Source organism: Ranitomeya imitator, chromosome 1 (assembly GCF_032444005.1).
Source record: "Ranitomeya imitator isolate aRanImi1 chromosome 1, aRanImi1.pri, whole genome shotgun sequence".
NCBI classification, from domain to species: Eukaryota; Metazoa; Chordata; class Amphibia; order Anura; family Dendrobatidae; genus Ranitomeya; species Ranitomeya imitator.
The window spans coordinates 1,213,654,312-1,213,798,490 of NC_091282.1; the positions used below are offsets into that span (position 1 = coordinate 1,213,654,312).

The 144,179-nt window shown below is 48.3% G+C and overlaps 1 protein-coding gene across 1 annotated transcript; it reads right to left on the reverse strand.

Moving 5' to 3' along the window:
- Window positions 1-50,486: 50,486 nt before the first annotated feature.
- Window positions 50,487-88,907, reverse strand: CCDC142 (coiled-coil domain containing 142). Its single transcript, XM_069744997.1, has 11 exons — window positions 88,827-88,907; window positions 68,749-68,855; window positions 59,230-60,165; window positions 58,865-58,987; window positions 54,724-54,864; window positions 54,508-54,653; window positions 54,313-54,423; window positions 53,860-53,974; window positions 53,602-53,779; window positions 51,479-51,684; window positions 50,487-50,774 (listed from the first exon to the last, which is right to left on the reverse strand). The coding sequence occupies exons 2-11, from the start codon at window positions 68,798-68,800 to the stop codon at window positions 50,581-50,583; spliced, it is 2,202 nt and encodes a 733-aa protein (XP_069601098.1). The 5' UTR covers window positions 68,801-68,855; window positions 88,827-88,907; the 3' UTR covers window positions 50,487-50,580.
- Between the last annotated feature and the right edge of the window lie 55,272 nt (window positions 88,908-144,179).

Genomic DNA, 144,179 nt, shown 5'->3' on the forward strand with positions numbered 1-144,179 from the left:
TCAGGTCACCGCAGATTTCGGGGGCATCTCCTGTGTACAGCGTCCTCTTCAGGTCACCGCAGATTGCGGGGACATCTCCTGTGTACAGCGCCCTCTTCAGGTCACCACAGATTGCGGGGACATCTCCTGTGTACAGCGCCCTCTTCAGGTCACCACAGATTGCGGGGCATCTCCTGTGTACAGCGCCCTCTACAGGTCACCACAGATTGCGGGGACATCTCCTGTGTACAGCGTCCTCTTCAGGTCACCGCAGATTGCGGGGACATCTCCTGTGTACAGCGCCCTCTTCAGGTCACCACAGATTGCGGGGCATCTCCTGTGTACAGCGCCCTCTACAGGTCACCACAGATTGCGGGGACATCTCCTGTGTACAGCGTCCTCTTCAGGTCACCACAGATTGCGGGGGCATCTCCTGTGTACAGCGTCCTCTTCAGGTCACCGCAGATTGCGGGGACATCACCTGTGTACAGCGTCCTCTTCAGGTCACCGCAGATTGCGGGGACATCTCCTGTGTACAGCGTCCTCTTCAGGTCACCGCAGATTGCGGGGACATCTCCTGTGTACAGCGTCCTCTTCAGGTCACCGCAGATTGCGGGGGCATCTCCTGTGTTCAGCGTCCTCTTCAGGTCACCGCAGATTGCGGGGACATCTCCTGTGTACAGCACCCTCTTCAGGTCACCACAGATTGCAGGGACATCTCCTGTGTACAGCGTCCTCTTCAGGTCACCGCAGATTGCGGGGACATCTCCTGTGTACAGCGCCCTCTTCAGGTCAACGCAGATTGCGGGGACATCTCCTGTGTACAGCGTCCTCTTCAGATCACCACAGATTGCGGGGACATCTCCTGTGTATAGCGTCCTCTACAGGTCACCACAGATTGCGGGGACATCTCCTGTGTACAGCGTCCTCTTCAGGTCACCACAGATTGCAGGGACATCTCCTGTGTACAGCGTCCTCTTCAGGTCACCACAGATTGCGGGGACATCTCCTGTGTACAGCGCCCTCTTCAGATCACCACAGATTGCGGGGACATCTCCTGTGTACAGCGTCCTCTTCAGGTCACCACAGATTGCGGGGCTTCTCCTGTGTACAGCGCCCTCTTCAGGTCACCACAGATTGCGGAGACATCTCCTGTGTACAGCGTCCTCTTCAGGTCACCGCAGATTGCGGGGACATCTCCTCTGTACAGCGTCCTCTTCAGACACCACAGATTGCGGGGACATCTCCTGTGTACAGCGTCCTCTTCAGGTCACCACAGATTGCGGGGACATCTCCTGTGTACAGCGTCCTCTTCAGGTCACCACAGATTGCGGGGACATCTCCTGTGTACAGCGCCCTCTTCAGACACCACAGATTGCGGGGACATCTCCTGTGTACAGCGTCCTCTTCAGGTCACCACAGATTGCGGGGACATCTCCTGTGTACAGCGTCCTCTTCAGACACCACAGATTGCGGGGACATCTCCTGTGTACAGCGTCCTCTTCAGACACCACAGATTGCGGGGACATCTCCTCTGTACAGCGTCCTCTTCAGGTCACCACAGATTGCGGGGACATCTCCTGTGTACAGCGTCCTCTTCAGACACCACAGATTGCGGGGGCATCTCCTGTGTACAGCGTCCTCTTCAGGTCACCACAGATTGCGCGGCATCTCCTGTGTACAGCGTCCTCTTCAGGTCACCACAGATTGCGGGGCATCTCCTGTGTACAGCGTCCTCTTCAGGTCACCACAGATTGCGGGGACATCTCCTGTGTACAGCGTCCTCTTCAGGTCACCACAGATTGCGGGGACATCTCCTGTGTACAGCGTCCTCTTCAGGTCACCACAGATTGCGGGGGCATCTCCTGTGTACAGCGTCCTCTTCAGGTCACCACAGATTGCGGGGACATCTCCTGTGTACAGCGTCCTCTTCAGGTCACCACAGATTGCGGGACATCTCCTGTGTACAGCGCCCTCTTCAGGTCACCACAGATTGCGGGGACATCTCCTGTGTACATCGCCCTCTTCAGGTCACCACAGATTGCGGGGACATCTCCTGTGTACATCGCCCTCTTCAGGTCACCACAGATTGCGGGGACATCTCCTGTGTACAGCGCCCTCTTCAGGTCACCACAGATTGCGGGGACATCTCCTGTGTACAGCGTCCTCTTCAGGTCACCACAGATTGCGGGAACATCTCCTGTGTACAGCGTCCTCTTCAGGTCACCACAGATTGCGGGGACATCTCCTGTGTACAGCGTCCTCTTCAGGTCACCACAGATTGCGGGGACATCTCCTGTGTACAGCGTCCTCTTCAGGTCACCACAGATTGCAGGACATCTCCTGTGTACAGCGCCCTCTTCAGGTCACCACAGATTGCGGGGACATCTCCTGTGTACGGCGTCCTCTTCAGGTCACCACAGATTGCAGGGACATCTCCTGTGTACATCGTCCTCTTCAGGTCACCACAGATTGCGGGGACATCTCCTGTGTACATCGCCCTCTTCAGGTCACCACAGATTGCAGGGACATCTCCTGTGTACAGCGCCCTCTTCAGGTCACCACAGATTGCAGGGACATCTCCTGTGTACATCGCCCTCTTCAGGTCACCACAGATTGCGGGGACATCTCCTGTGTACAGCGTCCTCTTCAGGTCACCACAGATTGCGGGGACATCTCCTGTGTACAGCGTCCTCTTCAGGTCACCACAGATTGCGGGGACATCTCCTGTGTACAGCGTCCTCTTCAGGTCACCACAGATTGCAGGACATCTCCTGTGTACAGCGCCCTCTTCAGGTCACCACAGATTGCGGGGACATCTCCTGTGTACAGCGCCCTCTTCAGGTAGCGTCCTCTTCAGGTCACCACAGATTGCGGGGACATCTCCTGTGTACAGCGCCCTCTTCAGGTCACCACAGATTGCGGGGACATCTCCTGTGTACAGCGCCCTCTTCAGGTAGCGTCCTCTTCAGGTCACCACAGATTGCGGGGACATCTCCTGTGTACAGCGCCCTCTTCAGGTCACCACAGATTGCAGGGACATCTCCTGTGTACAGCGTCCTCTTCAGGTCACCGCAGATTGCGGGGACATCTCCTGTGTACAGCGCCCTCTTCAGGTCAACGCAGATTGCGGGGACATCTCCTGTGTACAGCGTCCTCTTCAGATCACCACAGATTGCGGGGACATCTCCTGTGTATAGCGTCCTCTACAGGTCACCACAGATTGCGGGGACATCTCCTGTGTACAGCGTCCTCTTCAGGTCACCACAGATTGCAGGGACATCTCCTGTGTACAGCGTCCTCTTCAGGTCACCACAGATTGCGGGGACATCTCCTGTGTACAGCGCCCTCTTCAGATCACCACAGATTGCGGGGACATCTCCTGTGTACAGCGTCCTCTTCAGGTCACCACAGATTGCGGGGCTTCTCCTGTGTACAGCGCCCTCTTCAGGTCACCACAGATTGCGGAGACATCTCCTGTGTACAGCGTCCTCTTCAGGTCACCGCAGATTGCGGGGACATCTCCTCTGTACAGCGTCCTCTTCAGACACCACAGATTGCGGGGACATCTCCTGTGTACAGCGTCCTCTTCAGGTCACCACAGATTGCGGGGACATCTCCTGTGTACAGCGTCCTCTTCAGGTCACCACAGATTGCGGGGACATCTCCTGTGTACAGCGCCCTCTTCAGACACCACAGATTGCGGGGACATCTCCTGTGTACAGCGTCCTCTTCAGGTCACCACAGATTGCGGGGACATCTCCTGTGTACAGCGTCCTCTTCAGACACCACAGATTGCGGGGACATCTCCTGTGTACAGCGTCCTCTTCAGACACCACAGATTGCGGGGACATCTCCTCTGTACAGCGTCCTCTTCAGGTCACCACAGATTGCGGGGACATCTCCTGTGTACAGCGTCCTCTTCAGACACCACAGATTGCGGGGGCATCTCCTGTGTACAGCGTCCTCTTCAGGTCACCACAGATTGCGCGGCATCTCCTGTGTACAGCGTCCTCTTCAGGTCACCACAGATTGCGGGGCATCTCCTGTGTACAGCGTCCTCTTCAGGTCACCACAGATTGCGGGGACATCTCCTGTGTACAGCGTCCTCTTCAGGTCACCACAGATTGCGGGGACATCTCCTGTGTACAGCGTCCTCTTCAGGTCACCACAGATTGCGGGGGCATCTCCTGTGTACAGCGTCCTCTTCAGGTCACCACAGATTGCGGGGACATCTCCTGTGTACAGCGTCCTCTTCAGGTCACCACAGATTGCGGGACATCTCCTGTGTACAGCGCCCTCTTCAGGTCACCACAGATTGCGGGGACATCTCCTGTGTACATCGCCCTCTTCAGGTCACCACAGATTGCGGGGACATCTCCTGTGTACATCGCCCTCTTCAGGTCACCACAGATTGCGGGGACATCTCCTGTGTACAGCGCCCTCTTCAGGTCACCACAGATTGCGGGGACATCTCCTGTGTACAGCGTCCTCTTCAGGTCACCACAGATTGCGGGAACATCTCCTGTGTACAGCGTCCTCTTCAGGTCACCACAGATTGCGGGGACATCTCCTGTGTACAGCGTCCTCTTCAGGTCACCACAGATTGCGGGGACATCTCCTGTGTACAGCGTCCTCTTCAGGTCACCACAGATTGCAGGACATCTCCTGTGTACAGCGCCCTCTTCAGGTCACCACAGATTGCGGGGACATCTCCTGTGTACGGCGTCCTCTTCAGGTCACCACAGATTGCAGGGACATCTCCTGTGTACATCGTCCTCTTCAGGTCACCACAGATTGCGGGGACATCTCCTGTGTACATCGCCCTCTTCAGGTCACCACAGATTGCAGGGACATCTCCTGTGTACAGCGCCCTCTTCAGGTCACCACAGATTGCAGGGACATCTCCTGTGTACATCGCCCTCTTCAGGTCACCACAGATTGCGGGGACATCTCCTGTGTACAGCGTCCTCTTCAGGTCACCACAGATTGCGGGGACATCTCCTGTGTACAGCGTCCTCTTCAGGTCACCACAGATTGCGGGGACATCTCCTGTGTACAGCGTCCTCTTTAGGTCACCACAGATTGCAGGACATCTCCTGTGTACAGCGCCCTCTTCAGGTCACCACAGATTGCGGGGACATCTCCTGTGTACAGCGCCCTCTTCAGGTAGCGTCCTCTTCAGGTCACCACAGATTGCGGGGACATCTCCTGTGTACAGCGCCCTCTTCAGGTCACCACAGATTGCGGGGACATCTCCTGTGTACAGTGCCCTCTTCAGGTAGCGTCCTCTTCAGGTCACCACAGATTGCGGGGACATCTCCTGTGTACAGCGCCATCTTCAGGTCACCACAGATTGCGGGGACATCTCCTGTGTACAGCGCCCTCTTCAGGTAGCGTCCTCTTCAGGTCACCACAGATTGCGGGGACATCTCCTGTGTACAGCGTCCTCTTCAGGTCACCACAGATTGCGGGGACATCTCCTGTGTACAGCGTCCTCTTCAGGTCACCACAGATTGCGGGGGCATCTCCTGTGTACAGCGCCCTCTTTAGGTCACCACAGATTGCGGGGGCATCTCCTGTGTACAGCGCCCTCTTTAGGTCACCACAGATTGCGGGACATTTCCTGTGTACAGCGTCCTCTTCAGGTCACCACAGATTGCGGGGACATCTCCTGTGTACAGCGCCCTCTTCAGGTCACCACAGATTGCGGGGCATCTCCTGTGTACAGCGTCCTCTTCAGGTCACCACAGATTGCGGGGGCATCTCCTGTGTACAGCGTCCTTTTCAGGTCACCACAGATTGCGGGGGCATCTCCTGTGTACAGCGTCCTCTTCAGGTCACCACAGATTGCGGGGACATCTCCTGTGTATGGCGTCCTCTTCAGGTCACCACAGATTGCGGGGACATCTCCTGTGTACGGCGCCCTCTTCAGGTCACCACAGATTGCGGGGACATCTCCTGTGTACGGCGTCCTCTTCAGGTCACCACAGATTGCGGGGACATCTCCTGTGTACGGCGTCCTCTTCAGGACACCACAGATTGCGGGGACATCTCCTGTGTACGGCGTCCTCTTCAGGTCACCACAGATTGCGGGGGCATCTCCTGTGTACAGCGTCCTCTTCAGGTCACCACAGATTACGGGGACATCTCCTGTGTACAGCGTCCTCTTCAGGTCACCACAGATTGCGGGGACATCTCCTGTGTATAGCGTCCTCTTCAGGTCACCACAGATTGCGGGGACATCTCCTGTGTACAGCGCCCTCTTCAGGTCACCACAGATTGCGGGGACATCTCCTGTCTACAGCGTCCTCTTCAGGTCACCACAGATTGCGGGGACATCTCCTGTGTACAGCACCCTCTTCAGGTCACCACAGATTGCGGGGACATCTCCTGTATATAGCGCCCTCTTCAGGTCACCACAGATTGCGGGGGCATCTCCTGTGTACGGTGTCCTCTTCAGGTCACCACAGATTGCGGGGGCATCTCCTGTGTACAGCGCCCTCTTCAGGTCACCACAGATTGCGGGGACATCTCCTGTGTACAGCGCCCTCTTCAGGTCACCACAGATTGCGAGGCATCTCCTGTGTACAGCGTCCTCTTCAGGTCACCACAGATTGCGGGGCATCTCCTGTGTACAGCGCCCTCTTCAGGACACTACAGATTGCGGGGACATCTCCTGTGTACAGCGCCCTCTTCAGGTCACCACAGATTGCGGGACATCTCCTGTGTACAGCGCCCTCTTCAGGTCACCACAGATTGCGGGACATCTCCCGTGTACAGCGCCCTCTTCAGGTCACCACAGATTGCGGGACATCTCCTGTGTACAGCGCCCTCTTCAGGTCACCACAGATTGCGGGGACATCTCCTCTGTACAGCGTCCTCTTCAGGTCACCACAGATTGCGGGGACATCTCCTGTGTACAGCGCCCTCTTCAGGTCACCACAGATTGCGGGGACATCTCCTGTGTACAGCGCCCTCTTCAGGTCTCCACAGATTGCGGGACATCTCCTGTGTACAGCGTCCTCTTCAGGTCACCACAGATTGCGGGACCTCTCCTGTGTACAGCGTCCTCTTCAGGTCACCACAGATTGCGGGGACATCTCCTTTGTACAGTGTCCTCTTCAGGTCACCACAGATTGCGGGACCTCTCCTGTGTACAGCGTCCTCTTCAGGTCACCACAGATTGCGGGACATCTCCTGTGTACAGCGTCCTCTTCAGGTCACCACAGATTGCGGGACCTCTCCTGTGTACAGCGTCCTCTTCAGGTCACCACAGATTGCGGGACCTCTCCTGTGTACAGCGTCCTCTTCAGGTCACCACAGATTGTGGGACCTCTCCTGTGTACAGCGTCCTCTTCAGGTCACCACAGATTGTGGGACCTCTCCTGTGTACAGCGTCCTCTTCAGGTCACCACAGATTGTGGGACATCTCCTGTGTACAGCGCCCTCTTCAGGTCACCACAGATTGCGGGGACATCTCCTGTGTACGGCGCCCTTTTCAGGTCACCACAGATTGCGGGGACATCTCCTGTGTACGGCGCCCTCTTCAGGTCACCACAGATTGCGGGGACATCTCCTGTGTACAGCGTCCTCTTCAGGTCACCACAGATTGCGGGGACATCTCCTGTGTACAGCGCACTCTTCAGGTCACCACAGATTGCGGGGACATCTGTGTACAGCGTCCTCTTCAGGTCACCACAGATTGTGGGGCATCTCCTGTGTACAGCGCCCTCTTCAGGTCACCACAGATTGCGGGGACATCTCCTGTGTACAGCTCCTTCTTCAGGTCACCACAGATTGCGGGGACATCTCCTGTGTAAAAAAAGGGGAGAAGCCAGCGCAGCCTAAGGTTAAGACGCAATACATAAACTTGGGGATCCTAGTTAATGATAATGATAAACTTACCTGGAGCAGCCAGTGCCAGGCAGCAGCTGCCAAGGCAAACAGGATCATGGGGTGCATTAAAAGAGGTCTGGATACACATGATGAGAGCATTATACTGCCTCTGTACAAATCCCTAGTTAGACCGCACATGGAGTACTGTGTCCAGTTTTGGGCACCGGTGCTCAGGAAGGATATAATGGAACTAGAGAGAGTACAAAGGAGGGCAACAAAATTAATAAAGGGGATGGGAGAACTACAATACCCAGATAGATTAGCGAAATTAGGATTATTTAGTCTAGAAAAAAGACGACTGAGGGGCGATCTAATAACCATGTATAAGTATATAAGGGGACAACACAAATATCTCGCTGAGGATCTGTTTATACCAAGGAAGGTGACGGGCACAAGGGGGCATTCTATGCGTCTGGAGGAGAGAAGGTTTTTCCACCAACATAGAAGAGGATTCTTTACTGTTAGGGCAGTGAGAATCTGGAATTGCTTGCCTGAGGAGGTGGTGATGGCGAACTCAGTCGAGGGGTTCAAGAGAGGCCTGGATGTCTTCCTGGAGCAGAACAATATTGTATCATACAATTATTAGGTTCTGTAGAAGGACGTAGATCTGGGGATTTATTATGATGGAATATTGGCTGAACTGGATGGACAAATGTCTTTTTTCGGCCTTACTAACTATGTTACTATGTTCCTATATTAATTTCTAACTGTATTTTCAAAATGAGACATTTAGCAAACAATTGATCAATTCTTTGAGCCACCCCGCCTCTTCACGGCAATCTCATATTGGGGCAGTCCTACACTACGTTTTTTATATTCGCTGTGCCATAAAGGCCTCCTAAATGAACTAAATGCAAGACCACATTAAAAACATGCTGTACCTGGAGCATATACTGAGTCACCCCCATGGCGCCAGAGTAGGCAAGCGAGGATAAAGGTTGACCAGGTCCAGACAGACATTTCGGATCCAACCTCCACACTGCCCATCTAGAGCCACAGATGAAGAGTGAAACAAGAGTGAAACAATCTCCTGTGTACAGCTTCCTCTTCAGGTCACCACAGATTGCGGAGGCATCTCCTGTGTTGGAAAGAGGAAAAATAAGCCAGCTCACCCGTGATGCATAAGCCAATCTTCGGGAGCACGGACCCGCTGTGTCCAGGCGTGTAGAATCAAAAAAAGAAGAAATGTCCAGCTTCACCGAATCCGTAAAAAAGAATTTTCTTTTAATCATGACATGATTAAGGGAGCTTAGTCTCCAGAAACGCGTTGAGATTCACACCCATATGGTTCGTGCTGAAGTCTGTATCCTCCATGTTTATAGTTTGTGAATAAAGAAAATTCTTTTTCTCTTCAGGTCACCACAGATTGTGGGGGCATCTCCAGTGTACAGCGTCCTCTTCAGGTCACCACAGACATTTTGCCACTATCCAGAGTTTACCGCAATTCAGGCTGTGAGCGTCACCTTAGTGACGTAACCGCTAGTCACTGAAGCTACGCTTGCAGCAGCTCATTCACCGGTGGTTTACAGTCGGGGCAGTCGCATCTTGGCACCGTCCAGGTTGAAAACCGTATATCCCCAGTTTGGATTACTGCGTGGGACACATCGACGTACAGGTATGGTATATTGTAGGTTTGTTATTTTACTTTTATTACAGGAGATCGAGGGCTTCGTAGGAATTAGGTGAGGTCGTAAGTATGGTTTAATTAAGAATAATAAAGAAGTCTGTTTTTCTTTCAAATAAAGGAATTTATTCTGGGTGTCTGTTTTCTTACATTGTGACTATGGGGTTAGTCTCTCCATTACTAACCTCGGGGCTTGATGTCATCAACAGTGACATCAAACCCCCCCACACACACACTATTACCGAACTTGCCACCGCTACAGGGCAAGTGGGAAGAGCGAGGCTAAGTTCCGGAATTGGCGCATCTTAGAGATGCGCCTTTTCTGGGGCGCCTGTGATCTGACTTTTTAGCCGGGGAGGGGGGGGGGGGCAATATCCATGGCCCCTTCCTAAGAAGAAGAACCCAAACAACCAATCAATGGATCACCAGAGAAGCACCACACAGGTAATGGATTAAAACGTCTTTATTAATTATTGATGGCAGTATTACAAAGCAACAAAATATCTGTGCGCATAATAGGACCAAAGAACAACATATATAGTTGCTTAAAAAAAGAGAGAGATATAATAATGGCCGACCCTATGTATATATAAATAAATGAGACCCTAAAAAAATCACAAAAATGTGCCAATATAAAATTTATGTGCTCAAAGACTTCAAAAAGATATATCAGGAGTGTATCAAATCCAAATGTAAAAATAATATATAAAAAGTGCAGTGTGCAGTGTGCAAAAAGCAGCAATGAAAATCTCATCACACAATCAAGTGTTTCAATTGAACAGAAGGTGCAAAAAAAAAAAGGTTAAAAAATGCTCAATATCTACCTGATGGGGTTGCCACGTCCCGTAATTGCGCACCCCGACGCGCGTTTCGGAAGTTATCCCTCGTCAGGAGGTAGCTATTGTTAGATCTAAAGTTCTTTTACTGTGGCCCGGGCACGTCTGGCGCGTGCGCGATCAGGAAGTCCCAGTGCTCGCGCCACGTGACCGGATGTACAGGGGCTGAGTACCCGATGTTACCAAGAACACGATGATGCGGCGCGCCAGTACTCCAGACCACAGACTGTGCATGCGCACCACTAGGAGCCCAGTCTAGGAGGGTTGGTAACCGAAAATGTGTACAAAATCGCAAAAAATACTAAGTGCATTATGCAGCAAGCTATATATATATATAGAGAGAGAGAGAGAGAGTCTACTGGTATATCACATATAATTGATAAGCAAGAGGGCCCTATGCTTCATACAATTATACAAAATGGGAGGATACTTGAGTAGTAAGGAAACAACATATAGTATCCATGGAAACGGATAAATCGACTATGCTCAACAAACATGATCATTATAATCATAGTGCATATATAAATATATAAGAATGTATAACTACATCTAGTACATACCATAGTAAAACATTAAATATATAATTCATTACATAATTTAATAAACGGAAGACTCAAATGTGAAAAAAGAATTGTTTCAAAAAAATAAATAAGGGAAAAAATAATAAATTAAAAATCAAAATAATAATAATTAAATAATAATAAATAATAAATTAATAGGTAGTATAACAACAAAAATAAAATATACAATTTAACAACAGATAAATAACCAAAATAATAATAATAATATTGAATAATGACAATGATCATAGTACTAAATGTAAGATATTAATAATTGATAATAACGGGAGTACAAATAACTCCTATATTTTCCTTAATCTCAGAAAATATCAGTCCAAATGCAGAAGATTCCTCCATAACAGTCCGAGACATAGATGTACAATCCGTCCAGGAATATCAGTAACAGTGGACATCCAGGAAAAACGATTTGCACAAGAAAAATAATCTCTAAAAGAATAAAATATTAAAGATATTATAAAACAATTAAAATAATAAACAGGTGGTTCACAAAAAAGAACAAAACTCAAGTTCTCATTTAATCCCTTGGGTGATACTGTGCCTAAGGTCCAGATCCATTTAGTCTCCATTTTCGCCAGCCGTCTACTGATTTCCCCTCCCCGTTCATCACAGTTCTGATGGATCCTGAAATGTTTAGGAATAGTTTTCAGTAGCGAAATGTCCTCAGCCTCCCTAGCGGCTTGTATCCCTAACACGTGTTCGCGATCGCGTACTTTCAGTTGCCTCATTGTCATACCAACATGAATTATAGGACACGGGCAAGTGGCATAGTAAATCACAGCCTTGGATGTGCATGGAATGGCATGTCTGATTTTATATGTGCTCGTCCCATTAAAATTACAAAATGTTAATGCTTTTACAATATTAGGACACACAACACATTTGCCACAAGGTTTACAGCCTAACGACGTCTAGCATTGGCTAAAAATGAAGGGGGTACCGGATTACATTCATAATGGCTCTTCACTAGGCAATCCCTCAAATTCCTAGATCTTCCATAGGTAACGTTGGGCTTTTCACCAACATATTGAGACAGGATTGGATCTGCTTTAAGGATTCCCCATGATTTAATCAATTGGGATATCCTAATTTTTGTTTGTCCGTGGTATTGGGTAATAAATCTAACCATCTGATTGGATTTTGGCGGCTTCGTGCCGTTTAAAGCTTGATGCCAAGTAATATTTTTTGCCCGATTATTCCCTCTTTTTTTTTTATAAATCTGTTTATTAAGTTTCTCAACATAAAACAAAACAGTCATATAAAAGTAGTTAGTTCAACAGTAACTCCCTTCCCTTAAGCCCACCCATAACCCTCCCACCTAACCTCTGTTATTCCCTCTTTTTACTGATCGTCGGCTATACCCACGCTCTATAAATCTGTCCTGTAAATCCAGGGCCTGCTTTTCAAAGTCCATTTCATCAGAACAGATCCTCTTCAATCTCAATAATTGTCCTATAGGGACAGAATTTATCATTGCAGGGGGATGGGAAGATGTTGCATGTAGAAGAGCGCTCACTGCCGTTGTCTTACGGAAAATATCAGTATAGAGGCAATCATCTTACCCTCTATAAACGCTCACATCCAAGAATTCAAACTTATATGTCAGATGCAAATTGCGGGAATTCTGATTTAAATGTGACCTGAAATCCTGAAGGGATTCCACCGAGCCCGGCCAAATGAAAAAGATGTCATCAATGAACCGCACCCACAATGGGATGCGATCCATTGATGGCACAACACCGGACAAAAAGAGGTCCCTCACCCACAGCCCCAGGAATAAATTTGCGTTAGCCGGCGCAAAAGAAGCACCCATTGCAGTGCCCTGGAGCCGCAGGTAGAGGGACCCCTTAAATAAAAAGAAAATTTTAGATAATGAGAATTCCAACAGTTGAATAATAAATTGTCTCATGGGTTCAGGCAGGAATGACGAACCTAAGAAATATTTTACTGCCTGGACACCATCCTTATGGCGGATGATAGTATACAGGCTTTCCACATCACATGACACCAAAAGAGTGTCGACACCAATATGCAGACCATCAACTTTTTTCAAAAACTCATTAGTGTCTTTTATGAATGATGGTAATTCCATAACCATTGGCTGCAGCCTAGAGTCCACAAATTTATTAATCTTCTCTAAATAATGACCACAACCCGAGATTATGGGTCTGCAAGGTGGATTGGTTTGATTTTTGTGGACTTTTGGCAGCAGATAAAGGGTTGGTATTATGGGTTCAGGTACTTGAAGAGCTAAAAACAAATCCTTAGTGATGACCTCTGTCTCCAGGGCTTCACGGAGAATTTTTAGGAGTTCCACCTGAAATTTCGCCAATGGATTGAAAGTCATTTTTTTTATAACATATTTCTTAATTGGCGAAAAACTTCACTCTCATAGAGTTGTTTTGGCCATATAACCACATTTCCCCCCTTGTCAGCGGGTTTAAATATCACATCAGATAGATTTTGCAATTTCTTTAGGGCTATTTTTTCCTCCTTATTCATGTTCTCTACTGGAGGAAAACGTGGGATTTTATCAAAATCCCTACTCACTGTTTTTACGAACACCTCAGTCGTGGGATGAGCCAACAAGGGGGGAAATTTACGTGATCTTGGCCTGATAGATGGCGGGATCTTACCTCCTATTGGGTCATTGTGTTCCTGAGCCAATTCGTCCTGAATAGTTAGTGCCTCCTGTTCCCCCTCTGTAGGGAACAATTGTAATGTACCTTCATTATGAAAATGTCGCTTAAACCGGTTTTTACGTACCGGTAATAGGATTTTACGGAGCCACGACAGCACCCCTACGAGAGAGGGGATCCGCCAACCTTCCGGACAGGAACCTACAGGATTTAAAGGGGCGGTCCCCCTCATCACTCCAGTTTGTGTTTCAGAGTATAAGGGACACCGCCATTGAGTTAGTACATAAACATATATACTTAAACATTACTAAATACCATCACCTTCTAAAGAGTGATTTTTTAACAAGCACACTTTCCCCAAAAGGGTGCAGAAACCAGTGAATAACTACGGGGGGGAATGTGCGGGTGCTGTCGTGGCTCCGTAAAATCCTATTACCGGTACGTAAAAACCGGTTTTCCTATCGCCACGACAGCACCCCTACGAGAGATTTTCAAAGATCAATCACCTGGGAGGGACTACAGCACTAAGTACTGTACGGCCAAAAACTAAATTGGCCTCTGAAGATAAGTCAAGACGATAATGTCTATAAAAGGTGGAAGGAGATGACCACGTTGCCGCCTTACATATTACGGCTATGGAGACGTCCGCTCTTTCCGCCCAGGATGAGGCCATGGCTCGAGTGGAGTGGGCCCTGATGCCATCTGGTGGTGTCTGGCCTTTAACAGTATAAGCAAGATATATGGCATCTCTTATCCATCTGGCGATAGACGCTTTAGTTACACTCGCCCCTTTCCTTGGGTTCTGAAAGGAGACAAACAGAGCCCTACTCTGCCTCCATGGTTCTGTCTTGTGTAGATATTCTAATAGAGTTCTTCTGACATCTAACATGTGATATTTCTGCTCGTCAGCTGAATTTGGATTGTCACAGAATGATGGTAAAATTATTTCCTGACTTCTATGAAATTTGGAAGCTACTTTTGGTAGGTATGCTGGGTCTGGTTTTAATACTACCCTATCTTGAAAGACCATTAAATAAGGAGGATCTATCGACAAAGCTTGTAAGTCACTCACTCTCCTAGCAGAGGTCAGGGCTACTAGGAAGGCTGTTTTTAAAGTTAAATTTTTTATGGAGACAGAATCTAATGGCTCAAAGGGGGGTTCTGTTAAGGCGTCTAAAACCAAATTTAAGTCCCATGGTGGTAATCTAGGAATATACACTGGGTTACTACGTTCAGTGGCCCTGATAAATCGGGAAACCCATCTATTTCCCGCCACATCGCTGTTATATAACGCTCCCAAAGCTGATACTTGGACTCTAAGGGTATTTACCGCCAAGCCCAATTCTCGGCCCTTCTGTAAAAACTCCAGAATAGCCAGAATTGGGACCTTGCCTGAAAAGGGATTTTGGTAGAAGGCAAGGAACTTTTTCCAAGTTTTAGCATAGATTTTAGTGGTAACTTCTTTCCGGCTATTTAAAAGGGTAGATATGAGAGCCTCTGAAAACCCTCTTCTCCTCAATAACTCCCTCTCAAATTCCACGCCGTCAAATGCAGGGATTCCACATTGGGGTAACGGAATGGACCCTAAGAAAGAAGCTCCGGGCTGGTCGGCAGTACCCAGGGGTCGGACACAGACATTGCCCTGAGTAACGAGAACCATGCCCTCCTGGGCCAAAAGGGGGCAATCAGGATCACTCTCGCTCTCTCCTCCCTGATCTTCCTGAGGACTATAGGGATCAGACACATTGGGGGGAACGCATAAGCCAGAGGGAAATCCCAGTGTATTTGAAAGGAGTCTATTATACAGGGCTTGTCCGCCACTCGAAGAGAAGCGAACTTCCTGGTCTGTCTGTTCTCTCTCATTGCAAATAGATCAATAACGGGCAACCCCCATAGGTCTACTATCTGTTTGAACACCCGTCGATTCAGAACCCATTCTCCCTGACGTAGAGAATGACGGCTGAGGTAATCTGCTTCTGTGTTGAGCTCTCCCCGAATGTGAACAGCTGATAGAGAGCGAAAGTGGGCTTCGGCTACGTTGAGTATGTCCGTGGTGGTATTCATTAGGGATCTTGACCTTGTACCCCCTTGATGGTTGAGATACGCCACTACTGTTGTGTTGTCTGTCTGGACTCTTACATGTGAATCCTACAGAGATGGAAGCAACCTGAGTAAGGCCTTCTTTACTGCTGTGAGCTCTTTCCAATTTGAGGACTCTTGAGCCTCTAAGAGAGACCATTGCCCTTGAGTCCAAACATCTCCTATATGAGCTCCCCAACCTATTGGACTGGCATCGGTTGTGACCGTGTTGTCTGGTACTATACTCCAGCGTACTCCTTTTTCTAAATGTATCCTGTTTAACCACCATCTCAGACTGTGTAGAGTGGCGGTGGACAGCCTGAGTCTTCCGCCTAATTGCCCTTGAAGACTCCTCTCTGCATCCAAGACTTGGGCCTGCAACACCCGAGTGTGGAATTGAGCCCACTGGACGGCTGGTATGCAAGACGTTAGGGATCCCAGAAGGGACATAGCGTCTCTTAAAGTCAGATCTGGCTTCCTTGTTACCGAACTGACTTTGTGCACAATCCTCTGCTTTTTGTCTTCCGGAAGGAAACATTGTTGCTCTTCCGAATCTAGCAGAATACCCAGGAAGGTCTGAGTTGTTGATGGTTCCAATCTTGATTTTTCCATATTGACTAATATGGAAATTCCCAAGAAACAATGAAAACCCTATATTAAGGGTCACCAATCTAACCCAAGAAGAGGTGCGAAACCGGCTAAATAAGATTAAAATAGATAAATCTCCGGGTCCGGATGGCATACACCCACGAGTACTAAGAGAACTAAGTAATGTAATAGATAAACCATTATTTCTTATTTTTAGTGACTCTATAGCGACAGGGTCTGTTCCGCAGGACTGGCGCATAGCAAATGTGGTGCCAATATTCAAAAAGGGCTCTAAAAGTGAACCTGGAAATTATAGGCCAGTAAGTCTAACCTCTATTGTTGGTAAAATATTTGAAGGGTTTCTGAGGGATGTTATTCTGGATTATCTCAATGAGAATAACTGTTTAACTCCATATCAGCATGGGTTTATGAGAAATCGCTCCTGTCAAACCAATCTAATCAGTTTTTATGAAGAGGTAAGCTATAGGCTGGACCACGGTGAGTCATTGGACGTGGTATATCTCGATTTTTCCAAAGCGTTTGATACCGTGCCGCACAAGAGGTTGGTACACAAAATGAGAATGCTTGGTCTGGGGGAAAATGTGTGTAAATGGGTTAGTAACTGGCTTAGTGATAGAAAGCAGAGGGTGGTTATAAATGGTATAGTCTCTAACTGGGTCGCTGTGACCAGTGGGGTACCGCAGGGGTCAGTATTGGGACCTGTTCTGTTCAACATATTCATTAATGATCTGGTAGAAGGTTTACACAGTAAAATATCGATATTTGCAGATGATACAAAACTATGTAAAGCAGTTAATACAAGAGAAGATAGTATTCTGCTACAGATGGATCTGGATAAGTTGGAAACTTGGGCTGAAAGGTGGCAGATGAGGTTTAACAATGATAAATGTAAGGTTATACACATGGGAAGAGGGAATCAATATCACCATTACACACTGAACGGGAAACCACTGGGTAAATCTGACAGGGAGAAGGACTTGGGGATCCTAGTTAATGATAAACTTACCTGGAGCAGCCAGTGCCAGGCAGCAGCTGCCAAGGCAAACAGGATCATGGGGTGCATTAAAAGAGGTCTGGATACACATGATGAGAGCATTATACTGCCTCTGTACAAATCCCTAGTTAGACCGCACATGGAGTACTGTGTCCAGTTTTGGGCACCGGTGCTCAGGAAGGATATAATGGAACTAGAGAGAGTACAAAGGAGGGCAACAAAATTAATAAAGGGGATGGGAGAACTACAATACCCAGATAGATTAGCGAAATTAGGATTATTTAGTCTAGAAAAAAGACGACTGAGGGGCGATCTAATAACCATGTATAAGTATATAAGGGGACAATACAAATATCTCGCTGAGGATCTGTTTATACCAAGGAAGGTGACGGGCACAAGGGGGCATTCTTTGCGTCTGGAGGAGAGAAGGTTTTTCCACCAACATAGAAGAGGATTCTTTACTGTTAGGGCAGTGAGAATCTGGAATTGCTTGCCTGAGGAGGTGGTGATGGCGAACTCAGTCGAGGGGTTCAAGAGAGGCCTGGATGTCTTCCTGGAGCAGAACAATATTGTATCATACAATTATTAGGTTCTGTAGAAGGACGTAGATCTGGGTATTTATTATGATGGAATATAGGCTGAACTGGATGGACAAATGTCTTTTTTCGGCCTTACTAACTATGTTACTATGTTACTATGTTACTATGACTATCCACCCCAAGTCCTGTAAGGAAGATATTACATGATTTAGGCGAGTACTACACTGAAAAAACGAATTTCCCACTACCAGGAAGTCATCCAAGTAGGGTACAATTAATGTATCCTGTTCTCTGACATGGGCCATTACTTCCGCCATGACTTTAGTAAACACTCTCGGTGCCATAGATAGACCAAATGGCATTGCAGTAAACTGAAAGTGTCTGACCTGGTCGTTTAAGTGCACCGCCATTCTGAGGAATTGTTGATGATCCTGGTGAATGGGCAGATGGTAATACGCATCTTTTAAATCCAGGACTGTCATATAACATCTGGGAAAAAGAAGTTTAGTCGCCGTTTTAATAGATTTCATCTTAAAGGCATGATAATTTAGATGTTTGTTCAATCTCCGTAAATTTATGATGGTTCGAAAGGATCCATCTGGCTTGGAGATTAAATAAAGGGGAATAGAACCCTTTCCCCTGTTGATGTTTCGGAACCTCCACTATAACTTCCTTCCATCTTAACACATGGACCTCTTTTTCAAGGGCTTTTTGTTGGTCTAAGGAATCAGGGGCAGTCAAGATATAAAAATCAGAAGGTTTCTCCCGAAACTCTAATTTTAACCCTGAATCAATTATACCTAAAACCCAATTGCTCGCAGTTATTTTAGCCCACTGCGAATAGAAATATTTTAACCTGCCCCCTACTGGAAGATCTTTACTAGCAATAATTTCTTCTTCTTCTTGAGGAGCATGATGAGGCATTAAAGTCCGAACCTTTCTTTTTCGGGTCTGTTGGTTCCCAGTCTCGGTTGTGGTAAGGTCTTCGGTATTGGAAGCGTCTCCTGAAGGTATTCCTAAAGGTAGGATTGAAAGCTTTAGGAAAACCTTTCTTCCTATCCTCAGCTTTAGCTAGGATATCATCCAATACCGGGCCAAACAGGTACTCACCCCTACACGGTGTTGTACACAGTTTAGCTCTCGCCTGGGCATCTCCTTTCCAGGTTTTAAGCCATAAGGCTCGGCGAGCCGCATTTGAGAGGCCTGCTGATCTTGCCGCTAATTTTAAAGAATCCACCGATGCATCCGCTAAATACGACACCCCTTCCCGTATTTGCGAAAGGGAGTTCAGCATCTTGTCTCTGGGCACCTTGGATTTCAGCTGTTCCTCCAGCTGTGATATCCACACCATGACGGATCTATCTGTACACGTGCTAGAGATAGCAGGCTTAAACGCTCCCGCAGATGATTCCCACACTTTTTTCAAAAACATGTCGCACATTCTATCCGACGGATCTTTCAGAAGGCCCACATCCTCCAGCGGCAAAGCACCGGCTTTAGACGTAGAAGCCACCGCTGCATCCACTTTTGGAACTTTCATCCATTCTGCCAGATCATTGTCGTCAAAGGGATATCTTCTCTTGGCTGATGACGGCAGGAAACCTTTATCCTGCTTATCCCATTCCCGCTTTATAAGGGACTTAACTGTATCTACTGTATCTACCACCGGGAATGTCTTACGACTCCTCTGGCACAAGCCCGCAAACATTATGTCCTGTGCGGACCTTGGTTCCTTGCTCTCTGCAACACCCATGGTAGCTCGGACTCCTTTAACTAACATGTCGATGTTCTCCACCGAGAAACAAGGCCTTCCCTGAGGAGGATGGAGATGAGGAGCGGGAACATTCACCTTCTTGCAGGGACAGACTAGATCCTGGAGATAAGTCCCTGCCCGACCTTTCCTGGCGGCTGCCTCTAAGGGAATAACTTATTTCCTCCCTGATGACAGCTCTAAGGTCTGATGACTGAAGGGGAGCTTCCTCTTCTAAGGTCTGGCAGATGCAAGCCTGACAAAGCCTCTTGGTATAACTGTCAGGCATTGGAGTCATGCATAGAGCACATTGCTTGTGCTTAGATTTAGCTGTTTTTTTCCCCTAAAACAAAGCACAAATAACAGACCATATCAGCACCAGGTGTCTAGTTAACACTCACCATTAAGGCTGACTCTGTGAATACCGGTTCTGGAGGAGTAGGATCCAAATGTGACGCTGGGGCGCTCGCACGCTGCTGCCCCCGTACCACGCTGCTGCTGCTTCTCCTTGAGCGGCCGCTACCGCTTACTGCGCTGCTCTGTTCCCTCTCCATGAGGGTGCTCGGCGTCCCCTGAGGACATGGCTGCACAACTCATTCCATAGGCGCCGCTCTTTTACAGCGCTGCAGCGCTCCTCCCCCGGCTTACCCCGGAAGAGCACGAACTACTTCCGGGTTCACCAGCGCCGGTGTGGACGCTGCACACCGTGCTCAACTGTGGACCAGGACGGCACTGCCCGACTCCTGGGACGCGCTCCGTATGGCCAGACGAGGGGGGGTCTGCGCGCAGGACACCCCCGACGCTGCTTCCGAGCCCCCGATTCTGCCGTTCCCACAGATACCGCGCAGAGGCATGGAGGCCCGGGTAAGACTGCTGCAGGCTCCCGCCATCCGGACAGGATCCCAAACTGGAGTGATGAGGGGGACCGCCCCTTTAAATCCTGTAGGTTCCTGTCCGGACGGTGGGCGCATCCCCTCTCTCGTAGGGGTGCTGTCGTGGCGATAGGAAAACAGTAATTTTCTCACGAAAAGATGTAAATCCTTAATCGCAGTAAATTTATCAAACTGAGCTGTTGAACAAAACATTAGTCCTCTCTGAAGGATAGCAATCTCCGATAAAACATGTGTACTCAAATTAATCACCTTTAAGCTATTCCTGGAATTTTCCGGGAGATAGCGTTTAGCTGGCGTATAGCAGGGTTCCCGTTTTCGCTTCAGAGTTGAGGCAATTGACGTTAGCACAGAGGCGGAAGAGGGGGCACCAGACGTATCACATGCAGCTTGATTGGATGAGGTAGAAAAATTCTGATCACGACCATCCACACTAGGATTATGTTTACGCCATTTATAGACTCTCCCATTTGAGAAGTCTTTTTGATCCCTTATCAATTTATTTGTCTGATTGGTTCGAATATCTTTAATCCACTGGTCAATAAGTTTTTCCAACTGACTGTCCATTGATGTAAACTGCTCAGTGGATAGGCAGGATTTCTCCAAAGCTAAATCCTGCCTATCCACTGAGCAGTTTACATCAATGGACAGTCAGTTGGAAAAACTTATATTCTTATATATTTATATATGCACTATGATTATAATGATCATGTTTGAGCATAGTCGATTTATCCGTTTCCATGGATACTATATGTTGTTTCCTTACTACTCAAGTATCCTCCCATTCTATCTAATTGTATGAAGCATAGGGCCCTCTTGCTTATCAATTATATGTGATATATCAGCAGACTCCATATATATATGGCTTGTTGCATAATGCACTTAATATTTTTTGCGATTTTGCACACATTTCCGGTTACCAACCCTCCTAGACTGGGCTCCTGGTGCTGCGCATGCGCGGTCTGTGGTCTGGAGTCCCGGCGCGCCACGTCCTCGTGTCCTTGGTAACGTCGGTACTCAGCCCCCGTACGTCCAGTCACGTGGCACGGGCGCTAGAACTTCCGGATCCTTCCGGATGCTATAAAAGAACGTTAGATCTAACAATAACTACCCCCTGACAAAGGATAACTTCCGAAACGCATGCGGGGTGCACAATTACGGGACGTGGCGACCCCATCAGGTACATATTGAGCATTTTTTAACCCTCTTTTCTGCACTTTGCATCTTCTGTTCAATTGAAACACTTGATTGTGTGATCAGATTTTCATTGCTGCTTTTTGCACACTGCACTTTTTATATCATATTATTTTTACATTTGGATTTGATACACTCCTTATATATCTTTTTGAAGTCTTTGAGCACATACATTTTATATTGGCACATTTTTGTGCTTTTTTGAGGGTCTCATTTATTTATATATACATAGGGTCGGCCATTATTATATCTCTCTCTTTTTTGAATCAACTATATATGTTGTTCTTTGGTCCTATTATGTGCAGATAGTTTGTTGTTTTTAATACTGCCATCAATAATTAATAAAGACGTTTTATAATCCATTACCTGTGTGGTGCTTCTCTGGTGATCCATTGATTGGTTGTTTGGGTTGTTCTTCTTGGTTTGGTGGTTTCCACTCCCTTCACAGAGTATCGGACTATTGTATTCATATCTTTTATATATATTTTATATTGTTTTTATTTTTTTATTTGAGGTATTTTCGGTACATCTGTGTTTCTAACCCATGGCCCCTTCCTAGGCTATTTATCCCAGCCCGCAGCTGTCTGCATAGTCGTTGTTGGTTATTAATTATACGGTGACCCTACATTTTTCGGCGGGATGAGGCTCCCCTATTTTAATAGCAAGTAAAGGCTAAGTATACAGCTGTGAGCTGATATTAAACAGCCTGGGAAGCTCCATGGGTATTACCCCCTTCCTAGGCCATAAACATCTGCCCCCAGTCATTGGATGTCCCTCTGCTGGTGATAAAAATTACATGGGACCCCACACCTTTTTTCCCAAAAGTAATCTTTTATTAAATACATGTCCAGTAATTTGCACACACTCTCTACTAATTGTATTTGGCACCGACATCTACCTATTTTATTAGTATTTACTGTATGTAATCCATTTCTTCTATCCTGTTTGCTCCTGCAGTGATTTTACAGAAGCCGGCTGGTGAATTACAGGCATTTCTTTTATGTATTTATCTAGGGCCGCCATCAGGGCATTACTGCTCTGAATGGCGTATGTGGCCGCATCGGGCCCCCTCTCCTCCTCACTGGGCCCCAGGGGCAGGATTCTGCAGAAGCAGTAAGTGAACCTGTATCTGAGATGCAGGTTAAGTTAAACTCTATTGCCATGCTGGCCTGTTATGAACAGGTAATTCAGAACCACAATGGACCTTGAAGTTCAGAGCACACAAGGTGACCTGACATTTACCAAAAACATAGGACAAGCTCTGAGACGTGGAAACTCTGCTGACCGCAATCCCTAATCCTAACACACCACACTAGAGGTAGCCGTGGATTGCGCCTAACGCTCCCTATGCAACTCGGCACAGCCTGAGAAACTAACTAGCCCTGAAGATAGAAAAATAAGCCTACCTTGCCTCAGAGAAATTCCCCAAAGGAAAAGGCAGCCCCCCACATATAATGACTGTGAGTAAAGATGAAATACAAACACAGAGATGAAATAGATTTAGCAAAGTGAGGCCCGACTTACTGAATAGACCGAGGATAGGAAAGATAGCTTTGCGGTCAACACAAAAACCTACAAACAACCACGCAGAGGGGCAAAAAGACCCTCCGCACCGACTAACGGTACTGAGGTGCTCCCTCTGCGTCTCAGAGCTTCCAGCAAGCAAGAAAAAACTAATATAGCAAGCTGGACAGAAAATATAGCAAACAAAAATAACACAAGCAGAACTTAGCTTATGCAGGATAGAGAGGCCACAGGAACGATCCAGGAGGAAGCAAGACCAATACTAGAACATTGACTGGAGGCCAGGATCAAAGCACCAGGTGGAGTTAAATAGAGCAGCACCTAACGACTTAACCTCATCACCTGAAGAAGGAAACTCAGAAGCCGCAGTACCACTCTCATCCACCAAAGGAAGCTTATAGACAGAACCAGCCACAGTACCACTCACGACCACAGGAGGGAGCTTGGCCACAGAATTCACAACACTGGCCCGCACGGCAATAGTTAAAAGCCGCCAGCCAATCGGAGGCTGGCAGCTGATGTCACCGCACACTTCACTGGCGTATGACGTCATTATCATTCGCCGGCGAGGTTGCTTTTGAAATGCCTGCTATAGATTTTGGCGCTGGTGCACAGCCAGGTAAGGAAAAAGGTTTTTTATTTTTATTGAAAGCGGCAAGCTGGGGGCAGGATGGGAGACACGGGGCAGGATGGAGACATGGGGCAGGATGAGAGACACTGGGCAGGATGGAGAAACAGGGCTTGATGGAGACACGGGGGCAGGATGGAGACATGGGACAGGATGGAGACATGGGGCAGGATGGGAGACACAGGGGGCAGGATGGAGACACATGGTGGAAGATGGAGACACATGGTGCAATATGGAGACACAGGGGAAGGATGGAGTCACAGGGGGCAGGTTGGAGATGGGGCAGGATAGAGACGGGCTTGATGGAGACACGGGGCAGGATGGAGACATGGGGCAGGATGGAGACAGATGGGGCAGGATCATGGTGCAGGATGCAGACATGGTGCAGGATGGAGACAGATGGGGCAGGATGGATATGATGGAGACAGATGGGGCAGGATCATGGGACAGATGAGGCAGGATGGGACATCACATGGGGACAGAATGGATACTCATGAGGGCAAGATGAGAGAACATATGGCTGGAGCCAGGAATGAGACACATGGGGGCCAGGATGGGGAATATTATTATCATAGGAGCCAATAAAGGGATATTATTACTGCAGTGATGTATTTATTATATTTCTTGAGGATACTGTTTTAAATGAGGGGTCCTTTTACTGTGCTGAGCGACACTGTCGCCTTTTTTTCTTAATTTGGTGCACTGTAGAAGTTGGGAAAAAAATAAGTAATGTGTTCTGCAATCGGTGCTCTAGATCAGGGGTCCCCAACTCCAGTCCTCAAGGCCCACCAACAGGTCATGTTTTTAGGATTTCCTTTGCATTGCACAGGTGATGCAATTATTACCTGGGCAAGACTAAGGAAATCCTGAAAACATGACATGTTGGTGGGCCTTGAGGACTGGAGTTGGGGACCCCTGCTCTAGATAACTGTTATTTCCTGCAGAGACGAGCCCTGGCTGGAAGAAGTGATGGTGGTCTATGCTGGATGAAGTTGAAAAGTGAAGAGAAGGGACTTCACCTAGAGTCGTCACTGGTGAGTCAGTGTGTTACCTGTAAAATTACACTAAACACTGTAAACTAGAGAGCTCCTGTGTACAATGTCACCAGTGATCACTGTATTACCTTTACACTGACACTATATACAAAGCTCCTGTGTATAATGTCAGTGATCACTGTATAACCTATACACTATACACTAATACTGTATTTAATGTCACCGGTAATCACTGTATTACCTGTACGAGGACACTGCATACTAAGTACAGATCTCCTGTATATAATGGCACTTACAGTGATCTTAGTATTGTATTTTTTATTAATGATCAGTATTGTCGTATTCAGTCACTATGTTGTCTGGCCATGGTGTAGTGGTATTTTTTCCTTGTATGTGGAATTATTGGTCACTATGTGGTGGTAATTAGGGTTGAGCGAAACAGATCGGACAAATTCAAAAATCGCCGGTTCATGAAACCCAAACCGATCCTAGTGTGGGATCGGCCATGAGGTCGTCGATCTGCGCGCAAATGTCGCGTTTCGTATGACTCTTTCAGTGCCATTTTCCAGCCAATGAAGGAGGACGCAGAGTGTGGGCAGTGTGATGACATAGGTCTCGGTCCCCACCATCTTGGAGAAGTGCATGATAGTGATTGGCTTGCTTTCTGCGGCATCACAGGGGCTATAAAGGGGCGTGCACGCCGGCCGCCATCTTACTTCTGCCGATCTTAGCATAGGGAGAGGTTGCTGCAGCTTCATCAGAAGGGATATAGTTAGGGAGGGAAGATTAACCCCCAAACCGCTTGTGCTGTAGTTATTTCCACTGTCCAACACAACCATTTTTTTTGCAGGGACAGTGGAGTTTATATTTTTGTGCATCAGCTCTGTAGCTTATTAGGCTGCCTTATAAGGCTCCCTGATAGCTGCATTGCTGATTGTACGTCGCTGTGCAAACCAACTGCTTTTTTAAAAGCAAAAATCCTGTTGCTCCTTTCTGCACAGTTATCTTGTCTATTTGTCCACACTTTTGTGTGCAGCAGTCCTTTTTATTGCTGCCATACTTTTCCTAAGATCATTGTAGGGAGATTGAAATTGTACTACAGTCCTTGTATTTTTTCATATATCTTCCAGCCACTTACATTGTGTTGTTTTATACACTGGGCCTGAGTTTTGGTTCAGTCTCCCCCCAAAAAAGTGAGATTCAAATTCTCACAAAGTGTATATACTGCAGTCCTGTTAGTTTGTCGTATATCTTCCAGCCACTTTCTGCCACTTATATTGTGTTGTTTTATACACTGGGCCTGAGTTTTGGGTTAGTCTCCACCCCAAAAAAGTGAGATTCAAATTCTCACAACGTGGATAGACTTCTGTCCTGTTAGCTTGTCGTATATCAGCCAGCCACTTTCTGCCACTTACATTGTGTAGTGTAATACACAGTGCCTGAGTTTTGGTTCAGTCTCCCCAAAAAAAGGGAGATTTAAAATCTCAACATGTTTATATACACCTTCTACCTTGTTTTACAGTACCATATAATGGTTGTTATTTTGGTTAGATTTTCCAAAAAATGAGGAAGTCTGGTGGAAGAGGCCGTGGGCGGTGGTTGCCAGCTGGTACTGATGGTGTTGGTGGAGCATCTGGTGGTAGTGGCAAAAGTACAATAGCACCTAAGGCTGGAAGTGTTGAGCCAGCGTCATCGTCTGGCTACACAAGGCCTTGAAGGCTCCCTTATCTGGGAGTAGGAAAACAGCTTTTAAAGCCGGAGCAGCAGGAAAAAGTTTTGGCTTTCCTTGCTGACTCAGCCTCTAGCTCTTTCACCTCCTCTTCAGAAAGTTCCAAATATAAAAGCAGCGAGTCGTCAGTGGATCCTCCCTGTCAGGAACAAGACGTTTCCTTGTGTCCTTCACCCATTGGGGGAAGAGGGTGCCGCTGACAGTAGCTCAGAAGCAGAGGATAATCCGCAGCAGCCATCTACATCGCAATAGCTGTCATCTGGCAGGCCCGTATCAGGCCAAAAAACGTTTGTCAAAAACAAAAACAGTTTTAGGACAGCATGGCCATATGGTGAAAGTAGCACAGCGTGCAATGCCTGAAAAGGTAATCCATAGTAGGAAGAGTGCAGTGTGGCAATTTTTTAACCAATATCCGAATGATCAGTCAAAAGTTATCTGTAAGAAATGCTCAAAGACCTTTAGCAGAGGGAAGAATCTTCAAAATTTAAATACAATGTGCATGCTTAGACATTTAACCAGCATGCACTTGCAAGCCTGGACTAACTACCAAACGTCCCGTACCGTTGGTGCACCTGCTCAGAATGAAGGTAGTCAGCAACGCTACATTGCTTCCCTCACTGTAAGCCCACCGGTTAGGACACCACCAGCAGCAAATGTGGAGGTATTGTCGCAAGGCCAAAGCAGTCAGGGAATCACAAGGTTATTGGTAGGAAACACTGTATGTAGGCCAACATCAAGAATACCATCACCAACCCTCTCTCAATCCGCCATGTCCACCACCACCCCCGCTAGTTCCACCATATGCAGCTCTCCAGTCCAGCTCACCATACAAGAGACTCTCGTTAGGAAAAGAAAGTACTCATCCTCTCATCCGCGTACACAGGGTTTGAACGCCCACATTGCTAGACTAATCTCGTTAGAGATGATGCCCTATCGGTTGGTTGAAAGCGAAGCTTTCAAAGACTTGATGGCCTACGCAGTACCACGCTATGACCTACCCAGTCGGCACTTCTATGCAAGAAAAACCATCCCAGCCCTCCACCAGCATGTCAAAGACTGTGCACTGAAGCAATCAGTCAGTGGAAAGGTGCACCTCACAACAGATGCATGGACCAGTAGGCATGGCTAGGGATGTTACGTGTCCATCACGGCACACTGGGTTAATGTGGTGGATGCAGGGTCCAGAGGGGACAGCCATTGTGGGACAGTTCTGCCTAACCCACGGTCTAGGAAACAGTTGGCTGTAGGCATTCACCACCCCTCCTCATCCTCCTCCCGAAGCGAAAGCTTGTCCACAGAGCGCAGTCGCATGACCACTCCATCCGCAGCTGCCAGTGTTGCACACGAGGTGTCCCATTATCGAACAGCTAGTGGTAAGCGTCAGCAGGCTATGTTACAAATGAAGTGTTTGAGCGACAACAGACACACCGCGGAAGTACTGGCCGAGTACTTGCAGCAAGAAACTCAGTCATGGCTGGGCAGTGTACATCTTGAGGCAGGCAAGGTAGTCAGTGATAACGGAAGGAATTTTATGGCTGCCATAGCCCTTTCAGAACTTAAAAACATAACTTGCCTGGCTCACACCTTGAACCTGGTGGTGCAGTGCTTCCTCAAAAATTATCCAGAGTTACCAGCCCTGCTCCTGAAGGTGCGAAGACTTTGCTCGCACATCCGCCGGACGCCTGTACACTCCAGCCATATGCTGAAACATCAGCGATCGCTGAATCTTCCCCAGCACCGGCTAATAATCGACGTTGCAACAAGGTGGAACTCCACACTACACATGGTTCAGAGGCTGTGCGAACAGAGGCGTGCTGTAATTAATTTGTGGGAAGATACACATACACGGGCAGGCACTTGGATGGCAGACATGGAGTTGTCTGGTGTGCAGTGGTCGAAGCTACAAGACCTCTGTCAAGTCCTTCAGTGTTTTGAGGAATGCACACGGCTGGTAAGTGCAGACGACGCCATAAGCATGAGCATCCCCCTAATGCGTCTGCTGATGCAAAGTTTGATGCACATTAAGGAGCTGGCGTCTGCAGCCAAGGAGGAGGGAAGCCTTGATGACAGTCAGCCATTGTCTGCTCAGGGAACTCTCCTGGACGAGGTGGCGGACGAAGAGGAGGATGATGGGGATGAATATTTATGGGAGGATGCTTCTCAGGGGGCAATACAAACTGGTGGCGTTGCAAGGTCAGGTACAGGGTTTTTGCGGGACACAACTGAAGTTGATTTGCAAGAAAGTGCTCCTCAATCCAGCACAAGCAGTGAATTGACACCTGGAACATTGGCCCACATGGCTGAGTATGCCTTGTGTATCCTAAAAAGGGACCCCCGCATTATCAAAATGATGACCGATGACGATTACATGATGGCCTGCCTCCTGGATCCACGATATAAAGGAAAATTACAAAATATCATGCCACATGAGAACCTTGAGCAAATATTGGCTACCAAACAAGCAACTCTTGTAGACCGTTTGGTTCAGGCATTCCCAGCACACAGCGGCGGTGATGGTTCTCACACGAGCCATAGGGGCAGCATGGCAGAGTTGTTAGAGGTGCACAAATCCGAAGTGGCGTTGGACAGAGTGGTTTTATAACCTGGTTGTGGAGTGATTTCGCAATGACTGCTGACACGACAGGTACTGCTGCATCGATTCAAAGTGACAGGAGACAGCATTTGTCCAGTATGGTTACGAACTACTTTTCCTCCCTTATCGATGTTCTCCCTCACAGGTCATTCCTCTTTGATTACTGGGCATCTAAAATAGACACCTGGCCTGAATTGGCAGAATATGCATTACAGGAGCTCGCTTGCCCTGCTGCTAGTGTGCTATCAGAAAGAGTCTTCAGTGCTGCTGGTTCAATACTGACCGAAAAAAGGACACGTCTGGCTTCTCCAATTCCTCCATTTGCAGCTGCTGAATGTCCACCATAGGCCATTTTTATACCTCCCTAAATGGGTTGACTCCCCCCACAGGGCCGTGCGAGTGCCGTTTGCCTGGACAGGTGGGTGTGCCCACTCTTGGGCGACGGCACAGGCACAGGGTCCCTCATAGTACAATGAAGTGTCTCTGATGGTGGTGGTGCACAATGTCAGACACACCGTCGTAATATGAGGGGCCCTGTGCCAGTACCGCCGGCCACGAGAGAGTGTTCCCCCCCAACTCGAACAGCGCTCTACCACTTGCAATACTTACCTCTCCCTGCTCCACCACTGTGTAGTCTGTGCTGTTAAATCCTTTAATGGCACTGCCAATACAAATTTGTTGAAATGATAGATGATAGTTAAAATATACAAGTGCCCTGGCCTCCATTTAGACCAGTTAATACTTTGCGCCTATTACCACTGTCTGCTACTCAGCAGAGGAGCCCACCCCTGTACCTAGCTATGCCACCTGTTTAGTTCTCTTGCTAATTTTGAACTGCATTTAGCCTACTTTAGTATTTGGGCCTACTAACTGTGTCTGCCACTCATTACAGTTGTCCTCCGCTGAACAAAGCAATGCCGCCTGTTTAGTCCTGTTACCAATTTTGAACTGCATTTAGCCTACTTTAGTATTTGGGCCTACTAACTGTGTCTGCCACTCATTACAGTTGTCCTCCACTGAACAAAGCAATGCTGCCTGTTTAGTCCTGTTACCAATTTTGAACTGCAGATGAAAGTGCAGGTTCCTTCATCAGGTGGGGGGGGGCATACTCGTTGACGACGTCACTGGCACAGGGCCTCTCATAGTACTCAAAAGTGTCTCTGCCAGTGGGAGGCGCCACCCGCCGTCAAACACACCCCGTACTATGAGGGGCCCTGTGGCAGTGCCAACAAGTGGGCCCCCCTGCTTGCTATGGATCACAGCACTTGCAAAGTTGAAATACTTACCTCTCCCTGCTCCACCGCCGTGACGTATTCCGCATTTCCTGGGCCCACGAAAATCTTGAGCCAGCCCTACCCCCCCACAACTTTAGCCAAATGACCCCCAGTTTTCAATGCCTAACTATTATTATAAAGTAAATTAAGATTGACAAGCTTAAGTAATAAGAATTGATGTTTTTGGCATTAAAATGGGCACGGTAGGTGTTTTCCTGTCCTCCACTCACTGCCGTCTTTGATTCCCCATTGACTTGCATTGGGTTTCGTGTTTCAGTCGGCCCCCGACTTTTCGCAATAATCGGCCGATTTCACCCACCCTGACTTTTGACAAAGTTGGGTTTCGTGAAACCCGACTCGATCCAAAAAAAGTAAAAGTAGCTCAACTCTCATGGTAATAAGTGGTCTGGTTATGGTGCGGTGGTATTTGTTCCTTGTATGTGGTATTATTGGTCACCATGTGGTGGTAATATGTAGTCTGGTCATGGTGCGGTGGTATTTGTCCCTTGTATGTGATATTATTGGTCATTTTAAAAATAAAAATATACCCAAATTGTATTGGATATTTTAACAAATGTTTAATGTTAGAATAGAGTAGGGCTCGGCCAAAAGAGTCGACCTTGTTGTGGTAGTGGCTTAAAAAATCTTTTGGCCAAAACAAAAAGTCTGTTAATGTGTGACTGGTGAGGACGTTGGGCATAAATGGAGTTTTTCTATGAGTGGGCAGTGGGACTATGGAAGGTTCAAGGGGTGGAGGTAGGGCTGAGGTGGAGCCTGGTGTCATGAACCGGGGGTGTTTGGTTGCCCCCAGTTCTTCAGGGATTTATTTGTATCCCACTTCCCAGTTCCGGTTTGGAACTTGCAGCTCTCTGTCGTCCCCCTTACCCTCTGGTCAGTCAGGGAACTGCACCTATGATAATTAGTCGCCAGAAAGGCTGCATTTATATGTACTAGCTATTGGGCACACTGTAGTGAGGGTGATATAACTACTCCCGCTCTGGCGGGAAATACAATTATCAAACGCCGTCCATCGCTGCCAGCTTCCCTAAAAGCTCAGGACACTTTGCTGCCACCAGCTCCTATTACTATTATTAATAGCAGGTCAGGAGCCAACCCAATCAGTAGCGATGACTTAGTTCGGAGGATGTTGGGGTACGTTTTAGAGCAAGGAAAATAAAGCTAGTAAAGTTTTATGTTTTACTCAAAAAAGATTAGGCAGTGTTTACAAAAGTATAAAAAGTTGTTAAAAAATGAAACAAATACAATATGTACACAACGATTACAAAATAAAATGGATTAAAGATGAAAAGCACTTACAGTTCTCTCAGACAATGGTAAATCATGTGGTGTTGTAGGAGAACCATCCTGTAAATCATCACGTTAGATTGCACAGCCTCTTCTGACTGATTCCCCAGGCAAAAGACCCCTCCTAAAATGAGGTTCCATATTTTATACCCTCTGATTCATGACCTCACTGAGTGGGCTGCACCATGGGTGCACTCCCCCTTTCCAAAGAGACTCAGAACCCCATTAAAAACTTCTAACCGTCATAACTTGAGCAGGAGACCTTGTAGAGTGACAATGAAAGTATTACATGTCTTCTCACCAGATTAGCTTACATTTAAGTCTAAACATGGGGTAGCCGTGTGACCCGGGTAAGTAGGAATCTATTTCTTGGATTCTGCTGAAGCTGGAATCTAGAAAACTAAAGGGTGAGTAGCTCTATCGAATCAAATGCTAAAAATGTAAGTTTCACACCTATATCATAATTGGTGCCAGGATATTTACGTTTTCAAAGACAAAGAAATGTGTTTCTGGCAGTCCGGATTTAACTAGTCACACTGGGTGTCTCAGGTTGTACAGCTGCATAGCAGGAGACAGGGAGAAGTGTATTCACACACACATTCCCTAGGGAGTGGGAAGAGAGTGAGAATTACAAAGGCTGACTGAGGAGGCTGTACGGGGTGCGGGAAGCAGCTGCAGTGTGTGCACTTTACACAGACCTAATGGAGGGGTAGAGGGAGACAGGATTACATGCAGGCTTGTGCCAGTGAATGCAGCGGAAAGCTCCAGAAGTGTAATTGGAACAACCTGACATTTTTCATATTTCCTGACATGGTTTGTGCTGGATGAAGATGAAAAGTGATGATGGACTCCACTTACAGACGTCACTGGTGAGTCAGTGTGTCACCTGTACACTGACAATAAACACTGAATACTATATACAGAGGTCCTGTGTACAATGTCACCAGTGATCACTGTATTTCCTTTACACTGACACTATATACAGAGCTCCTGTGTATAATGTCATTGATCACTGTATAACCTGTAAATTGATACTCTATATAATGTCACCGTTAATCACTGTATTCCCTGTAGCAGGACACTGCACACTAAGTACAGATCTCCTGTGTATAATGGCACTTATGGTGATATTAGTATTGTGTTTTTTTTATTAATGATCAGTATTGTAGTATTCAGTCACTATGTGGTGGTAATATGTTGTCCGGTCATGGTGCGGTGGTATTTGTACCTTGTAAGTGGTATTAAAGGTCATGATGTGGTGGTAATATGTGGTCTGGTTATGGTGCGGTGGTATTTGTCCCTTGTATGTGATATTGTTCGTTCACTGTGGTGGTATTATGTGGTCTAGTCATGGTGTCGTGGTATTTGTTCCTTGCATGTGGTATTATAGGTCACTATGTGGTGGTAATATGGTGTCTGGTCATGGTGTGGAGGCATTTGTCCCTTGTATGTGATATTATTGGTCATTCTAAAAATTGAAATATAAATATATATACCTAAATTGTATTGCATATATTATCAAATGTTTAATAGGTTAGAGTAGAGTAGGGCTTGGCCAAAAGAGTCGACCTTGTCGTGGTGGCAGCTTAAAAAAATATTTTGGCCAAAACAAAACCTGCTCTTGATTGTCTCTTGTGGGGGATTTCGCATGGATCCGAAAAAAGTCCAGGCAATTACGGATTGGGTTCAACCTCATGATTTAAAGGGTTTGCAATTCTTTCTGGGCTTCACAAATTACTATCGTAAGTTCAATAGGGTTTTTTCACAGGTGGTTAAGCCCCTTACTGATCTCAGACTCAAGGGGGCTGATGTTAAGAATTGGTCTACGTCGGCAAAAAAATTATTTTCTGACTTTAAAAAAGCGCGGTTTCTTCAAGAAATTGTTGAGTGCCAAGTTTTTCTACGCATCAGGTTCTCAAACAGTCCTTCAAACGTGAGAAATGCCATTTTCCACTCATCCCCCTCACGAACCCTTATCAGATTATAGGCCTCCCGTAAATCAAAGTTTGGAAAACCATTTGGTCCCCAAAAGTCGCTTTCACAGATCCGGAATGAGGGGTAGTGGATACGGGTTTCTCATGGTAATCTTGTTAAGTTCCTGGAAGTAGAGGCACGGCCGCAAATCACCATCTTTTTTTTTAGCGAAAAAGAACAAAACCAATTACAATAAAGCAGAATCCTAGAGAAACAAAAAAACCCCCCGAAAACAAGGATCCCTAAAATTCAACTTTTAATGAAAACAAAGGGAACCTGTCGCTCCCAAAATGGAAGGTGAGGTAAGCCCACCGGCATCAAGGGCTTATCTCCAGCTTTCTGGAATGCATTCTGTAATGCTGAAGATAAGCCCCCGATGTATCCTGAAAGATGAGAAAAAGAGGTTACATTATACTCACCCAGGGGCAGTCGTGGTTCTGTTCTGGTCTGATGGGTGTCACGGTCCGGTCCGGGGCCTCCCATCTTCTTACGATGACGTCCTCTTCTTGTCTTCAGGCTGCGGCTCCGGCGCCAGGGCCGCATTTAAGAGGTGGGTGGCCCGGGCCCATTTTGGAGGGAGGCCCATTTTTCAAAGTGTTGCAATATGTAACACAAAAACACAAAATGAAACGAATGCAAGTTTATTTGCAAAAATCATTTACGCAGAGTAATTCAGGTAAAATCATTCATTTTTTACAATGCAGGCACTTTCCTTGATTTTTGTGCTGCAAAATCACTAATGATGTCACTGAAGTCCAATTTACGCAGTATATCTGACTTGATGCTCATGATAGCTAAATTTACAAGTCGTACAAGGGAAATGCTGTAGATATAGTATATTATTCTGCCACCGATATATGTGGATGAGATGTGTCTGAGGGATGTGATCACAAATCGCTATATAAACAATGGCAGGTAGCGTTACTCGCCAACCTGTGCCACCAGTCTCTATCAGCCGCGCGTGGTGATCCGGAAGGATGATGCAGTGATACATTCAACAGGTTTATTTACAGTACCTTGGTGAGAGTGAGGACTGTAGGTTAGAGCTGTTACAGAATCACCAGATAGAGATAATAGAAGCTTCAGGTTAGAGGTAACAAGAGAATCCTTTCTCCAGCTCTGCAGCACATGTGGGATCCAAGATGGCACGGAGTACAAAAACAGGAAGAGAAGGAAAAAGATAGGAGGAGCTAAAGACAGAAAGGTGTTGTGGGAAAATTCCATAACAAATATTACAGTGATATAGCAAACGGCCAGTAGATGACAGCAAAGTATAACAAATGATAGAACCAGGCTTATTAACACTACAAAAAGGTCCATGTATGGCTGAAAGTCTATCATAATAAACTGAGCAGCACACTCCCCGTCTGAAATCCTTGGATTTCACTATACCATAAGTCTCGAATTGGGAGTGTTCACCAGAAGTGCATGGAGGGATACCTCAACCTGTAAGATAAAAACAACGCATGCAATGCAACGATAACATTGAATAACAAGTCTAGAACGATTTCTTGAAGTAATCCAAAGGATAACCCATCTTCGGATTGGAGAAGCCGCGCTAGGCCAAACTGTCTCCAACCCATTTGTAATCCAAAGGTTGAAGTTCCTTGAAAGAGTTCCTACTGATTGGATGGATAATCAATCCTCAACCGGTATGAGTAAAATAATCTCTGATATAGGCCTAATGAAAATTTTGGGGTCACCTTGCTTAGTAACTGTCACTTCTACCTTGCGTACCTTGCCATCGTCACTTGGAAAGGTTTTAGAGATAAGTCCCATAGGCCATGTGCTTCTTTCCTCCTTCTGGTCTTTCATGAGGATAATATCTCCTACTTGTAAATTTGGCTTTACTTGTTGCCATTTTCTTCGTTTTTGGAGAAGTGTCAGGTACTCCCTCTTCCATCTATTCCAGAAACAATTAGCCAGATGTTGCACATATTTCCACCGTCTCTGATATTTGTTACCGGACACAGAGTCTTCAGGCGGGTTAGGAACAGTTCCAAGTTTCTGGGTGAGGAGAGTTGCCGGAGTGAGAATTGTAGGAGATTCTGGATCCGTAGATATGGGTACAAGAGGTCTTGAGTTTACTATAGCAGAGACTTCTGCTAAGAAAGTGGTCAAGGTCTCGTGAGTGAGTCTTGAAAGATTTGAGTCCATCAGCATAGATTCCAGTTCCTTGTGAAAAACATTCTGCTGCACATTGCGTATCACAATGAGTTCACTCAGAGGAATGTCTTCTGCAGAGAGAGGCTTATGGCAGATATGCCAACTGTGACAATCAGTGTTACTGTCCTTATTGCGATAGCATTGTACAATGTGTACTAACCTTGCAATGGCACGAACCAGCATCGTCCATCTTGAGAAGCGATCAAAACGCTGACAGTCCAAGCCAACCTTCTCCTTGAATTTGGTGATGAAGGTGCTGACATCAGGACGGATCTCTGGGTCGACATCTGGATCCTCAAGGCTGAAGCTGTCTTCAACGGCAGTCTCTTTGCACTGTTCGTTAAGGAACTCCGGTCCGGTCAACCAAGAAGAGCTTGCGAAGGCACCAATAGACAATGGTCTAGTAGCAAGGTCCGCAGGGTTAAGATGGGATGGGACGTGCTGCCATTGCTGGGGTTTGGAGGATTTCCTGATCCTTTCCACTCGGTTACTGACATAGACGTAGAAGCGTTTCGTCTGGTTGTATATGTAGCCCAGAACTACCTTACTGTCTGTGTAGAATTTTGTGTCATCCACGTGAATAGCTAGTTCGCTCTGTATGAAGTCTGCAATCTCTATGGCTAGTACAGCCCCACAGAGCTCGAGTCTGGGTATGGTGTGCTCGGGTTTAGGAGCCAGTTTAGCCTTTCCAAACAGAAATCCAACATGGGCTTCATTGTTAGAGTCTACAACCTTCAAGTAAGCGACAGCGGCAATAGCTTCAGTGGAGGCATCAGCGAATACATGAATCTCCTTCCTTTGACTTGTAGTTAGGGATGCTGGAGTGTAACAACGAGGTATGTGGATCTTATCCAAGGCGCAAAGAGATTCTCTCCATGACTTCCACTTTAGTTGTTTGTCTGCAGGGAGTGGTATATCCCAGTCCTTAATGTACTCTGAGAGTTGTCTCAGCAGGAGCTTGCCTTGTATAGTCAGGGGTGCGACAAACCCAAGTGGATCATATAGACTGTTCACCACTGACAGAACCCCACGCTTAGTAAATGGTTTTTCTGCACCACTAACCTGAAAGCTGAAGGAGTCATTTAGCAAGTTCCACCTCAGGCCTAGACTTCTCTGTACTGGTGGATTGTCTGAGCCTAGGTTCAAGTCCCTAAATCCTGCGGCATGATCATTAGGGTGAAAGGCCTTCATGACAACAGCACTATTGGAGGCAATTTTATGCAATCTTAAATGAGCTTTAGAAAGCATACCTTGTGTCCGTTGGAGCAGATCTATGGCTTCCTCCACTGTAGGAAGGGATTTAAGACCGTCATCCACGTAGAAGTCCTTTTCAACGAACTGTTGAGCATCCTTCCCGAACTCTGCTGCACCATCGGAGGCGGTCCTACGTAGGCCGTAGGTGGCGACTGCAGGAGAAGGACTGTTTCCGAAAACGTGCACCTTCATGCGGTATTCGATCATTTCCTTGTTGGTGTCGTTGTCTCGGTGCCATAGAAAACGGAGATAATTTCTGTGATCTTGTTGCACGATGAAACAATGGAACATTTGTTCGATGTCGGCGGTAATGGCGACCGGTTCCTTTCTGAATCTCATGAGCACTCCCACCAGGTTATTAGTCAGGTTCGGACCAGTGAGGAGAACGTCATTCAGAGATACGCCGTCATGTTTGGCGCTTGAATCGAACACCACCGATTTGTTTCGGCTTTCTTGGATGATACACTCCAAAGGAAGGTAGATACCAGCATTCTTCATCAGCTTGCAATGGTGGAGCTGGCTCTGCGTGATCATTGCGAAATATCTTGTCCATAAAAGCTATGAAATGTTCCTTCATTTCAGGCTTGTTCCTTAATGTTCTCTGCAGTGAGATGAATCTAGATAAGGCCTGTTCTCTGTTGTTAGGAAGCCTGGTCCTTGAAGCCTTGAAGGGTAAGGGAGCAACCCAGCGGTCAGATTCATTTTTGAAGAATCCACTGTCCATGATTTTAAGAAACTCCTTGTCTTCTATGGATAAGGCAACTTTGTTGTCATCTTTTGTTGTGTGAAACACTGTTCTCCCTAAGTCATCACCGTAGGGAGTGGGAATGATGTCAGGCTCCTGGATGGAATCAGAGAACCTCTCTTTCACTTCGTAGTGATGAAGGCATGGCTTAAAGTGAGTTGCGCGACCATTTTGGAGCACATACGTTTTACAGGCGTTGACTTCGGATGCCTTGTGACTCCTATCCAGACATACATCGCCCACGATTACCCAGCCTAGGTCGAGTCTTTGGGCATATGGAGCATCATCTGGGCCGTTGCATTGTTGGCGTACCTTGTGGACCTTCAGAATGTCCCTTCCGAGTAGGATTAGAATATCAGCATTCATGTCCAGAGGAGGAATTTCATTAGTCAGGTGCCTCAAGTGGCGATGATAAAGTGCGGCTTCCGGAGTGGGAATCTCCTCCCTGTTATCAGGTATCTGGTCACATTCAATTAGGGTTGGCAAAGGTATATGCACGTTTCCCTTGATTGAAGAGACTATGTACCCAGAGGCTCTCCTGCCAGAAGTCTCAATACGACCAGAGCAGGTGTTGAGGGTGTATGGAGTCATTTGTCCCTTTATGTTGAAAATCTCAAAGAATTTGGGCCTTGCTAGAGATCGGTTACTTTGCTCATCTATTATGGCATACATTTTGGAGGCCTTGTCGGGTTGTCCTTCTGGATAGACCTTAATCAGACATACCTTGGCACAGCATTTAGGATCAGTCCCTTCTCCACATACCTCAGTACATGAGGAGGAAACAGCGGTTGCAGTTGGGTCAGGGACCTGTGGCTCCCCGCCATGCTTTTGAGCAGGGTTAGATGCTGCAGAAGGTTGTGAGTTGTATGGAGCTGGCGTGGGATGCATGGCTGTGACGTGTTTATCACTGCTGCATTCAGTGCACTTAATGGCGGCCTTACACTCCTTAGCGAGGTGGTCTGAGGAGGTGCAACACTTATAACATATCCCAAGCTCCTTGAGGGTATCTTTACGCTCCTGCAAAGTCCTTGCTCTGAATCCATGGCATTCTTTAAGTGGGTGAGGCCTTTTGTGGATAGGGCACATACGGTTACTGTCCATGACTTTAGGAGCAACATTATTTGTCTTAGTGAAGGCAGGTGTAGTAAGTGGAACGTCAGTCTTTCTCACAGATACTGTGTTCCTTGAATCTCTACGTTTGGCAATGTTATCATACCTTGTAGATGATGGTGATGCTGGTGGAGTAGGCTCAGTGAAGTCGAAGCTGGGATCATTCTTCTTCCGAGCTTGGTCACTGATGAACCTGGAAAAATATGAAAAGGGGGGAAAGGACACATTATACTGCCTTTTATACCATGAGCCGTGGTCTGCCCATTTATCCTGCATGCCGTGTGGCAACTTGGACACTATTGGATTAACGCCATGAGCAGTATCTAGGTAGCTCAGTCCTGAGAGACGTGGGTCTAATTTTGCCAATTCTATTTCCTTTAGCAGGTCGCTCAGATCTTGAAGTTTTCTATTGTCCTTGTTAGTTATCTTTGGGAAGGTTTGCAGTCTTTTAAATAAGGCACATTCTATAGCTTCTGAGCTGCCATAGGTTTGTTCCAGTCTCTCCCAGGCTGCAATAAGACCTGCATCTGAATAGTCCACATGAACTGCCCTTATTGTCTTTATGCGCTCTGCTGATTCAGGGCCTAACCAGTTAACAAGCAAATCCAGTTGTTCCTTGCCGGTGAGATTAAGGTCTTGGATCACTGCTTGAAAGGTGGATTTCCAGGCTCTATAATTCTCAGCACGATCATCAAACTTTGAGAGACTAATGTTTATTAACTCCCGGCGAATCATGTATCTGGCGAAGTCAGACATATCCGATCTCCCGGTCATTGTTGCAGGATGAACTTGTGGTATCCGTAGGGAATGTAAGTTCTCTGGCTTATATGACTGCGACAAATCAGGACGAAATGATGCGGCATAAGGGTTAAACTGCGGTTTAGTCTCTATAGGTTCTGCTGGCTGTGGCCTAAATTGTGAGTCAGTGCTGGAAGTTACCTTGTCCGCAGTAGGTGGCGACATTTCTTGACTTGCGGGCGCATCCGTGTTAGAAACTGGAGGTGGTGCTGGTGCAGATGTTGCATGTCTTAGCACGTAGTCTGAAGTTCGATCAGCTGCGTCTTCCATTTCTTCTGGAATAAGACAGTCCGGATTATCATCTTGTCCCAGTGCTTGTTCAAGGACCTTCAGTTTAGCAAGGGCTGTTGCTTCTTCCCTTTCTGCTTGGAGTATTTTTAATTTCCTTTGAGCTTCCATCTCATTTCTTTGAGCTTCCACTTTGTTTCTTTGAGCTTCCACTTCCACTTCAGCCTCCCTTTTAGCAAAGGAGCTTTTTACTCTAGCTTCCTCTGCAGCTGCACGGATCTCCAGTAGCTTGTCGGACAATGTTGACTTCCTGGAGTGAGATGATCTGGAAGACCGAGCTGTGATTTTGGTCGATGTTGTGCGATGTGACCTAACCTCTTGGAGGTGAGCAATGCGGAGTTCTGCTTTATCCTGGGCATCTCGCACTAATGAGGTCTTTTCTTGGAGAAGAGTTTCCCTTTCAGTTACTTCTGCTGGGGCATCTTCCATGTCACAGTTACTCAGGAATGTGATGTACTTTGCAGACAGTCTCTGGTAGCGATCATAGGCGGCAGATAAACTCTTCAATGTGGCGGTTAAACCTGCAGCGTCACTGTGATAGCGTGGAAGAGCTGCTAAATAGTGATCAACTCTGCCCCATAAATGTTCTAGGTTATCATGGAACTCGTCTCTAGTAGTCTCAAAGTTCTCCCTGGCCTTTTGTGTCGGCTTGGTTACACGTTTGGGTCGTACGTCCTGCTCAGCAGTAAGTGTGGACTCTGCTCCTGCAGCATCTATGGTGTCGGGAACCTGATGTGCTTCACTTGCAGATGGGTCCATGGTGCCCTTTGTGGACATGTTTTAGCTAAGATGGCGGACGGTTAAGACTTGCTAGCAGACAATGCATATGCACAGACACTGTAGACTTAGGTCTCTTGTTACTATTCTGCCACCGATATATGTGGATGAGATGTGTCTGAGGGATGTGATCACAAATCGCTATATAAACAATGGCAGGTAGCGTTACTCGCCAACCTGTGCCACCAGTCTCTATCAGCCGCGCGTGGTGATCCGGAAGGATGATGCAGTGATATGTTCAACAGGTTTATTTACAGTACCTTGGTGAGAGTGAGGACTGTAGGTTAGAGCTGTTACAGAATCACCAGACAGAGATAATAGAAGCTCCAGGTTAGAGGTAACAAGAGAATCCTTTCTCCAGCTCTGCAGCACATGTGGGATCCAAGATGGCACGGAGTACAAAACAGGAAGAGAAGGAAAAAGATAGGAGGAGCTAAAGACAGAAAGGTGTTGTGGGAAAATTCCATAACAAATATTACAGTGATATAGCAAACGGCCAGTAGATGGCAGCAAAGTATAACAAATGATAGAACCAGGCTTATTAACACTACAAAAAGGTCCATGTATGGCTGAAAGTCTATCATAATAAACTGAGCAGCACATATATCTTGACTTCAGCAAAGCATTTGACAAAGTATCTCACACCATCCTTATTGCAAGAATGACTAAGTATGGAATGGACAAGGCAATGGATTCATAACTGGCTTAGTGATCGGACCCAAAGAGTGGTCGTAAATGGCTGCACATCCAGTTGGAAGAATGTCTCAAGTGGGGCACCACAGGGCTCTGTCCTGGGCCCTGTATTGTTCAACATCTTTATCAATTACTTAGATGAAGGAATTGAGGGTAAACTGATTAAATTTGCTGATGACACAAAGCTAGGAGGGATAGCTAATACTAGAGAAGAGAGATAGAGAGGACTCAAAAAGATAAAAATAAACTGGAGCAGCGAACAGCAACTAACAGAATGGTGTTTAACAGGGAAAAATGCAAAGTACTACATCTGGGCAATAACAATGGAAAAAGCATATACAGAATGGGAGGAATAGGGCTAAGCAACAGCACTTGTAAAAAAGACTTGGGTATATTAATAGATCACATACTGAACATGAGTCAACAGTGTGATGCAGCAGCAAAAAAGGCAAATGCAATTCTGGAACACAGAAGCATACAGTCTAGATCACGTGATGTCATTATTGCCCTCTACTCCTCTTTGGTCAGACCTCATATGGAATACTGTGTCCAGTTTTGGGCTCCACATTTTTAAAAAAGACATCAACAAACTGGAGCAAGTTCAGAGAAGAGCAACCAGAATGCTGACCGGTCTGCAAACCATGTCCTATGAGGAACGTTTACAGGATTTGGGAATGTTTAGCTTGCAAAAAAGACTGAGAGGAGACTTAATAGCTGTCTACAAATATCTGAAGGGCTGTCACATTGTAGAAGGATCATCTTTATTCTCATTTGCACAAGGAAAGACTAGAAGCAATGGGATGAAACTGAATGGGAGGAGACACAGATTAGGGTGATCAATGAGTGGAACAGGCTGCCACGAGAGGTGGTGAGTTCTCCTTCAATGGAAGTCTTCAAACAGAGGCTGGACAGACATCTGTCTGGGATGATTGTGAATCCTGCTTTGAGCAGGGGGTTGGACCAGATGACCCAGGAGGTCCCTTCCAACTCTAACATTCTATGATTCTATGATACGCTTGTACATGAAAAGTTAGTGCTGATATATTTTTGCTCGTCTGTGAATAAATTGGCAAATGTTACAAACTGACAAAGTTCATCGATAAAAGTCCAAGTCATCTGAATAAGACCTGATGAGTTGCTCTGCTGTGGCCTTAAGCTCGTCTGAACAGTTCTTTCAGATGGCTAAAAAAGCTAAATTTGCTTGATATAACTTTATATGCTTGAAGACGCTGATCAAGAGAAGCGATAAACTGACCACTCATAGGCAAGAAAGTTTCTGTTCTGTATTTTTCAGAAGGGCTGAGTTGTACTTCTTCCGTATGGCCACAATCCAATGGATTGAGACACACGTTTCGGCAACTGTGCCGAATTATCGTCTGAACATACTCAGAGGAACCAGACAGCTCTTCGCCTTGCTTCTCATAAAGTTTGAAGGAGTCACGCTTTGATGCGACATGGTTTTTTAAGCTGGTCAGTGACGCTACAGCAGGGTTTAGATCGAGTTTTGTGTGTTTTAGATTTTTACTAGTAGCATCTGTTCTTTGCAGGATATCATTCCAGAAGGTGGTGTTAATACCAATTTCAAGCTGATTCATTTGTCTTAACAATCCTTCCGCTTCACACCGCTAGGCTGTATATATATATGAGAGGCTGCTGCTGGGTTGTATATATCAGAGGCTGTTGCTGTGCTGGCTGTATATAGAATAGAGGCTGAGGCGCTGTATAAAGTGTATACACAGCACTATACTGTAAACAGGTCCACACTATATACATACAGTATACACAGACACACTGTAATGCAGGATATAGTGTGGACCTGTATATACAGTATGGTACTGTGTAGGAAAGGAGCTGCAAAAAAGATAAACAGACAGACACACACGGAGAGACAGAGATCATACTCACCCACCGCGACACTGTGAAGACTGACCCACTTCACCTCTGGATCTTCAGTGACTGCCGCGCTCCGCGGTGGAGAATCCTCTTCTTGCGCCGACATCGTGGCTCCACCTCCTTCCTCGAAGGTAGCTGAACAAACTCTCATCTGATCTAACCTGAGGGAGCGATCATATAGCTGAACAGGTAGCGCCTAGAAGCTTCTGTTGGGATCGGAGAAGGCTGCCGCATGCCATAAGCTAAGCATTAGGTACAGGGATGGTAGTAAGGAAGTCTGGTTAGCCAGGTCAGTGGATGCTGATGCAGGTCAAGTGCCATGACTCTGCCGCTCTGCGCCAGCCACTGAGATGTAGGACCGTAGCCAGGTCCCTACACTTTCAATAGTTTCTCTTTTGTTAAATGTTCCTGATCATTAGAAACGGTTCACAGCAAAGAGACGTGTATTTTACATGTTTTGAGATATTTATCCCTATATTGGTGGGTGGCCCATGCCCCTTGGGACCCCCTAAATCCGGCCCTGTCCGGCGCACTTTGTCTGCCCTGTTGAGGGCAGTTCAAGGTACTGCAGAGCGCAGGTGCTGGGCCTCTCTGACATTTCCCGGCGCATGCGCACTGCAGTACTTTGCTCTGCCCTCAACAGGGAGATAAAGTACGCCTGCATCGGAGCCACAGCATGAAGACAAGAGGACGTCATCGTATGAAGATGGGAGGCCCCGGACCGCGACGCCCATCAGAGCAGAACAGAACCAGGACCGCCCCTGGATGAGTATAATGTAACCTCTTTTTCTCATCTTTCAGGATACATCGGGGGCTTATCTACAGCATTACAGAATGCATTACAGAATGCTGGAGATAAGCCCCTGATGCCGGTGGGCTTAGCGCACCTTCGATTTTGGGGGTGACAGGTTCCCTTTAAAAACATATTCAAATTTCATTCAGACATATTTTAATTAAGGGAACACGGTATGTACCTACTGATCCCTATAGGGTCACTATACTTAGTCTTGCCTGACAGTGGAGGTAGGCACCTTAAGTTTCTGCGGTAGGAACCCTCACTCCTCGGCAGCTCACCCTTGATATCCCTAAAGTTCTCTACTATGCAGTAATCCTAGTGATCCCTATATGTGATCCCTATGTTGGGTCCTGCCTGACAGTGGAGGTAGACACCCTAAGTTTCTGCAGTAGGTGCCCCCACTCCTCGACGGCTCACCCTAATGTCTCTATCAATTCCTACAGTGGAGAGAAAAAAAGATATGACCCACTAAACCCCGGCACCCGTATGAAAAAAAACTAAATATATTAAAAAAAAGTAGAAAATACAAAAAATATTATTAGCTCAATGTCAGTTACTCAGCAATTGTTGTCACAATAAACTAATGAGATTGATAGAAAAGCAGGTGTGTCCAGCGAGTGGTGAAGGTAAAAAATACATTTAATGAAAATAAATTAAAAATATACCGTATCCATATATATGGTACCCAGCACTCAGTACACACTGGCTATAGAACCTAATGACGATCTACGCGTTTCCACCTGGTGGTCTCATGATCTGCATTAGAAGCAAGGTATGACAATTAAGTAGTTTCCTCTGAGACTTTCATTTGTGGGTATTTGCATACAATCAATTCTACCTGCCCATATACAATGCATATACATAGTTAAGAACAACAAAAAATAACATTATATACATGATTACGAGACTGAAGGCATATTTCTGACACTGTAAATAATTAATACTGAGTAATTAGATCATGCCTCGCATTTAGGCCATAAATATCTACGGTATATCTTTAACATATATAGATCGAATAGGATTCTCTATTTAATAGCTTTTATTTATAATTGCCTCCTCTGTGAGGTTTATAAACCTTATCTATACCATAACATTTAAAAAATGTAGCATTTCCCTTATGTTCCCTGGCCAAATGCTTGTTTGAGGCCGAGGAGCCCACAACTGAGATATTAGTGGAGTAGTTGGAGGCATGTGATGGAACATTGTCCGGCATGAAAATCATATGTTTCTTGAACGATACCGATTTCTTCCTGTACCACTGCTTGAAGTTGTCTTCCAGAAACTGGCAGTAGGTCTGGGAGTTGAGCTTCACTCCATCCTCAACCCGATAAGGTCCCACAAGTCCATCTTTGATGATCCCAGCCCATACCAGTCCCCACCTCCACCTTGCTGGCATCTGAGTCGGAGTGGAGCTCTCTGCCCTTTACTGATCCAGCCTCTGGCCCGTCCATCCGGCCCATCAAGAGTCACTTTCCTTCCATCAGTCCAGAAAACCTTTGAAAAGTCAGTCTTAAGATATTTCTTGGCCCAGTCTTGATGTTTTATCTTATGTTTCTTGTTCACAGGTGGTCGTTTTCCAGCCTTCCTTACCTTGGCCATGTCCCTGAGTATCGCACACCTTGTGCTTTTTGTTACTCCAGTAACGTTGCAGCTCTGAAATATGGCAAAACTGGTAGCAAATGGCATCTTGGCAGCTTCACACCTGATTTTCCTCAATTTATGGGCAGTTATTCTGCGCCTTTTTTGCCCAACACACTTCTTGCGACCCTGTTGGCAATTTGCCACAAAATGCTTGATTGTTCGATGATCACGCTTCAAAAGTTTGGCAATTTCAAGACAGCTGCATCCCTCTGCAAGACATCTCACAATTTTAGACTTTTCAAAGCCCGTAAAATCTCTCTTCTGACCCATTTTCCCAAAGGAAAGGAAGTTGCCTAATAATTAAGCACACCTTATATAGGGTTCTGATGTCATTAGACAACACCCCTCCTCATTACAGAGATGCACATCACCTGATTTACTTAATTGGTAGTTGGCTCTCAAGCCTGAACAGCTTGGAGTAGGACAACATGTATAAAAGTGTCATGTGATCAAAATACAACTTGCCTAATAATTCTGCACACAGTGTATAAAGAGTCACAATATGAGAGTCAATTAAATTGATGGTAGATCCACAGTCAACAAAGCGGTAGTGAAAACGGGACCAGCACCAATCTCCAACTTCACCTGGAGGACTTTAGCAAATGAGGAAAATTGTACCTGGGAGTCTGGGCAACCTCCTCGATCATTACCCAGACTTAGGCGTTTCCCGACATCTTAGATGAGGAGGGACAAGAAGGACTTTTTTTTTTACCCTGTGTCCCAGGGCTTTATAGTAGAAGCATAGCTGTTTATCTCTGCGGAGTTTCCTCTCTCTTTTATCGAAATGGCTCCCACCTCCATAGGATCTGAAGAGATGTGCCCTGAGCTGGAGTATAAAGGGGTTTCCTGCTGCATCACCCCTATGGCACGGGCCCTTCAGTCAATACGGACAGTCTGGGTCATGGCGTCCTCCAGGGCATCAGGGAGAGGATACAACGCCAGTGCATCCTGCAATCGGTTGGACAGGCCTCTGCGGAACAACCCTCTTAAGGCGGCATCTTTCCAGGATATCTCAGCTGCCCAGTGTCTGAACTCAGGACAAAACCATTCCGCTGAGTGCTTCCCCTGCGTCAAACTCATCACCATGTCCTCAATCAGTCTCATCATAAATGTGCCCAAGAGCATCAAAAAACAGATCCACATACATACGTTCCGGAGCAGAGGGAGAGAAAAAGCCCAAGCCTGTGGAGCCCCCTTAATAAAGAAATAACTCCCACCCTCTGACTTCCATTCCCAGAGGCATGCGGACACGGAGAGAAAAACAGAATACACCCCTCTTTGAACACCCTGAACAATTTTTTGTCCCCAGAAAAGGTGTTGGGAAACTTAACAGGTGGTCTCGGGGAAAATAAGGAAACATCAGTGGCACCCTCATCCCGAGCCCCAGAAGAAAAAGAAACCCGCACGGCATCAGCCACCTCCCTCTGAACCTGTTGGTGTGACTGAGCCAGAGTTCGCTGCTCAACATATAGTTTATGCATCATTTGAGTGAGGTTATTCACTTGCTCAGAGAGAGCATGCAGCGGATCCATGACCAATGGGGAAAAAAAAAGTACAAAACCCTGTTTAAATGTTCAGGTCAATGATAATATCAAGAACCCTGCTACAGACTTACAGCAGGAGTCTGCACGAGATACAGAAGGGCAGGGCGGTGTTGTGGTGAGCTTACCTGCCACAGCGCACGACCTGCAACATGTCACCACTGGGGGAGGGTCGGTGGCAGAGCCAAATGACGAGTAGCGGCGGTGACAGGCAAAACCAGAGAGTAGTCTGAACGTGCCGAAGTCAAGCCAGGAGAACGATGAAGTACCAAATGGTGAGATGCTGAGAGTGGTCAGGACATAGAAAAAGGTCAGGTAGCCGGAGATAGAGGTGCAGTACAAACGGGGCAGACAGGAGATTAGTAAGAGTACCAAGCCGAAGGTCAGAGCCAGAATCAGACAGTAAGTACAGAATCACAAAGCAATGCATAGAACGAGAACACGGACTGGGTCATACACAAGAAGGCAAACGGACTACACAGTATGCAAGCACACCAGGGGGTCAGACACACAGCCAGAACAGATGTATCACTGACAAGGATCCCCAGATGAAGGCGGGTTAATATAGCCCTACCCAAACCAAAAGGAGGCCATACAAATTAACCCAGAGAGGACAGGGAAGGAACCCTGTCCACAACCATGACTCACCCTAAAAGCAGGGACGGCGAACCAGGGAAAATAGTGGCGGCTGTTGACCGAGTACAGAGTGATGGTCGCCACCATGAGGTTGTGGAATGCTTTCGACTCCACAAGCCTAAACAGCAACATTACCAGGACAAGCAGTCTAGAAATGTAGCAGTTTAGTATTGTGGCCTGTGGGTTGCTGGCTGCGTAATTATGCTTGCGTTCCAAGGACTGGGGTAGGGACAACTGAACACTGACGGTGGTTGCAAGTGTGCAACGACAGGTGCAGGGTAGGAGGCAGTGATGTCATCTGCGGACAATGTTTGTGGACCCTGGCGTTCTGCCCAAGTAGTTGGATTTTTGGTTGCATGAGCCTGAGCATGCTGGTAGATGTGCTGCCCCTGCTGATGCTGGCATGGCAGATGTTGCAAATGGCCTTTTACGGGTTAACTGGGCAGTACTTTAAAAAAAAAAAAAAAGCACCAGACTCTGGATCACCTAACCCTTGACCTGGCAACTTCACCAGGTGCTCTGGGGAACAGTTGCTCACATTGTGTCTCCGGCCACCCCACTGCCTCTTCCTGCCTGTTGTGGTGCTGCGGATTCCTCCCCCTCTGAGCTGTAATCCTCACTCTGCATGTCACCTTCCCAGGTTGGGTTAGTGACTTCATCGTCCACCACCTTGTCTTCCACTTCCGCACCCTAGTCCTCCTCCTGACTTGCTATCATAACATCACTTGTTGGCAATTGTGTCTCATCATCATCATCCACCTCTTGCGACAGTAATTTGATTTTCTCACGGTCGCCTGCTTGTGACCGTGGCTGCTCAAAAATTTGGTCATTGCTACCTTGGATCTCCTCATGTCCCACTTGAAACGGGCAGAGCAAGAGGCCAAAATCTATAAATGGAAATGTGAACAGCTCTTCAGAGTGTCCAAGTGTGGGATCACTTGTCTCCGGGCACTAAGCATGGTGGGAGGAAAGATGATGATGAGGTTTATGTGGTCCAGAATTACATCTACTGATACTGGACCGTGTGGAAGACAGGGTGGTGCTGGCAAAGTGACTGGAAGCATTATCTGCTATCAATCCAACAAACTTTTCACACTGGTCTGGCCTTAAGAGTGGTGTTTCGCACCCCCCTACAATAAGTGGAACAGGAAGACAGATGGACATGATGTGTGTGTGTGTTGTGCTCTCGCAGCAGGCACAGTTTCACCTTGCAAACAAAGCAAGTCTGGCTGTAGCTTTTGATGCACAACTGCCGCAGTATAAATGGTGTATAATATTTCTCTTCTCAGAAAAATTTGTTGGATTAAGAGCAAAAAGAATATTCTTAGCCCTGAGAAGGGGTTTTGGTCTGAGTTGCAGCAGAAAGGACAAACAATTCCCTCTATCCTGTCCTACACAATCCCTTCAGCACAATCTCTCCCTAAGTGCTGCTAACAGCAGTATTACTATTTTCATTAGCCCTAAGAAGGACAGTTGCTCCGATTGAAATATAAATTGTGTTTTATCCCTACCTATACGCAGCAAACTCTGTCCTTCGTTCAGCAGCATCTCTCCGTGCGGTCTTGTTTCCATTGGTACACTGTGCCGAGCATAGCGTCACAGGTCTTATATAGACCTGATGACGCTATGTGGCCAGCCAATTACAGTAATGCCACTACCAACATGGCTACCACATTACAGTGACTGGCAGGCAATCCCACAAGTTTATTAGCCCTAAGAAGGACAGTTGCTCCGATTGAAATATAAATTGTGTTTTATCCCTACCTATACGCAGCAAACTCTGTCCTTCGTTCAGCAGCATCTCTCCGTGCGGTCTTGTTTCCATTGGTACACTGTGCCGAGCATAGCGTCACAGGTCTTATATAGACCTGATGACGCTATGTGGCCAGCCAATTACAGTAATGCCACTACCAACATGGCTACCACATTACAGTGACTGGCAGGCAATCCCACAAGTTTATTAGCTAACAGTTGCCAAACATGTGAGGGACAGACTCGAGCTTGAACACGAGCAATCAAAAATATTCACAGAGTAACAAGAATCTCAAGCACCCTGATAGTCAAGTGATTAACGAGAAGTTACAAGCATGCTCGCTCATCACTACTGAGCAGCATTTCTGCCCATATAATGGCCACTGATGGACGGTCTTGGTCACACCTGAGCACGGGGCAGTGTGTGATGGAAGCTGCACTAACAGACAGTGGACGATCCCTTTAAAGTGCAACATCTAATAAATATGGAGTGACGTGAGCAGACTGGTGATAGGGTGCAGATTACATAACAAGGGACAGTGGCTTTTTTCTTGTCATGATGTTAACCACAACGATGCAGTCTGCTCGCGACAATATTGTGTTATTGGAGACAGCTAGCTTTCGTGCTGACATGTGACTTGTCATTGCCAGTGGGAAGCACTCCGCCATCATCATACACCCTGCGGCTCTTCCTGCCCTTCTCACACCTTTGGGCCAGCATCAGCCATCCACGAGGGATGGGAAGACAGTGACAACAACGATGGTTATCAGAAATATTTAATAAAATAGACTTTTTGGGTATAAAATAATAAGTTATTACAGGCGATTGTCTCCTTCGTCCACGGCCCCTACCACAGCTCAGCCCAGCCCGGTCCAGCTCTTGTGGAGGCGCAGCGAGAGCCACTGGCGCTGGTTATGCGGAAGGTAGGAGTCATGGCTGTGCCGCGGCCGATGTGCTGGATAATTATGGCTCCATACTCTGCGGCCCAGGCTGTCTAGGCTTTGCAGGCTGTCAGATACGCTCTCCACAGCGGTGTGACACAGGGGAGGACCTGGATAGGGAGAAAACAGAAATCAATACCTTCTATGGTGGCAGGATCTGAGCCTCCATCAAACCTGGGAGATGACGGCCATAACATGTAAGCATAGCCAGATCTGCCAGTAACACCTATAAATGCCGCTGGCAATCTGACAGTGGCATTTAATTTGTGAAGTCCTGAGGAGCAAAAGTAGCTTCACGAAATCGTGGCATGCCAATGGGTTGCCATGTCAGCTGGAAGCATGCTGAACATCCTGTGTCTACTCTGCTGGTGGTCTTCTATAAAGTCCAGCCAGAGGCTAAAAATAAATAGAAAATAAATTCAAATCACTCCATTTCTCTTAAAAAAAAAAACAAACAAACTGACAAGAAGCGAGTAAAACGTTGGACCCAAAATGGTATCACAACAATGGCAAAATGCAACTCCAACGACAGAAAATGGACATGTTTCAGGTCTCAGGAATTGGAGACTTTTTTTTTCTTAAGGAAAGAGAAAAAAATAAAAACCACACTACACGTTAATCACTGTGGTGTGGACGTAGACGTCCCCCATCCTCATGTCTCATTTACCAGGACACTGTATGGGAAAACGTGTTCCACAAAACAAACCCTTCTACGGCTCCATTATCAGAAATATTAAAAATCAGACAGACAATATGTTAAGGATTAACAAAAAATTGACACGAGAGGCACAAAGACAATGAGCGTCTTACTCACAGCAGAAGACAGAGCAGCCGGAAGACTGCAAGTATGCCTTACGAGATGGCTGCTGCAGGAGGCACACAATGGCATTATCTGCCTGCTGGAAAACCGGGAGAGACAGTGCCACCTGGACAACCTCCGGACACATTCCCGATGCTGGAGACTTCAGCAGCTCGCGCACAAGCTCAAAGTCACACCGAAGCTGGAGCGCCCCCTGCAAACTAAGAGCACAAGTTGTGAGGTGAAGAGACAGCGGACATGGAAAGAGTTAGCCTTCCCCAGAGCCAGCACACAGCAAGCACAGCAAGCCTTCCCCAGAGCCAGGAGATGCCAAACATAACAAGCCTTCCCCAAAGCCGGCAACACGACAAGCCTTCGCCAGAGCTGGTAGACACCAAACAGAACGAACCTTCCCCAGAGTCCGCAGACGCCAAACATGACAAGCCTTCCCCAAAACCAGGAGACACCAATCACGATGAGACTTCCGCCAGCAAATGCCAAACAAGATGAGCCTACCCCAGAGTCAGCAGACACGACAAGCCTTTCACAGCACCAGTAGACACCAAACACAAGAGCCTTCCTTTCCCAGAGCCACCAGACGCCAAACACGAGCCTTCCTTTCCCAGAGCCAGCAGACCCCAAACACGACGAGCCTTTCCCGGAGCCAGCAGACACCAAACACAACAAGCCTTCCTTCCCCAGAGCCAGTAGACCCAAAACACGACAAGCCTTTCCCAGAGCAAACAGACCCCAAACACGACGAGCCTTTCCCAGAGCCAGCAAACCCCAAACACAACAAGCCTTTCCCAGAGCCAGCAGACGCCAAACACAACGAGCCTTCCTTTCCCACAGCCAGCAAACACCCCAAACATGACGAACCTTTCCCAGAGCCAGCAGACGTCAAACACGACGAGCCTTTCCCGGAGCCAGCAGACACCAAACACAACAAGCCTTCCTTTCCCAGAGCCAGTAGACCCCAAACACGACAAGCCTTTCCCAGAGCAAACAGACCCCAAACACGACGAGCCTTTCCCAGAGCCAGCAAACCCCAAACACAACAAGCCTTTCCCAGAGCCAGCAGACGCCAAACACAACGAGCCTTCCTTTCCAAGAGCCAGCAGACGCCAAAGACAATGAGCCTTCCTTTCCCAGAGCCAGCAAACACCCCAAACATGACGAACCTTTCCCAGAGCCAGCAGACGTCAAACACGAGGAGCCTTTCCCAGAGCCAGCAGATGCTAAACACAACAAGCCTTTCCCAGAGCCAGCAGACACCAAACACAAGCCTTTACCAGAGCCAGCAGACGTCAAACATAACAAGGCTTTCCCAGAGCCAGCAGACACCAAACACAATGATCCTTTCCCAGAGCAAGCAGACACCAAACACAATGAGCCTTTCCCAGAGCCAGCAGACACCAAACACAACGAGCCTTTCCCAGAGCCAGCAAACCGCACACACAACAAGCGTTTCCCAGAGCCAGCAGACTCCAAACACAAGCCTTTCCCAGAGCCAGCAGACGTCAAACATAACAAGGCTTTCCCAGAGCCAGCAGACACCAAACACAATGAGCCTTTCCCAGAGCCAGCAGACGTCAAACATAACAAGGCTTTCCCAGAGCCAGCAGACTCCAAACATAACAAGGCTTTCCCAGAGCCAGCAGACACCAAACACAATGAGCCTTTCCCAGAGCCAGCAGATGCCAAACACAACGAGCCTTCCTTTCCAAGAGCCAGCAGACGCCAAACACAACGAGCCTTCCTTTCCCAGAGCCAGCAAACACCCCAAACATGACGAACCTTTCCCAGAGCCAGCAGACATCAAACACGAGGAGCCTTTCCCAGAGCCAGCAGATGCTAAACACAACAAGCCTTTCCCAGAGCCAGCAGACACCAAACACAACGAACCTTTCCCAGAGCCAGCAAACCGCAAACACAACAAGCGTTTCCCAGAGCCAGCAGACGCCAAACACAATGAGCATTCTCAGAACTGGAAGACCCGTCCTCCCCAAACACAATGAGACTTCTTCGGGACAGGAGCCAGCATACAAAGGATATCGCTGCTCTTCATACAAGGGACAAATTCCTGAGATGTATTTCCAGGGTCTCGGGACATGACGCTCCCACTCCTCATTACATACCTGAATCTCATCCTCTCTTGCAGAATATGTCCCAGCCAGGCTTCCATAAAGGCCCCAACAGCACCAGACACTGCAGACATTTGCTCCTCTGATGTGAGTTTATGGACTCCTTCCAGAACTGGCACCAGCACGGAAGTAATGGCGGCTTCAGCATACTCACTGGGAACCAAGTCAGGAGCTAAGAGGAAAACACAGGAGGAAGAGGTCATCCAGTCTCATTCCACGGGTTATACCACAACCCGTCTCCATGATACTTACCACATGTAACCTTCCCTCTCCAGTGACGTCCGGCCGGCATCATATGCTGGAAAGCCTCCTGAGCTTGATGAGAGCACATAGAGTCCAGAAGACGGGGCAAGCTCAAGGCCACACCCTACAAAGGAGGGGACATAATAGCGGCCCTACATCACTAAAGACAGGCTCTGCCTTCTCATCATAAGAGATGACATGGGCCGTCCATTTCCACAGCCATATGTTGGACCCTGGCGACTGTCGCTGCCCTCCTACATCAGTGCAGAAGGGACACGTGAACGCCTGCTCTGATCATTTCATTGTGGACCCCAGTGTTCTCTAATATTACAATAAATCCCCGGAGAGCTGCGGGAGGAAGAGCACTGACGTCTGTACATAATGCAGAATGCAGCTTTTCTTCTAATCTGTTGTCACTTAGAGGCAATGAGGGCACAAGTGCAGCAGGGGCCGGTCACTCACCTCCAGGCTCTCGGCCACGTCCTGCAGCCTCACACACAGTGCTTGACACGCAGAAGACCGATCTATGCTGTGTGCGGCAGCGGTTACTCTGCGCAGCTGCGCCTTTATCACCTGAGGTCACATCAGAACCACAAGATCACATCGAATATCAGGACCCAAGAGGAAACTACAGCACCCCCTCCCCGGACAGCTTACCGGCATGTCCCCATGACTGATCAACAGCAGTTGACGGACGGAGCCGGAGCTCACATACAACTGAGAGCGGCTCCTCAGCCACAGATCGCAGAGCTGCAGAGACATCACAGAGCGGCTGAGGACACCAAGATGACCGGAGACATCACCTGCCACAGAAACAATGAGGTCAGAGGCTCCAGGTGACACCGCACAGACCTCGCAATGGTGGCATCTTACCGGAGCTCAGAGCACGCAGCAGCACCGTCACCTCCTGACACACTGTGACGAGGGCTGCAGAGGTTCTGCTGTGCTTCCTGCCGTCTTCATCATCCATCACACATTTATCTGTAAGAGCCAAGCCCAATGCCCGACACATCCCTGTAGAGCACAAAGGTCAGAGCCTGTGGCAGCCACATGCAACACAATCCCCCCAGAGGCCTATCCGCGTGCTGAAGACAGCCCAACACCCATAGATCACAATGCAAGCTGCACCCATCCCCCCGAACTCACCGCATGCTGTACCCCCCTGAACTCACCGCATGCTGCACCCCCACACAAATCTCACCCCATGCTGCACCTCCCAACAGATCTCACCACATGCTGCACCCCCCTGAACTCACCACATGCTGCACCCCCACACAAATTTCACCACAAGCTGCACCTCCCAACAGATCTCACCACATGATGCACCCCCCTGAACTCACCACATGCTGCCACCATCTCTTTACTTCCCGCAACCTTTCCTTCCTGGCCCTCACTGAGGCCTGGCTGACGCCCCCTGACACGGCCTCCCCTACTGCACTGAGTTACGGTGGCCTCCACTTTACCCACACTCCTCGATCTGGCAACAGACATGGCGGAGGAGTGGGTTTCCTTCTTTCTAAAAACTGTTACTTCAACCCTATCCAACCCCCACCCTCCCTTATTTCGAGGCTCACTCTGTCCGTATCTACTCTCCCTCTAATCTCCTAATTGCTGTCATATACCGACCACCGGGCTCAGCCACTGCTTTCATTTACCAATTCTCCACCTGGCTTCTTCACTTTCTCTCTGCTGACATCCCCACCATCATAATGGGTGACTTTAATATCCCTACTGACACCCGCCAGCCAGCAGCCTCCAAACTCCTGTCCTTTGGACTCACTCAGTGCTCCTCCACAGCCACCCACAGACATACACTAGACCTCATCTTCACCCGCCTCTGTTCCCTATCTAATCTCACAACCTCTCAGTTCCCCTTATCTGACCACCATCTACTCACCTTCTCATCCCTGTCCTCCTCACCCGCCCCCCATGTCCAGCCACTAGCACATCCTCGCAGAAACCTTGCACACCTAGACATTCATAGACTCTCAGACTCTCTTCTACCTCTGTCCTCCATATCTTCACTCCACGACACGGACAGTGGCACCGCGTTCTTCTATAACTCCACCCTCACATCAGCCATAGACTCAGTCGCCCCTCTCATGCATGGCACAGTGCGACAAATCAATAGCCAACCCTGGCACAACAATCTCACCAAAAAACTTCGACGAGCATCCAGGGATGCGGAGCAGCGTTTGTAAGAAAACACACCTGCCAGATGACTTCACTGCTTTCAAACAAGCTACACATCTGGTTATCCACTACTTTTGGATCCTTCAAAAGAAACCTGAAAACTCACCTCTTCAAGGAAGCTTACAGCCTGTAAAGACCACACGGCCACCTCAACACCATTGGAGCTACTGCAACCCTCGACCTACTGTCTCCTTCCCCATCATCCTGTAGAATGTAAGCCCACAAGGGCAGGGTCCTCTTCCCTCTGTATCAGTCTGTCATTGTTAGTTTTGTTTACTGTAAGTGATATTTGTATTTTGATGTAACCCCTTCTCATGTACAGCACCATGGAATGAATGGTGCTATATAAATAATAATAATACACTTGCCTTCAAATCAGCCCTCACCTCTGCTAAACAGACCTATTTCAAAAACCTTGCATCTTCATTATCCTTCAACCCAAAATAACTATTCAGCATATTTACCTCCCTCCTCCGCCCACCACTGCCACCTCCAACTCCCCTCATCTCTGCCGAGGACTTTGCCACCTACTTCAAAAATAAGATCGACCAAAGAAGGCAAACCTTTACTGTTCCACCACCCCAACCACTCCATATACCAGACCTCTGCCCTTCCCTAATAACCTCCCTCTCCAACATCAGTGAAGGAGAGCTGAAGGAGAGCTGAAGGAGAGCTTACTCCCCTCCTTTCCAAATCACACCTTACCACCTGTGCACTTGACCCCATCCCCTCCCACCTGCTCCCCAACCTCACTAACACGCTCATTCCAGCCCTAACCCATCTCTTCAACCTATCGCTACTATCTTCTGGTACCTTCCCCTCTGCCTTCAAACATGCCACCATCACACCCATTCTCAAAAAAACTAACCTTGACCCAACTGCTATGCCCGGCTATAGCCCCATATCACTGCTCCCGTTTGCTTCCAAAATCTTTGAGCAGCATGTCCATGTTCAACTTTCCCCCCACCTCTCATCTAACTCTCTCTTTGACAACCTCCAAACTGGATTCCACCCCCACCACTCCACTGAAACTGCCCTGACCAAAATTACTAATGACTTACTCACAGCCAAAGCTAACAGACAGTTCTCCATCCTCCTCCTTCTCGACCTGTCCTCTGCCTTCGACACAGTCGACCACTGTCTACTGCTACAGATTCTTTCTTCCCTTGACATCAAAGACCTTGCCCTGTCCTGGATTGCCTCATACCATTCCGACCGCACATTTAGCATTTCCCACTCCCACACTACCTCCTCATTCCAGCCTCTCTTTGTTGGCGTCCCTCAAGGCTGTCCTGGGACCCCTACTTTTTTCCATCTATACCCTTGGCCTAGGACAACTCAAAGTCCCATGGCTTCTAGTACCACCTGTATGCTGATGACACAGAGATCTACCTCTCTGGCCCAGATGTCACCTCTCTGCTGTCCAGAATCCCGGAGTGTCTATCAGCCATATCTTCTTCCTTCACCTCTTGCTTCCTAAAACTCAATGTAGACAAAACTGAACTCATCATCTTTCCTCCATCTTGCGTTTCCCCACTACCTGATCTATCTATTACGGTAAACGGCATCACGCTCTCTCCTGCACCTGAAATCCGCTGCCTCGGAGTAACACTCGACTCTGCCCTGTCCTTCAAACCGCACGTCCAAACTCTTGCCACCTCCTGTCGCCTCCAATACAAAAATATTTGAATCCGTCCCTTCCTCAGCCCTCCATCTACTAAAACTCTTGCCCTGATCATCTCCCGCCTTGATTACTGCAACACCCTCCTCTGTGGCCTCCCCGCTAACTCCCTTGATCCACTCCAGTCTATCCTCAAATCTGCTGCCCGACTAATCCATCTCGCTACTCCCCTGTTTCTCCCCACTGCAAATCCCTCCACTGGCTCCCAATTCCCCGATGAATCAGGTTCAAACTACTAACACTGATCTACAAAGCCATCCACAACCTGTCCCCTCCCTATATCTCTGAACTAATCTCCCAATATCTTCCCTCACGTAATCTTCGATCCTCCCAAGACCTCCTACTCTCCTCCACACTTATTCGTTCCCCACACAACCGCCTCCAAGATTTCTCCCGAATATCCCCCATCCTCTGGAATTCTGTGCCTCAACATGTCTGATTATCCACCACCCTCGGATCCTTCAGACGGAACCTGAAAACCCATCTCTTCAGGAAGGCCTACAGCCTGCAATAACCATTCTGCCGCCTCACCAACCACCAGAGCTGCCGCCTCACCAACCACCCGAACTGCCGCCTCACCACCACCAGAGCTGCCGCCTCACCACCACCAGAGCTGCTGCACCCCTGACCTTCTGTCTCTTTCCCATTATCCCATAGAATGTAAGTCCGCAAGGACAGGGTCCTCTTCCCTCTCTACCAGTCTGTCACTGTAAACGATATCTATAACTCTGTATGTAACCCCTTCTTATGTACAGCACCATGGAATTAATGATGCAATGTAAATAAATAAATCAGTGTGTCCCTCACACTGATTTCACCGCATGCTGCACCCCCCCGAACTCACCACATGCTGTGCCCCCCTCACAGATCTCAATCTGTGCTTCCCCCATTTCACCACTTGCGGTGTACACCCCCGAAACACGCAGATCTCACCACATACTGCACCCCCCACAACAGATATCCCCGCATGCTGCACCCCGAACAGATCTAAATGTGCTTCCCCCATCTCACCTCATGCGGTATACACTCCCCCAACAAACACGCAGATCTCACCGCATGCTGCATCCCCTCATAACAGATCTCACCGCATGCTGCGCCCCCACACACAACAGAGGTCATCATGTTCTGCACCCCCCTTACCTCTGTCCCAGGAGATTAGGGCCGTGGTACAAAGTAGCTGATGGCAGAGGAGATGGCCCCACTCTCGGCTCTGCTCTCGATCCAGCTCTCGGCTCTGCTCTTGGCCCCTCTCCGGGACAGCGTCTGTGATAATGACCAGACATGACTCAAATCACAACCCAATATAAGAGATAATGATGGGTGGTGTCCTACTGCCCATGTCCACTGCAATGAGAGAAGCCCCCCATCCAACCTTGGGAGGGACTGACAATAGGGAGAAGGAGCCCCCCCAGAACAGCTATATAGAGGGGCCCCTGACCTGTCAAAGACTATGATAGTCACATCAGAACCAGGACTCCGGCGAGTTCTCCTGTAACATCACCTACCGGTTTTCAGCAGGCGGATTAGTAGTTGGATGATGGTTCTAACCCCCTCTGTACATGGCGTCAGGGCAGGCAGTGCATGGACTCCTCGTCTACCTGGGTAGAAGGCCTGGTACACATGGGCACATAGGAGGGGCCACAGGTAGCTGCAGTACTTCCCATACAGGAGGCTCCATACCACACGGTCCGGACCGGCCAGCATCTCAAGCAGAGGGGAGACCTGACCCAGATCTTCCCTGATGAGGGACTTCAGGCATGATAAGAATGTTCCTCCCACCTCTGAAGACCCCGTCTCTCCCTTCAGGACATCCACCAGCCAATGTCGCAGGCCAGCCTGTGAGGAGAAGCGTCCAGCCAGCAACCATGCACGCTCCTCCGCCACAATCTCCAGGGATGTGGTGACAGATATTGGTAGCATCTCTGCCCCCGACGAGGCCCATGTTGATACATCAGCTATAACTTTGTTGTAAAGGGTCAGAGTGCGGGACAGACCCCCCGGGACCTCCTCAGGTAGACGGGCCGCACATCGCACTGCACTCAGCACCAGCTCCCCTGCCACAATGATGGCCTTCACAGAAATGAGGTGCAGCTTTCTGTGCATGTTCTGGAGGGCCCGATGTACAGGGGCGGAGAGCGGGCACAGGAGCTGATTCGCTTGGACCCTCCTCTGCAGCATTGCACCGTCATGACACAGTTCCCGCAGCCTGAGACAAGCGGCCTCCAGTCCAGAGAGCGGCCTCCACACCACTGTCTTATAATACTCCAGTACTCGCATCTGATGGACCACAAACTCCCGCGACAAAGAGAGCAGGTGCCGCTGCTGGCGGAGGAACCGCAGTGATGCATCGTGTCTCCCGACAACACTCGATGTCAGCTCCTCCCCTTCACCGATGACATCACACCGAAACAGGACTGGAGACAGGGGCGAGGAGGCGAAACCTAAAAGGTAAAGGACGTGAACAGTTCACTGAGAAAACAAAGGGCCACTAAAGATCAGAACCCTCAATGGACATCAGAAGACCGCCATTCTGTAGCGCTAAACACCGCCCACAAAGAAACAAGATGATCCACAACTCTCCCCATCTGAAGAGAGCAAAGGAGCTGTGACGACACAGCATTTCTCCTCAATTATGGCAGACGTAAATTGTGTAGGCCCAGAATCATAAACTGTTGTCTAAAGTACTGACTCTTCTTGTAGGACGAATATTTACCTCTAATATTATCTCCTACAGTTTATCTTCTGTTATCTTTGCTTAACAGTAATGCATGGCCACTCAACAATGATGTCGGCTGATATGTTGATTACTTACATAGTTTATGCCAGCCAGTTTCTTGGCCTTCCCAAAAAGAGGAGGAAAAACCATGCAAATAGCTGACATAATGAAACAATGCAGGTTGGCCTCCTGCACATCTCTCTCTGACATCTGGATGCTGGTTGTAGGCCAGTTGTGAACTACAGTTGCTTCTCACAAAATTAGAATATCATCATGACTTTTGGGTTTTCATTGGCTATCAGCCATAATCATCAACACGTGAAATAGATCACTCTGTGCGTAATAACTCTATAGAATATATGAGATTCACTTTTTGTATTGAAGAACTGAAATAAATTCACTTTTTGATGGTATTCTAATTTGGTGAGAAGCATCTGTATATAAAGACACTTTTTCTTCTGGTCGGGGTGACTCTTCAGGAACTCCGCTTAGGGGACCACAGCCCCAGCTGGAAGAAAACAGGACTGCTTCACTGACCATCACTGAAACCCCAGAGATGCCTTAAAGAATCCAGGTTGGGACAATCGGGTCACCGGGCCACATACCTCACCGCTCTCGGTTAGCTTCCTAAGCTTGTCATTACCTCTTCGCTGTGGGGTCCTGCCAAAAGCGAGGAGCCACTGGTGTGTGTGGGGGGGTATGCAACACGAAGCAGCTCTAAACCCGGCAAGTCAGCGGAAGGGTGAGACTCTGGTACTGTTCTGTTTGCTATTGTGTGCTGTGGTTCAATATGGTATTGCCATATTGTGTTACCCTCACCCTGTGTTGTCTGAGCAGTGTTCTGCCCACGGGGAGAAAGAGCGGGCGTTCAGTGGTATAAGCCCTGGTCCATGCAGTCTTTCTAAAGACATCTGGGCTAGCGGACAAGAGCACTCACTGACCCCGTGTCTCCACAGGAGCCCTCAATCACCCCCTCCCCGCAAAAGAGGAGAGGAAAACCGGAAACAGCAAAGTTTCACCCCAACACCTCCTACATTGAAGGTCCAGAAAGACTACAGGAAACCTCAGACAGCGCAGGTGAACCTGGGATGGCCCAGAAGAACACATCATCCAGAGCAGTGGATAGTCTCCATCCCTCTATTTATACTACGGGGAGTGCCCGACGCTGAGCCGAGGACTCTGGCGAGTGCCCGACGCTGAGCCGAGGACTCTGGCGAGTGCCCGACGCTGAGCCGAGGACTCTGGCGAGTGCCCGACGCTGAGCCGAGGACTCTGGCGAGTGCCCGACGCTGAGCCGAGGACTCTGGCGAGTGCCCGACGCTGAGCCGAGGACTCTGGCGAGTGCCCGACGCTGAGCCGAGGACTCTGGCGAGTGCCCGACGCTGAGCCGAGGACTCTGGCGAGTGCCCGACGCTGAGCCGAGGACTCTGGCGAGTGCCCGACGCTGAGCCGAGGACTCTGGCGAGTGCCCGACGCTGAGCCGAGGACTCTGGCGAGTGCCCGACGCTGAGCCGAGGACTCTGGCGAGTGCCCGACGCTGAGCCGAGGACTCTGGCGAGTGCCCGACGCTGAGCCGAGGACTCTGGCGAGTGCCCGACGCTGAGCCGAGGACTCTGGCGAGTGCCCGACGCTGAGCCGAGGACTCTGGCGAGTGCCCGACGCTGAGCCGAGGACTCTGGCGAGTGCCCGACGCTGAGCCGAGGACTCTGGCGAGTGCCCGACGCTGAGCCGAGGACTCTGGCGAGTGCCCGACGCTGAGCCGAGGACTCTGGCGAGTGCCCGACGCTGAGCCGAGGACTCTGGCGAGTGCCCGACGCTGAGCCGAGGACTCTGGCGAGTGCCCGACGCTGAGCCGAGGACTCTGGCGAGTGCCCGACGCTGAGCCGAGGACTCTGGCGAGTGCCCGACGCTGAGCCGAGGACTCTGGCGAGTGCCCGACGCTGAGCCGAGGACTCTGGCGAGTGCCCGACGCTGAGCCGAGGACTCTGGCGAGTGCCCGACGCTGAGCCGAGGACTCTGGCGAGTGCCCGACGCTGAGCCGAGGACTCTGGCGAGTGCCCGACGCTGAGCCGAGGACTCTGGCGAGTGCCCGACGCTGAGCCGAGGACTCTGGCGAGTGCCCGACGCTGAGCCGAGGACTCTGGCGAGTGCCCGACGCTGAGCCGAGGACTCTGGCGAGTGCCCGACGCTGAGCCGAGGACTCTGGCGAGTGCCCGACGCTGAGCCGAGGACTCTGGCGAGTGCCCGACGCTGAGCCGAGGACTCTGGCGAGTGCCCGACGCTGAGCCGAGGACTCTGGCGAGTGCCCGACGCTGAGCCGAGGACTCTGGCGAGTGCCCGACGCTGAGCCGAGGACTCTGGCGAGTGCCCGACGCTGAGCCGAGGACTCTGGCGAGTGCCCGACGCTGAGCCGAGGACTCTGGCGAGTGCCCGACGCTGAGCCGAGGACTCTGGCGAGTGCCCGACGCTGAGCCGAGGACTCTGGCGAGTGCCCGACGCTGAGCCGAGGACTCTGGCGAGTGCCCGACGCTGAGCCGAGGACTCTGGCGAGTGCCCGACGCTGAGCCGAGGACTCTGGCGAGTGCCCGACGCTGAGCCGAGGACTCTGGCGAGTGCCCGACGCTGAGCCGAGGACTCTGGCGAGTGCCCGACGCTGAGCCGAGGACTCTGGCGAGTGCCCGACGCTGAGCCGAGGACTCTGGCGAGTGCCCGACGCTGAGCCGAGGACTCTGGCGAGTGCCCGACGCTGAGCCGAGGACTCTGGCGAGTGCCCGACGCTGAGCCGAGGACTCTGGCGAGTGCCCGACGCTGAGCCGAGGACTCTGGCGAGTGCCCGACGCTGAGCCGAGGACTCTGGCGAGTGCCCGACGCTGAGCCGAGGACTCTGGCGAGTGCCCGACGCTGAGCCGAGGACTCTGGCGAGTGCCCGACGCTGAGCCGAGGACTCTGGCGAGTGCCCGACGCTGAGCCGAGGACTCTGGCGAGTGCCCGACGCTGAGCCGAGGACTCTGGCGAGTGCCCGACGCTGAGCCGAGGACTCTGGCGAGTGCCCGACGCTGAGCCGAGGACTCTGGCGAGTGCCCGACGCTGAGCCGAGGACTCTGGCGAGTGCCCGACGCTGAGCCGAGGACTCTGGCGAGTGCCCGACGCTGAGCCGAGGACTCTGGCGAGTGCCCGACGCTGAGCCGAGGACTCTGGCGAGTGCCCGACGCTGAGCCGAGGACTCTGGCGAGTGCCCGACGCTGAGCCGAGGACTCTGGCGAGTGCCCGACGCTGAGCCGAGGACTCTGGCGAGTGCCCGACGCTGAGCCGAGGACTCTGGCGAGTGCCCGACGCTGAGCCGAGGACTCTGGCGAGTGCCCGACGCTGAGCCGAGGACTCTGGCGAGTGCCCGACGCTGAGCCGAGGACTCTGGCGAGTGCCCGACGCTGAGCCGAGGACTCTGGCGAGTGCCCGACGCTGAGCCGAGGACTCTGGCGAGTGCCCGACGCTGAGCCGAGGACTCTGGCGAGTGCCCGACGCTGAGCCGAGGACTCTGGCGAGTGCCCGACGCTGAGCCGAGGACTCTGGCGAGTGCCCGACGCTGAGCCGAGGACTCTGGCGAGTGCCCGACGCTGAGCCGAGGACTCTGGCGAGTGCCCGACGCTGAGCCGAGGACTCTGGCGAGTGCCCGACGCTGAGCCGAGGACTCTGGCGAGTGCCCGACGCTGAGCCGAGGACTCTGGCGAGTGCCCGACGCTGAGCCGAGGACTCTGGCGAGTGCCCGACGCTGAGCCGAGGACTCTGGCGAGTGCCCGACGCTGAGCCGAGGACTCTGGCGAGTGCCCGACGCTGAGCCGAGGACTCTGGCGAGTGCCCGACGCTGAGCCGAGGGCTCTGGCGAGTGCCCGACGCTGAGCCGAGGACTCTGGCGAGTGCCCGACGCTGAGCCGAGGGCTCTGGCGAGTGCCCGACGCTGAGCCGAGGACTCTGGCGAGTGCCCAACGCTGAGCCGAGGACTCTGGCGAGTGCCCGACGCTGAGCCGAGGACTCTGGCGAGTGCCCGACGCTGAGCCGAGGACTCTGGCGAGTGTATTATACTATGCGGAGGATTATGGGGTGTGCATTATACTATGCGGAGGAATATGGCGAGTGCATTACACTATATGGACGACTATGGGGTAACAATTATTAAATACCCTGCAGTAAAAAATAAAATACAGGAATTAGTTAACATGTTTTTTTGATTTAAAAAAATGCAGAACCATTCCCCCTCATCACGGCAACCGTAATTGGTACAGTCGTAACTATAATATTAAAAACCTCACTGTGAAGTGGTGGGATGGCTTTTGAATTTTTTTATCATAAAACATGTTAACTAAATATTGTATTTTATTTTCATGCACTATGCTGTTTATGTATTTACTGCAGGGTATTTAATCATTATGTTTCTGCGCTTACATGCTGCATGCACGCCAATTTATATCCTAGTTCATATCTTTGGGGAAACGAGCGTCAAACGACTTCAGTATTGTGGATCACACTTAGCGGCCTGAACTCAGCGCATGTAAATACGACTGAAATGCTTCTGTGTGATGGGGATGGGGCAATATGTTTGCATTGGAACCCCACTTTAAACTTTTGCCCAGGGCCCCACTTTGTCTAAAACAGGCCGTGCAGGGAGGCGAGGATCCATCTCTCCACCAGAGAGAGCAAAGGACAACGCCATTTCCAGTACAGAGAGGCGAGAAGCCATCTCCCCCCAGAGAGAAACGCCACCTCCGGTACAGAGAGGCGAGAAGCCATCTCCCCCAGAGAGAAACGCCACCTCCGGTACAGAGAGGCGAGAAGCCATATCCCTCCAGAGAGAAACGCCACCTCCGGTACAGAGAGGTGAGAAGCCATCTCCCCCCAGAGAGAAAAGCAACCTCAGGTACAGAGAGGCGAGAAGCCATCTCCCCCCAGAGAGAAACGCCACCTCAGGTACAGAGAGGCCAGAAGCCATCTCCCCCCAGAGAGAAACGCCACCTCCGGTACAGAGAGGTGAGAAGCCATCTCCCCCCAGAGAGAAAAGCAACCTCAGGTACAGAGAGGCCAGAAGCCATCTCCCCCCAGAGAGAAACGCCACCTCCGGTACAGAGAGGCGAGAAGCCATCTCCACCCCAGAGAGAAACGCCACCTCCGGTACAGAGAGGCGAGAAGCCATATCCCTCCAGAGAGAAACGCCACTTCAGGTACAGAGAGGCGAGAAGCCATCTCCCCCCCAGAGAGAAACGCCACCTCCGGTACAGAGAGGCGAGAAGCCATCTCCACCCAGAGAGAAACGCCACCTCCGGTACAGAGAGGCGAGAAGCCATCTCCCCCCAGAGAGAAACGCCACCTCAGGTACAGAGAGGTGAGAAGCCATCTCCCCCCAGAGAGAAAAGCAACCTCAGGTACAGAGAGGCCAGAAGCCATCTCCCCCCAGAGAGAAACGCCACCTCAGGTACAGAGAGGCGAGAAGCCATATCCCTCCAGAGAGAAACGCCACCTCAGGTACAGAGAGGTGAGAAGCCATCTCCCCCCAGAGAGAAACGCCACCTCAGGTACAGAGAGGTGAAAAGCCATCTCCCCCCAGAGAGAAACGCCACCTCAGGTACAGAGAGGTGAGAAGCCATCTCCCCCCAGAGAGAAACGCCACCTCAGGTACAGAGAGGCGAGAAGCCATCTCCCCCCAGAGAGAAACGCCACCTCCGGTACAGAGAGGCGAGAAGCCATCTCCCCCCAGAGAGAAACGCCACCTCAGGTACAGAGAGGCGAGAAGCCATATCCCTCCAGAGAGAAACGCCACCTCAGGTACAGAGAGGCGAGAAGCCATCTCCCCCCAGAGAGAAACGCCACCTCAGGTACAGAGAGGTGAGAAGCCATCTCCCCCCAGAGAGAAAAGCAACCTCAGGTACAGAGAGGCGAGAAGCCATCTCCACCCAGAGAGAAACGCCACCTCCGGTACAGAGAGGCGAGAAGCCATCTCCCCCCAGAGAGAAACGCCACCTCAGGTACAGAGAGGCGAGAAGCCATATCCCTCCAGAGAGAAACGCCACCTCCGGTACAGAGAGGTGAGAAGCCATCTCCCCCCAGAGAGAAACGCCACCTCCGGTACAGAGAGGCGAGAAGCCATCTCCCCCCAGAGAGAAACGCCACCTCAGGTACAGAGAGGCGAGAACCCATCTCCCCCCAGAGAGAAACGCCACCTCAGGTACAGAGAGGCGAGAAGCCATCTCCCCCCAGAGAGAAAAGCAACCTCAGGTACAGAGAGGCCAGAAGCCATCTCCCCCCAGAGAGAAACGCCACCTCAGGTACAGAGAGGCCAGAAGCCATCTCCCCCCAGAGAGAAAAGCCACCTCCGGCACAGAGAGGCGAGAAGCCATCTCCCCCCAGAGAGAAACGCAACCTCAGGTACAGAGAGGCGAGAAGCCATCTCCCCCCAGAGAGAAAAGCCACCTCCGGTACAGAGAGGCGAGAAGCCATCTCCCCCCAGAGAGAAACGCCACCTCCGGTACTCTTTGTACTAAGAGAACTAAGTAATGTAATAGATAAACCATTATTTCTTAGTTTTAGGGACTCTATAGCGACGGGGTCTGTTCCGCAGGACTGACGCAAAAGTGGCATCAATATTCAAAAAGGGCTCTAAAAGTGAACCTGGAAATTATAGGCCAGTAAGTCTAACCTCTATTGTTGGTAAAATATTTGAAGGGTTTCTGAGGGATGTTATTCTGGATTATCTCAATGAGAATAACTGTTTAACTCCATATCAGCATGGGTTTATGAGAAATCGCTCCTGTCAAACCAATCTAATCAGTTTTTATGAAGAGGTAAGCTATAGGCTGGACCACGGTGAGTCATTGGACGTGGTATATCTCGATTTTTCCAAAGCGTTTGATACCGTGCCGCACAAGAGGTTGGTACACAAAATGAGAATGCTTGGTCTGGGGGAAAATGTGTGTAAATGGGTTAGTAACTGGCTTAGTGATAGAAAGCAGAGGGTGGTTATAAATGGTATAGTCTCTAACTGGGTCGCTGTGACCAGTGGGGTACCGCAGGGGTCGGTATTGGGACCTGTTCTCTTCAACATATTCATTAATGATCTGGTAGAAGGTTTACACAGTAAAATATCGATATTTGCAGATGATACAAAACTATGTAAATCAGTTAATACAAGAGAAGATAGTATTCTGCTACAGATGGATCTGGATAAGTTGGAAACTTGGGCTGAAAGGTGGCAGATGAGGTTTAACAATGATAAATGTAAGGTTATACACATGGGAAGAGGGAATCAATATCACCATTACACACTGAACGGGAAACCACTGGGTAAATCTGACAGGGAGAAGGACTTGGGGATCCTAGTTAATGATAAACTTACCTGGAGCAGCCAGTGCCAGGCAGCAGCTGCCAAGGCAAACAGGATCATGGGGTGCATTAAAAGAGGTCTGGATACACATGATGAGAGCATTATACTGCCTCTGTACAAATCCCTAGTTAGACCGCACATGGAGTACTGTGTCCAGTTTTGGGCACCGGTGCTCAGGAAGGATATAATGGAACTAGAGAGAGTACAAAGGAGGGCAACAAAATTAATAAAGGGGATGGGAGAACTACAATACCCAGATAGATTAGCGAAATTAGGATTATTTAGTCTACAAAAAAGACGACTGAGGGGCGATCTAATAACCATGTATAAGTATATAAGGGGACAATACAAATATCTCGGTGAGGATCTGTTTATACCAAGGAAGGTGACGGGCACAAGGGGGCATTCTTTGCGTCTGGAGGAGAGAAGGTTTTTCCACCAACATAGAAGAGGATTCTTTACTGTTAGGGCAGTGAGAATCTGGAATTGCTTGCCTGAGGAGGTGGTGATGGCGAACTCAGTCGAGGGGTTCAAGAGAGGCCTGGATGTCTTCCTGGAGCAGAACAATATTGTATCTTACAGTTATTAGGTTCTTTAGAAGGACGTAGATCTGGGGATTTATTCTGACGGAATATCGGCTGAACTGGATGGACAAATGTCTTTTTATGGCCTTGCTAACTATGTTACTACTAGATGGTGGTCTGATTCTAACACATCGGGTATTCTAGAATACGTATGCAGTATAAATCCCACCCAAAATATCGCTGATTGGTCGCGCCAGCCGCCCGCGACCAATCAGCGATGCGAAATTTCCATTACAGACAAAGAGAATTAGACGATTATATAGTAGATGTTACTATGCGAGAAGCCAGAAAGCAGAAGAGAAGAAAGCACCTCCAGTACAGAAGCGAGGAGCCAGGATCTGGGATTGTTACTTACCTTGTGGGGGGCCATGTCTGGGATCAGACCAGGGAGTGGCGCGTCTGCTCATGGGCTCAAGGTGATAAGAAGACCCAGCTCCTCCGCTGCAGCGGCTCACTCATCATCTGAGAAAGACAGCAGGACAGACATCAAATGACATATGGGAGGAGCCAAGGACAAATGGTTCACTATGCGTTATATTATCACATCCATAATGGCAATCCGCTAATACTATATAATAGGGGGAGTATAATAATCTGCTAATACTACACTAGTGCTCAAAAGTTTACATACCCCGGCAGAATTTTTGCTTTTTTTGGCCTTATTTCAGAGCATATGAATGATAACACCAAAACTTTTCCTCCACTCATGGTTAGTGGTTGGGTGAAGCCATTTATTGTCAGACTACTGTGTTTTCTCTTTATAAATCATAATGACAACACAAAACATCCAAATGACCCTGATCAAAAGTTCACCCCCCCATTTCTTAATACCGTGTGTTGCCCCCTCTAACATCAATGACAGCTTGAAGTCTTTTGTGGTAGTTGTGGATGAGGGTCTTTATTTTCTTAGGAGGTAAAGCTGCCCACTCTTCTTGGCATAAAGCCTCCAGTTCCTGTAAATTCCTGGGCTGTCTAGCATGAACTGCGCGCTTGAGATCTCCCCAGAGTGGCTCAATGATATTGAGGTCAGGAGACTGAGATGACCACTCCAAAACCTTCACTTTGTTCTGCTGTAGACAATGGTAGGTCGACTTTGCCTTCTGTTTTGGATCATTGTCATGTTGGAACGTACAAGTATGTCCCATGTGCAGCTTCCGGGCTGATGATTGCAGATTTGCCTCCAGTATTTGCTGATAACGTGCTGCATTCATCTTTCCTTCAACTTTGACCAAGTTTCCTCTGCCTTTGTAGCTCACACAGCCCCAAAACATCAGTGATCCACCTCCGTGCTTTACAGTAGGAATGGTGTTCCTTTCATCATAGGCCTTGTTGACCTTTCTCCAAATGTAACGTTTATGGTTTTGACCAAAAAGTTCAGTTTTGGTCTCATCACTCCAAATTCCCCTGTTCCAGAAGTTTTGAGGCTTGTCTCTGTGCTGTTTTTACGTATTGTAGGTGAGATACTTTGTGGTATTTGCGTAGTAATGGCTTTCTTCTGGTGACTCGACCATGCAGCCAATTTTTCTTCAAGTGCCTCCTTATTGTGCATCTTTACACAGTCGCACCGCTAGTTTTCAGAGAGTCCTATATCTCAGCTGATGTTATTTGTGGGTTTTTCTTTGCATCCCGAAGTTGTGGACGACATTTTTGTTGGTCTACCTGACCGTGGTTTTGTTTTTACAGAGCCCCTGATTTTCCATTTGTTAATCACAGTGTGAACGCTGCTGACTGGCATTATCAGTTCCTTGGATATATTTTTGTATCCCTTTCCTGTTTTATACAGTTCAACTACCTTTTCCCGTAGATCTGTTGACAATTCTTTTGCTTTCCCCATGACTCACAACCCAGAAACATCAGTGGCTGGATGAAGGATGCAAGAGTCTGTGTGGACCCCAGAAACTCACGCAGCTTTTATGCACACACACTGATTACAAGCAAACAGGTCACAGGTGAGGATGTTACCTTTAGTAGCCATTCACACCCATTTCTGTCAACTTCTGTGCATGTTATCAGGCCAAAATCACCAGGGGATGTGAACTTTTGATCAGGGTCATTTGGATGTTTTGTGATGTCATTATGATTTATAAAGAGAAAACACAATAGTCTGACAATAAATGGCTTCACCCAACCACTAACCATGAGTGGAGAAAAAGGTTTGTTGTTATCATTCATATTCTCTGAAAAAAGGCCAAGAAAGCAAAAATTCTGCCGGGGTATGTAAACTTTTGAGCACAACTGTATATAATAGGGAGGAGTATAACAATCCGCTAATACTATATAGTGGGGAGTATATTAAATGCTAATTAATTATGTAACATTCCTACAATGTGATATTCTGTTTTCTGTCTTTAGATTCTGTCCCTCACAGGTGAAGTGAACGAACGATACAAATGACAGACCTCTCCATTATTTGTAGGGAAAACTGCAAAATGGGGCAGGAGACAGCGATGGGGGGCAGGAGACAGCGACGGCGGGCAGGAGACAGCGACGGGGGGCAGGAGACAGCGACGGGGGGCAGGAGACAGCGACGGGGGGCAGGAGACAGCGACGGGGGGCAGGAGACAGCGACGGCGGGCAGGAGACAGCGACGGCGGGCAGGAGACAGCGACGGCGGGCAGGAGACAGCGACGGCGGGCAGGAGACAGCGACGGCGGGCAGGAGACAGCGACGGCGGGCAGGAGACAGCGACGGCGGGCAGGAGACAGCGACGGCGGGCAGGAGACAGCGACGGCGGGCAGGAGACAGCGACGGCGGGCAGGAGACAGCGACGGCGGGCAGGAGACAGCGACGGCGGGCAGGAGACAGCGACGGCGGGCAGGAGACAGCGACGGCGGGCAGGAGACAGCGACGGCGGGCAGGAGACAGCGACGGCGGGCAGGAGACAGCGACGGCGGGCAGGAGACAGCGACGGCGGGCAGGAGACAGCGACGGCGGGCAGGAGACAGCGACGGCGGGCAGGAGACAGCGACGGCGGGCAGGAGACAGCGACGGCGGGCAGGAGACAGCGACGGGGGGCAGGAGACAGCGTCGGCGGGCAGGAGACAGCGTCGGCGGGCAGGAGACAGCGTCGGCGGGCAGGAGACAGCGACGGCGGGCAGGAGACAGCGACGGCGGGCAGGAGACAGCGACGGCGGGCAGGAGACAGCGACGGCGGGCAGGAGACAGCGACGGCGGGCAGGAGACAGCGACGGCGGGCAGGAGACAGCGACGGCGGGCAGGAGACAGCGACGGCGGGCAGGAGACAGCGACGGCGGGCAGGAGACAGCGACGGCGGGCAGGAGACAGCGACGGCGGGCAGGAGACAGCGACGGCGGGCAGGAGACAGCGACGGCGGGCAGGAGACAGCGACGGCGGGCAGGAGACAGCGACGGCGGGCAGGAGACAGCGACGGCGGGCAGGAGACAGCGACGGCGGGCAGGAGACAGCGACGGCGGGCAGGAGACAGCGACGGGGGGCAGGAGACAGCGACGGCGGGCAGGAGACAGCGACGGGGGGCAGGAGACAGCGACGGGGGGCATGAGAAAGATGGGGCAGGAAAAAGATGGGGGGCAGGAGAAAGATGGGGGGCAGGAGAAAGATGGGGGGCAGGAGAAAGCGACGGGGGGCAGGAGACAGCGACGGGGGGCAGGAGACAGCGACGGGGGGCAGGAGACAGCGACGGGGGGCAGGAGACAGCGATGGGGGGCAGGAGACAGCGATGTGGGGCAGGAGACAGCGATGGGGGCAGGAGAAAGATGGGGGGCAGGAGAAAGATGGGGGGCAGGAGAAAGATGGGGGGCAGGAGAAAGATGGGGGGCAGGAGACAGCGACGGGGGCAGGAGACAGCGACGGGGGCAGGAGACAGCGACGGGGGGCAGGAGACAGTGATGGGGGGCAGGAGACAGCGATGGGGGGCAGGAGACAGCGATGGGGGGCAGTATATAGTTATGGGGGCAGTACACAGTGATGGGGGCAGTATATAGTTATGGGGCAGTATATAGTTATGGGGGACAGTACACAGTGATGGGGGCAGTATATAGTTATGGGGCAGTATATAGTTATGGGGGCAGTACACAGTGATGGGGCAGGATACAGTGATGGGGCAGGAACAATGATGGTGGGCAGTATATAGTTATGGAGGGCATTACAGTGATGGGGGTGTACACAGTGATGGGGGCAGCACACAGTGATGGGGGCAGCACACAGTGATGGGGGCAGCACACAGTGATGGGGGCAGCACACAGTGATGGGGGCAGCACACAGTGATGGGGGCAGCACACAGTGATGGGGGCAGCACACAGTGATGGGGGCAGCACACAGTGATGGGGGCAGTATATATAGTTATGGGGCAGTACACAGTGATGGGGCAGTATATATAGTTATGGGGGCAGTATATATAGTTATGGGGCAGTATATATAGTGATGGGGGCAGTATATACAGTTATGGGGGCAGTATATATAGTTATGGGGCAGTATATATAGTGATGGGGGCAGTATATACAGTTATGGGGGCAGTATATACAGTTATGGGGGGCAGTATATATAGTTATGGGGGCAGTATATACAGTTATGGGGGCAGTATATATAGTTATGGGGGCAGTATATATAGTTATGGGGCAGTATATATAGTTTTGGGGGCAGTACACAGTGATGGGGGCAGTACACAGTGATGGGGGCAGTATATATAGTTATGGGGGGCAGTACACAGTGATGGGGGCAGTATATATAGTTATGGGGGGCAGTACACAGTGATGGGGGGGCAGTATATATAGTTATGGGGGCAGTATATTGTGATTGGGGCTGTATATATTGTGATGGGGGCAGTACACAGTGATGGGGGGCAGTACACAGTGATGGGAGCAGTATATATAGTTATGGGGTCAGTATATATAGTTATGGGGGGCAGTATATAGTTATGGGGCAGTACACAGTGATGGGGGCAGTATATATAGTTATGGGGGCAGTATATATAGTTATTGGGGGCAGTATATATAGTGATGGGGCAGTATATATATATAGTGATGGGGCAGTATATATATATAGTGATGGGGCAGTATATATATAGTGATGGGGCAGTATATATAGTTATGGGGGCAGTATATATAGTGATGGGGCAGTATATATAGTGATGGGGGCAGTATATATAGTGATGGGGGCAGTATATATAGTTATGGGGGCAGTATATATAGTGATGGGGCAGTATATATAGTGATGGGGGCAGTATATATAGTGATGGGGCAGTATATATATAGTGATGGGGCAGTATATATAGTGATGGGGCAGTATATATAGTGATGGGGCAGTATATATAGTGATGGGGCAGTATATATAGTGATGGGGGCAGTACACAGTTATGGAGCAGTATATATAGTTATGGGGGCAGTATATATAGTGATGGGGCAGTATATATAGTTATGGGGGGCAGTATAGTGATGGGGCAGTATATATAGTGATGGGGCAGTATATATAGTTATGGGGGCAGTACACAGTTATGGGGGGCAGTATATATAGTTATGGGGGCAGTATATATAGTTATGGGGGGCAGTATATATAGTTATGGGGGCAGTATATATAGTTAAGGGGGTAGTATATATAATGATGGGGGCAGTATATATAGTGATGGGGCAGTATATATAGTTATGGGGGCAGTACACAGTTATGGAGCAGTATATATAGTTATGGGGGCAGTATATATAGTTATGGGGGCAGTATATAGTGATGGGGGGCAGTATATTGTGATGGGGGGCAGTATATATAGTTATGGGGGCAGTACACAGTGATGGAGCAGTATATATAGTTATGGGGGCAGTATATATAGTTATGGGGGCAGTATATATAGTTATGGGGGGCAGTACACAGTGATGGGGGCAGTATATATAGTTATGGGGGTGTACACAGTGATGGGGGCAGTATATATAGTTATGGGGGCAGTATATATAGTTATGGGGGGCAGTATATATAGTTATGGGGGGCAGTATATATAGTTATGGGGGTGTACACAGTGATGGGGCAGTATATATAGTTATGGGGGTGTACACAGCTATGGGGGCAGTATATATAGTTATGGGGGCAGTATATATAGTTATGGGGGCAGTATATATAGTTATGGCGGGGCAGTACACAGTGATGGGGGCAGTATATATAGTTATGGGGGGTACACAGTGATGGGGGCAGTAAATATAGTTATGGGGGCAGTATATATAGTGATGGGGGCAGTATATTGTGATGGGGCAGTATATATAGTTATGGGGGCAGTATATATAGTTATGGGGGCAGTATATATAGTTATGGGGCAGTATATTGTGATGGGGGGCAGTATATATAGTTATGGGGGCAGTATATATAGTTATGGGGGGCAGTACACAGTGATGGGGCAGTATATATAGTTATGGGGGGCAGTATATATAGTTATGGGGGGCAGTATATATAGTTATGGGGGGCAGTATATATAGTTATGGGGGGGCAGTATATATAGTTATGGGGGGCAGTATATATAGTTATGGGGGGCAGTATATATAGTTATGGGGGGCAGTATATATAGTTATGGGAGCAGTATATATAGTTATGGGGGCAGTATATATAGTGATGGGGGGCAGTATATATAGTTATGGGGGGCAGTATATATAGTTATGGGGGCAGTATATATAGTGATGGGGCAGTATATATAGTGATGGGGCAGTATATATAGTTATGGGGGCAGTATATATAGTTATGGGGGGCAGTATATATAGTGATGGGGCAGTATATATATAGTGATGGGGCAGTATATATAGTTATGGGGCAGTATATATAGTTATGGGGGCAGTACACAGTTATGGGGGCAGTATATATAGTTATGGGGCGCAGTATATATAGTTATGGGGGGCAGTATATATAGTTATGGGGGCAGTATATATAGTGATGGGGCAGTATATATAGTGATGGGGCAGTATATATAGTTATGGGGGGCAGTACACAGTTATGGAGCAGTATATATAGTTATGGGGGCAGTATATATAGTTATGGGGCAGTATATAGTGATGGGGGGCAGTATATTGTGATGGGGGCAGTATATATAGTTATGGGGGGCAGTATATATAGTTATGGGGGCAGTATATATAGTTATGGAGCAGTATATATAGTTATGGGGGCAGTATATTGTGATGGGGGCAGTATATATAGTTATGGGGGCAGTATATATAGTTATGGGGCAGTATATATGGTTATGGGGGGGCAGTACACAGTGATGGGGGCAGTATATATAGTTATGGGGGTGTACACAGTGATGGGGGCAGTATATATAGTTATGGGGCAGTATATATAGTGATGGGGCAGTATATTGTGATGGGGGGCAGTATATATAGTTATGGGGGCAGTATATATAGTTATGGGAGCAGTATATTGTGATGGGGGCAGTATATATAGTTATGGGGGCAGTATATATAGTTATGGGGGGCAGTATATATAGTTATGGGGGGCAGTATATATAGTTATGGGGGCAGTATATATAGTTATGGGGGCAGTATATATAGTTATGGGGGCAGTATATATAGTTATGGGGGGCAGTATATATAGTTATGGGGGGCAGTATATATAGTTATGGGGGGCAGTACAGTGATGGGGCAGTATATATAGTTATGGGGGGCAGTATATATAGTTATGGGGGCAGTACACAGTGATGGGGCAGTATATTGTGATGGGGGCAGTATATATAGTTATGGGGCAGTATATATAGTTATGGGGGGCAGTACATATAGTTATGGGGGGCAGTATATATAGTTATGGGGGGCAGTATATATAGTTATGGGGGGCAGTACACAGTGATGGGGCAGTATATTGTGATGGGGGGCAGTATATATAGTTATGGGGGCAGTATATATAGTTATGGGGGCAGTATATATAGTTATGGGGGCAGTATATATAGTTATGGGGCAGTATATATAGTTATGGGGGGCAGTACACAGTGATGGGGCAGTATATATAGTTATGGGGGGCAGTATATATAGTTATGGGGGCAATACACAGTGATGGGCAGTATATTGTGATGGGGGGCAGTATATATAGTTATGGGGGCAGTATATATAGTTATGGGGGCAGTATATATAGTTATGGGGGGCAGTACACAGTGATGGGGCAGTATATATAGTTATGGGGGCAGTATATATAGTTATGGGGGCAGTACACAGTGATGGGGCAGTATATATAGTTATGGGGGGCAGTATATAGTGATGGGGCAGTATATTGTGATGGGGGGCAGTATATATAGTTATGGGGCAGTATATATAGTTATGGGGGGCAGTACACAGTGATGGGGCAGTATATATAGTTATGGGGGGCAGTATATATAGTGATGGGGGCAGTATATACAGTGATGGGGCAGTATATATAGTTATGGGGCAGTATATATAGTTATGGGGGGCAGTATATAGTGATGGGGGGCAGTATATTGTGATGGGGGGCAGTATATATAGTTATGGGGGCAGTACACAGTGATGGAGCAGTATATATAGTTATGGGGGCAGTATATATAGTTATGGGGGCAGTATATATAGTTATGGGGGGCAGTACACAGTGATGGGGGCAGTATATATAGTTATGGGGGTGTACACAGTGATGGGGGCAGTATATATAGTTATGGGGGCAGTATATATAGTTATGGGGGGCAGTATATATAGTTATGGGGGGCAGTATATATAGTTATGGGGGTGTACACAGTGATGGGGCAGTATATATAGTTATGGGGGTGTACACAGCTATGGGGGCAGTATATATAGTTATGGGGGCAGTATATATAGTTATGGGGGCAGTATATATAGTTATGGCGGGGCAGTACACAGTGATGGGGGCAGTATATATAGTTATGGGGGGTACACAGTGATGGGGGCAGTAAATATAGTTATGGGGGCAGTATATATAGTGATGGGGGCAGTATATTGTGATGGGGCAGTATATATAGTTATGGGGGCAGTATATATAGTTATGGGGGCAGTATATATAGTTATGGGGCAGTATATTGTGATGGGGGGCAGTATATATAGTTATGGGGGCAGTATATATAGTTATGGGGGGCAGTACACAGTGATGGGGCAGTATATATAGTTATGGGGGGCAGTATATATAGTTATGGGGGGCAGTATATATAGTTATGGGGGGCAGTATATATAGTTATGGGGGGGCAGTATATATAGTTATGGGGGGCAGTATATATAGTTATGGGGGGCAGTATATATAGTTATGGGGGGCAGTATATATAGTTATGGGAGCAGTATATATAGTTATGGGGGCAGTATATATAGTGATGGGGGGCAGTATATATAGTTATGGGGGGCAGTATATATAGTTATGGGGGCAGTATATATAGTGATGGGGCAGTATATATAGTGATGGGGCAGTATATATAGTTATGGGGGCAGTATATATAGTTATGGGGGGCAGTATATATAGTGATGGGGCAGTATATATATAGTGATGGGGCAGTATATATAGTTATGGGGCAGTATATATAGTTATGGGGGCAGTACACAGTTATGGGGGCAGTATATATAGTTATGGGGCGCAGTATATATAGTTATGGGGGGCAGTATATATAGTTATGGGGGCAGTATATATAGTGATGGGGCAGTATATATAGTGATGGGGCAGTATATATAGTTATGGGGGGCAGTACACAGTTATGGAGCAGTATATATAGTTATGGGGGCAGTATATATAGTTATGGGGCAGTATATAGTGATGGGGGGCAGTATATTGTGATGGGGGCAGTATATATAGTTATGGGGGGCAGTATATATAGTTATGGGGGCAGTATATATAGTTATGGAGCAGTATATATAGTTATGGGGGCAGTATATTGTGATGGGGGCAGTATATATAGTTATGGGGGCAGTATATATAGTTATGGGGCAGTATATATGGTTATGGGGGGGCAGTACACAGTGATGGGGGCAGTATATATAGTTATGGGGGTGTACACAGTGATGGGGGCAGTATATATAGTTATGGGGCAGTATATATAGTGATGGGGCAGTATATTGTGATGGGGGGCAGTATATATAGTTATGGGGGCAGTATATATAGTTATGGGAGCAGTATATTGTGATGGGGGCAGTATATATAGTTATGGGGGCAGTATATATAGTTATGGGGGGCAGTATATATAGTTATGGGGGGCAGTATATATAGTTATGGGGGCAGTATATATAGTTATGGGGGCAGTATATATAGTTATGGGGGCAGTATATATAGTTATGGGGGGCAGTATATATAGTTATGGGGGGCAGTATATATAGTTATGGGGGGCAGTACAGTGATGGGGCAGTATATATAGTTATGGGGGGCAGTATATATAGTTATGGGGGCAGTACACAGTGATGGGGCAGTATATTGTGATGGGGGCAGTATATATAGTTATGGGGCAGTATATATAGTTATGGGGGGCAGTACATATAGTTATGGGGGGCAGTATATATAGTTATGGGGGGCAGTATATATAGTTATGGGGGGCAGTACACAGTGATGGGGCAGTATATTGTGATGGGGGGCAGTATATATAGTTATGGGGGCAGTATATATAGTTATGGGGGCAGTATATATAGTTATGGGGGCAGTATATATAGTTATGGGGCAGTATATATAGTTATGGGGGGCAGTACACAGTGATGGGGCAGTATATATAGTTATGGGGGGCAGTATATATAGTTATGGGGGCAATACACAGTGATGGGCAGTATATTGTGATGGGGGGCAGTATATATAGTTATGGGGGCAGTATATATAGTTATGGGGGGCAGTATATAGTTATGGGGGCAGTATATATAGTTATGGGGGGCAGTACACAGTGATGGGGCAGTATATATAGTTATGGGGGCAGTATATATAGTTATGGGGGCAGTACACAGTGATGGGGCAGTATATATAGTTATGGGGGGCAGTATATAGTGATGGGGCAGTATATTGTGATGGGGGGCAGTATATATAGTTATGGGGCAGTATATATAGTTATGGGGGGCAGTACACAGTGATGGGGCAGTATATATAGTTATGGGGGGCAGTATATATAGTGATGGGGGCAGTATATACAGTGATGGGGCAGTATATATAGTTATGGGGCAGTATATATAGTTATGGGGGGCAGTATATAGTTATGGGGGGCAGTACACAGTGATGGGGCAGTATATATAGTTATGGGGGGCAGTATATAGTGATGGGGCAGTATATTGTGATGGGGCAGTATATATAGTTATGGGGGGCAGTACACAGTGATGGGGCAGTATATATAGTTATGGGGGGGCAGTATATATAGTGATGGGGGCAGTATATACAGTGATGGGGGCAGTATATATAGTTATGGGGCAGTATATATAGTTATAGGGGGCAGTATATATAGTTATGGGGGCAGTACATTGTGATGGGGGGCAGTATATATAATTATGGGGGCAGTATATATAGTTATAGGGGGCAGTACATATAGTTATGGGGGGCAGTATATATAGTTATGGGGGGCAGTACACAGTGATGGGGCAGTATATTGTGATGGGGGGCAGTATATATAGTTATGGGGGCAGTATATATAGTTATGGGGGGCAGTATATATAGTTATGGGGGGCAGTATATATAGTTATGGGGGGCAGTATATATAGTTATGGGGGCAGTACACAGTGATGGGGCAGTATATATAGTTATGGGGGGCAGTATATATAGTTATGGGGGCAATACACAGTGATGGGGCAGTATATTGTGATGGGGGCAGTATATATAGTTATGGGGCAGTATATATAGTTATGGGGGGCAGTATATAGTTATGGGGGCAGTATATATAGTTATGGGGGGCAGTACACAGTGATGGGGCAGTATATATAGTTATGGGGGCAGTATATATAGTTATGGGGGGCAGTACACAGTGATGGGGCAGTATATATAGTTATGGGGGGCAGTATATAGTGATGGGGCAGTATATTGTGATGGGGGGCAATATATATAGTTATGGGGGGCAGTACACAGCGATGGGGCAGTATATATAGTTATGGGGGGCAGTATATATAGTGATGGGGGAAGTATATACAGTGATGGGGCAGTATATATAGTTATGGGGCAGTATATATAGTTATGGGGGGCAGTATATAGTTATGGGGGCAGTATATATAGTTATGGGGGGCAGTACACAGTGATGGGGCAGTATATATAGTTATGGGGGCAGTATATACAGTGATGGGGCAGTATATATAGTTATGGGGGGCAGTACACAGTGATGGGGCAGTATAGTGATGGGGGCAGTATATACAGTGATGGGGGCAGTATATATAGTTATGGGGCAGTATATATAGTTATGGGGGGCAGTATATATAGTTATGGGGGGCAGTATATAGTTATGGGGGCAGTATATATAGTTATGGGGGGCAGTACACAGTGATGGGGCAGTATATATAGTTATGGGGGCAGTATATATAGTTATGGGGGGCAGTACACAGTGATGGGGCAGTATATATAGATATGGGGGGCAGTATATAGTGATGGGGCAGTATATTGTGATGGGGGGCAGTATATATAGTTATGGGGGCAGTATATATAGTTATGGGGGGGCAGTATATATAGTTATGGGGGGCAGTATATATAGTTATGGGGGAAGTATATATAGTTATGGGGGGCAGTACACAGTGATGGGGCAGTATAGTTATGGGGGGCAGTATATATAGTTATGGGGGCAGTATATATAGTTATGGGGGGAAGTATATATAGTGATGGGGGCAGTATATACAGTGATGGGGGCAGTATATATAGTTATGGGGCAGTATATATAGTTATGGGGGGCAGTATATATAGTTATGGGGGGCAGTATATAGTTATGGGGGCAGTATATATAGTTATGGGGGGCAGTACACAGTGATGGGGCAGTATATATAGTTATGGGGGCAGTATATATAGTTATGGGGGCAGTACACAGTGATGGGGCAGTATATATAGTTATGGGGGCAGTATATAGTGATGGGGCAGTATATTGTGATGGGGGGCAGTATATATAGTTATGGGGGCAGTACATAGTGATGGGGGCAGTATATATAGTTATGGGGGCAGTATATAGTGATGGGGCAGTATATTGTGATGGGGCAGTATATATAGTTATGGGGGCAGTACATAGTGATGGGGGCAGTATATATAGTTATGGGGGCAGTATATATAGTTATGGGGGCAGTATATATAGTGATGGGGGCAGTATATATAGTTATGGGGGCAGTACATAGTGATGGGGCAGTATATATAGTTATGGGGGGCAGTATATATAGTGATGGAGCAGTATATTGTGATGGGGGCAGTATATATAGTTATGGGGGCAGTACATAGTGATGGGGGCAGTATATATAGTGATGGAGCAGTATATTGTGATGGGGCAGTATATATAGTTATGGGGGCAGTATATATAGTGATGGGGCAGTATATTGTGATGGGGGGCAGTATATATAGTTATGGGGGCAGTACATAGTGATGGGGCAGTATATATAGTTATGGGGGGCAGTATATATAGTTATAGGGGGCAGTATATAGTGATGGGGCAGTATATTGTGATGGGGGGCAGTATATATAGTTATGGGGGCAGTACACAGTGATGGGGGGCAGTACACAGTTATGGGGCAGTATATACAGTTATGGAGCAGTATATATAGTTATGGGGGCAGTATATATAGTTATGTGGGCAGTACATAGTGATGGGGGCAGTATATATAGTTATGGGGGGCAGTATATATAGTTATGGGGGGCAGTATATATAGTTATGGGGGGCAGTATATAGTGATGGGGCAGTATATTGTGATGGGGGGCAGTATATATAGTTATGGGGGCAGTACACAATTATGGGGCAGTATATATAGTTATGGGGGGCAGTATATATAGTTATGGGGGGCAGTACACAGTGATGGGGGCAGTATATATAGTTATGGGGGCAGTATATATAGTTATGGGGCAGTATTTATAGTTATGGGGGGCAGTATATATAGTTATGGGGGCAGTATATATAGTTATGGGGCAGTATTTATAGTTATGGGGGGCAGTATATATAGTTATGGGGGTAGTATATATAGTTATGGGGCAGTATATATAGTTATGGGGCAGTATATATAGTGATGGGGCAGTATATATAGTTATGGGGCAGTATATATAGTGATGGGGCAGTATATATAGTTATGGGGGGCAGTATATATAGTTATGGGGGCAGTATATATAGTTATGGGGCAGTATTTATAGTTATGGGGCAGTATATATAGTGATGGGGCAGTATATATAGTGATGGGGCAGTATATATAGTTATGGGGGGCAGTATATATAGTTATGGGGGCAGTATATATAGTTATGGGGGGCAGTATATATAGTTATGGGGGCAGTATATATAGTTATGGGGCAGTATTTATAGTTATGGGGCAGTATATATAGTGATGGGGCAGTATTTATAGTTATGGGGCAGTATATATAGTTATGGGGGCAGTATATATAGTTATGGGGGGCAGTATATATAGTGATGGGGCAGTATATATATAGTGATGGGGCAGTATATATAGTTATGGGGCAGTATATATAGTTATGGGGGCAGTACACAGTTATGGGGGGCAGTATATATAGTTATGGGGCGCAGTATATATAGTTATGGGGGGCAGTATATATAGTTATGGGGGCAGTATATATAGTGATGGGGCAGTATATATAGTGATGGGGCAGTATATATAGTTATGGGGGGCAGTACACAGTTATGGAGCAGTATATATAGTTATGGGGGCAGTATATATAGTTATGGGGCAGTATATAGTGATGGGGGGCAGTATATTGTGATGGGGGCAGTATATATAGTTATGGGGGGCAGTATATATAGTTATGGGGGCAGTATATATAGTTATGGAGCAGTATATATAGTTATGGGGGCAGTATATTGTGATGGGGGCAGTATATATAGTTATGGGGGCAGTATATATAGTTATGGGGCAGTATATATGGTTATGGGGGGGCAGTACACAGTGATGGGGGCAGTATATATAGTTATGGGGGTGTACACAGTGATGGGGGCAGTATATATAGTTATGGGGCAGTATATATAGTGATGGGGCAGTATATTGTGATGGGGGGCAGTATATATAGTTATGGGGGCAGTATATATAGTTATGGGAGCAGTATATTGTGATGGGGGCAGTATATATAGTTATGGGGGCAGTATATATAGTTATGGGGGGCAGTATATATAGTTATGGGGGGCAGTATATATAGTTATGGGGGCAGTATATATAGTTATGGGGGCAGTATATATAGTTATGGGGGCAGTATATATAGTTATGGGGGGCAGTATATATAGTTATGGGGGGCAGTATATATAGTTATGGGGGGCAGTACAGTGATGGGGCAGTATATATAGTTATGGGGGGCAGTATATATAGTTATGGGGGCAGTACACAGTGATGGGGCAGTATATTGTGATGGGGGCAGTATATATAGTTATGGGGCAGTATATATAGTTATGGGGGGCAGTACATATAGTTATGGGGGGCAGTATATATAGTTATGGGGGGCAGTATATATAGTTATGGGGGGCAGTACACAGTGATGGGGCAGTATATTGTGATGGGGGGCAGTATATATAGTTATGGGGGCAGTATATATAGTTATGGGGGCAGTATATATAGTTATGGGGGCAGTATATATAGTTATGGGGCAGTATATATAGTTATGGGGGGCAGTACACAGTGATGGGGCAGTATATATAGTTATGGGGGGCAGTATATATAGTTATGGGGGCAATACACAGTGATGGGCAGTATATTGTGATGGGGGGCAGTATATATAGTTATGGGGGCAGTATATATAGTTATGGGGGGCAGTATATAGTTATGGGGGCAGTATATATAGTTATGGGGGGCAGTACACAGTGATGGGGCAGTATATATAGTTATGGGGGCAGTATATATAGTTATGGGGGCAGTACACAGTGATGGGGCAGTATATATAGTTATGGGGGGCAGTATATAGTGATGGGGCAGTATATTGTGATGGGGGGCAGTATATATAGTTATGGGGCAGTATATATAGTTATGGGGGGCAGTACACAGTGATGGGGCAGTATATATAGTTATGGGGGGCAGTATATATAGTGATGGGGGCAGTATATACAGTGATGGGGCAGTATATATAGTTATGGGGCAGTATATATAGTTATGGGGGGCAGTATATAGTTATGGGGGGCAGTACACAGTGATGGGGCAGTATATATAGTTATGGGGGGCAGTATATAGTGATGGGGCAGTATATTGTGATGGGGCAGTATATATAGTTATGGGGGGCAGTACACAGTGATGGGGCAGTATATATAGTTATGGGGGGCAGTATATATAGTGATGGGGGCAGTATATACAGTGATGGGGGCAGTATATATAGTTATGGGGCAGTATATATAGTTATAGGGGGCAGTATATATAGTTATGGGGGCAGTACATTGTGATGGGGGGCAGTATATATAATTATGGGGGCAGTATATATAGTTATAGGGGGCAGTACATATAGTTATGGGGGGCAGTATATATAGTTATGGGGGGCAGTACACAGTGATGGGGCAGTATATTGTGATGGGGGGCAGTATATATAGTTATGGGGGCAGTATATATAGTTATGGGGGGCAGTATATATAGTTATGGGGGGCAGTATATATAGTTATGGGGGGCAGTATATATAGTTATGGGGGCAGTACACAGTGATGGGGCAGTATATATAGTTATGGGGGGCAGTATATATAGTTATGGGGGCAATACACAGTGATGGGGCAGTATATTGTGATGGGGGGCAGTATATATAGTTATGGGGCAGTATATATAGTTATGGGGGGCAGTATATAGTTATGGGGGCAGTATATATAGTTATGGGGGGCAGTACACAGTGATGGGGCAGTATATATAGTTATGGGGGCAGTATATATAGTTATGGGGGGCAGTACACAGTGATGGGGCAGTATATATAGTTATGGGGGGCAGTATATAGTGATGGGGCAGTATATTGTGATGGGGGGCAATATATATAGTTATGGGGGGCAGTACACAGCGATGGGGCAGTATATATAGTTATGGGGGGCAGTATATATAGTGATGGGGGAAGTATATACAGTGATGGGGCAGTATATATAGTTATGGGGCAGTATATATAGTTATGGGGGGCAGTATATAGTTATGGGGGCAGTATATATAGTTATGGGGGGCAGTACACAGTGATGGGGCAGTATATATAGTTATGGGGGCAGTATATACAGTGATGGGGGCAGTATATATAGTTATGGGGGCAGTACACAGTGATGGGGCAGTATAGTGATGGGGGCAGTATATACAGTGATGGGGGCAGTATATATAGTTATGGGGCAGTATATATAGTTATGGGGGGCAGTATATATAGTTATGGGGGGCAGTATATAGTTATGGGGGCAGTATATATAGTTATGGGGGGCAGTACACAGTGATGGGGCAGTATATATAGTTATGGGGGCAGTATATATAGTTATGGGGGGCAGTACACAGTGATGGGGCAGTATATATAGATATGGGGGGCAGTATATAGTGATGGGGCAGTATATTGTGATGGGGGGCAGTATATATAGTTATGGGGGCAGTATATATAGTTATGGGGGGGCAGTATATATAGTTATGGGGGGCAGTATATATAGTTATGGGGGAAGTATATATAGTTATGGGGGGCAGTACACAGTGATGGGGCAGTATAGTTATGGGGGGCAGTATATATAGTTATGGGGGCAGTATATATAGTTATGGGGGGAAGTATATATAGTGATGGGGGCAGTATATACAGTGATGGGGGCAGTATATATAGTTATGGGGCAGTATATATAGTTATGGGGGGCAGTATATATAGTTATGGGGGGCAGTATATAGTTATGGGGGCAGTATATATAGTTATGGGGGGCAGTACACAGTGATGGGGCAGTATATATAGTTATGGGGGCAGTATATATAGTTATGGGGGCAGTACACAGTGATGGGGCAGTATATATAGTGATGGGGGCAGTATATAGTGATGGGGCAGTATATTGTGATGGGGGGCAGTATATATAGTTATGGGGGCAGTACATAGTGATGGGGGCAGTATATATAGTTATGGGGGCAGTATATAGTGATGGGGCAGTATATTGTGATGGGGCAGTATATATAGTTATGGGGGCAGTACATAGTGATGGGGGCAGTATATATAGTTATGGGGGCAGTATATATAGTTATGGGGGCAGTATATATAGTGATGGGGGCAGTATATATAGTGATGGGGCAGTATATATAGTTATGGGGGCAGTATATATAGTTATGGGGGGCAGTATATATAGTTATGGGGGGCAGTATATATAGTTATGGGGGGCAGGACACAGTGATGGGGCAGTATATATAGTTATGGGGGGCAGTATATTGTGATGGGGGGCAGTATATATAGTTATGGGGGCAGTACATAGTGATGGGGCAGTATATATAGTTATGGGGGGCAGTATATATAGTGATGGAGCAGTATATTGTGATGGGGGCAGTATATATAGTTATGGGGGCAGTACATAGTGATGGGGGCAGTATATATAGTGATGGAGCAGTATATTGTGATGGGGCAGTATATATAGTTATGGGGGCAGTATATATAGTGATGGGGCAGTATATTGTGATGGGGGGCAGTATATATAGTTATGGGGGCAGTACATAGTGATGGGGCAGTATATATAGTTATGGGGGGCAGTATATATAGTTATAGGGGGCAGTATATAGTGATGGGGCAGTATATTGTGATGGGGGGCAGTATATATAGTTATGGGGGCAGTACACAGTGATGGGGGGCAGTACACAGTTATGGGGCAGTATATACAGTTATGGAGCAGTATATATAGTTATGGGGGCAGTATATATAGTTATGTGGGCAGTACATAGTGATGGGGGCAGTATATATAGTTATGGGGGGCAGTATATATAGTTATGGGGGGCAGTATATATAGTTATGGGGGGCAGTATATAGTGATGGGGCAGTATATTGTGATGAGGGGCAGTATATATAGTTATGGGGGCAGTACACAATTATGGGGCAGTATATATAGTTATGGGGGGCAGTATATATAGTTATGGGGGGCAGTACACAGTGATGGGGCAGTATATATAGTTATGGGGGCAGTATATATAGTTATGGGGCAGTATTTATAGTTATGGGGGGCAGTATATATAGTTATGGGGGCAGTATATATAGTTATGGGGCAGTATTTATAGTTATGGGGGGCAGTATATATAGTTATGGGGGTAGTATATATAGTTATGGGGCAGTATATATAGTTATGGGGCAGTATATATAGTGATGGGGCAGTATATATAGTTATGGGGCAGTATATATAGTGATGGGGCAGTATATATAGTTATGGGGGGCAGTATATATAGTTATGGGGGCAGTATATATAGTTATGGGGCAGTATTTATAGTTATGGGGCAGTATATATAGTGATGGGGCAGTATATATAGTGATGGGGCAGTATATATAGTTATGGGGGGCAGTATATATAGTTATGGGGGCAGTATATATAGTTATGGGGGGCAGTATATATAGTTATGGGGGCAGTATATATAGTTATGGGGCAGTATTTATAGTTATGGGGCAGTATATATAGTGATGGGGCAGTATTTATAGTTATGGGGCAGTATTTATAGTTATGGGGCAGTATATATAGTGATGGGGCAGTATATATAGTGATGGGGCAGTATATATAGTGATGGGGCAGTATATATAGTTATGGGGGGCAGTATATATAGTTATGGGGGCAGTATATATAGTTATGGGGGCAGTATATATAGTTATGGGGCAGTATTTATAGTGATGGGGCAGTATATATAGTGATGGGGCAGTATATATAGTTATGGGGGGCAGTATATATAGTTATGGGGCAGTATATATAGTGATGGGGCAGTATATATAGCGATGGGGCAGTATATATAGTTATGGGGGCAGTATATATAGTTATGGGGGGCAGTATATATAGTTATGGGGGCAGTATATATAGTTATGGGGGCAGTACACAGTGATGGGGGGCAGTACACAGTTATGGGGCAGTATATACAGTTATGGAGCAGTATATATAGTTATGGGGGCAGTATATATAGTTATGTGGGCAGTACATAGTGATGGGGGCAGTATATATAGTTATGGGGGGCAGTATATATAGTTATGGGGGGCAGTATATATAGTTATGGGGGGCAGTATATAGTGATGGGGCAGTATATTGTGATGGGGGGCAGTATATATAGTTATGGGGGCAGTATATATAGTTATGGGGCAGTATTTATAGTTATGGGGCAGTATATATAGTGATGGGGCAGTATATATAGTGATGGGGCAGTATATATAGTGATGGGGCAGTATATATAGTGATGGGGGGCAGTATTTATAGTTATGGGGGTGTACACACATAGAACATTAGTCTCTGTTGTTATTTCTCACCTTCTCCCGTCGTCTCCACAACACTCAGCACCGGAAGTGACCGCGCTGCACTCTGGGAGATGTAGTTTACAGAATGAAGTCTGTGCAGTGACGCACTTCCTGGTGGAGGGGCGGAGTGGGAGGGGCTTACAATGTCACATGATCGGAGACGGACTCAATACCTGCAATGCAGAGAGGCGGAGCGAACCCTGGGCTGTGTACACACCGCACCTATTCTTGGCCACTGCGGATTTTTCCGCACCAGATTTGATAAATCTGCAGGGCAGAAACGCTGCGTTTTTGCTGCAGGTTTTCTGCGGATTCCGCTGCGGTTTTACCTGCAGTTTTCTATTATAGAGCAGGTGTAAACTGCTGCGGATTCCGCACAAAGAAGTGACATGCTGCAGAATGTAACCCGCTGCGTTTCCGCACGTTTTTCTGCAGCGTGTGCACTGCGGATTGTGTTTCCCATAGGATTACATTGTACTATAAACGCATGGGAAACTGCAGCGGATCCGCAGCAAAATCCGCGTTGTGTGCACAGAGCCTCAGGCCGCCGTCACACTATCAGTATGTGGTCAGGATTTTACCTCAGTATTTGTAGCCAGGACCAGGAGTGGAACAATTAGAGGAAAAGTATAATAGAAACATCTGCTCCACTGCTGTATTATCACCCACTCCTGGTCCTGGCTACAAACACTGAGGTAAAATCCTGACCACATACTGACAGTGTGACGCCGGCCTGAGGCTCTGTGCACACAACGCGGATTATGCTGCGGATCCGCTGCAGTTTCCCATGCGTTTATAGTACAATGTAAACCTATGGGAAACACAATCCGCAGTGCCCATGCTGCAGAAAAACGTGCGGAAACGCTGCAGGTTATATTCTGCAGCATGTCACTTCTTTGTGCGGAATCCGCAGCAGTTTACACATGCTGCATAATAGAAAACCACAGGTGTAAAATCACAGCGAAATCCACAGGAAAAACGCAGCGGACCATTGTACATGTGCACATGCCTTATAGGGAACCTGTCCCCCCCCAGGCGTTTGTAACTACACTGTGTTCCAAATTATTATGCACAGTTTAGGAGTGATAAGGTGTTATGTGTTAGGGTACCGTCACACTATACAATTTACCTACGATCACGACCAGCGATATGACCTGGCCGTGATCGTAGGTAAATCGTAGTGTGGTCGCTGGGGAGCTGTCACACAGACAGCTCTCCAGCGACCAACGATGCCGAGGTCCCTGGGTAACCAGGGTAAACATCGGGTTACTAAGCGCAGGACCGCGCTTAGTTACCCGATGTTTACCCTGGTTACAAGCGTTAAACTAAAAAAAAACAAACAGCACATACTTACATTCTGGTGTCCGTCAGGTCCCTTGCCGTCTGCTTCCCGCACTCACTGACTGCTGGCCGTAAAGTGAAAGCACAGCCGCTGTGCTCTGCTTTCACTTTACGGCCGGCAGTCACAGTGCGGGAAGCAGACGGCAAGGGACCTGACGGACACCAGAATGTAAGTATGTACTGTTTGTTTTTTTTTAGTTTAACGCTTGTAACCAGGGTAAACATCGGGTAACTAAGCACGGTCCTGCGCTTAGTTACCCGATGTTTACCCTGGTTACAAGCGAACGCATCGCTGGATCGCATCGCTAGATCGGTGTCACACACACCGATCTAGCGATGACAGCGGGAGATCCAGCGATGAAAGAAAGTTCTAAACGATCTGCTACGACGTACGATTCTCAGCAGGATCCCTGATCGCTGCTGCGTGTCAGACACAGCGATATCGTAACGATATCGCTGGAACGTCACGAATCGTACCGTCGTAGCGATCGAAATGTTATAGTGTGACGGTACCCTTACAGAACCACTCAGCACCCAGAATATGTTCTGCAGTTATATGTATGTATAATAGGTTTCATGTGAGATGCATGTCCCTAATGCATCAGCCCACAGGCTGCGCCCCTGGGCAGAGGGGACACAATATTTCCCTTCTGTCCTCCCCCCACCTTTGTAATTCCCACAGTAAATATTGGCAGGCTCCGGCCGCCTGCAGCTATTGTAATGTATGTCTGGCCTGCCGCTTTTCTATTGGCCTGCCCTGTGTATCTGTGTGATATATTCTGTGTCCTGTGAGTAAAGTGTTGTCAGACTGGAAATACCTGGAGAAGCAGTGATCTACTATATAATTGTCTAAGGGTCACTTCCGTCTGTCTGTCCTTCAGTAACGGTTTTTCGTTCGCTGATTGGTCTCGGCAGCTGCCTGTCATGGCTGCCGTGACCAATCAGCGACGCGCACAGTCCGGAAGAAAATGGCAGCTCCTTACTCCCCGCACTCACTGCCCGGCGCCCGCATACTCCCCTCCAGTCTGCCCTCACACAGGGTTAATGGCAGCGGTAACGGACCGTGGTGTAATGCAGTCTGTTACCGCTGCTATTAACCCTGTGTGACCAAGGTTTTTTTACTATTGACGCAGCCTATGCAGCCAACAGTAAAAACATCGAATGTTAAAAATAATTTAAAAAAAATAAAAAATGATTATATACTCACCTACGCCGCCTTTCCCGCTCCTCGCGATGCAACCGGCACGTTCCGGTCGACGGTCTGGCAGAAGGACCTGCCAAGATGTCACGGTCATGTGACCGCGACGTCATCACAAGTTCTGTGCGCCTGCGCGAAAAGGACCTGCTGTGACGTCACGGTCATGTGACCGCAAATATAATCAAAGAAGAAAAAGAGCCAAAAAGAACGTGCACACCTGCTACAAAATATATAGCAGGTATATTAGTGCAGTATATTTAGCGTGTTTTTTGCAGATTTCGTATTTCCTGCATAGGCTGTTATATGGGGGTGTTGTGTACTTTGGTACAGTTTTTTAATTGATTTTATATTTGTATGGTGTCTTTGCTTGTAATAAAATTTATTCTATATTTTGCTATATATTTTGTAGCAGGTGTGCACGTTCTTTTTGGCTCTTTTTCTTCTTTGATTATATTTGCTGCTTTCATGCCTAATGTAGCACCCTGTTACCTCATTATATACTTGCTTATATTCTAGTGGTGCACCTGCCACTATTCTTATTTTTTGGCCATGTGACCGCGACACGGTCACGTGACCGCGACGTCAGCACACCCTGGGACCGGAAGATGCCGACTGCACCCCACACAGGCAACAGTGCTACAACGCGCCTGCAGAAGGTGAGTATATGTTTATTTTTTATTTTTTTAACCTGTGTCATACGTGGCTGGACAATATACTACATGGGCTGTGCAATATACTACATCACTGGGCAATATACTACGTGACTGGACAATATACTACGTGACTGGGCAATATACTACGTCACTGGGCAATATACTACGTGGCTGGGCAATATACTACATGGGCAATATACTACGTGGCTGGGCAATATACTACGTGACTGGCCAATATACTACATGGGCAATATACTACGTGACTGGGCAATATACTACGTGGCTGGGCAATATACTACGTGGCTGGGCAATATACTACGTGGCTGGGCAATATACTACGTGACTGGGCAATATACTACATGGGCAATATATTACGTGGCTGGGCAATATACTACGTGGATGGGCAATATACTACGTGACTGGCCAATATACTACGTGGCTGGGCAATATACTACGTCACTTGGCAATATACTACGTGGCTGGGCAATATACTACATGGGCAATATACTACGTGGCTGGGCAATATACTACGTGGCTGGGCAATATACTACGTGACTGGCCAATATACTACGTGGCTGGGCAATATACTACGTGACTGGGCAATATACTACGTCACTGGGCAATATACTACGTGGCTGGGCAATATACTACATGGGCAATATACTACATGGCTGGGCAATATACTACGTGACTGGCCAATATACTACGTGGCTGGGCAATATACTACGTGACTGGGCAATATACTACGTCACTGGGCAATATACTACGTGGCTGGGCAATATACTACGTGGGCAATATACTACGTGGCTGGGCAATATACTACGTGGCTGGGCAATATACTATGTGGGCAATATACTACGTGACTGGGCAATAAACTACGTGGCTGGGCAATATACTACATGGGCAATATACTACGTGGCTGGGCAATATACTACGTGGCTGGGCAATATACTACGTCACTGGGCAATATACTACGTGGCTATGCAATATACTACATGGGCAATATACTACGTGGCTGGGCAATATACTACGTGGCTGGGCAATATACTACGTGGCTGGGCAATATACTACGTGACTGGGCAATATACTACGTGGCTGGGCAATATACTACGTGGCTGGGCAATATACTACGTGGCTGGGCAATATACTACGTGGCTGGGCAATATGCTACGTCACTGGGCAATACACTACGTGACTGGGCAATACACTACATGGCTGGGCAATATACTACGTGACTGGGCAATATACTACGTGGCTGGGCAATATACTACATCACTGGGCAATATACTACGTGACTGGGCAATATACTACGTGACTGGGCAATATACTACGTGACTGGGCAATATACTACGTGGCTGGGCAATATACTACGTGACTGGGCAATATACTACGTGGCTGGGCAATATACTACGTGGCTGGGCAATATACTACGTGGCTGGGCAATATACTACGTCGCTGGGCAATATACTACGTGACTGGGCAATATACTACGTGACTGGGCAATATACTACGTGACTGTGCAATATACTACGTGGCTGGGCAATATACTACGTGGCTGGGCAATATACTACGTGACTGGGCAATATACTACGTGACTGGGCAATATACTACGTGGCTGGGCAATATACTACGTGACTGGGCAATATACTACTTGACTGTGCAATATACTACGTGGCTGGGCAATATACTACGTGGCTGGGCAATATACTACGTGGCTGGGCAATATACTACGTAACTGGGCAATATACTACGTGACTGTGCAATATACTACGTGGCTGGGCAATATACTACGTGGCTGGGCAATATACTACGTGACTGGGCAATATACTACGTGACTGGGCAATATACTACGTGGCTCGGCAATATACTACGTGACTGGGCAATATACTACTTGACTGTGCAATATACTACGTGGCTGGGCAATATATTACGTGGCTGGGCAATATACTACGTGACTGGGCAATATACTACGTGACTGGGCAATATACTACGTGACTGGGCAATATACTACGTGGCTGGGCAATATACTACGTGACTGGGCAATATACTACGTGACTGGGCAATATACTACGTGGCTGGGCAATATACTACGTGGCTGGGCAATATACTACATCACTGGGCAATATACTACGTGACTGGGCAATATACTACGTGACTGGGCAATATACTACGTGGCTGGGCAATATACTACGTGGCTGGGCAATATACTACGTGACTGGGCAATATACTACGTGACTGGGCAATATACTACGTGGCTGGGCAATATACTACGTGGCTGGGCAATATACTACGTCACTGGGCAATATACTACGTGACTGGGCAATATACTACGTGACTGGGCAATATACTACATGACTGTGCAATATACTACGTGGCTGGGCAATATACTACGTGGCTGGGCAATATACTACGTGACTGGGCAATATACTACGTGACTGGGCAATATACTACGTGGCTGGGCAATATACTACGTGACTGGGCAATATACTACATGACTGTGCAATATACTACGTGGCTGGGCAATATACTACGTGGCTGGGCAATATACTACGTGGCTGGGCAATATACTACGTGACTGGGCAATATACTACGTGACTGTGCAATATACTACGTGGCTGGGCAATATACTACGTGACTGGGCAATATACTACGTGACTGGGCAATATACTACGTGGCTGGGCAATATACTACGTGGCTGGGCAATATACTACGTGACTGGGCAATATACTACATGACTGTGCAATATACTACGTGGCTGGGCAATATACTACGTGACTGGGCAATATACTACGTGGCTGGGCAATATACTACGTGGCTGGGCAATATACTATGTGGCTCTGCTACATACTACGTGACTGTGCAATATACTACGTGGCTGGGCAATATACTACGTGGCTGGGCAATATACTACGTGACTGGGCAATATACTACGTGACTGGGCAATATACTACGTGGCTGGGCAATATACTACGTGGCTGGGCAATATACTACGTGACTGGGCAATATACTACATGACTGTGCAATATACTACGTGGCTGGGCAATATACTACGTGACTGGGCAATATACTACGTGGCTGGGCAATATACTACGTGGCTGGGCAATATACTATGTGGCTCTGCTACATACTACGTGACTGTGCAATATACTACGTGGCTGGGCAATATACTACGTGGCTGGGCAATATACTACGTGACTGGACAATATACTACGTCACTGGGCAATATACTACGTGACTGGGCAATATACTACGTGACTGGGCAATATACTACGTGACTGGACAATATACTACGTGACTGGGCAATATACTACGTGACTGGGCAATATACTACGTGACTGGGCAATATACTACGTGACTGGGCAATATACTACGTGGCTGGGCAATATACTACGTGACTGGGCAACATACTACGTGACTGGGCAATATACTACGTCACTGGGCAATATACTACGTGACTGGGCAATATACTACATGGCTGGGCAATATACTACATGGCTGGGCAATATACTACGTGACTGGGCAATATACTACGTGACTGGGCAACATACTACGTGACTGGGCAATATACTACATGGCTGGGCAATATACTACGTGACTGGGCAATATGCTACGTGACTGGGCAATATACTACGTCACTGGGCAATATACTACGTGACAGGGCAATATACTACATGGCTGGGCAATATACTACGTGACTGGGCAATATGCTACGTCACTGGGCAATATACTACATCACTGGGCAATATACCGTACTACGTGGCTCTACTATATACTATGTGGCTGGGCAATATACTACGTGGCTGGGCAATATACTACGTGGCTGGGCAATATACTACATGGGCTGTGCAATATGCTACGTCACTGGGCAATATACTACGTGACTGGGCAATACACTACATGACTGGGCAATATACTACGTGGCTGGGCAATATACTACGTGACTGGGTAATATACTACGTGGCTGGGCAATATACTACGTGGCTGGGCAATATACTACGTGGCTGGGCAATATACTACGTGACTGGGCAATATACTACGTGGCTGGGCAATATACTACATCACTGGGCAATATACTACGTGACTGGGCAATATACTACGTGACTGGGCAATATACTACGTGACTGGGCAATATACTACGTGGCTGGGCAATATACTACGTGACTGGGCAATATACTACATGGGCTGTGCAATATGCTACGTCGCTGGGCAATATACTACATCACTGGGCAATATACCGTACTACGTGGCTCTGCTATATACTATGTGGCTGGGCAATATACTACCTGACTGGGCAATATACTACATGACTGTGCAATATACTACGTGGCTGGGCAATATACTACGTGACTGGGCAATATACTACGTGGCTGGGCAATATACTACGTGGCTGGGCAATATACTACGTGGCTGGGCAATATACTACGTCACTGGGCAATATACTACGTGACTGGGCAATATACTACGTGACTGGGCAATATACTACGTGACTGTGCAATATACTACGTGGCTGGGCAATATACTACGTGGCTGGGCAATATACTACGTGACTGGGCAATATACTACGTGACTGGGCAATATACTACGTGGCTGGGCAATATACTACGTGACTGGGCAATATACTACTTGACTGTGCAATATACTACGTGGCTGGGCAATATACTACGTGGCTGGGCAATATACTACGTGGCTGGGCAATATACTACGTGACTGGGCAATATACTACGTGACTGTGCAATATACTACGTGGCTGGGCAATATACTACGTGGCTGGGCAATATACTACGTGACTGGGCAATATACTACGTGACTGGGCAATATACTACGTGGCTCGGCAATATACTACGTGACTGGGCAATATACTACTTGACTGTGCAATATACTACGTGGCTGGGCAATATACTACGTGGCTGGGCAATATACTACGTGACTGGGCAATATACTACGTGACTGGGCAATATACTACGTGACTGGGCAATATACTACGTGGCTGGGCAATATACTACGTGACTGGGCAATATACTACGTGACTGGGCAATATACTACGTGGCTGGGCAATATACTACGTGGCTGGGCAATATACTACATCACTGGGCAATATACTACGTGACTGGGCAATATACTACGTGACTGGGCAATATACTACGTGGCTGGGCAATATACTACGTGGCTGGGCAATATACTACGTGACTGGGCAATATACTACGTGACTGGGCAATATACTACGTGGCTGGGCAATATACTACGTGGCTGGGCAATATACTACGTCACTGGGCAATATACTACGTGACTGGGCAATATACTACGTGACTGGGCAATATACTACATGACTGTGCAATATACTACGTGGCTGGGCAATATACTACGTGGCTGGGCAATATACTACGTGACTGGGCAATATACTACGTGACTGGGCAATATACTACGTGGCTGGGCAATATACTACGTGACTGGGCAATATACTACATGACTGTGCAATATACTACGTGGCTGGGCAATATACTACGTGGCTGGGCAATATACTACGTGGCTGGGCAATATACTACGTGACTGGGCAATATACTACGTGACTGTGCAATATACTACGTGGCTGGGCAATATACTACGTGGCTGGGCAATATACTACGTGACTGGGCAATATACTACGTGACTGGGCAATATACTACGTGGCTGGGCAATATACTACGTGGCTGGGCAATATACTACGTGACTGGGCAATATACTACATGACTGTGCAATATACTACGTGGCTGGGCAATATACTACGTGACTGGGCAATATACTACGTGGCTGGGCAATATACTACGTGGCTGGGCAATATACTATGTGGCTCTGCTACATACTACGTGACTGTGCAATATACTACGTGGCTGGGCAATATACTACGTGGCTGGGCAATATACTACGTGACTGGACAATATACTACGTCACTGGGCAATATACTACGTGACTGGGCAATATACTACGTGACTGGGCAATATACTACGTGACTGGACAATATACTACGTGACTGGGCAATATACTACGTGACTGGGCAATATACTACGTGACTGGGCAATATACTACGTGACTGGGCAATATACTACGTGGCTGGGCAATATACTACGTGACTGGGCAACATACTACGTGACTGGGCAATATACTACGTCACTGGGCAATATACTACGTGACTGGGCAATATACTACATGGCTGGGCAATATACTACATGGCTGGGCAATATACTACGTGACTGGGCAATATACTACGTGACTGGGCAACATACTACGTGACTGGGCAATATACTACATGGCTGGGCAATATACTACGTGACTGGGCAATATGCTACGTGACTGGGCAATATACTACGTCACTGGGCAATATACTACGTGACAGGGCAATATACTACATGGCTGGGCAATATACTACGTGACTGGGCAATATGCTACGTCACTGGGCAATATACTACATCACTGGGCAATATACCGTACTACGTGGCTCTACTATATACTATGTGGCTGGGCAATATACTACGTGGCTGGGCAATATACTACGTGGCTGGGCAATATACTACATGGGCTGTGCAATATGCTACGTCACTGGGCAATATACTACGTGACTGGGCAATACACTACATGACTGGGCAATATACTACGTGGCTGGGCAATATACTACGTGACTGGGTAATATACTACGTGGCTGGGCAATATACTACGTGGCTGGGCAATATACTACGTGGCTGGGCAATATACTACGTGACTGGGCAATATACTACGTGGCTGGGCAATATACTACATCACTGGGCAATATACTACGTGACTGGGCAATATACTACGTGACTGGGCAATATACTACGTGACTGGGCAATATACTACGTGGCTGGGCAATATACTACGTGACTGGGCAATATACTACATGACTGGGCAATATACTACGTGGCTGGGCAATATACTACGTGACTGGCCAATATACTACGTGGCTGGGCAATATACTACGTGACTGGGCAATATACTACGTCGCTGGGCAATATACTACATCACTGGGCAATATACCGTACTACGTGGCTCTGCTATATACTATGTGGCTGGGCAATATACTACCTGACTGGGCAATATACTACATGACTGTGCAATATACTACGTGGCTGGGCAATATACTACGTGGCTGGGCAATATACTACGTGACTGGGCAATATACTACGTGACTGGGCAATATACTACGTGGCTGGGCAATATACTACGTGGCTGGGCAATATACTACGTGACTGGGCAATATACTACGTGACTGTGCAATATACTACGTGGCTGGGCAATATACTACGTGGCTGGGCAATATACTACGTGACTGGGCAATATACTACGTGACTGGGCAATATACTACGTGACTGGGCAATATACTACATGGCTGGGCAATATACTACATGGCTGGGCAATATACTACGTGACTGGGCAATATACTACGTGACTGGGCAACATACTACGTGACTGGGCAATATACTACGTCACTGGGCAATATACTACGTGACTGGGCAATATGCTACGTGACTGGGCAATATACTACGTCACTGGGCAATATACTACGTGACAGGGCAATATACTACGTGGCTGGGCAATATACTACATGGGCTGTGCAATATACTACATCACTGGGCAATATACCGTACTACGTGGCTCTGCTATATACTATGTGGCTGGGCAATATACTACCTGACTGGGCAATATACTACATGGCTGGGCAATATACTACGTGGCTGAGCAATATACTACGTGGCTGGGCAATATACTACGTGGCTGGGCAATATACTACGTGACTGGACAATATACTACGTCACTGGGCAATATACTACATGACTGGGCAATATACTACGTGACTGGGCAATACACTACGTGGCTGGGCAATATACTACGTGACTGGGCAATATACTACGTGACTGGGCAATATACTACATGACTGGGCAATATACTACGTGGCTGGGCAATATACTACGTGACTGGGCAATATACTACGTGACTGGGCAATACACTACGTGGCTGAGCAATATACTACATGACTGGGCAATATACTACATGGCTGGGCAATATACTACGTGGCTGGGCAATATACTACGTGACTGGGCAATATACTACCTCACTGGGCAATATACTACGTGGCTGGGCAATATACTACGTGGCTGGGCAATATACTACGTGACTGGGCAATATACTATGTGACTGGGCAATATACTACGTAACTGGGCAATATACTACGTGACTGGGCAATATACTACGTGACTGGGCAATATACTACGTGACTGGGCAATATACTACGTGACTGGGCAATATACTACGTGGCTGGGCAATATACTACGTAACTGGGCAATATACTATGTGACTGGGCAATATACTACGTGACTGGGCAATACACTACGTGACTGGGCAATATACTACATGGCTGGGCAATATACTACATGGCTGGGCAATATACTACGTGACTGGGCAATACACTACGTCGCTGGGCAATATACCGTACTACGTGGCTCTGCTATATACTATGTGGCTGGGCAATATACTACGTGACTGGGCAATATAATACGTGACTGGGCAATACACTACGTGGCTGGGCAATATACTACGTGGCTGGGCAATATACTACGTGGCTGGGCAATACACTACGTCGCTGGGCAATACACTACGTCGCTGGGCAATATACTACGTGGACATACATATTCTAGAGTACCCGATGCGTTAGAATCGGGCAACCATCTAGTATTTTATATGCTCCCAGGCAACCAAGGAATTCCAGCCAGCGTCCTTCATTCAGACTCCAGCCAAAGCAGAGTGGACCTTCTAAAACACGGGGTGGTACTGAAAGAGGTACCCCAGCTTCGTAGACCCTGTTACAGGTAGTACTGAGCCAAGTTGGGCCGGACGGCCAAGAACACCCGGTAGCTTTCCTGAGTCGGAAACTACTGCCCCGTGAAATGAGCTATGCGGCCATCGAGAAGTTGTTCCTGGCGGTAGTATGGGCACTCAAAAAGTTACAACCATATTTGTATGGACGACAGTTTTCCCTCCTAACGGACCATAATCCCATAGTCTGGCTTAATCGGGTCTCCGGAGACAATGCCAGATTACTGCAGTGGAGTTTAGCCGTGCAACCTCTGGAATTCACCATCCACTACAGACCCGGCAAACAAAACGGTAACGCCGATGGACTAAGTCGACAAATGGAACTTGTAGCAACCCCATAAACTTCGGTCATCCCCAAACCGATCCGTTAAGGATCAGACTGTGTATGCCGATCACGTCGCTGAAAAGGGAAGCCGTGTTACAGAACCCCACCGTACCAAGAATATGTTGTGCAGTATATATTATGTATAATAGGTTCCATGTGAGATGCATGTCCCTAATGCATCAGCCCACAGGCTGCGCCCCTGGGCAGAGGGAACACGATATTCCCCTTTTGTCCGCCCCCCACCTTTGTAATTCCCACAGTAAATATCGGCAGGCTCCGGCCACCTGCGGCTATTGTAATGTATGTCTGGCCTGCCGCTTTTCTATTGGCCTGCCCTGTGTATCTGTGTGATATATTCTGTGTCCTGTGAGTAAAGTTTTGTCAGACTGGAAATATGTGGAGACGCAGTGATCTTTTATATGCGCCCATGTAACCAAGCAATTCCAGCCAGCGTCCTTCATTCAGACCCCAGCCAAAGCAGAGTGGACCTCCTGAAACACGGGGTGGTACTGAAAGAGATACCCCAGCTTGGTAGACCCCGTTACATAAGGTTAGAATTTTTGTGTTTGTCATTTACACTCATTGATGGTGATGTGTGTCAGGGTCTTTATATCACTGAAAACCATTGCAGATACCTGTGCACATTAGTTTGGCCGCTGTGTCCAAATAAAGGTAAGACGACTTAAGAAGGATGTTCCACATTATTAAGCAGCCTACATTTTTGGCCAAAATGGGAAAGAAAAAGGCTGTGTCGGCTGCTGAGAAGCAACAAATTGTGGAGTATTTAGGTCAAGGCATGACTACAATCAACATTGCCAAAACCCTTCATGGTGATCATCGCACAATCCAGAAGTATCTAGCTGATTCCCAGCACACGTGTGCGTGCTGGTAAGGAAAAATTGAGGACTCTTTCCAACAGGCAATTGCGTAAGGTTAAAAGAGCAGCTGCACAAATGCCTCGTCATAGCAGCAGACAAGTTTATGGAGCTGCTGGTGCCTCCAACGTCCCCAGAACAACAAGGTGCAGGGTCCTTCAGAGGTTTGCAGCTGTGCGGATCCTGTCGACCACCTCTATCCACTGCACACAAGCAGAAACGGCTCCAGTGGCCAAACCATACATGAAGACTGACTGCCAAACTGTTGTGTTCACCGATGAGTGCAACGCTCGATGGTCCAGATGGATGGAGTGGAGGATGGCTGGTTGATGGACGCCCCATGAAAACACGGCTAAGGCACCAACAAGGAGGAGGTGGAGTAATGTTTGGGGCTGGAATCATGGGGAGAGACATTGTCGGCCCCTCTATGATCCCTGGAGGAGTAAAGATGAACTCCATAATCTATGTGGAGTTTCTAAAACAACACTTCCTGCCATGGTCCGAGAGGAAGAACCGCGCTTTCCGCAGCAAGATCATTTTCATGCTGCAAAAAACACTTCTGCATCTCTGGCCGCTATGGGCATAAAAGAGGACAAACTTATGGTGCGGCCGCCATCTTCCCTTGACCTCAACCCCATTGAGAACCTCTGGAGCATCATCAAAAGGAGGCAGAGTCTATGATGGCGGGAGGCAGATCACGTCTAAGCAACAGCTCTGGGAGGAGATTCTGTCCAGATGCAAAACAATTGGAGCAGAAACCATCCAAAAACTGACAAATTCAATGGACGAGAGCGTTCAGAAGCTTCTTTCCAACAAGGGGTCCTATGTGCAAATGTGACATCACCTAGAAGAAAGATTTCACTGAAAACGGTTTGATTTCATTTTGTAATAAGCTGATGATGCTACAACTTCACAAGTGACCATTTTATTGTTCAAAATTAAATAAAAAAGGTTGAAAACTCTGCTGTGCATAGTAATTTGGAACATGCGTTTTGAGTGTTTATTTTTTTTTTTTAAATTCTGTTTTCATAGGCAGTTTGTTCCCAAACATTGCAATTATACTAGAATAGTAGATGACTGAAAAATAACAATGACTGCAATTCAGATAGGTAATTTATAGAAAATAGGAGGAAATATTATTTGCATAATAATTTGGAACACAGTGTAAAAGAGCCACTTGTGCGGCACTAATGCTGCATTCTGACAATGTGGCTCTTTTAGTTCTTGTTGCTGCCACTGCTGAGAGATTAGTTTATCAAATTTGTCCCTCATACCGTGAAATCGTCCCTGGGGCAGGTCTATCCCCCCTAACACAGCCGTCACTCAGGGCCTCTGCCCGCCGGGCGCCACCTCCTCTTCAGTAGCGTCCCCGGCGCCTGCGCTGTAAGTTCGAAGGGCAGCGCAACTGCACATGACCGAAAAAAAAATTACAGCGCAGGCGCCGGGGATGCTACTGAAGGAAGAGGAGGCGCCCGGCGGGCAGAGACCCTGAGTGACGGCTGTGTTAGGGGGGAAAGACCTGCCCCGGGACGATTTCACGGTATGAGGGACAAATTTGATAAACTAATCTCTCAGCAGTGGCAGCAACAAGAACTAAAAGAGCCACATTGTCAGAATGCAGCATTAGTGGCTCTTTTTGTTACAAACGCCTGAGGGGTGACAGGTTCCCTTTAATAACCCATCATCTGTAGGAGTATTATGCCCCCTAGTGGTCACATCCAGGATATTCCCATCATCTGCAGCAGCATTATGCCCCATAGTGGTCACATCCAGGATATTCCCATCATCTGCAGCAGCATTATGCCCCCTAGTGGTCACATCCTGGATATTCCCATCATCTGCAGGAGCATTATGCCCCCTAGTGGTTACATCCAGGATATTCCCATCATCTGTAGGAGTATTATGCCCCCTAGTGGTTACATCCAGGATATTCCCATCATCTGCAGCAGCATTATGCCCCCTAGTGGTCACATCCAGGATATTCCCATCATCTGCAGCAGCATTATGCCCCCTAGTGGTCACATCCTGGATATTCCCATCATCTGCAGGAGCATTATGCCCCCTAGTGGTCACATCCAGGATATTCCCATCATCTGTAGGAGCATTATGCCCCCTAGTGGTCACATCCAGGATATTCCCATCATCTGTAGGAGCATTATGCCCCCTAGTGGTCACATCCAGGATATTCCCATCATCTGTAGGAGCATTATGCCCCCTAGTGGTCACATCCTGGATATTCCCATCATCTGCAGGAGCATTATGCCCCCTAGTGGTCACATCCTGGATATTCCTATCATCTGTAGGAGTATTATGCCCCCTAGTGGTTACATCCAGGATATTCCCATCATCTGCAGCAGCATTATGCCCCATAGTGGTCACATCCAGGATATTCCCATCATCTGCAGCAGCATTATGCCCCCTAGTGGTCACATCCAGGATATTCCCATCATCTGCAGCAGCATTATGCCCCCTAGTGGTCACATCCTGGATATTCCCATCATCTGCAGGAGCATTATGCCCCCTAGTGGTCACATCCAGGATATTCCCATCATCTGTAGGAGCATTATGCCCCCTAGTGGTCACATCCTGGATATTCCCATCATCTGTAGGAGCATTATGCCCCCTAGTGGTCACATCCAGGATATTCCCATCATCTGTAGGAGCATTATGCCCCCTAGTGGTCACATCCTGGATATTCCCATCATCTGCAGCAGCATTATGCCCCCTAGTGGTCACATCCTGGATATTCCCATCATCTGCAGGAGCATTATGCCCCCTAGTGGTCACATCCAGGATATTCCCATCATCTGTAGGAGCATTATGCCCCCTAGTGGTCACATCCAGGATATTCCCATCATCTGCAGGAGCATTATGCCCCCTAGTGGTCACATCCTGGATATTCCCATCATCTGTAGGAGCATTATGCCCCCTAGTGGTCACATCCTGGATATTCCCATCATCTGCAGGAGCATTGTGCCCCCTAGTGGTCACATCCTGGATATTCCCATCATCTGTAGGAGTATTATGCCCCCTAGTGGTCACATCCTGGATATTCCCATCATCTGCAGCAGCATTATGCCCCCTAGTGGTCACATTCCTGGATATTCCCATCATCTGTAGGAGCATTATGCCCCCTAGTGGTCACATCCAGGATATTCCCATCATCTGCAGGAGCATTATGCCCCCTAGTGGTCACATCCTGGATATTCCCATCATCTGTAGGAGTATTATGCCCCCTAGTGGTCACATCCTGGATATTCCTATCATCTGCAGGAGCATTGTGCCCCCTAGTGGTCACATCCTGGATATTCCCATCATCTGTAGGAGTATTATGCCCCCTAGTGGTCACATCCTGGATATTCCCATCATCTGCAGCAGCATTATGCCCCCTAGTGGTCACATTCCTGGATATTCCCATCATCTGCAGGAGCATTGTGCCCCCTAGTGGTCACATCCTGGATATTCCTATCATCTGCAGGAGCATTGTGCCCCCTAGTGGTCACATCCTGGATATTCCAATCATCTGCAGGAGCATTGTGTGTTGTGGATTCTGTTTTTGGGCTCCCTCTGGTGGTTACAGATGGTACTGGGTGACTTGTGTTCTCTGCGGTCTCTGGTGTCCACCTGTTCTATCAGGATATGGGAGTTTCCTATTTAACCTGGCTTTCTTGTCATTTCCTCGCCGGCTATCAATGTAATCAGTGTGTCTTGTTACCTCTGCTTCCCGCTTCTGTATTCTTCAGGACATGCTAAGTTTTTGATTTTCCTGTTCCCTGTTTTGCTTAATTTTTGTCTTAGTCCAGCTTGCAGATATGTGATTCCTTTTTGCTGGTTGCTCTAGTGGGCTGATATTACTCCTCATGTTCCATGAGTTGGAACATGAGTTCAAGTAATTTCAGGATGGTTTTTTTGTAGGGTTTTTCGCTGACCGCACAGTTCACTTTTGTATCCTCTGCTATCTAGCTTTAGCGGGCCTCATTTTGCTGAATCTGTTTTCATAACTACGTATGTGCTTTCCTCTCATTTCACCGTCATTACATGTGGGGGGCTGCTATTTCTGTGGGGTGTTTCTCTGGAGGCAAGAGAGGTCTGTGTTTCTTCTAATAGGGAAAGTTAGTTCTTCGGCTGGCGCGAGACGTCTAGAATCATCGTAGGCACGTTCCCCGGCTACAGCTAGTTGTGTGTTGAGGTTCAGGATCGCGGTCAGCTCAGTTTCCATCACCCTAGAGCTTGTTTTGTTTTTTGTGCTTGTCCTTTTGTGATCCCCTGCCATTGGGATCATGACAGTATAGCCGGCCAAAAAGTGGTAATCGTATTGGCTGAAGTAGGAGGAAAAGTAGTCTGAGGAAGTTTTTTTTTTTTTTTTTTTTTTTCCCCTCAGAGTTTGCTGCATAGCCTTAATTGCAGCCTGGCTGCGTCTTACCTCCTCTTAATCCTTAAATGGCTCTGACCTCAGCTGTTTATCATGGACGTCCAGAGTTTGGCTTCCAGCCTGAATAATCTTGCGGCTAAGGTTCAAAATATACAAGATTTTGTTGTACATGCTCCTATGTCTGAACCTAGAATTCCTATCCCAGAGTTTTTTTCTGGAGATAGATCTAGTTTTCTGAATTTTAGGAACAATTGCAAGTTGTTTCTTTCTTTGAAATCTCGCTCTTCTGGAGACCCTGCTCAGCAAGTCAAGATTGTTATATCTTTCCTGCGGGTTGACCCTCAGAATTGGGCATTTGCATTGGCACCAGGGGATCCTGCGTTGCTCAATGTGGATGCGTTTTTTCTGGCATTGGGTTTGCTCTATGAGGAACCTAACCTAGAGATTCAGGCTGAAAAAGCTTTATTGGCTCTCTCTCAGGGGCAAGATGAAGCAGAAATATATTGTCAGAAATTTCGGAAATGGTCGGTGCTTACTCAGTGGAATGAGTGCGCCCTGGCTGCAAAATTCAGAGATGGCCTTTCTGAGGACATTAAAGATGTCATGGTGGGGTTCCCTGCGCCTACAGGTCTGAATGAGTCTATGACTATGGCTATTCAGATTGATCGGCGTTTATGGGAGCGCAAACCTGTGCACCATTTGGCGGTGTCTTCTGAACAGGCACCTGACAATGCAATGTGATAGAATTCAGTCCAGAAGTGAACGGCAAAACTATAGGCGGAAAAATGGGTTGTGTTTTTATTGTGGTGATTCAGCTCATGTTATATCATAGTAACATAGTAACATAGTAACATAGTTAGTAAGGCCGAAAAAAGACATTTGTCCATCCAGTTCAGCCTATATTCCATCATAATAAATACCCAGATCTACGTCCTTCTACAGAACCTAATAATTGTATGATACAATATTGTTCTGCTCCAGGAAGACATCCAGGCCTCTCTTGAACCCCTCGACTGAGTTCGCCATCACCACCTCCTCAGGCAAGCAATTCCAGATTCTCACTGCCCTAACAGTAAAGAATCCTCTTCTATGTTGGTGGAAAAACCTTCTCTCCTCCAGACGCAAAGAATGCCCCCTTGTGCCCGTCACCTTCCTTGGTATAAACAGATCCTCAGCGAGATATTTGTATTGTCCCCTTATATACTTATACATGGTTATTAGATCGCCCCTCAGTCGTCTTTTTTCTAGACTAAATAATCCTAATTTCGCTAATCTATCTGGGTATTGTAGTTCTCCCATCCCCTTTATTAATTTTGTTGCCCTCCTTTGTACTCTCTCTAGTTCCATTATATCCTTCCTGAGGACCGGTGCCCAAAACTGGACACAGTACTCCATGTGCGGTCTAACTAGGGATTTGTACAGAGGCAGTATAATGCTCTCATCATGTGTATCCAGACCTCTTTTAATGCACCCCATGATCCTGTTTGCCTTGGCAGCTGCTGCCTGGCACTGGCTGCTCCAGGTAAGTTTATCATTAACTAGGATCCCCAAGTCCTTCTCCCTGTCAGATTTACCCAGTGGTTTCCCGTTCAGTGTGTAATGGTGATATTGATTCCCTCTTCCCATGTGTATAACCTTACATTTATCATTGTTAAACCTCATCTGCCACCTTTCAGCCCAAGTTTCCAACTTATCCAGATCCATCTGTAGCAGAATACTATCTTCTCTTGTATTAACTGCTTTACATAGTTTTGTATCATCTGCAAATATCGATATTTTACTGTGTAAACCTTCTACCATCATTAATGAATATGTTGAAGAGAACAGGTCCCAATACCGACCCCTGCGGTACCCCACTGGTCACAGCGACCCAGTTAGAGACTATACCATTTATAACCACCCTCTGCTTTCTATCACTAAGCCAGTTACTAACCCATTTACACACATTTTCCCCCAGACCAAGCATTCTCATTTTGTGTACCAACCTCTTGTGCGGCACGGTATCAAACGCTTTGGAAAAATCGAGATATACCACGTCCAATGACTCACCGTGGTCCAGCCTATAGCTTACCTCTTCATAAAAACTGATTAGATTGGTTTGACAGGAGCGATTTCTCATAAACCCATGCTGATATGGAGTTAAACAGTTATTCTCATTGAGATAATCCAGAATAACATCCCTCAGAAACCCTTCAAATATTTTACCAACAATAGAGGTTAGACTTACTGGCCTATAATTTCCAGGTTCACTTTTAGAGCCCTTTTTGAATATTGGCACCACATTTGCTATGCGCCAGTCCTGCGGAACAGACCCTGTCGCTATAGAGTCACTAAAAATAAGAAATAATGGTTTATCTATTACATTACTTAGTTCTCTTAGTACTCGTGGGTGTATGCCATCCGGACCCGGAGATTTATCTATTTTAATCTTATTTAGCCGGTTTCGCACCTCTTCTTGGGTTAGATTGGTGACCCTTAATATAGGGTTTTCATTGTTTCTTGGGATTTCACCTAGCATTTCATTTTCCACCGTGAATACCGTGGAGAAGAAGGTGTTTAATATGTTAGCTTTTTCCTCGTCATCTACAACCATTCTTTCCTCACTATTTTTTAAGGGGCCTACATTTTCAGTTTTTATTCTTTTACTATTGATATAGTTGAAGAACAGTTTGGGATTAGTTTTACTCTCCTTAGCAATGTGCTTCTCTGTTTCCTTTTTGGCAGCTTTAATTAGTTTTTTAGATAAAGTATTTTTCTCCCTATAGTTTTTTAGAGCTTCAATGGTGCCATCCTGCTTTAGTAGTGCAAATGCTTTCTTTTTACTGTTAATTGCCTGTCTTACTTCTTTGTTTAGCCACATTGGGTTTTTCCTATTTCTAGTCCTTTTATTCCCACAAGGTATAAACCGCTTACACTGCCTATTTAGGATGTTCTTAAACATTTCCCATTTATTATCTGTATTCTTATTTCTGAGGATATTGTCCCAGTCTACCAGATTAAGGGCATCTCTAAGCTGGTCAAACTTTGCCTTCCTAAAGTTCAATGTTTTTGTGACTCCCTGACAAGTCCCCCTAGTGAAAGACAGGTGAAACTGCACAATATTGTGGTCGCTATTTCCTAAATGCCCAACCACCTGCAGATTTGTTATTCTGTCAGGTCTATTAGATAGTATTAGGTCTAAAAGTGCTGCTCCTCTGGTTGGATTCTGCACCAATTGTGAAAGATAATTTTTCTTGGTTATTAGCAGAAACCTGTTGCCTTTATGGGTTTCACAGGTTTCTGTTTCCCAGTTAATATCCGGGTAGTTAAAGTCCCCCATAACCAGGACCTCATTATGGGTTGCAGCTTCATCTATCTGCTTTAGAAGTAGACTTTCCATGGTTTCTGTTATATTTGGGGGTTTGTAACAGACCCCAATGAGAATTTTGTTACCATTTTTCCCTCCATGAATTTCAACCCATATGGACTCGACATCCTCATTCCCTTCGCTAATATCCTCCCTTAAAGTGGACTTTAGACAAGACTTTACATAGAGACAAACCCCTCCTCCTCTCCGATTTTTACGATCCTTTCTAAACAGACTGTAACCCTGTAAGTTAACTGCCCAGTCATAGCTTTCATCTAACCATGTCTCGGTTATTCCCACTATGTCAAAGTTACCTGTAGATATTTCTGCTTCTAGTTCTTCCATCTTGTTTGTCAGGCTTCTGGCGTTTGCGAGCATGCAGTTTAGAGGATTTTGTTTTGTTCCAATCTCCTCACTGTGGATTGTTTTAGAAATGTTCTTACCTCCCTTCTGAGTATGTTTTCCTGGGTCGTCTTTGTTCGAGTCTAATGTTTTTCTTCCCGTCCCCTCTTCTTCTAGTTTAACGCCCTCCTGATGAGTGTAGCGAGTCTTCTGGCGAATGTGTGTTTCCCAGGTTTGTTGAGGTGTAGTCCGTCTCTGGCGAGGAGTCCATCATACCAGTAATTCACACCGTGGTCCAGGAATCCAAATCCTTGTTGTCTGCACCATCGTCTTAGCCAGTTGTTTGCATCAAGGATCCTGTTCCATCTCCTGGTGCCATGCCCGTCTACTGGAAGGATAGAAGAAAAAACTACCTGTGCATCCAGTTCCTTTACTTTCTTCCCCAGCTCTTCAAAGTCCTTGCAGATTGTCGGTAGGTCCTTCCTTGCCGTGTCATTGGTGCCAACATGTATCAGAAGAAATGGGTGGACGTCCTTGGAGCTGAAGAGCTTTGGTATCCTATCGGTCACATCCTTGATCATCGCACCTGGAAGGCAGCATACTTCTCTTGCAGTTATGTCCGGTCTGCAGATGGCTGCTTCTGTGCCTCTCAGTAGTGAGTCTCCCACCACCACCACTCTTCGTTGCTTCTTGGCTGTACTTTTTGCTGTCACTTGTTGCTGTGTGCCCTTTTCTTTTTTGCTTGCTGGTATTGCTTCATTCTTAGGTGTGCCATCTTCATCCTCTACAAAGATTTGATATCGGTTCTTCAGTTGTATGGTTGGTGATTTCTCCATGGTCTTCTTGCTTCTTTTGGTCACATGCTTCCACTCATCTGCTTTTGGAGGTTCTCTGACACTTTTTTCACCTTCTGTGACCAGTAGAGATGCTTCTGTTCTGTCTAGAAAGTCTTCATTCTCTTTGATGAGTTTCAAAGTTGCTATTCTTTCTTCCAGACCCCGCACCTTTTCTTCTAAAAGGGCCACTAGTCTACACTTCTGACAGGTGAAATTGGATTCTTCTTCTGGTCGATCTGTGAACATGTAGCACATGCTGCAGCTCACCATGTAGGTTGTCACATCTGCCATGTTGCTCCTAGATCCTGCTGACTTGCTGTGTGTTTTCCTTCTTGTGTAATCTACTCAGCCAAGCTCTCTTGCAATAATGTCCTTACGGCGCGCGGTTTGGTGATGCTTTCGAAGCAGCTGGTCCCGGCTGTACCCAACGATCTTCTAGCTTAGGGAGACTTCGCTTCTCCCAGAAGGCACCTGGAATATGCAAATTAGCCTCCTAAAGCTTGAATCCCTGGTTTGGTGATGCTTTCGAAGCAGCTGGTCCCGGCTGTACCCAACGATCTTCTAGCTTAGGGAGACTTCGCTTCTCCCAGAAGGCACCTGGAATATGCAAATTAGCCTCCTAAAGCTTGAATCCCTGCATATCAGCATGCTCTAAACGCACAAAAAAGGTTGATAAGTCTGTTGCCATTAGTACTTTACAGTCTAAGTTCATTCTGTCTGTGACTCTGATTTGTTCATTATCATCCATTTCCGTCGATGCCTATGTGGATTCAGGCGCTGCCCTGAGTCTTATGGATTGGTCATTTGCCAACCGCTGTGGGTTTAGTCTGGAGCCTCTGGAAGTCCCTATTCCTTTGAAAGGAATTGACTCTACACCTTTGGCTATGAATAAACCTCAGTACTGGACACAAGTGACCATGCGTATGACTCCCGTTCATCAGGAGGTGATTCGCTTCCTGGTACTGTATAATTTACATGATGTCTTAGTGCTTGGTCTGCCATGGTTACAAACTCATAACCCAGTCCTGGACTGGAAAACAATGTCTGTGTTAAGCTGGGGATGTCAGGGGGTTCATGATGATGCACCTCCGATTTCTATCGCTTCATCTACTCCTTCTGAGGTTCCGGTATTTTTGTCTGATTATCGGGATGTTTTTGAGGAGCCTAAGCTCAGTTCGCTTCCTCCTCACAGGGATTGCGATTGTGCTATAGATTTGATTCCCGGCAGTAAATTCCCTAAAGGTCGTTTGTTCAATCTGTCAGTGCCAGAGCATACTGCTATGCGGGATTATGTTAAGGAGTCCTTGGAAAAGGGACATATCCGTCCATCTTCGTCCCCTTTGGGAGCAGGTTTTTTTTTTGTGGCCAAAAAAGATGGTTCCTTGAGGCCTTGCATAGATTATCGTCTTTTGAATAAGATTACAGTTAAATATCAGTATCCTTTGCCATTGTTGACTGATTTGTTCGCTCGCATTAAGGGGGCTAAATGGTTCACTAAGATTGATCTTCGTGGTGCGTATAATCTTGTGCGTATAAAGCAGGGTGATGAGTGGAAAACCGCATTTAATACGCCTGAGGGCCATTTTGAGTATTTGGTGATGCCTTTTGGACTTTCTAATGCTCCTTCTGTCTTCCAGTCCTTTATGCACGATATTTTCCGTGAATATCTGGATAAATTTATGATTGTGTATTTGGATGATGTTTTGGTTTTTTCGGATGACTGGGAGTCTCATGTTCAGCAGGTCAGGAAGGTGTTTCAGGTCCTGCGGGCCAATTCTTTGTTTGTAAAAGGTTCAAAGTGTTTCTTTGGAGTCCAGAAGATTTCTTTTTTGGGGTATATTTTTTCCCCTTCTACTATTGAGATGGATCCCGTCAAGGTTCAAGCTATTTGTGACTGGACGCAGCCTACATCTCTTAAGAGTCTACAGAAGTTCTTGGGCTTTGCTAATTTTTATCGTCGTTTCATAACTAATTTTTCTAGTGTTGTTAAGCCTTTGACGGATTTGACTAAGAAGGGTGCTGATGTTGCTGATTGGTCTCCTGCGGCTGTGGAGGCCTTTCAGGAACTTAAGCGCCGGTTTTCTTCTGCTCCTGTGTTGCATCAGCCAGATGTTTCGCTTCCTTTTCAGGTTGAGGTTGATGCTTCCGAGATTGGAGCGGGGGCGGTTTTGTCACAGAGAAGCTCCGATTGCTCAGTGATGAAGCCATGTGCGTTCTTTTCTAGAAAGTTTTCGCCCACTGAGCGGAATTATGATGTTGGTAATCGGGAGCTTTTGGCCATGAAGTGGGCATTTGAGGAGTGGCGTCATTGGCTTGAGGGTGCTAGACATCGTGTGGTGGTCTTGACTGATCACAAAAATCTGATTTACCTTGAGTCTGCCAAGCGTCTGAATCCTAGACGTCACTGTTTTTCTCCCGTTTCGATTTTGTGGTTTCATACCTGCCAGGTTCAAAGAATGTGAAGGCGGATGCTCTTTCTAGGAGTTTTGTGCCTGACTCCCCTGGAAATTCTGAGCCCACTGGTATCCTTAGGGATGGGGTGATTTTGTCGGCTGTCTCCCCAGACTTGCGACGTGCTTTGCAGGAGTTTCAGGCGGATAAACCTGATCGTTGTCCGCCTGAAAGACTGTTTGTTCCGGATAATTGGACCAGTAGAGTCATCTCCGAGGTCCATTCTTCTGCGTTGGCAGGTCATCCTGGAATATTTGGTACTAGAGACTTGGTGGCCAGGTCTTTTTGGTGGCCTTCCTTGTCGAGGGATGTGCGTTCTTTTGTGCAGTCTTGTGAAGTTTGCGCTCGGGCTAAGCCTTGCTGTTCTCGGGCCAGTGGATTGTTGTCACCTTTGCCTATTCCGAAGAGGCCGTGGACGCACATTTCCATGGACTTTATTTCGGATCTCCCTGTCTCTCAAAAAATGTCCGTCATCTGGGTTGTGTGTGACCGCTTTTCTAAGATGGTTCATCTGGTACCCTTGCCCAAGTTGCCTTCCTCCTCTGAGTTGGTCCCTCTGTTTTTTCAGAACGTGGTTCGTTTGCATGGGATTCCGGAGAACATCGTTTCTGACAGGGGATCCCAGTTTGTGTCTAGATTTTGGCGGACGTTCTGTGCTAAGATGGGCATTGATTTGTCCTTTTCGTCTGCATTCCATCCTCAGACGAATGGCCAGACGGAACGAACTAATCAGACCTTGGAAACTTATTTAAGGTGTTTTGTTTCTGCTGATCAAGATGACTGGGTTACCTTTTTGCCGCTTGCCGAATTTGCCCTTAATAATCGGGCTAGTTCTGCTACCTTGGTTTCTCCTTTCTTTTGTAATTCGGGGTTTCATCCTCGTTTTTCCTCTGGTCAGGTGGAGCCTTCTGATTGTCCTGGAGTGAACATGGTGGTGGATAGGTTGCATCAGATTTGGAGTCATGTGGTGGACAATTTGAAGTTGTCCCAGGAGAGGGCTCAGCAGTTTGCTAATCGCCGTCGCCGCATGGGTCCTCGACTTCGTGTTGGGGACTTGGTGTGGTTGTCTTCTCGTTTTGTTCCTATGAAGGTCTCTTCTCCTAAGTTCAAGCCTCGGTTCATCGGTCCCTATAGGATCTTGGAAATTCTTAACCCTGTGTCGTTTCGTTTGGATCTCCCGGCATCGTTTGCTATTCATAATGTGTTCCATCGGTCGTTGTTGCGGAAGTATGAGGTACCTGTTGTCCCTTCGCTTGAGCCTCCTGCTCCGGTGCTGGTGGAGGGAGAATTGGAGTATGTTGTGGAGAAGATCTTGGATTCTCGTGTTTCCAGACGGAAACTCCAATATTTGGTCAAGTGGAAGGGTTATGGTCAGGAGGATAATTCTTGGGTGGTTGCCTCTGATGTTCATGCTGCTGATTTGGTCCGTGCATTTCATAGGGCTCATCCTGGTCGCCCTGGTGGTTCTCGTGAGGGTTCGGTGACCCCTCCTCAAGGGGGGGGTACTGTTGTGGATTCTGTTTTTGGGCTCCCTCTGGTGGTTACAGATGGTACTGGGTGACTTGTGTTCTCTGCTGTCTCTGGTGTCCACCTGTTCTATCAGGATATGGGAGTTTCCTATTTAACCTGGCTTTCTTGTCATTTCCTCGCCGGCTATCAATGTAATCAGTGTGTCTTGTTACCTCTGCTTTCCGCTTCTGTATTCTTCAGGACAAGCTAAGTTTTTGATTTTCCTGTTCCACGTTTTGCTTAATTTTTGTCTGAGTCCAGCTTGCAGATATGTGATTCCTTTTTGCTGGTTGCTCTAGTGGGCTGATATTACTCCTCATGTTCCATGAGTTGGAACATGAGTTCAAGTAATTTCAGGATGGTTTTTTGTAGGGTTTTTCGCTGACCGCGCAGTTCTCTTTTGTATCCTCTGCTATCTAGCTTTAGCGGGCCTCATTTGCTGAATCTGTTTTCATAACTACGTATGTGCTTTCCTCTCATTTCACCGTCATTACATGTGGGGGGGCTGCTATTTCTGTGGGGTGTTTCTCTAGAGGCAAGAGAGGTCTGTGTTTCTTCTAATAGGGAAAGTTAGTTCTTCGGCTGGCGCGAGACGTCTAGAATCATCGTAGGCACGTTCCCCGGCTACAGCTAGTTGTGTGTTGAGGTTCAGGATCGCGGTCAGCTCAGTTTCCATCACCCTAGAGCTTGTTTTGTTTTTTGTGCTTGTCCTTTTGTGATCCCCTGCCATTGGGATCATGACAATTGTGCCCCCTAGTGGTCACATCCAGGATATTCCCATCATCTGCAGGAGCATTGTGTCCCCTAGTGGTCACATCCAGGATATTCCCATCATCTGCAGGAGCATTATGCCCCCTAGTGGTCACATCCTGGATATTCCCATCATCTGCAGCAGCATTATGCCCCTAGTGGTCACATCCAGGATATTCCCATCATCTGTAGGAGCATTATGCCCCCTAGTGGTCACATCCTGGATATTCCCATCATCTGCAGGAGCATTGTGCCCCCTAGTGGTCACATCCTGGATATTCGAACCATCTGTAGGACTATTATGCCCCCTAGTGGTCACATCCTGGATATTCCCATCATCTGCAGGAGCATTGTGCCCCCTAGTGTTCACATCCTGGATATTCCCATCATCTGCAGCAGCATTATGCCCCCTAGTGGTCACATCCTGGATATTCCCATCATCTGCAGCAGCATTATGCCCCCTAGTGGTCACATCCAGGATATTCCCCTCATCTGCAGGAGCATTGTGCCCCCTAGTGGTCACATCCAGGATATTCCCATCATCTGTAGGAGCATTATGCCCCCTAGTGGTCACATCCTGGATATTCCCATCATCTGCAGGAGCATTGTGCCCCCTAGTGGTCACATCCTGGATATTCCCATCATCTGCAGCAGCATTATGCCCCCTAGTGGTCACATCCTGGATATTCCCATCATCTGCAGCAGCATTATGCCCCCTAGTGGTCAAATCCTGGATATTCTCATCATCTGCAGGAGCATTGTGCCCCCTAGTGGTCACATCCTGGATATTCCCATCATCTGCAGGAGCATTGTGCCCCCTAGTGGTCACATCCAGGATATTCCCATCATCTGCAGCAGCATTATGCCCCCTAGTGGTCAAATCCTGGATATTCTCATCATCTGCAGGAGCATTGTGCCCCCTAGTGGTCACATCCTGGATATTCTCATCATCTGCAGGAGCATTGTGCCCCCTAGTGGTCACATCCTGGATATTCCCATCATCTGCAGGAGCATTGTGCCCACTAGTGGTCACATCCTGGATATTCCCATCATCTGCAGGAGCATTGTGCCCACTAGTGGTCACATCCTGGATATTCCCATCATCTGTAGGAGCATTATGCCCCCTAGTGGTCACATCCAGGATATTCCCATCATCTGCAGGAGCATTGTGCCCCCTAGTGGTCACATCCAGGCTATTCCCATCGTCTGCGGGAGCATTGGGCCCCCTAGTGGTCACATCCAGGATATTCCCATCATCTGCGGGAGTATTGTGCCCCCTAGTGGTCACATCCTGGATATTCCCATCATCTGTAGGAGCATTGTGCCCCCTAGTGGTCACATCCTGGATATTCCCATCATCTGCAGGAGCATTATGCCCCCTAGTGGTCACATTCCTGGATATTCCTATCATCTGCAGCAGCATTATGCCCCCTAGTGGTCACATCCTGGATATTCCCATCATCTGCAGCAGCATTATGCCCCCTAGTGGTCACATCCAGGATATTCCCATCATCTTCAGGAGCATTGTGCCCCCTAGTGGTCACATCCTGGATATTCCTATCATCTGCAGCAGCATTATGCCCTCTAGTGGTCACATCCTGGATATTCCCATCATCTGCAGCAGCATTATGCCCCCTAGTGGTCACATCCAGGATATTCCCATCATCTGTAGGAGCATTAAATTCATAGCCATGAGTCTGACCAGACGTGTCTGACCATCTTAGAAATTGCATTTTTAAATTGCAGTTTTTTAATTGCTATGAATTAGACTAGAATTCCATGGGGCATTTGAGCATTCATCACTGCTGTACTTTCATCATCCTCATCACCACCTGTATCCTCTAATCAAGCTGTTTTGTCTACCCACAGGTATGCTGCTGTCCATCTACTCTGCCTTTCCTGCAATGTGTGTTTATGTGAACTGCATATAATTCCCACCTGGTACGCTTTGCTTACCCATTGTTTTCTATCCATTCGTATTTCACTTCCCTTGCTTCTTGCTTGCATACCTGAGTGGCCATCTACCCCACCCCCTCTTTATGACCTGGCTTAACTGTGAACATGTGCTCTAGACACACACGCCCACATCCTCCCTCTCAGCTGTGAGCCCTTAGGTGCCCATAAATTCATAGCCATGAGTCTGACCAGACGTGTCTGACCATCTTTGAAATTCATCTTTTAAATTACAGATTTTTAATTGCTATGAATTAGACTAGAATTGGACTGGAATTGACTGGAAGGTAAAGGAATAGAAAACCACTATAATGTTTCGGTTTCTTTTCACATTCACCCCCATACTACTCTATTTCTTCCTATCTCCTGTAGTCCCTCCACCCAGTAAAGAACTAGTCATTTCTCCCTCCATCCTCCCCAGTCATCTCACCTCCTCCACAGAACTATTCCTCCACATACAATCCTTTCTCGCCAGGCACACACGGCCACATCATGACCTATCCAGCTCACACCTTCTAACGCTCTGTCTGCTGCTCCTCATTGCTGGCGACATATCCCCAAATCCTGGCCCTCCTCATCACATCCCCACATATATTTCTAATCCCCTGCCACGATCCTCTACACGTCCTCGCAACCACAGTAACCTCATACCCATTCATCCTCCCCCCACTCCCCCAATTTCCCTATCTGGAGCACTATGGAACGCACGCTCTGTCTGCAATAAACTTCCATTTATCCATGACCTCTTTATCAATAACAAACTCTCCTTCCTCGGCATCACTGAAACCTGGCTCACCCCTTCTGACACAGTCTCCCCTGCTGCACTCTCTTACGGTGGCTTCCACCTTTCTCACACACCCCGCCCCAGCAGCAAGCATGGCGGAGGAGTTGGTTTTCTCCTGTCAGATAACTGCTCCTTCACCCCAATCCCACTTCCGCCCTCTGTTACCCTCCCTTCCTTTGAGGTGCACTCTGTGCGCATCTACTCCCCCTCCAACCTCCAACTGGCTGTCATCTACCGTCCCCCAGGGCCAGCCACCACCTTCTTCGACCACTTCACCACCTGGCTACTCCACTTCCTCGCCGCTGACATCCCCACTATCATCATGGGCGACTTCAACATCCCCATTGACACTTCCCTCTCAGCTGCCACTAAACTTCTATCTCTCACTTACTCCTTTGGCCTCACTCAGTGGTCTTCTACAGCCACCCACAAAGATGGTCACACACTGGACCTCATTCTCACCCGCCTCTGCTCCCTATCTAACCTCTCAAACTCACCTCTTCCTCTTTCTGACCACAACCTACTTACATTCTCTTCCCTTTCCACTCCTTGTCTACAACCCCCACCCCACAAACTCTCACACCCTCGCAGAAATCTTAAACACCTTGATCTTCACTCACTCTCTGAATCCCTCCTCCCTCTCACAGACATAAGCTCCCTACACAATGCGGATGATGCTGCCGCTCTATATAACACCACAATAGCTGCAGCTTTGGAATCTCTTGCCCCTCTCACACATACCAAAGCTCGCAAAATCAACAGACAACCCTGGCACACCAGCATGACAAAAGAACTGAGGCGAGCTTCCAGAGCTGCTGAGCGCAGATGGAAAAGATCCCACTCCATCGAGCACTTCATCGCATTCAAACAGTCCCTCACTGCTTTCAAAACCATGCTCGCCACAGCAAAACAAACCTACTTCTCATCTCTCATATCCTCCCTGTCTCACAACCCCAAACAGTTATTCAACACCTTCAACTCTCTCCTCCGTCCCCCAGCACCTCCTCCCTCCCCACTCATCTCAGCTGAAGACTTCGCCTCATTTTTCAAGCAGAAAATTGAGAACATCAGAGACAATTTTAGTAAACAACCCCCAGAACCCTTCCTCCCAACTACCCAGCCCTCCACCTCCAAAACCAACTTCTCCACCATTACAGAAGACGGACTCTCCACTCTACTCTCAAGATCGCATCTCACCACCTGTGCACTTGACCCACTCCCATCCCACTTCATCCCAAACCTCACCACAGTCTTCATCCCAACCCTAACCCATCTCTTTAACCTATCACTAACAACTGGCATTTTCCCCTCAAGCTTTAAACATGCCACAATCACAACTATCCTCAAAAAGCCCTCTCTTGACCCATCCTCTGTATCTAGCTATCGCCCTATATCACTTCTCCCCTTTGCCTCAAAACTACTGGATCAACATGTCCATATTGAACTGTCCTCCCATCTATCTTCCTGCTCCTTCTTCGACCGCTTTCAATCAGGCTTCCGGTCACACCACTCCACTGAAACTGCCCTAACTAAGGTCACCAATGACCTATTAACCGCCAAGAGCAAGCGACACTACTCTGTCCTCCTCCTCCTGGACCTGTCCTCTGCCTTTGACACAGTGGACCATTCTCTGCTGCTGCAGACCCTCTCATCCCTTGGCATCACAGAATTGGCCCTATCCTGGATCTCATCATACCTAACTGACCGTACATTCAGCGTCTCCCACTCACACACCACCTCCTCACCTCGCCCCCTATCTGTCGGAGTCCCACAAGGTTCAGTTCTAGGACCCCTGCTCTTCTCCATTTACACCTTTGGCCTGGGACAGCTCATAGAATCTCACGGCTTTCAGTATCATCTCTATGCTGACGACACACAGATCTACATCTCTGGACCAGATATCACCTCCCTACTAACCAGAATCCCTCAATGTCTGTCTGCTATTTCATCCTTCTTCTCCGCTAGATTTCTAAAACTTAACATGGACAAAACAGAATTCATCATCTTTCCCCCATCTCACGCGATCTCCCCAACGAACCTATCCATTACAGTAAACGGCTGCCCACTCTCCCCAGTCCCACAAGCCCGCTGTCTTGGGGTAATCCTTGACACTGATCTCTCCTTTAAACCACATATCCAAACCCTTTCCACTTCCTGCCGCCTCCAACTCAAAAATATTTCACGGATCCGCACATTCCTAAACCAAGAATCTGCAAAAACCCTAGTCCATGCCCTCATCATCTCCCGCCTTGACTACTGTAACCTCCTGCTCTGTGGCCTCCCCTCTAACACTCTTGCACCCCTCCAATCTATTCTAAACTCTGCTGCCCGACTAATCCACCTGTCCCCCCGCTATTCCCCGGCCTCTCCCCTCTGTCAATCCCTGCACTGGCTCCCCATCACCCAGAGACTCCAGTACAAAAGCCTAACCATGACATACAAAGCCATCCACAACCTGTCTCCTCCATACATCTGCGACCTCGTCTCCCAGTACTTTCCTGCACGCAACCTCCGATCCTCACAAGATCTCCTTCTCTACTCCCCTATTATCTCCTCTTCCCACAATCGCATACAAGATTTCTCTCGTGCATCCCCCCTACTCTGGAATGCTCTACCACAACATATCAGACTCTCGCCTACCATCGAAACCTTCAAAAAGAACCTGAAGACCCACCTCTTCCGACAAGCCTACAACCTGCAGTAACCACCGATTGACCAAACCGCTGCACGGCCAGCTCTACCCTCACCTACTGTATCCTCACCCATCCCTTGTAGATTGTGAGCCCTCGCAGGCAGGGTCCTCATTCCTCCTGTACCAGTTGTGACTTGTATTTTTCAAGATTATTGTACTTGTTTTATTATGTATACCCCTCCTCACATGTAAAGCGCCATGGAATAAATGGCGCTATAATAATAAATAATAATAATAATAATTGTGCCCCCTAATGGTCACATCCTGGATATTCCCATCATTTGCAGCAGCATTATGCTCCCTAGTGGTCACATCCTGGATATTCGCACCATCTGTAGGACTATTATGCCCCCTAGTGGTCACATCCTGGATATTCCCATCATCTGCAGCAGCATTATGCCCCCTAGTGGTCACATCCAGGATATTCCCATCATCTGCAGGAGCATTGTGCCCCCTAGTGGTCACATCCTGGATATTCCCATCATCTGTAGGAGCATTATGCCCCCTAGTGGTCACATCCTGGATATTCCCATCATCTGCAGGAGCATTGTGCCCCCTAGTGGTCACATCCTGGATATTCGCACCATCTGTAGGACTATTATGCCCCCTAGTGGTCACATCCTGGATATTCCCATCATCTGCAGGAGCATTGTGCCCCCTAGTGGTCACATCCTGGATATTCCCATCATCTGTAGGAGCATTATGCCCCCTAGTGGTCACATCCAGGATATTCCCATCATCTGCAGGAGCATTGTGCCCCCTAGTGGTCACATCCAGGCTATTCCCATCGTCTGCAGGAGCATTGTGCCCCCTAGTGGTCACATCCTGGATATTCCCATCATCTGCACGAGCATTGGGCCCCCTAGTGGTCACATCCAGGATATTCCCATCATCTGCGGGAGTATTGTGCCCCCTAGTGGTCACATCCTGGATATTCCCATCATCTGCCAGGAGCCTTGTGCCCCCTAGTGGTCACATCCTAGATATTCCCATCATCTGTAGGAGCATTGAGCCCCCTAGTGGGCACATCCTGGATTTTCCCATCATCTGCGGGAGTATTGTGCCCCCATATTAGGTTGGTGGGGCAGAACTTGAGGCTGTAGGTAAGAAGTTGGTGGTGGAGGACTTGGGGCTAGAGGTGTGAGGTCAGTGGGGCAGGACTGGAGGTATGAGGTCGGTGGGCGAGGCTGCGGGCTGGAGATATGTGGTTGGTGGGGCAGGACTGAGGCTGGAGGTATGAGGTCGGTGGGGCAGGACTGGGGGCTCGATGTATGAGGTTGGTGGGGCAGGCTGCGGGCTGTAGATGTGAGGTCTGTGGGGTGTAGGGATTCGGACAGAAATCCGAGAGTGGACCCTCTGGGTCGTGACTCCAGAGCCCCCGGGGTCGAGCGGACCAGATGGAATCACCCCCTATAAAGGGAGTGTTAGGAGCAGGACCTCGGGGGAATGGAGACACAACAGCTAGAGCCAAAGGGACGACCCAAGATAAGATGGAGACTACAGAGCTATTAGAGTGGCGGGGAATAATAGAAAACAGGACTTAACTGATAATGACAGGAACACAGACGATGTAGGACAAGGCAGGACCACAGCACTTGGCAGGAGACGGCAGGAACACGGAACTTGGTGGAACACAGCAGGAAGACGGAACTTGGTAGGACACAGCAGGAAGACGGAACTTGGTAGGACACAGCACTGAAACAAAGCGAAGACTAAGCAGGGAAACGAGACTGGAATAAGGGAGCCTAGGACATAGGGACACTGACGGCAGACAGTGCACCTACAAAGCAAAGGCGTCTTACCTAGGGAGACGCCGGGAAGAAATACCCGATGGGCGCCGCCATGTTGGGGCGGAGCCACCAGGTCGCGACCTCCCAGAAGGCTCTGCGATGGAGGAGACGCGACCGCGCATGCGCAGAGAGACCGGACGCCGTGAGCCAGTGAAGGAGGAAGCAGAGCGGCGCTGGACAGGATCGCGAGTGCGCCGAGGGATGGGAGAAGCCGGGTACGTATGCGCAGCGGTCGTAACAGTACCCCCCTCCTTAGTCCCCCTCTTATTAAGACTAGAAAGGAATCTTTTCATGATAAGAGGAGCATTGATGTTCTCTCGGGGCTCCCAGGACCTCTCCTCAGGGCCAAATCCCTCCCAATCAATCAAAAAAAAGGTTTTACCCCTAACTACCTTTTTGGCAAGAATGTCTTTAACATTAAAGATTCCATCAGAAGTACAGAGCTGAGGAGAGGGAGAGGTAGCGGAGTGAAAATGATTAAAGACTGCGGGCTTGAGAAGAGACACATGGAAGGCATTGGGAATGCGTAAAGAGGCAGGCAACTTCAACTTATAAGAAACATCATTAATGCGACTCAAGATAGGAAAAGGACCAATATAGCGGGGACCCAGTTTGCAAGAGGGAATTTTGAGCTTGATATAGCGGGAGGAAAGCCAAACTTTATCACCCGGAGAATATGGCGGAGCATCCAAACGCCTCTTGTCAGCAAACTTTTTCATATTAAGGCTAGCTCTCTCGAGAGCCACTTTGGTCTCATTCCAAATCGTAGAGAATTCCCGGGACAAGAAATCCGCTGCCGGTACCCCCGGGGAGAGAGAAACAGGAAGAGGAATGTTCGGATGTTGACCATAGACTACAACAAAAGGAGTTTTGGAGGAAGACTCGCTGGGAAGATTGTTATACGAGAATTCGGCCCAGGGGAGAAGAGAGACCCAGTCATCTTGGTGTGCATTGGAGAAATGTCGCAGATATGTAGTCAGAACTTGATTAACTCGTTCCACTTGTTCGTTGGACTGAGGGTGATAGGCGGAAGAGAAGTCCAAGTTAACCTTTAATAGACTGCAGAGAGCTCTCCAAAAACGTGAGGTAAATTGTACTCCACGGTCTGAGACGATATGATGTGGAAAACCATGAAGACGGAAGACTTGGTGTAAACAGATCTTAGCCAACTCAGGAGCGGAAGGCAGACCAGGCAATGCGATGAAGTGAGCCATCTTAGAGAACCGATCTACAACAACCAAGATGACAGAGCAATTCGAGGAACAAGGTAGATCAGTGATGAAGTCCATAGCGATATGACTCCAAGGAATGGAAGGCACAGGCAGAGGATGCAGGAGACCGGAAGGAAGCTGCCTAGGGACTTTATTTTTTGCACAAGAAGGACAAGAAGCAATGAATTTGGTGACGTCTTGTCGGAGAGATGGCCACCAGTAATGCCGAGAGATAAGAGAAAGTGTCTTCTTGACTCCTACATGTCCTGCAATTTTGGAGGAGTGACCCCAACGTAAAACTCTCTCCTTGTCTTGATTAGCCACAAGAGTCTTGCCAGGAGGAGTTGAAATCACTCTTAAAGGAGCAAGAGTGACGATCTTCGCAGGATCAATGATGTGAGCCGGAGAATCCTCAATGTCCTGAGGCTGAAAGGATCTCGAAAGAGCATCTGCTTTGACATTCTTATTTCCGGGTCGGAAATGAAGTTCAAATTCAAATCGTCCGAAGAATAAAGACCATCTGGCTTGTCGTGGATTTAGTCTTTGGGCAGACTGAATATAGGCCAGATTCTTGTGGTCTGTGTAAATGGTGAATGGATGAAGAGACCCCTCAAGGAGATAACGCCATTCCTCCAAGGCAAGCTTGATAGCCAAAAGTTCTTTATCGCCTATAGAGTAGTTACGCTCAGGAGCGGAAAAGGTTTTAGAAAAAAAAACACAGGTCACCAAACGTCCGGACGAGGATCTTTGCAAAAGTACAGCTCCAGCTCCAATAGAGGATGCGTCGACCTCAAGGACAAACGGTCTATTAGCATCAGGACGATGAAGCACAGGGGCCGTAGCGAAACTTTGTTTGAGGGACAGAAAGGACTCTTCAGCCTCAGGGGTCCAAAGACTGGAGTTGACTCCCTTGCGAACTAGGGCAGAGATAGGCTTGGTCATGGAAGAAAAATGAGGAATAAATTGTCTATAGTAGTTGGCAAAGCCAAGAAAACGTTGGATTGCTTTTGTTCCAAGAGGACGAGGCCAATTCAGGACAGCAGAAACCTTCTCTGGATCCATCTCTAAGCCAGATCTTGAGACAATATACCCAAGGAAGGGAAGAGAGGATTGTTCAAAGACGCACTTCTCAATCTTAGCGAACAGATGATTCTCTCTTAGCTTTTGCAGAACACGACGGACATCTCGCCTGTGAGTGGAGAGATCCGGAGAAAAGATGAGAATGTCGTCAAGGTAAACTACGACTGAGGAGTAGAGAAGATCCCGAAATACATCGTTCACAAATTCCTGAAAAACCGCGGGGGCGTTGCAGAGACCAAACGGCATAACCAAGTATTCGTAGTGACCGTCACGAGTATTGAAGGCAGTCTTCCACTCATCGCCTGCACGAATACGAACCAGATTGTATGCGCCACGTAGATCTAATTTGGTAAAAATTTGCGCACCCCGAAGACGGTCGAAGAGTTCCGGAATGAGTGGCAGAGGATATTTGTTCTTCACCGTGATGTTGTTTAGGCCTCGATAATCAATGCAGGGACGGAGAGAACCGTCTTTCTTCTTCACGAAAAAAAACCCTGCTCCGGCCGGAGAAGAAGACTTGCGAATGAATCCTTTAGCAAGATTTTCTTGAATGTACTCAGACATAGCTTGAGTCTCAGCAGGAGAGAGAGGATAAATTCTGCCCCTGGGCGGGTTAGTTCCAGGCACGAGATCTATGGGACAATCATAGAGACGGTGAGGCGGAAGACCCTCAGCCTCCTTCTTGTTGAAGACATCAGAAAAAGCGCTGTAGACACAGGGTAAAGCGGGAAGAGAAGAGGAAGGAGAAGAATTAGAGGAAGACCCCACAGGACGCACCGGCAGCAGACAACGTTCCCGACAAAGCTCACCCCAGCGCAAGATATTGCCATTGCGCCAATCTAAAACGGGCTCGTGGAACCGTAACCAAGGAAGACCTAAGAGCATAGGATGAGACAGACCCGCTAAAACATAAAATGCAATTCTCTCCTTGTGCAGAGCCCCAACCTGAAGTTCCACCTCAAGTGTTACTTGAGTAATGGTCTCCTGTAAAGGTTTACCATCCACAGATGCAAGAATCACAGGAGCCTCTAAAGTTTTGACTGGAACGGAGAATTTCAAAACCTCTTCCAACCTGATAAAATTCCCTGCAGCGCCCGAATCCACATAAGCATCCAGAGAAATGCCCTTGCCCGCAATATGCAAAAGAACGGACAAAGTAAGGGGTTGAGAGGGATCACACACACCTAGGGAGGCCTCTCTTACCTGACCTAGGCGGAGGAGTTTTCCGGACGTTCAGGGCAAGAGCGCAATAAATGAGCAGCACTCCCGCAGTAAAAACATAACCCTTGAGTGCGCCTCTCTTTACGACGTTGTTCGGACATCTTAAGACGGTCCACCTGCATAGGTTCCGGTGCGGACGCCTGAGAGGAAATTCTAGGCTGTGGGCTGAGTGGCTTTCGGGTGGCAGGAGAAGGACGGAGATCTCCGCTCGCGGGTGCGTTCTTGGAACCGAAGGTCAATACGGGTAGCTAAGGAAATTAATTCCTCCAAAACTGTAGGGGTGTCCCGACCAGCTAACTCATCTTTTATGCGCCCAGAGAGACCCCGCCAGAAAGCACCCACCAACGCCTCATTGTTCCAGCCCAAGTCAGAGGAGAGTGTGCGGAACTGAATAGCGTACTGGCCTACGGAAAGCGATCCCTGATGGAGAGAAAATAGAGCTTCAGTAGTAGAGACCAGACGTCCAGGTTCGTCAAAGACAAGACGGAAAGTCTCCAAAAATTCAGACAACCGGGAGACTAGGGGATCGTCTCGCTCCCAGAGTTGATTAACCCATGCCAAGGCGTCACCCTCCAGATGGGAAATGAGAAAAGCAACCTTGGACCGATCCATTGGGTAATGCTGGGGCAGAAGCTCAAAGTGAAGACGGCATTGGTTTAAAAAACCACGGCAGGATTTAGGATCCCCATTGTACCGAGGCGGTTTAGCCAAGCGGGGTGGAGGGTGGGAAGCAGGAGCAGATGTAGAGGTAGCTGTCTGGATAGAAAGCAGCCGATCGTCTATTGAAGACATAAAACTAAGAATATGGGCCTGGGTGTCACATACATAGTAACATAGTAACATAGTTAGTAAGGCCGAAAAAAGACATTTGTCCATCCAGTTCAGCCTATATTCCATCATAATAAATACCCAGATCTACGTCCATCTACAGAACCTAATAATTGTATGATACAATATTGTTCTGCTCCAGGAAGACATCCAGGCCTCTCTTGAACCCCTCGACTGAGTTCGCCATCACCACCTCCTCAGGCAAGCAATTCCAGATTCTCACTGCCCTAACAGTAAAGAATCCTCTTCTATGTTGGTGGAAAAACCTTCTCTCCTCCAGACGCAAAGAATGCCCCCTTGTGCCCGTCACCTTCCTTGGTATAAACAGATCCTCAGCGAGATATTTGTATTGTCCCCTTATATACTTATACATGGTTATTAGATCGCCCCTCAGTCGTCTTTTTTCTAGACTAAATAATCCTAATTTCGCTAATCTATCTGGGTATTGTAGTTCTCCCATCCCCTTTATTAATTTTGTTGCCCTCCTTTGTACTCTCTCTAGTTCCATTATATCCTTCCTGAGCACCGGTGCCCAAAACTGGACACAATACTCCATGTGCGGTCTAACTAGGGATTTGTACAGAGGCAGTATAATGCTCTCATCATGTGTATCCAGACCTCTTTTAATGCACCCCATGATCCTGTTTGCCTTGGCAGCTGCTGCCTGGCACTGGCTGCTCCAGGTAAGTTTATCATTAACTAGGATCCCCAAGTCCTTCTCCCTGTCAGATTTACCCAGTGGTTTCCCGTTCAGTGTGTAATGGTGATATTGATTCCCTCTTCCCATGTGTATAACCTTACATTTATCATTGTTAAACCTCATCTGCCACCTTTCAGCCCAAGTTTCCAACTTATCCAGATCCATCTGTAGCAGAATACTATCTTCTCTTGTATTAACTGCTTTACATAGTTTTGTATCATCTGCAAATATCGATATTTTACTGTGTAAACCTTCTACCAGATCATTAATGAATATGTTGAAGAGAACAGGTCCCAATACTGACCCCTGCGGTACCCCACTGGTCACAGCGACCCAGTTAGAGACTATACCATTTATAACCACCCTCTGCTTTCTATCACTAAGCCAGTTACTAACCCATTTACACACATTTTCCCCCAGACCAAGCATTCTCATTTTGTGTACCAACCTCTTGTGCGGCACGGTATCAAACGCTTTGGAAAAATCGAGATATACCACGTCCAATGACTCACCGTGGTCCAGTCTATAGCTTACCTCTTCATAAAAACTGATTAGATTGGTTTGACAGGAGCGATTTCTCATAAACCCATGCTGATATGGAGTTAAACAGTTATTCTCATTGAGATAATCCAGAATAACATCCCTCAGAAACCCTTCAAATATTTTACCAACAATAGAGGTTAGACTTACTGGCCTATAATTTCCAGGTTCACTTTTAGAGCCCTTTTTGAATATTGGCACCACATTTGCTATGCGCCAGTCCTGCGGAACAGACCCTGTCGCTATAGAGTCACTAAAAATAAGAAATAATGGTTTATCTATTACATTACTTAGTTCTCTTAGTACTCGTGGGTGTATGCCATCCGGACCCGGAGATTTATCTATTTTAATCTTATTTAGCCGGTTTCGCACCTCTTCTTGGGTTAGATTGGTGACCCTTAATATAGGGTTTTCATTGTTTCTTGGGATTTCACCTAGCATTTCATTTTCCACCGTGAATACCGTGGAGAAGAAGGTGTTTAATATGTTACGCTCACGCTGCTGAGCTAACTCTTGCTGTAAGCCAACGAGTAGAGCGGCGTTGCCAGGATCAGAGGGCAGGAGCGTAGACAAGCGAGAATCCATAGCTTTCAAAAAGGACATTATACGGGACTGATTCTTCCGCAAAAAGAGTAGCTCTTTTTGCGCAGCAGAGGCCCCAGCGGGGTCCATGGCCTTTGCTTACTGTAGGGATTCGGACAGAAATCCGAGAGTGGACCCTCTGGGTCGTGACTCCAGAGCCCCCGGGGTCGAGCGGACCAGATGGAATCACCCCCTATAAAGGGAGTGTTAGGAGCAGGACCTCGGGGGAATGGAGACACAACAGCTAGAGCCAAAGGGACGACCCAAGATAAGATGGAGACTACAGAGCTATTAGAGTGGCGGGGAATAATAGAAAACAGGACTTAACTGATAATGACAGGAACACAGACGATGTAGGACAAGGCAGGACCACAGGACTTGGCAGGAGACGGCAGGAACACGGAACTTGGAAGGACACAGCAGGAACACGGACCTTGGCAGGAGACCGCAGGAACACGGAACTTGGTAGGAAACAGCAGGAACACGGTACTAGGCAGGACACAGCTGGAAGACGGAACTTGGCAGGACACAGCAGGTACACGGAACTTGGCGGGACACAGCAGGAAGACGGAACTTGGCAGGACACAGCAGGAAGACGGAACTTGGCGGGACACAGCAGGAAGACGGAACTTGGCGGGACACAGCAGGAAGACGGAACTTGGCAGGACACAGCAGGAAGACGGAACTTGGCAGGACACAGCAGGTACACGGAACTTGGCGGGACACAGCAGGAAGACGGAACTTGGTAGGACACAGCAGGTACACGGAACTTGGCGGGACACAGCAGGAAGACGGAACTGGGTAGGACACAGCACTGAAACAAAGCGAAGACTAAGCAGGGAAACGAGACTGGAATAAGGGAGCCTAGGACATAGGGACACTGACGGCAGACAGTGCACCTACAAAGCAAAGGTGTCTTACCTAGGGAGACGCCGGGAAGAAATACCCGATGGGCGCCGCCATGTTGGGGCGGAGCCACCGGGTCGCGACCTCCCAGAAGGCTCTGCGATGGAGGAGACGCGACCGCGCATGCGCAGAGAGACCGGACGCCGTGAGCCAGTGAAGGAGGAAGCAGAGCGGCGCTGGACAGGATCGCGAGTGCGCCAAGGGATGGGAGAAGCCGGGTAAGTATGCGCAGCGGTCGTAACATGGGGCAGGACTGGGGGATGGATGTATGAGGTTGGTGGGGCAGGCTGCGGGCTGTAGATGTGTGGTCGGTGGGGCAGGACTGGGGGCTCGATGTATGAGGTTGGTAGGGCAGGCTGCGGGCTGTAGATGTGAGGTCGGTGGGGCAGGACTTTGGCTTGGATGTATGAGGTTGGTGGGGCAGGCTGCGGGCTGTAGATGTGAGGTCGGTGGGGCAGGACTGGGGGCTCGATGTATGAGGTTGGTAGGGCAGGCTGCGGGCTGTAGATGTGAGGTCTGTGGGGCAGGACTGGGGGATGGATGTATGAGGTTGGTGGGGCAGGCTGTGGGCTGTAGATGTGAGGTCTGTGGGGCAGGACTGGGGGCTGGATGTATGAGGTTGGTTGGGCAGGTTGTGGGCTGCATATGTGAGGTCGGCGAGGCAAGACTGGGGGTTGGATGTATGAGGTTGGTAGGGCAGGCTGCGGGCTGTAGATGTGAGGTCGGTGGGGCAGGACTGGGGGTTGGATGTATGAGATTGGTGGGGCAGGCTGCAGGCTGTAGATGTGAGGTCGGTGGGGCAGCACTGGGGGCTGGAGGCATGAGGTTGATAGGGCAGGCTGCGGGCTGTAGATGTGAGGTCGGTGGGGCAGCACTGGGGGCTGGAGGTATGAGGTTGGTAGGGCAGGCTGCGGGCTGTAGATGGGAGGTCAGTGGGGCAGGACTGGGGGTTGGATGTATGAGGTTGGTGAGGCAGGCTGCAGGCTGTAGATGTGTGGTCGGTGGGGCAGGACTGGGGGCTCGATGTATGAGGTTGGTGAGGCAAGCTGCGGGCTGTAGATGTGAGGTCGGTGGGGCAGGACTGGGGGCTCGATGTATGAGGTTGGTGGGGCAGGCTGCGGGCTGTAGATGTGAGGTCGGTGGGGCAGGACTGGGGGCTCGATGTATGAGGTTGGTGGGGCAGGCTGCGGGCTGTAGATGTGAGGTCGGCGGGGCAGGACTGGGGGCTGGAGGTATGAGGTTGGTAGGGCAGGCTGCGGGCTGTAGATGTGTGGTCGGTGGGGCAGGACTGGGGGCTCGATGTATGAGGTTGGTGGGGCAGGCTGCGGGCTGTAGATGTGAGGTCTGTGGGGCAGGACTGGGGGATGGATGTATGAGGTTGGTGGGGCAGGCTGCGGGCTGTAGATGTGAGGTCTGTGGGGCAGGACTTTGGCTTGGATGTATGAGGTTGGTGGGGCAGGCTGCGGGCTGTAGATGTGAGGTCTGTGGGGTGTAGGGATTCGGACAGAAATCCGAGAGTGGACCCTCTGGGTCGTGACTCCAGAGCCCCCGGGGTCGAGCGGACCAGATGGAATCACCCCCTATAAAGGGAGTGTTAGGAGCAGGACCTCGGGGGAATGGAGACACAACAGCTAGAGCCAAAGGGACGACCCAAGATAAGATGGAGACTACAGAGCTATTAGAGTGGCGGGGAATAATAGAAAACAGGACTTAACTGATAATGACAGGAACACAGACGATGTAGGACAAGGCAGGACCACAGCACTTGGCAGGAGACGGCAGGAACACGGAACTTGGTGGAACACAGCAGGAAGACGGAACTTGGTAGGACACAGCAGGAAGACGGAACTGGGTAGGACACAGCACTGAAACAAAGCGAAGACTAAGCAGGGAAACGAGACTGGAATAAGGGAGCCTAGGACATAGGGACACTGACGGCAGACAGTGCACCTACAAAGCAAAGGCGTCTTACCTAGGGAGACGCCGGGAAGAAATACCCGATGGGCGCCGCCATGTTGGGGCGGAGCCACCAGGTCGCGACCTCCCAGAAGGCTCTGCGATGGAGGAGACGCGACCGCGCATGCGCAGAGAGACCGGACGCCGTGAGCCAGTGAAGGAGGAAGCAGAGCGGCGCTGGACAGGATCGCGAGTGCGCCAAGGGATGGGAGAAGCCGGGTAAGTATGCGCAGCGGTCGTAACATGGGGCAGGACTGGGGGATGGATGTATGAGGTTGGTGGGGCAGGCTGCGGGCTGTAGATGTGTGGTCGGTGGGGCAGGACTGGGGGCTGGAGGCATGAGGTTGATAGGGCAGGCTGCGGGCTGTAGATGTGAGGTCGGTGGGGCAGCACTGGGGGCTGGAGGTATGAGGTTGGTAGGGCAGGCTGCGGGCTGTAGATGGGAGGTCAGTGGGGCAGGACTGGGGGTTGGATGTATGAGGTTGGTGAGGCAGGCTGCAGGCTGTAGATGTGTGGTCGGTGGGGCAGGACTGGGGGCTCGATGTATGAGGTTGGTGAGGCAAGCTGCGGGCTGTAGATGTGAGGTCGGTGGGGCAGGACTGGGGGCTCGATGTATGAGGTTGGTGGGGCAGGCTGCGGGCTGTAGATGTGAGGTCGGTGGGGCAGGACTGGGGGCTCGATGTATGAGGTTGGTGGGGCAGGCTGCGGGCTGTAGATGTGAGGTCGGCGGGGCAGGACTGGGGGCTGGAGGTATGAGGTTGGTAGGGCAGGCTGCGGGCTGTAGATGTGTGGTCGGTGGGGCAGGACTGGGGGCTCGATGTATGAGGTTGGTGGGGCAGGCTGCGGGCTGTAGATGTGAGGTCGGTGGGGCAGGACTGGGGGCTCGATGTATGAGGTTGGTGGGGCAGGCTGCGGGCTGTAGATGTGAGGTCGGTGGGGCAGGACTGGGGGCTCGATGTATGAGGTTGGTGGGGCAGGCTGCGGGCTGTAGATGTGAGGTCGGTGGGGCAGGACTGGGGGCTCGATGTATGAGGTTGGTGGGGCAGGCTGCGGGCTGTAGATGTGAGGTCGGTGGGGCAGGACTGGGGGCTCGATGTATGAGGTTGGTGGGGCAGGCTGCGGGCTGTAGATGTGAGGTCGGCGGGGCAGGACTGGGGGCTCGATGTATGAGGTTGGTGGGGCAGGCTGCGGGCTGTAGATGTGAGGTCGGTGGGGCAGGACTAGGGGCTCGATGTATGAGGTTGGTGGGGCAGGCTGCGGGCTGTAGATGGGAGGTCAGTGGGGCAGGACTGGGGATTGGATGTATGAGGTTGGTGAGGCAGGCTGCGGGCTGTAGATGTGAGGTCTGTGGGGCAGGATCGGGGGCTGGAGGTATGAGGTTGGTAGGGCAGGTTGTGGGCTGCATATGTGAGGTCAGTGGGGCAGGACTGGGGGTTGGATGCATGAGGTTGGTAGGGCAGGCTGCGGGCTGTAGATGTGAGGTCGGCGGGGCAGGACTGGGGGTTGGATGTATGAGGTTGGTAGGGCAGGCTGCGGGCTGTAGATGTGAGGTCGGCGGGGCAGGACTGGGGGTTGGATGTATGAGGTTGGTAGTGCAGGTGTCACGATTCACACCGTGACCGTCACCCCCACGTCACGGATCGGGGTGACTTTAGGCCAACAGACGGCTATCACATGTGCAGGGGGGCTTATCTTAGTTATCCCTCCACTGCTAACAATGTGATGAAACAACACACACAAGGCTATTGACCTCTTGTATTACAGCAGGGGCTTATTTTAGGTATCCCACTGCTCTTCACTAAACCATGAACTGCAGGGATTTATGTATATCCCGCTTACAGTTCCACTTAACACTTGCAGCTCTCTGGCGCCCCCCTTACTCTCAGGTCAGATTAAGTACTGCACCCTGGGTAATTAGTCGCCAGACAGGCTGCCTGCTATGTACTGGCTATTGGGCACGCTGCAGCGATGCGATAAACTACTCCCACTCAGGCAGGAACAATCATTATTAACGCCGCAGTCACTACAAAATCACCCAAAAGCCTGCACAAATGTATGCTGCCACCAGCTTCGATTAAACGGGTCCGAAGCTAACCCAACACAGTAGCGTAATTCCCTTCAGGAGACTTAGGGTACGTTTTTAGAGCATGGAGAAAGAACTAGTATTAAATAATATACTCCGTAAAGTTTAGGCAGTGTTTTATCAAAATATTTTACAAAGATGTTACAAATGAGACAATTGCAAATATGTACAAGGTCATTATAACATAAAGGGATTACAGGAGAAAAGATAACACTCACATGTTCTCAGTTCATTGCAGGCAACCAGGCTAGTGGAGGTCCCATACGTCCCAGTGCATTACCTTGCTCAGGGCTCTCCAGGAAAAAGACAAGAAGAGACTGCTGGGATCTGGGCAGACAGTTATAGCTGCAGCCTGTGACATCCCAGAAAGGGGTTGGATCACCTCGTCCCTCCTACAGTACCTCTTCAGTTAACTAATTTTACCCTAACTTTTATCTAATTTCTATAACTCCGCTACAAAACATGTCATAGTCATAACAAACCCAGCATTCATCTCGGATTAACGTGGGCATTCTAATGAGATCAAATATGTCCTATCTGTGATACATATTTACAGAGAAATCCCTACTTCTTTACCAGATGGAGTTAGAAGCCCAGGTTTACCGTGGTGGATAGATCCACCGAGGGAGATTAAGAATATGTATTTTCCTGTTCCTATCTTAAATGGTTTGCGTAATATCTTACAAAAACAGAACAAAGAACTTCCATGGATTCTAGAGACTTATAATCCAGTTCTAGCTGGTCACTTTCCACTGCAGGGATGCCGGTCGTAAATACCTTTGCTCTGCGAGCTAGAGGTAATAAACTCTTCTTCCCCCATACCTTGGAAAGGAAAGCTCTTGGCTGAGTGAAAGGGAAGGGGGCTTTTTAGCCCACAGCCTGCTAGCAAGAGAAACTACTTATATGATATTTCATACCATATCGTGACAGCAGGCTACGGGCTGTAGATGTGAGGTCGGTGTCATGATAATGTACTTGCACAGCCGTACAAATAAGGCTCTAAGCGCTGCAGGGCTCAGACTATGGCCAGGCACTCCTTCTCGATGGTGGAGTAGGCCACTTCACTAGGCAGAAGTTTCCGGCTCAGGTACAACACGGGGTGCTCTTGGTCCTCCGAGTCAACCTGGCTGAGCACAGCACAAAGGCCAAACTCACTGGCGTCGGTCTGTACCAAGAACAGTCGACTGCTGACGACTGCTTTCAACACAGGGGCGTTTGTTGTGTTTCCTGTGGTCATGAATGGTACTTCGGCTGGTTCTGTCCATGGGCTTCCTCTGGTGGTGGTGAGTGGGGCTGCGGCATCTGAGGTTCCTTCCACAGGTGACGAGGTTAATTCGTTAGCTGGCTGCTCTATTTAACTCCACCTAGATCATTGCTACATGCCACCTGTCAATGTTCCAGTATTGGTCTAGTTCACTCCTGGATCGTTCCTGTGACCTGTCTTCCCAGCAGAAGCTAAGTTCCTGCTTGTTTTTCTCTGGTTTGCTATTTTTCTGTCCAGCTTGCTATTTTGATTGTTGTCTTGCTTGCTGGAAGCTCTGGGACGCAGAGGGAGCGCCTCCACACCGTGAGTCGGTGCGGAGGGTCTTTTTGCGCCCTCTGCGTGGTCTTTTTGTAGTTTTTTGTGCTGACAGCAAAGCTACCTTTCCTATCCTCTGTCTGTTCAGTAAGTCGGGCCTCACTTTGCTAAATCTATTTCATCTCTGTGTTTGTAATTATCATCTTTACTCACAGTCATTATATGTGGGGTGGGGGGCTGCCTTTTCCTTTGGGGAATTTCTCTGAGGCAAGGTAGGCTTTATTTTTCTATCTTTAGGGCTAGCTAGTTCCTTAGGCTGTGTCGAGTTGCATAGGGAGCGTTAGGAGCAATCCACGGCTATTTCTAGTGTGTGTGATAGGATTAGGGATTGCGGTCAGCAGAGTTCCCACGTCTCAGAGCTCGTCCTATATTATCAGTAACTATCAGGTTGTTCCGTGTGCTCTTAACCACCAGGTCCATTATTGTCCTGACCACCAGGTCATAACAGGCGTTGCACAGTGCTGTTTTCAATGCCTGGAAGGCCCCCTCACAGCCATCGGCCCAGTTGATGATGTGGGGTAGCTTCTTCCTGGTGAGGTCCGTCAAAGGTTTTGCCAGGCTACTATAGTGCTGTACGAAGCGCCTATAGTACCCTGCAGTGCCCAGGAAGAACATCACCTGTTTCTTGGTCCTGGGGGTGGGCCAGTTCACAATCGCTCCCACTTTTTCAGGCTCTGGCTTTAGGGTGCCCCCACGTACCCGGTGCCCCAGGTAATGGACCTCACTCATGCCCATCTGGCACTTTCCGGGCTTGATAGTTAGTCCGGCTCGGTGAATTCGCCTGAGCACCTCCTCGAGATGCTGCAGGTGTTCATCCCAGGATGAACTGAAGATGGCAATGTCATCCAAGTACGCCACCGCGTACTTCTCCAGTCCCTGAAGCAGGAGGTTGACCATCCGCTGGAATGTGGCAGGGGCATACTTTATGCCGAAGGGCATGACTGTGGACTTGTACAGTCCGAAGGATGTGATAAAGGAGGACTTCTCCTGCGCCTCGGGGCTCAGGGGAATCTGCCAGTATCCTTGACTCAATCCATTATTGTCAAGTAGTTTACGCCAGTTAACCTCTCAAGCAGCTCCGGGTGCGCATCAGAGGCTGTGATGGCGTTGAGCCCCCTGTAGTCCAAGCAGAACCGGGTGGTACGATCCTTCTTTGGCACGAGAATTACAGGTGAGGCCCACACACTCTTTGACCGTCGAATCACCCCCAGCTGTAACATCTCATCGATCTCCTGGCACATAACCTGCTGCACCTGGTCGGAGATTCGATAGGGTGTTTGTCGTATTGGGGCATGGTTCCCGGTGTCCACCTCGTGGACTGCTAACTCAGTCCTTCCAGGTCGGTTAGAGAACACAACCCTGAAGGGTTCCAGCTTGGTCCGCAACTGCAACCGCTGGGGTTCCGTTAGTGAGGCGCTTACCTCCACGTCCTCGATGGACCCACCGGCCTTGGCTTGGGCCAGCATGTCCAGGAGGGTGTCTTCCACCCCGTTTTCGGGCGGGCTGCAGACTGATAGGACAAAAGGTTCACGTTCATGAGCCTTCATCATGTTGACGTGAAAGGCCTTTTGCCTACCCCGAACGTGGTCAAGTGTGACCACGTATGTGACTGGGTTGAGCTGTTGGTGGATGATGTATGGGCCCTCCCAGGCTGCCTGAAGCTTATCCTTTGGTACGGGGACCAGCACCCACACCTTTTGACCCACGTGGTAGGTCCGCTCCCGGGCGTTCTGGTCGTACCAGTGCTTCTGATCAGCCTGAGCCTGCGTCATGTTGTCATGCACCAACTGCGTCAGGGTCTGCATCATGTCACGGAAGCGCATGGCATACTCCACTATGGACACTTCAGAATGGTTCGTCTCCTCTTCCCAGGATTCCTTTACCAACCCAAGGGGTCCCCGGACTCAACTGCCATACAGGAGCTCGAAGGTGGAGAACCCTGTTGAGGCCTGCGGAACCTCTCGGTAAGCGAATAGCAGGTGTGGGAGGTACCGCTCCCAGTCGCGCCCTTGGGTCTCAACCAGCATGCGTAGCATCTGTTTGAGGGTACCATTGAAGCATTCACACAAGCCATTGGTCTGTGGTTGATACGCACTTGGTACCCTTTGCTTCACCTGCATTCTCTTACAGAGAGCCTCCATTAGGCGAGACATAAATTGGGTCCCTTGATCAGTAAGCATCTCCCTGGGAAATCCTACACATGAAAAGATAGCCAACAGGGCATCCGCCACCTTATCTGCCCTTGTTGACAACAGAGCTACTGCCTCGGGGTACCGGGTAGCGTAGTCTACCACAGTAAGGATGTATTGCTTCCCAGAGCTGCTGGGGATGGCTAGCGGGCCTACAATGTCCACCGCAATTCTCTGGAAAGGCTCCTCTATCACTGGAAAAGGGATCAGGGGACCCTTAATAGCAGGCCCCGCCTTCCCCACTCTTTGACAGGTGATACAGGAACGGCAGTAGTTTGACACATCTGTCCCCATCTTAGGCCAATAGAAATGTTGAGACAGCCGGGCCTTAGTTTTGCTGATCCCCAAGTGTCCAGCGAGCGGGATCTCATGGGCAATCCGCAACAACTCACCCTGGAATTGCTGCGAGACGACCAGCTGTCTTTCCCTCAACCACTCCTTTTGCGATTTTCCGGGTACTGTCTCCCGGTACAACCTTCCTCGTTCTCAGAACACCCTCTCCTTATCAGTCACGGAGGTGGGCGTCTCGGCGAGTTGTCTCACACTCTCTAAGCTCGCATCTGTGTGCAGAGTGGCCTGAAACTCCTGGCTAGGGGAAGCCAGAAGCGAAGTCAGGGTCCCTTCCCCACGGGTACCCTCTGGGACCTGCTCTGGGTCCACCTCTGGTTCAGTCACATGACTGAGGAGGGTCCGGAAGGCAGACAGTTATCTGCGTGCCGGGCACTCTGACTGCGGGTGACAGCAGCTACGTAGGGGCTGGCAGGGGTACTGACGTTGGTTGCAGGCTTACCCCCTCTCCAGCTGGTGGTGACTGGCTTAAGCACTTCTGATCTACGGTTGGCCTCATAGGCATCGGCAATCTGCGCTGATTTCGTCACGTCTTTGGGTTCTCTGTCCATCACGAACTGTCGCACCTCAGCTGGGCAAAGATGTAAGAACTGGTCTCTGATCATCAGGTCTCCCAGCTGCTCAAAGGTGGTTACTGACAGTCCTTGGATCCACTGGTTAAAGTGGGTCCTGAGTCCAGGCACCACATCGCCGTAGCTGTCGGGTGGGCCACATTGGAGGTTTCGGAACTTTCTACGGTAAATCTCAGGTGTAAGCTGGTACTTTGTTATCAGGGCCTGCTTGATTGCCTCATAGTCACCATCTTGTTCTTGAGGAAGAGCAGCAAACGCCTCCAGAGCTTTGCCTCTCGGCCCTGGGTGTTATGACCTGGTGGTGAGGACAATAATGGACCTGGTGGTTAAGAGCACACGGAATGACCTGATAGTTACTAATAATACAGGACAAGCTCTGAGACGTGGGAACTCTGCTGACCGCAATCCCTAATTCTATCACACACACTAGAAATAGCCGTGGAGCGCTCCTGACGCTCCCTAGGCGCCTCGTCACAGCCTAAGGAACTAGCTAGCCCTAAAGATAGAAAAATAAAGCATACATTGCCTCAGAGAAATTTCCCAAAGGAACAGGCAGCCCCCCACATATAATGACTGTGAGTTAAGATGAAAATTACAAACACAGAGATGAAATAGATTTAGCAAAGTGAGGCCCGACTTACTGAACAGACAGAGGATAGGAAAGGTAACTTTGCGGTCAGCACAAAAAACTACAAAAAGACCATGCAGAGGGCGCAAAAAGACCCTCCGCACCGACTCACTGTGCGGAGGCACTCCCTCTGCGTCCCAGAGCTTCCAGCAAGCAAGACAAAAATCAAAATAGCAAGCTGGACAGGAAAAATAGCAAACAGAGAAAAACAAGCAGGAACTTAGCTTCTGCTGGGAAGACAGGTCACAAGAACGATCCAGGAGCGAACTAGACCAATACTGGAACATTGACAGGTGGCATGGAGCAAAGATCTAAGTGGAGTTAAATAGAGCAGCCAGCTAACGAATTAACCTCGTCACCTGTGGAAGGAACCTCAGAAGCCGCCGCCCCACTCACAACCACCAGAGGAAGCCCATGGACAGAACCAGCCGAAGTACCATTCATGACCACAGGAGGGAGCTTAAAAACAGAATTCACAACACCTGGGGTCAGGTATCGTGCCCATTCTTCTGTAGGCAGCTGGTAATGTCTGCAGGCTTTCTCAAAGGCCCGCAGAAAAGTGTCCAAGCCCCCGTCCTTTTCCATAAGGGGAAAGTGATCAGGCCGGGGCTTCGGTATCTGAGCGCTGCTAGGCTCACGGTTCCGGGCGGTGGAGGGCATCTCCCCCTGCCGGAGCATCTCCGGTTCGTGGACACGCTGGGCTTGGCGCTCAGCTCTCTCCTGGTATTGCTGGATCAGCTGCAGACGTCCATCACGGTCATCGACGGAGAGTAGTTCCAAGACCGCCAGCAGATTGGGCTCCAACTCGCCCTGGTTGCTAGTAGGGCTGGCATTCAGTGGTTGGACCTCTTCTGCAGCACCATGTTCGCTTGTGCCGGCTTCTGCGGCCACTGGGCTCTGAGAGCGGTCTAGACTGGCTTCCCATTGCACCAGATCTGCGACCAGTTGGGCTTTGTTTTTGCCACGGGAGTTCAGGCCATGGTATGTGCATATCCCAGCAATAGTGTCCTTCTTCTGCTGGGTGTACCAGGCTTCCCCTTTCACAGCCATGGTTGCCAAATAAAAGATAGGATAGAAAAACGAAGAGAGAGGGAGGGGATAACTACTAGTACACACAATTGTCTCAGGACTAATAAATACTGAGTTCGTTCTCCAAACTTATTTGTGCAGAGTCCTCACAAGAACTTTGCAAGTTTTTAGTGAGAGGAATGACTGCTCAAACCAAATCACTAATGCTCTAAGATCCCACCGCGCTGCCACCAATATGTCACGATTCCCACCGTGACTGTCACCCCTACGTCACGGATAGGGGTGACTTTCGGGCCAACAGACGGCTATCACATGTGCAGGGGGGCTTATCTTAGTTATCCCTCCACTGCTACACTGTGATGAAAACTCACACAAGGTTTTAACCTCTTAGTTTACCGCAGGGGCTTATTTTTGTTATCCCACTGCTCTGCAATATAACACGAACTGCAGGGATTTATACAGTGGGGCAAAAAAGTATTTAGTCAGTCAGCAATAGTGCAAGTTCCACCACTTAAAAAGATGAGAGGCGTCTGTAATTTACATCATAGGTAGACCTCAACTATGGGAGACAAACTGAATAAAAAAAAATCCAGAAAATCACATTGTCTGTTTTTTTAACAATGACTCCCAATTACCCAGAACAAGGTATGCTGCCACCAGCTTCGATTACCGGGTCCGAAGCTAACCCAAAACAGTAGCGTAATTCCCTTCCAGAGACTTATGGTACGTTTTAGAGCAGGAGAACGAAACTAGTATTTTAGATATTTTACTCCGTAAAAGAACAGGCAATGTTTATAAAGACATTGCAAGGATGTTACCATAAGAAACAATTGAAATATGTACAAAGCAATTATAAAATAACATGGAATAAAGAAGAAAGGTAAAACTCACATGTTCTCAGTTCATTTCAGGCAAAACCATGCTGGCAGGCAGAGCCCAGATGTCCCAATGCATAGTACAGCTCCTCAGGCAAAACTGAAGGCTGGGTTAAGTGTAGAGACTTATAAACTGCAGCCTCGTGACATCACTAAAGGGCTGGTTAATGATATGTACTGAGGTCAGAGATATTTACGTTTTGAGACTCTGGAGACAAAAGAAATTCCTGAGAAGGGAGGGACAAGAGGTGGCTTTGCAGGATTGGTCACCTGCAGTTTAAAGCCACACCCTGCTCACACTCTAGCTGCCATGTGGTTTCAGGACCATGGTCAGATGTGCAAAAATCCCTCAGCTATGGTTTTTGCATTATCGTGACAAGGTCGGTGGGGCAGAAGGTATGAGGTTGGTGGATCAGGGGGTAAGAGGTCGGTGGGGCGGTATGAGGTCGGTGGAGCTGGAGGTATGAGGTCGGTGGGCAGGAGGTATGAGGTAGGTGGGGCTGGAGGTATGAGGATGGTGGTGCAGGAGGTATGAGGTCGGTGGGGCAGGAGGTAAGAGGTCGGTGGGGCAGGAGGTATGAGGTTGATGGGGCTGGAGGGATGAGCTCGGTGGGGCAGGAGGTATGAGGTCGGTGGAGGTATGAGGTCGGTGGAGGTATGAGGTCGGTGGAGGTATGAGGCCGGTGGGGCAGGAGGTATGAGGTCAGTGGAGGTATGAGTTTGGTGGATTGATGAGGACGGTGGGGCAGGAGGTATGAGGTCGGTGGAGGTATGAGGTGGTAGAGGATGAGGTTGGTGGGGCAGGAGGTATGAGCTCGGTGGGGCAGGAGGTATGAGGTCGGTGGAGGTGTGAGGTCGGTGGGGCAGGAGGTATGAGGTCGGTGGAGGTGTGAGGTCGGTGGGGCAGAAGGTATGAGGTCGGAGGAGGTATGAGGTCGGTGGGGTAGGAAGTATGAGGTCGGTGGAGGTATGAGGTCGGTGGAGGTGTGAGGTCGGTGGGGCAGGAGGTATGATGTCGGTGGGGCAGGAGGTCGGTGGAGCAGGAGGTATGAGGTCAGTGGAGGTATGAGGTCGGTGGGGCAGGAGGTATGAGGTCGGTGGGGCAGGAGGTATGAGGTCGGTGGAGGTATGAGGTCGGGGTGCAGGCTCCGGGTTTGGGTAGGCAGCTCTTTAGGAGGCAGGACTGGAGGTGTGAGGTTGGTGAGGTAGGACTGGGGGCTGGAGGTATGAGGTCAGTGGGGCTGGAGGTATGAGGTCGGTGGGGCAGAAGGTATGAGGTTGGAGGGGCAGGGGGCATGAGGTTGGTGGGGCTGGAGGTATGTGGTCGGTGGGGCTGGAGGTATGAGGTCTGTGGGGCAGGAGGTATGAGGTCGGTGGGGCAGGAGGTATGAGATTGGTGGAGGTATGAGGTCAGAGGGGCAGGAGGTATGAGGTTGGTGGAGGTATGAGCTCGGTGGGGCTGAAGGTATGAGGTCGGTGGGGCAGAAGGTATGAGGTTGGAGGGGCAGGGGGCATGAGGTTGGTGGGGCTGGAGGTATGTGGTCGGTGGGGCTGGAGGTATGAGGTCTGTGGGGCAGGAGGTATGAGGTCAGAGGGGCAGGAGGTATGAGGTTGGTGGAGGTATGAGCTCGGTGGGGCAGGAGGTATGAGGTTGGTGGGGCTGGAGGTATGAGGTTGGTGGGGATGGAGGTATGTGGTCGGTGGGGCTGGAGGTATGAGGTCAGTGGGGCAGGAGGTATGAGGTCAGTGGGGCAGGAGGTATGAGGTCAGTGGGGCAGGAGGTATGAGATTGGTGGAGGTATGAGGTCAGAGGGGCAGGAGGTATGAGGTTGGTGGATCAGGGGGTAAGAGGTCGGTGGGGCTGGAGGTATGAGGTTGGTGGGCAGGAGGTATGAGGTAGGTGGGGATGGAGGTATGAGGATGGTGGTGCAGGAGGTATGAGGTCGGTGGGGCAGGAGGTATGAGGTCGGTGGAGGTATGAGGTCGGTGGAGGTATGAGGTTGGTGGAGGTATGAGGTCGGTGGGGCAGGAGGTATGAGGTCGGTGGAGGTATGAGTTTGGTGGATTGATGAGGACGGTGGGGCAGGAGGTATGAGGTCAGTGGAGGTATGAGGTGGTAGAGGATGAGGTAGGTGGGGCAGGAGGTATGAGCTCGGTGGGGCAGGAGGTATGAAGTCGGTCGAGGTATGAGGTCGGTGGAGGTGTGAGGTCAGTGGGGCAGGAGGTATGAGGTCGGTGGAGGTATGAGGTCGGTGGGGCAGGAGGTATGAGGTCGGAGGAGGTATGAGGTCGGTGGGGTAGGAAGTATGAGGTCGGTGGAGGTATGAGGTCGGTGGAGGTGTGAGGTCGGTGGGGCAGGAGGTATGATGTCGGTGGGCCACGTCGGTGGAGCAGGAGGTATGAGGTCAGTGGAGGTATGAGGTCGGTGGGGCAGGAGGTATGAGGTCGGTGGGGCAGGAGGTATGAGGTCGGTGGAGGTATGAGGTCGGGGTGCAGGCTCCGGGTTTGGGCAGGCAGCTCTTTAGGAGGCAGGACTGGAGGTGTGAGGTTGGTGAGGTAGGACTGGGGGCTGGAGGTATGAGGTCGGTGGGGTTGGAGGTATGAGGTCGGTGGGGCAGAAGGTATGAGGTTGGAGGGGCAGGGGGCATGAGGTTGGTGGGGCTGGAGGTATGTGGTCGGTGGGGCTGGAGGTATGAGGTCTGTGGGGCAGGAGGTATGAGGTTGGTGGAGGTATGAGCTCAGTGGGGCAGGAGGTATGAGGTTGGTGGGGCAGAAGGTATGAGGTTGGAGGGGCAGAGGGCATGAGGTTGGTGGGGCTGGAGGTATGTGGTCGGTGGGGCTGGAGGTATGAGGTCAGTGGGGCAGGAGGTATGAGGTCGGTGGGGCAGGAGGTATGAGATAGGTGGGGCAGGAGGTATGAGGTCGGTGAAGGAATGAGGTCGGTGGGGCAGGAGGTATG

Bases quoted from the DNA above. Each gene is read 5' to 3' on its own strand.
- CCDC142 (XM_069744997.1), bottom strand. From the start codon at position 68,800: ATGAGCAGACGCGCCACTCCCTGGTCTGATCCCAGACATGGCCCCCCA. The intron at 60,166-68,748 runs GTAAGTAACAAT...TTTACCTTTTAG, and splicing joins CAGACATGGCCCCCCACAAG to GTTTCGCCTCCTCGCCCCTG. The intron at 53,975-54,312 runs GTGAGTGACCGG...CCTCCTTTGTAG, and splicing joins ACGTGGCCGAGAGCCTGGAG to GGTGTGGCCTTGAGCTTGCC.